This window comes from Phyllobates terribilis, unplaced genomic scaffold (assembly GCF_046119375.1).
Source record: "Phyllobates terribilis strain yellow unplaced genomic scaffold, ASM4611937v1 Scaffold_2__4_contigs__length_985480577, whole genome shotgun sequence".
Taxonomy (NCBI): Eukaryota; Metazoa; Chordata; class Amphibia; order Anura; family Dendrobatidae; genus Phyllobates; species Phyllobates terribilis.
In genome coordinates, this window is record NW_027362762.1 from 117,815,137 (window position 1) to 117,959,315 (window position 144,179).

The following is a 144,179-nucleotide window of genomic DNA, read 5'->3' on the forward strand; positions in this document are numbered from 1 at the left end:
TAAGCCACTCAGGACTACCCTCTATTAACCAGGACATAGAGATTAAAGGGAATCAGCCAGTAGGATCCACCCTCCTAAGCCATCTATATGGGCATGTAGGTCATAGAAAGTTTAACAAAATGATACCTTGATACCTGCGATTGGATGTCTTATTCCAGAGAAATCCACATTTTACTTAATCTTTAAATGAGCTGTTAAGATCTATGGGGAGGACATAGATCCCTCTGAGACTCTGCCTCCAGAGCTTATTTAATGAAGAGGGTGTTACATACACAGTTCTACAGTGAGATCAGACTGTCAGTCATTACATGTCTCACACTGGTAACCCCATCTTCATTTAAAATAACCTCTGGAGGCAGATTCTCAGGGAGATCTATCTCTGGACCATAGATCTTAACAGCTCATTTACATATTAAGAGAAATGTGGATTACTCTGGAATAAGACATAGGATCGCATACTGTATATCAAGGTATCACTTTATTCAACTTTCTATGACCTGCATGCCCATATAGGCGTCTTAGGTGGGTGGATTCTACTGACTGATTACCTTTAAAGCGGTCATCTGGCTTGAACTAATTTTAAGGAAAATGATGGTTCAATTAATATATTTTCATTATTATTATATACAGCCCTCTACTCTGTTTATCGCAAGTTCTGCAGTCCTTCCTTGCTTCGACACTGAGGAAACTGCTCCCCTCCCTTCTATGTCAGACGTCATCAGATCAGTTGACCTGTGCATGTGAATGATAAGACAGGATCCCGAGGGTCCGGTGGGCAGCGATCGGGTGGTAACCCATTTTTTCACCTGATTAGATGATGTCTCAACACAGAAGATGGGGGAGCACTTTCCTTTATGTCGAGATGGCAAAGGACTAGAGAATTCCAGGCACACAGAGAAAAGAACTAAAGTGATGGCAGCAATTAATATATTTATTGGAGGTGCATGAGCCATACATTTCATGTAATGAGAACTCTCAACTTCTAAACCTGCACAACCCCTTTAATTATAGTATCATGTTTGCAGCCTTGACAATTGGAAACAGATACCTACACACTTGGGAATAAAACAGATGATAGCCCAACTTGATCACATGGGGGTGCTGGGGAGGGTGGATGCAGCACAAGTGGACCTGTCAAACTAAGTCATCACCACTGGGTCTTCTCTTCAGGGTGTCGTCTAGTTTTCTCTGATATTTGGACACCCAACTTAACCTCTTCTGTATTTACAATGGTGTGGGTTTAGTCCCCAGGATCAGGGAACATACATTTCCATTTACTTAGTTGTAGACGGGTTAATGTTTCATTTTAGGAGAACGACTCCGCTTTGTTGCCTTATGTGCAGCATCTTTCTTTTTACTTGCCATCTTTTGCTTGGTAGAAGAATTGTAAACACCTCTGAAAAACAGAAAAAAAACTAGTAATAGTATACCCGAGCCATTAAGAGTAACTAAACTTTAATTTTATTATTATCTTTTTATTGTTATTTTTCAGGAATTGCAAAGTGATTATTTTTGTAATATACTTCATTATCCTATCTTGCCAAAATGACAAGTTTATTCTCCATTATAAGCTACTTTCAACTGATGCACTCAAACAATCTGTGTATGGGATGTTCGCTCTCTCAGTAAGAGGGTGGTGAGCAGTGGCTCAGATATGGGAATTCCTCTACACCGACTGTTAAAATTATAGTGTCGAGATCTCTGCTGAGCAGCAGATGAAAGCAGCTACTAAAGGAGCTTGAACTGGGGAATGAAGCAACACTGCAGCACAGTGTTTGGGAGAGAACACAATAAAGGGTAATAAAGTACATCACCAAAAATCATAACTTTGCAATTTCTGGAAAAAGATTAACAAAAAATAAAGTTTAACTGTTCTATGATATACTTTGTATTTTAGGGGTTTATTCTAGATTAATTTTAGCTTTAGGGTGAAAAATAAATCTATTCAAGCTCCCAATGTCTTCTCTTGATTTTACGCACACCCTCTGCTGTACAGTGAGACATCTTCAAGTATAGAAACTGTATAATGTCAGAAGAGAACTAATCCTCATTTACAGAATTTTAGTGCAAAAGGTAGTGACATGATGTCCATGCGAATGCTAGTTGCTACCAGACATAGTTGATATCTAGTTTACAGCAATGTTACCTCAATAACCAGCGGTTGGCCATAGTTATGTGACATGTCATCAGCATGGAAACACCATGTCCTTAATATATAGAGGACAAAAAGTTTTCATGGGATAGATTGTTTTTTTAAACAATTTTGTCACTGGAATTACTTTTAAAGTGCATCTGTCAGTTTGGTCACTTTTCAAAATAAGGCGTCATGTGTGTACAATATATGGCTTTTGTCACCAATTTTTTTCTCCGCATACTCCATCTCTAGCTAATAACTGCTCTGATGTCTCAAATACACAGAAAAGAACACATAGAAAAGAAGAGAAATCCTGCTCCCCTAGCTCTCTTTAGCACATGCTTAGAAGCAGCAGACAATTCACAGCAGTACTGAGAGGTTTAAAAGGAACCTCTGGCCAGTTTTTGAGTCTGTCAACAAATGCCACGACCTTTATCTGCTGCTGTTATGTATTCCACAAACGTTTACATTGTGTCCTGACTCCCCCTGTATAGCCAAACAATATCATTTGATTTGGTCCCGCGCTGTTCTTAAATGCGGATAGTCCGGTCCAATGGGCGTCATGGCTGCAGAGTCTGTGCTCCCTTCTACGGCCAAAAGCCGTCCTTCGTTTCTGATTGATGTGTTCTGCGGGCAGAGCAAGGGACATCAATGTGCATGCCCACAATAGGGCAGAGGAAAGTGATCCTGTGTGGGCCGGCAATGCTACTGCACAGGCACATGTATTTGTTGAGCTATGTGGATGACGCAGGACACATCATCTGCATCAATCAGATGCAAAAAATGGTGGTTTTGAGTGAGATGCAGGTAGCAGCAGAATCTCAGTGTGCCTTTCTGTTTCCCCATAAACTTCTTTGGGCAAGGTGTAACCTGATCACTGGGTGAGCCAATAATCCATCGTAACATCATTTCACAAGTTTTTGAGAGTGAATAAGCAGTTTGAGGATGAAGGGGAAAAGAAGTGACTAGTAAGTGGAGAAAACAGTGCTACTTTAAAGAGAACCTGTCAGCACGAATTTATAATGTCAAATAAAGACATGGCTATAATGGCTCTGTAATACTGATTACATTGATACCTTTGGTGAAGAAATCCACCTTGTGGTTCTTCTTTAATTGCCATTTAAAGTTTTCTGCTAATTATATTTCGGTGCACAGGGGCCGGACTGTGCACAGGGTCTTCTTCTTCCTGTCTGTGATTCCTCGGCCCGTCAGCCTGCCTCTGCTTTTTCAGTGACCTACCTCCTCTGTTAAAAAATTTGCACCAGCACAGTCACTGCCATCAATTTGAGATCTCAACTCAATGATGTTTTTTAGAGGCGACGATGCATGCATCACCCACAGCAATGATGTGGCATTTTATAGTAAACCAGTCGGGAACTCAACCTGTGCAAGTGCTGCTCATGACAATGAATTTGCCAGTGCAAGATGTCCAGAAGAGGTGGAAAGTCACTGAAAATCCTGAGATTCAAAGACCGGAGGCAGGTGGAGGGGACAAGGAATCACAGGCCAAAGGCAGGTGGAGGGGGCAAGGGATGGGGGGCAAGGGATTACAAACAAAAGGCAGGCGGAGGGGGCAAGGAATCACAGACCAGAGGCAGGCGGAGGGGGTGAGGGATCACAGACTGGAGGCAGTGGGAGGGAGCATGGGATCACAGGCCAGAGGCAGGCAGAGGGGGCAAGGGATTACAGACCGGAGGCAGGCAGAGGGGGCAAGGGATCACAGACCAAAGGCAGGCGGAAGGGGGCAAGGGATCACAGACCGGAGGCAGGTGGAGGGGGGCAAGGAATCACAAACCAGAGGTAGGCAGAGGGGGCAAGGGATCACAGACCAGAGGAAGGCGGAGGGGGCAAGGAATCACAGACCAGAGGCAGGCGGAGGGGGCAAGGGATCACAGACCAAAGGCAAGAGGAGGAGGCAAGGAATCACAGACCAGAGGCAGGCGGAGGGGGCAAGGGATCACAGACCAAAGGCAAGAAGAGGAGGCAAGAAATCACAGACCAGAGGCAGGTGGAGGGGGGCAAGGAATCACAAACCAGAGGTAGGCAGAGGGGGCAAGGGATCACAGACCAGAGGAAGGCGGAGGGGGCAAGGAATCACAGACCAGAAGCAGGCGGAGGGGGCAAGGGATCATAGACCAAAGGCAAGCGGAGGAGGCAAGAAATCACAGACCAGAGGCAGGCCGAAGGGGCAAGGAATCACAAACAAGAAGTAGGAGGAGGGGGCAAGGGATCAGACACCAGAGGCAAGCGGAGGGGGGCAAGGAATCACAAACAAGAGGCAGGCGGAGGGGGCAAGGGATCAGAGACCAGAGGCAGGCGGAGGGGGGCAAGGAATACTAGACCGAAGGCACACGGAATCACAGACAGGGGGAAGATCCAGCGCACAGTCCGGCTCCTGTGCACCGAAATCTAATTAGCAGAAAACTTCAAATGGTGATTAAAGACGAACCACAAGGCGGATTTCTTCACCCAAGATATCAATTTAATCAGTATCTCAGTCGCATCTTTACAAAATCTTGTTGACAGGTTCTCTTTAATTTGCACCAGAAATAAAAAAATACCTCTTATGGGTGTACAATATCACTAGCCAGCAATTGCACAGTGTTATGGAACCTCAGCTAATGAGTCCTACTAAAATTAAATAATTTATTTATTAATTATAAACATTATCCTACAGCTTATGGTCACTTAAAGGGGTTCTCCACTAAATGAAAGCACATTCTAAATAGGCCCAAAGTCGTGGGAAATAAAAAATGAACACTCACCTAGTGGACACACCTTCTCATTTAAAGATTTTTCTGTATTTTCATGACTATGAAAATTGTACATTCACACTGAAGGCATCAAAACTATGAATTAACACATGTGGAATTATATACTTAACAAAAAAGTGTGAAACAACTGAAAATATGTCTTATATTCTAGGTTCTTCAAAGTAGCCACCTTTTGCTTTGATGACTGCTTTGCACACTCTTGGCATTCTCTTGATGAGCTTCAAGAGGTAGTCACCGGAAATGGTCTTCCAACAATCTTGTTCCCAGAGATGCTTGGCACTTGTTGGCCCTTTTGCCTTCACTCTGCGGTCCAGCTCACCCCAAACCATCTCGATTGTGTTCAGGTCTGGTGACTGTGGAGGCCAGGTCATCTGGCGTAGCACCCCATCACTCTCCCTCTTGATCAAATAGCCCTTACACAGCCTGGAGGTGTGTTTGGGGTCATTGTCCTGTTGAAAAATAAATGATGGTCCAACTAAACGCAAACCGGATGGAATAGCATGATGCTGCAAGATGCTGTGGTAGCCATGCTGGTTCAGTATGCCTTCAATTTTGAATAAATCCCCAACAGTGTCACCAGCAAAGCACCCCCACACCATCACACCTCCTCCTCCATGCTTCATGGTGGGAACCAGGCATGTAGAGTCCATCCGTTCACCTTTTCTGCGTCGCACAAAGACACGGTGGTTGGAACCAAAGATCTCAAATTTGGACTCATTAGACCAAAGCACAGATTTCCACTAGTCTAATGTCCATTCATTGTGTTTTTTAGCCCAAACAAGTCTCTTCTACTTGTTGCCTGTCCTTAGCAGTGGTTTCCTAGCAGCTATTTTACCATGAAGGCCAGCTGCACAAAGTCTCCTCTTAACAGTTGTTGAAGAGATGTGTCTGCTGCTAGAACTCTGTGTGGCATTGACCTGGTCTCTAATCTGAGCTGCTGTTAACCTGCGATTTCTGAGGCTGGTGACTCGGATAAACTTATCCTCAGAAGCAGAGGTGACTCTTGGTCTTCCTTTCCTGGGGCGGTCCTCATGTGAGCCAGTTTCTTTGTAGCGCTTGATGATTTTTGCAACTGCAATTGGGGACACTTTCAAAGTTTTCACAAGTTTTCGGACTGACTGACCTTCATTTCTTAAAGTAATGATGGCCAGTCGTTTTTCTTTACTTAGCTGCTTTTTTCTTGCCAGAATACAAATTCTAACAGTCTATTCAGTAGGACTATCAGCTGTGTATCCACCTGACTTCTGCACAACACAACTGATGGTCCAAACCCCATTTATAAGGCAAGAAATCCCACTTATTAAACCTGACAGGGCACACCTGTGAAGTGAAAACCATTTCCGGTGACTACCTCTTGAAGCTCATCAAGAGAATGTCAAGAGTGTGCAAAGCAGTCATCAAAGCAAAAGGTGGCTACTTTGAAGAACCTAGAATATACGACATATTTTCAGTTGTTTCACACTTTTTTGTTAACTATATAATTCCACATGTGTTAATTCATAGTTTTGATGCCTTCAGTGTGAATGTACAATTTTCATACTCATGAAAATACAGAAAAAGCTTTAAATGAAAAGGTGAGTCCAAACTTTTGGTCTGTACTGTATCAATTTATATACAGTCCCTTTAAATATTAGGACACACAAATAGCCATGCATTTGGTATTCTGTGGACAAAATATAAGAAGAATAGATGTAAGACCTCATGCAGTTGGCATGGTTTGTACTGTGTACAGTGCCCCTATGAGATTTACGTATATTCCTCAAGCAGCAAAATGGAACATGGTAGAATGTTTTTTTGTAGAATTATTATGAAAACAGAGGAATTTAAAAGTACAGTATGGCCCCGTGGATTTCTTTAGGTGGGGAATTAGCTGGTATTTGATAGTATGCGGCAGCTAAAAGGCAGCAGAACATATTTCCCCAGTACAAATGCTCAGCAATCTCGCAGGTCCCACAAGTTACACAACGCTCGCCAGTGAATATGGAGGTGTCCTATTAAACAAATTTCTTCCAACCACTGTGTCATGCTCTTTCTCGTCCTCCCTGCACTGCTCACTTCTATGGCCCCCTGTTCCTTTAATCCTCTCAATCATTTCTGAGCTGAGCACTGCAGAGGCTTTACTCCTAAATGCGAGATTAAACTACAAGAGACGTGTAAGAAAATTGGCTTCTTATAAGTGATTTGCAGTTCTTAGCTGAACGCTAGTCCTGCTGATAATCAGAGAAGGGAACCATAAATGTATAAAGCCCAGCTGCAGAATGGGGTGCAGTCTATAGGAATTTTGGAAATATGGCGGCTAAGCTCCGACATTCTCTCTCTCTCTGTGTTTTCATCTGTTTGCATTTTTTTTTATTCCTTCTTAATCTAGTAAAATGGAGTAAACATAATTGTACTGGAATTTGCATAAAGTCTCTGTAAATCTCCCTGCAGTCTGTATGCACCGCTATGGCCAGCTTCATTTATGCAAAAATATGCTGCATGCAGTGACCAAATATTAGGTATATAAATCTGTATGAAATTAGCTCCCCCTAGTGACAGCTGAAAGAAAAAATAACTTAAAGGGGTTCTCCGGGAATAGGAAAAAAATAAAGAAGATGTTATTATGAATAAATTCCTAGATTCCGTTTTATTAGCAAATCACATTAGTTTTCACTATAGTAGATTAAAACGGTCACTGTCTTGTTACATTGATAGAAACTTGTCATGGAATGTTAAAGGGGTTGTTCAGCCCTTGGTTTTTTTTTTTTTTTTTACTATGGGCTTGTTCTACCCGGCGCCAACTCAGAGTGCTCTGACTGGCCGCAACTGCCCGCAATCCAGCTGCTCAATGTCAACAGAGCAGCTCTTCTTCTTTTGAGCTGTTCTGCCAATGGGGCGTGACTGCTGATGTCATGCTTAATGACAGCTGGCTCCCCGCAGTTAGGCAGAGGGGAGCTGGCTATCAATCAGCATGACATCGACAGTCACGCCTCGTTGACAGAACAACCCAGAAGAAGAACAGCTGATTTGTTGACATGAATCACCCCGTTAACAGAACAGAGTGGAAGAGAAGCCGCTGCTCTGTTGAAGTGATGTCAGCAGAAGAAAATGATGCTGGCAGATATTGGCCCAGGGTACAACAGGCAGGTAGTTAGCAACCACCTGTCTGTTAGTCCTTAGGCCCGTAGTAAAAAAAAAATAGTTCTGGATAGCCCCTCTAATAGGACAGGAGCCTGTGAGCATGTGCAGTAGAAAGCTTCAGTGCTGTAACCTGGAGAAAGCTAGCCAGTACTTGGTATAGGTGATCTGCAGGTCGCAGAGGCGGAGCTTATCTGCACATGCTCAGAGGCTTATCTGCACATGCTCACAGGCTTATCTGCACATGCTCCTGTACTAGTAACATTCATGGACAGGTTTCTGTCAGTGTAACAAGATGGTGACCATTTTAATGTATTTTACTGATCACCTCCCGAGACAAAACTAATGTGATCTGCTAATTATCGGTATCTAGGAATTTATTCATGACATTTTATTTATTTTTTTTTTTTCTATTCTTGGATCTTTTACAACTACTGACATCCCCCTGTTCCATAAACACTTGTACTCCCCATAGTTAAAGAATTCTGAAGCATCTTTTTTAAAATTCTGCATTGTGTTGTTCTTGTTATACCTCCTTAATATTCATGAAAAAAAAAGTTAACTGGGTGTTATCCCTTCTTTTCAGAGGGGTGTGTCTTCTACTGTCAGCTCTCATTGGACAATGTCAGAGAGTAGGAGCAAATCATCAACTGGTAACACCCATTCAGTTCATTTCTAAAGGGAATAACACAAGGCAGAGCAATGAGTTGATCCAGAATTTATATGGCATAAAGAATACAAGTATTTACTAAAGAGGAATCAAACGAATTCTAGTGGGTGATGGGAGGAATGATGATGATGGGCCTAATGTTAGGGTTAAGATAATGGGCAGCACCAGGGTTAGGGCAATGGGCGGCACAGTGGCTCAGTGGTTAGCACTGCAGCCTTGCAGCGCTGGGGTCCTGGGTTCAAATCCCACCAAGGACAACATCTGCAAGGAGTTTGTATGTTCTCCCCGTGTTTCCGTGGGTTTCCTCCGGGTTCTCCGGTTTCCTCCCACACTGCAAAGACATACTGATAGGGAATGTAGATTGTGAGCCTCAGTGGGGACGGTGATGACAATATCTGTAAACTGCCGTGGGATATGATGGTGCTATATAAGCAAGTAAAATAAATAAATATATAGGCATCAGGGAAAACTAATTTGTGATTGTTGTCAGAAAAGGTTGCTTTTTCTATATCAGGTAGTGTGCAGTCAGCAAGGTGAAAAAATGATACTCATATTAATGGGAGAAATTAAATACTATGCCCTTTGTTGTATTGGAGTAACAGCAACAGGTGCAGGCGGTCACGTTGTGTTAAAGGGCTTGTCACCTTTCAAAAAATTCCAGTCCCCGGGTACAATTTGTTATAAAAACAAATAAATCATGCTTTACTTACTGTCTCTGGGTCCAGTGGTGAGTCTCCACTGTCTGATATTGGCTGCAGCGCTGGCATCATGTCGACAGCCAATCACTGAGATCAGTGGATCTGCCCTTGTAGATGGATCACCCAGCTCAGAGCCGCGGAGCTCAATGATTGGCCGTCGACTTAACATCAGGGCTGCAGTCAAAATCACACACCAGAAGCAGCAGCAGAGGGTCACCGGTAGCCCCGAGGAGGGTAAGTATAGCACGTTTTATTTTTTTTAGAACAAATAGTACCCAGGGACTAAGGTTTTCTGAAAGGGGACAACCCCTTTATCTGTAAGTGTGCACTTCATATCGACTGTTATGATCTCTCTGTGGCCTACCTGCTAACACTCTCGCACCCCTCCAATCCATTCTTAACTCTGCTGCGCGACTGGTCCATCTCTCGCCCCGTTAATCCTCTGCTACCCCTCTTTGCAAATCCCTTCACTGGCTCCCAGTTGCCCAGGGTAACCAGTTCAAACTACTAACACTGACCTACAAAGCCATCCATAACCTCTCTCCTCCATACATCTCTGAACTAATCTCCCGATATATTCCCTTACGTAACCTCCGGTCCTTCCAAGACCTCCTTCTCTCCTCCACACTTATTCGTTCCTCCACCAATCGCCTCCAAGATTTCTCCCAAATATCCCCAATCCTATAGAATTCTGTGCCTCAACACGTCCGATTATCCACCACACCTGGATCCTTCAGACCGAACCTGAAAACCCATCTCTTCAAACAAGCTTACAGCCTGCCATGACCCCGCTGCCTCCTCAACACCACTGGAGCTGCCGTCTCGCCAACACCGGAGCTACTGCAACCCCATCTATCATTGTTAGTTTTTTTATTGTAAGTGCTACCTGTATTTTGTATGTAACCCCTCCTCATGTTCAGCACCATGGAATCAATGGTGCTATATAAATAATAATAATCTCTCAGATTTTGTCTGTGTCAGTTCTTTTCTGCATTCTCCATGTTTATGATGATGCTGATAACGTTTGCGGTATGTTAATTCTCCCACAATGTCTGACTACTGACGATTCTGCTGAAAGCTGAAATCTGCAACATGTCGGCCTCCTAACACTGCTCTAAGAATGTGTCTACTTTATATTTATAGTGAAGGCAATTATGTTACGAGAGCTGTAATGTATATATGGCACAGCATGTCTGGGGGCAAAAGATATCTTGCTGTATATAATGGGATGTTGTTATTTTTGCTGATATATTGTCACAGGACCTGGCATAAAATAACAAGGATGATAGAACTATCTTTACTTCTGTGCTTGCTTTTCCCTTGTGACGTGTGCTGGATCACTTGGCTGTTTCCTGGCGGCTTCTTGTGCGGCAGAGGTCTGTAATTAAAATTGAGCAGACACGATTACTGTGAGCTCCATTGAGGCCTGACTCACAAAGCTCAACTCGGATCCTTCAGTGGTACTACATTTCCAGAAATAACGCTTTGCCCACATGCACTGATTCACAGCCAGCTTTCTGCAAAGACTGATAAAAGAATGACAAGCTCCCATTCCTGTTCCTTATTTTAGCCTGCGGGGGAGTTAAGTCTCCAATCATTCAGGATCAGAATGAACAGGGTCCCAGCCTTATACTAACGCAATCACGTATTAATGAAGAGGAATATAGGAAATAAATAAATAATACGTAGCCAAAAATATATGAGAACCAAGTCACAACCAAAGCCAATCAATGTTAAGTAGTAATGGAGGAAGCTATTAAGTCTGAGGTTGTTGATATAAATGGGGGTACACTGCATTTTTATAGTGGTCTGCGAGCTAAACTGCTTTCTGCTAGACTAAGCAAGCACTGAGGCCGATACCCACATGTAAATGAGATACTTTAGCTCATAATACATACAGTGAGGCAAATAAGTATTTGATACACTGCCGATTTTGCAAGTTTTCCCACCTACAAAGAATGGAGAGACAGAATCTTAAAAAGTAATCCAGAAAATGACATTGGATGATATTTACATTATTAAATTGCATTTTAAGGCTATGTGCCCACGATGCAGAAATGCTGCATATTTTTTCCGCTTCTCCCTGGCAGAAAAAAACACATGCGGATTGTACATGCGGTTTTTACATGCGGTTTTCCTGCCAGGGACAAGCGTAATTGAAGCGGTCTTCACATGCATTTCTGCATGCGGGTTATCAAGCGCTTTTCCAAGCGATTTTAGCATCACTTGGAAAAGTGCTTGACAACTTGTTCACACTATATAAATCCACACAACCGGCATGGATTTATAGTAGTGTGACCAAGTTAGTTAAAAAAAAAAAGAATAAGAATGGTAAAAAATAAAAAAAAAAAGATTATACTTACCTTCCGATGTCCTCCCGGTGTTTTCTCCGCTGCGTCCGGTGTCTTGGGCAGCTCGCGGTGGTGTGAAGGACCTGCGGTGATGTCATTGAGTCATGTGACAGGTCACATGACTCAATGACGTCATGGCAGGTCCTTCACAACACCGTGACCCATATAGCAGACCAGACGGAGGGGAGAAAACACTGGGAGGACATCAGAAGGTAAGTATAATCTCTATTTTTTATTTTATTCTTTTTTTTACAGTTTTTATGGTACCCATGTCTGGATGAGAGTCTCCTGTCCTCCAGACCTGGGTACCATCCGCACATTGAACCGTGTGATATCCGCATGTACAGATGTAGTCATGCGGATGTCACGCGGTCCAATGCAAGTCAATGGCAGCGATTACGCTGCGTGTCCGCAAAATTAATGGACATGCTGCGTATTTTTCCGCAATGATAATCCGCAGTGGAAATTTCCGCAGCATGTGCACAGCACATGCGGATTATCATTGGGGACCATGGGGCACGTATTACCAAGCGTTTTTTAAGCGTTTTCGCTGCGGAAATTCCACGGCAAAAATGCTTGAAAAACGCATAGTGGGCACACAGCCTAATGCATGAAATAAGTATTTGATACAATAGGAAAACAGAACTTAATATTTGGTCCTTTGTTTGCAATTACAGAGGTCAGACGTTTCCTGTAGTTCTTGACCACGTTTGGCCCCCTCCTCCATACAGATCTTCTCCTGAATTTTCAGGTTTTGGGGCTGTCGCTGGGCAACATTGGGTTTCAGCTCCCTCCAAAGATTTTCTATTGGGTTCAGGTCTGGAGACTGGCTAGGCCACTCCAGGACCTTGAAATGCTTCTTACGGAGCCACTCCTTAGTTGCCCTTGTCTTGTGTTTTGAGTTATTGTCATGCTGGAAGACCCTGCCACGACCCATCTTCAATGCTCTCACTGAGGAAAGGAGGTTGTTGGCCAAAATCTCACGATACATGACCCCATTTTTCCTCCCTTCAATATGGTGCAGTCGTCCTGTCCCCTTTGCAAAAAAGCACCCCCAAAGTATGATGTTTCCCCTACCATGCTTCACGGTAGGGATGGTGTTCTTGGGGTTGTACTCATCCTTCTTTTTCCTCCTAACAAGGTGAATGGCGTTGATACCAAAAAGTTCTATTTTGGTTTCATCTGAATTGATGCGGTTTAGAAGGCAAAGAGCAGTCACATTAAATACTGATTTTATTAGATTTCTCCTTTATTCATTCACTTTGTATTTTATTAATTGATAAAAATAAACGATTAACACTTCCATTTTTGTAAGTATTCTTACTTTGCAGCATTTTTTCCACACCTGCCTAATACTTTTGCACAGTACTGTATGACTGTACATCGGAGCCTTTCACACTAAGTACCTACCCATACAGAAAAGAAAACACATATTTTTGACTGTTCAGCTTTATGCACTTAGCCGTATTACAATGTTGTAAGGATCTGGAATACAGAAAGCAGAGAAATCTATCGTAAAACAAAATGGAACATGTTCATGGTGCGAATCCAGATAGGGTGAAAAAAATTAGAATGTCCTCAAGGTATACCACAATAAACCTTCCAACACAATCAGAAAAGATATTGTTCATAAAATTTTGAAAAAACGCTGACACGTTTGTTAACTCAAAAGGCATGGCAAGATTTTCAAATAGGCCAGCAGATGTTAAAAATGCCATCTTCCACAATCCCCCTCCCGGATGCGTATCAAATTATAAGCCCCTCTAAGATCCAGTGGAAGTGGGTAGGTATTTTGAACCATAATTTTGTTTGCCGTAATTCACAGAAATGAAAGCAGGAACGGAGGTCACTATCTTTCTTTTTAACAAAGAAAAATCCAGGAGTTACTCGCGAGGAGGAAGGGTGAATATGAACCTTAGGTAAACTTTAATTTACATATTCTTTCATGGCAGTATGTTCAGGTCCTGAAAAATTATACAGGCGAGCTTTAGGTAATTTGTCATCAGGGACAAAATCAATAGGACAATGATAAAGACGATGAGGAGGTAAAGTCTCTGCCTCTTTTTTTGACAACACATCTCCGAAGTCTTTCAGGTACGCCAGCAGACCCTCCAGAGTAGCAGAGCAAACTAAAACATTTCTTATGACAATTGGGGCTCCAATTAACAATATCCTTTCAACCAGGGGTGGATTAAGAGTAGCAAGGGCCCCGGGCAGTTTAGAAAGCGCCCCCCCCCCCACACACACACACCTGATGTATCACGTGACATGTCACATGATCCTCTGTGATAGATCATGTGATAGTTCACGTGAAATTAATTTGGCACAATATTAATTATAATAATTTTTTAATTTTTTTTTAGGCTGTGTGCCCACTATGCGTTTTTTACGAAGGTCTGCCATGTTCCCCAATGATAATCCGCATGTGATGTGTACATGCTGCGGAAATTTCCGCTGCGGATTATCATTGCGGAAAAATCCGCAGCACTACCAATTATTTTGCGGAAGGGCGGCGCTTTCGCCGCCATTGACTTGCATTGGAACACATGGAATCCGCATAACTGCATCTGTACATGCAGAATCCATGCGTTTTAATGTGCGTATGGTACCTGGGTTTGGAGAAGAAGAGACTCTCCTCCGGACCCGGGTACCATAGAACCTGTAAAAAAAGAATAAAATAAAAAATAAATATTATACTTACCTTCTGATGGCCCCCGATGTCTTTATCCGATGCGTCCTGGCTTGCTGGCAGCTCGTGATGGTCTGAAAAGGACCTGCCGTGACGTCATTTAGTCATGTGACAGGTCACACGACCGCTGACGTCGGCAGGCCATCAGAAGGTAATTATATATTTATTTTTTACCATTCTTTTACGGTCACACTATATAAATCCATGCCGGTTGCATGGATTTATATAGTGTGACCAAGTTGTCAAGCACTTTCCAAGTGATGCTAAAATCGCTTGGAAAGCGCTTGTCAACCCGCATGCGGAAATGCATGTGAAGAACGCTTCACATCCGCAGGTCCCTGGCAGGAAAAACGCATGTACAATCCGCATGTACAATCCGCATGCGTTTTTTCTGCCAGGGAGATGCAGAAACGCTCAAAAAAAATCCGAAGCATTTCTGCATCGTGGGCACATAGCCTTACATTAATTGTATGACTCAATACTGACCACACGTTGCCATCTATACACAGCAGGAGGCCGCACGTAGCCATCTATACACAGCAGGAGGCCACACGGAGGCATCTATACACAGCAGGAGGCCGCACGGCGCCATCTATACACAGCGGGAGGCCGCACGGCGCCATCTATACACAGCGGGAGGCCGCACGTAGCCATCTATACACAGCGGGAGGCTGCACGGCGCCATCTATACACAGCGGGAGGCCGCACGGCGCCATCTATACACAGCAGGAGGCCGCATGGAGCCATCTATACACAGCGGAAGGCCGCACGGCGCCATTTATACACAGCAGGAGGCCGTACGGCGCCATCTATACACAGGGGGCCGCACGGCGCCACCTATACACAGCGGGAGGCCGTACGGCGCTATCTATACACAGCGGGAGGCTGCACGGCGCCATCTATACACAGCAGGAGGCCGCACGGCGCCACCTATACACAGCGGGAGGCCGCACGGCGCCATCTATACACAGCGGGAGGCCACACGGCGCCATCTATACAAAGCATGGGGCCGCACGTAGCCATCTATACTCGGCAGGAGGCCGCACGTAGCCATCTATACACAGCAGGAGGCCGCACGGCGCCATCTATACACAGCAGGAGGCCGCAAGGCACCACCTATACACAGCGGGAGGCCGCACGGCGCCATCTATACACAGCAGGAGGCTGCACGGCGCCATCTATACACAGCGGGAGGCCGCACGGCGCCATCTATACACAGCAGGGGGCCGCACGGTGCCATTTATACACAGCGGGAGGCCGCACGATGCCATCTATACACAGCGGGAGGCCGCACGTAGCCATCTATACACAGCAGGAGGCCACATGTAGCCATCTATACACAGCAGGAGGCTGCACGTAGCCATCTATACACAGCAGGAGGCAGCACGATGCCATCTATACACAGCAGGAGGCCACATGTAGCCATCTATACACAGCAGGAGGTCACACGTAGCCATCTGTACACAGCAGGAGGCTGCACAGCGCCATCTATACACAGCAGGAGGCCGCACGATGCCATCTATACACAGCGGGAGGCAGCACAGCGCCATCTATACACCGCAGGGGGCCGCACGGCGCCATCTATACACAGTGGGAGGCCGCATGGCACCATCTATACACAGTGGGAGGCCACACGGCGCCACCCCCAGAGACAGCAGGAGGCCGCACGGCGCCATCTATACTCAGCAGGAGGCCGCACGCAGTCACGCACGCAGTCACGCACACACACAAACATATACAGACATATACATACACGCATAAACACATTTGAAATACAAAAATACATACAAACAGACATCACACAATGATATCTGCCTGCACACACTCACACACATACACACACACAGACACACACACTTACCATCAGTGCGTGATGTCACAGCTAGGAGACACGGCCGCGCACAGGACCGTGTCTCCTAGCAGTGACGCGGTCGGGCCAGCACAGGGAAGTTAACTGCTGCAGTGCTGGCCCGGCCGAAGAAGAAGCAGCGGCCGTTCGCCGCTGCTGGGGGAGCGGTCCAGGAGGCCCCCCCCGCCACTGTCTGCCGGTATGTGCCGCGGCGCCACACATATGAGGGCAATCTGGCCATAGACACCCCGGAGCCCCGGGCCCCCTGGATTTTCGGGGCCCCGGGCGGTAGCCCAGATTGCCCTCATTATAATCCGCCTATGCTTTCAACACCAATCAATAACAGGATTGTGAATACATTGCCATGAAAGACCCAATACCAACCCAGCAAGTAAATTGTCCAACACATAGCAGGAGATGGACATGTTCCCACTCTTAAGTGTGAATTCCACCGTTACCAGCTGGACAAGATTATGGAGTAATGGTGTCTTCTCAATGGCAAAAAAATTGAATGGGTCTATTCAACCTACTGTAACTGTCCCTAACCCTAATTTCAGAACCAGTCCAGAATCAATGAAGTTGGCGGAAGACCCACAATCAATGAAAGCTAATGCAGATAACCATTGGTTCTTAAAAAGTAGTTCCACGTTTAGTCGTTTTTGTCTGAGGAGTAAAAAGGTACCTGGGAGTCTGGGTGACCTCCTCGACAAACACCTAGACTTCGGCGTTTCCCGTCGGCTTGCTTGAGGGTGTGCCAGGCAGTCCTTAAGGAAATGTCCAGAGCGACAATAGAGGCAGAGTCTGAGATTACGCCGATATCTCTTCTCAACGGCCCGAGAGCTGGCAGCTCCAACCTCCATTGGTTCCACCTCAGGTATGTGGATGGACTCTGGAAGAATGACCTAAACCCCCTGTTGCTCATTACGTCTATCCTGAATTCTTTGATCCATTCGAATGTCCTCTCCAAAGAACAAGGTGGAGTATGCAGTGCCAGAGAGTCCTTGGGAGAATGAGAGGCCTTTGCGGAACTGGCACAGCACTTCATTTTACCATTGCCGAACTCGGAACTACAGTCTTCAGCAGGGTGGCCCCCTTGTGTCACGTCATGATCTTTGCCTCCACGACCTGGATCCTGTCTGGTTCGTTATAGATCATCCCTAAGGCGTCAAAAGAAGCGTCAATAGGAGACCGCTCTGGGTATAGTGGGGAAAAAGAAAATACCCAAGTCTGAGGGCCCTCTCGGTGTAGGGACATGATTATTCCCAACCACTGGGACTCATCCCCAGAATGCCAGGATCGTAAGGTAAAAAATAGTCTACAGCTCTCCCTGAATACCGTAAAACTGGTCTTTCTCCCCCTAAAATTTATCAGGAAGTGCCACTACTGGTTCGGGAGAGATCAACTGCATGTCAGAAGGTACAGAAGTCATAACTACAGTCAGTAGTGGAGAGCTTTGGGAAGCACCCATAGTAATAGAAAACTGACCCTGCAGCTGGGACTGTGAAAATTCTAGCTTTGGTGCCCCATGGCCAGAACCTGGACCATCTGGGTCAGATTCGCCACCTAATCACAGAATGTATGAACTGGATACATTGGTGGGTGTAAAAAAAAAAGAGTATAAGCCAGATGTAATGTGACGCTAGTCACTACTCACGGACAAGCCATGAGGCAGGGTAGTCAAACGTTCTGGGGTCAGATACCAAGAGAGTACGTAGTAAACTAAAGGGGAAAGACAAAGGCAAAGTCAGGTCACAGTCCGTGGTCAGAATACCTGGAAGTTAGCGGATCAGAGCAAACGGGCTATACAAACGGATGGTCAGAACGAGGTCCAAGGTCAGGCAGAAATAGATCAACAACCAGAGCACAGGAATACAAGGCAAACAACAGAGAAAATGCTACATCTGGCAGAAATCTGGGACTGACAGTTTAGCTAAGTAGCTGGGTAATCACTTAGAACATGGAACACCTGAAGGAAACTCAGCACCTCCGAGTCTCAGATTTTATGACTGAGCTGTCAATCAAAATACCGACAGCTCATCACACCTCTGCACTAGAATGGATGACTGAGCTGTCAATCAAAATACCGACAGCTCAGCTCTCCCCTGCACTAGGTTGGACGACTGAGCTGTCACTCACTGCGTCCAAAACACACTGAGTGGAGGAATCGTGACAAATAGCGTCTGAAGGTTTGTACTTTTGGTTTAGAATTATTAGATGCTAGTCCTTTCAAGTGTTTAGGGTTTATTTCAGGCTTGTACCTTGAGCAGTTTAGCTGCTAAACAAAACTAACTCTTCCGAGGCCGTAGCTAACAGTATAATTCGTCTCCTACATAGTGATAGTCAATTAACATCAGCAGGAAGCCAGTGATTTGGAGAAAATACTGCGTCTCTCTGCTTCCTTCACCAGGGACCTGTTTTATGAAGATGAAGGAGCCGGGATAGTGAAGAAGCACAGTGTTATACCCGGGAGAATGGCGTATGATGCGGTCAGTGCTTTCGACTTGCTTCTTTAATCACCAGAGCGTAATGAACCTGCTGAGTGCATCAGCTCTGATAACAGCATCATCTAGGAATATAGAGCGCCCATGTTCACGTCCATAATACCAGCGCTAATCTACAAAAAAAGACGCAGGATCTCTGGAACTTTCAGGAAACTTCACAGTGAGGGAGAGTCAGTTGATTAGAACCTCTTTTTCTTAGTTATGCAATTAGCATGACATCTATCTAGGTACGTTTAAAGGGCTTGTCCAGGACCAGAAAAAGATGACTTCCTACTTTAACCGGTTCCCGACCGCCCACTGTAGATAAACGTCGGCGCTTGCCGGGCTCTGTGCAGTGCCGACGTTTAAAAACGGTGGGTTGTCTCGCAGCGCTCAGGACCCCCAGGGTCCTGCAAGCGCTGCGATTCCGGTGCAGAGCGTTAGCTCTGACAGGGAACATCATCGGGACCTGATTAGATCAGGTCCCAGTGATGTTAACCCTTAGCTGTCTTCTATATGCTGTGATCTATAGTGATCGCGGCATATAGGAGACAGCAGGAGGAGAGGGGGTCGTCAACTTACCTCTCCGAAGACCTCCGAGTCCTTCCAGGACCTAGGGTTGCTATGGCAGCTGGAGGTCACATGACCGCCTCCAGCTCTGCCATATATGGTGTCCTGTCTGGCTCAGCTGCAGCTGTAGCCAGACAGGAGACTCTGACTGAAACAGTCAGGGAAGATCTCATGTAATGTAATATATGTCTATTACATTACATGAGATCAGAGATCAGAAAAATAAAAATTAATGTCCCATACAGGGACTAAGAAAAAATGTGAAAAAAAGTAAAAAAAAAGTTTTTAAACTATTAATAAAAAAATCACAAAATAAATAAAAATAAATAAATAAAATATTAAACCAATAAATCCGTATATTTTTACAAAACCAAAAAAAGTACACATATTTGGTATCGCCGCGTCCGAAACAACCCGAGCTATAAAACTGTCACACTAATTAACTCCTTCTGTGCACACCGTAATAAAAATAAATAAAAAACGGAGCAAAAAAATATGCTTTTTCATCATATTGCCAAACAAAAAGTGGAAAAAAATGCGATCAAAAAACAAAATAGAAATAAAAATGGTACCACTGAAAACGTCATCTTGTTACGCAAAAAAAAAGCCGCCATACAGCTCCATCAGCCGAAAAATAAAAAAGTTATAGCGCTCAGAATAAAGCAATGCAAAAAAAATATTTTTTTCTATAAAATAGTTTTATTGTGTAAAAGCGCCAAAACATAAAAAAAAATACAGTAAGTGTAGTATCGCTGTAAACGTACTGACCCGAAGAATAACGCTGCCTGATCACTTTTACCACACGCAGAACGGCATAAAAAAAAACTCAAAAAACAATTCCTGAATTGTTTGTTTTTGTTAATTTTACCTCCCAAAAAACGGAATAGAAAGCGATCAAAAAATGTCACGTCCCCAAAAATGGTACCAATAAAAATGTCAACTGGTCCCGCAAAAAACAAGCCGTCACATGACTCTGTCGGCCGAAATATGGAAAAATTATAGCTCTCAAAATATGGTGATGCAAAAACTAGATTTTGCAAAAAAAGCGTCTTTTAGTGTGTGACAGCTGTCAGTCATAAAAACCCGATATCAATCTGGTATCTCTGTAATCACACTGACCCGAAGAATAAAGTAATCTAATCAGTTATATCACACTAGGAACGGCGTAAAAAATAAATAAAACCAATTCTTCACCTGCTACTGATTTGTTTATTATGTCCCCAAAGATCCCAGTATGGCTCTGCCCACATTTATCCTGTGCTCTGCGCTGAGCACTTACACCAGAGTTTCCGTGTAAATCTCTGAAATACATGATTCAGCCGGAACCCATGAAGGAAGATTCCCTGTAATGAGACAGATATAGGCCACTGTGGACGCCGTCTAGCCTGGGATCCCACGGTGTCATTTGTTTTAGGCGTGCATAAAAGTGCGGTTGGCCACAGTTTTGTGCACTTCTGAAAAAAAGGACACCGCTACACAGAGGCCAGACGGTGTCCAGAGTAACTCTGCTGCCTCATTACAGTGAATGGATCCTGCAGGGGTTTCATCTGAATTACATCACTTGGAAATTTAGATGGAAACCCCGATGTAAGTGCTCAGCCTAGAGCGCCGGATAAATGTTACGTAAAATGTTCCCAATAAAAGCTTCAACTCAGTCCTCAAAAAAAGCTAGTCCCCACTCAGGTCCATCATCTGTTAAAAATATAAGGGACTTCCAAGTTACTGGTAGCAGAAAGGCTCTGGAAAAGCAAAATGACCCTTGCCCCCCAAAAGAAATTCAGAAAATTTTGTGCTCCCAAATCCAAATGCCTATTCTACAATAATTTGTTCTCCAATTGTCAAATAGCGCTCCGTCCCTCCCAGATCTCGCCGTATGGCTAAGCGGTACGATACAGCCACATATGGGGTATTGACACTTTTAGAAGAAATTGTGTGACACATTTCGGCACCATTTTTACCCATTGCCCTGTGTGAAAATGTAAAATCTGAGGGTAAAACATTTTTTTGTGGTAAAAATATAATTATGATTTTTTCACTGCCCAATGGTATAAATTTAAAAATTAAAAAATACTCACTACTTCCCTAGATAAATTCCTTGAGAGGTGTAGTTTACAAAATGGGGTCATTTGTGGAGGTTTCTGCTGTTTTGGCATGTCAGCGACTCTTCAAATGTGACATGGTGTCTGCTGCCTATCCCAGCCAACATAGCGCTCCTTTCTCTTCCGAACCCTGCCGTACACCAAAGCAGTGGTTTTCCCCCACATATGGGGTATCGGCGTACTCAGGAGAAATTGTACAACAAATTTCATGGTGCAATTTCTCCGGTTATCCTTATGATAATGCAAAATTAGGGGATGAAAAACATTTTTTATGGGAAAAATGTGAAAATTTTATTTTCACGGCTCAATATTATAAACTTCTGTGAAGCAGCTGGGGGTGCAAGGTGCTCACCACACATCTAGATAAGTTCCCTAAGGGGTCTAGTTTCCAAAATGGTGGCACTTGTGGGGGGGTTCCGCTGTTTAGACACATTAGGGGCTCCACAAATGTGACATGGCGTCCGCTAATTATTCAAACAAATTTTACATTCAAAAAGTCAAATGGCGCTCCTTCACTTTCAAACCCTGCCATGCGCCCAAACAGTAATTTGCCTCCACATATGGGGTATCAGCGTGTTCAGGAGAAATTGAACAACAAATTTCATGGTGCAATTTATCCTATTACCCTTATGATAATGCAAAATTAAGGGATGAAAAACGGTTTTGTGGGAAAAATGTGAAAATTTTATTTTTACAGCTCAATATTATAAACTTCTGTGAAGCACCTTGGGGTTCAATGTGCTCACCACACATCTAGATAAGTTCCCTAAGGGGTCTAGTTTCCAAAATGGTGTCACTTGTGGGGGGTTTCCACTGTTTAGGCACATCAGGAGCTCTCCAAACGCAACATGGCGTCTGCTAATTATTCAGACAAATTTTACATTCAAAAAGTCTAATGGCGCTCCTTCCCTTCCGAACCCTGCAGTGCGCCCAAACAGTGGTTTTCCCTCACATATGGGGTATCAGCGCGCTCAAGAGAAATTGCACAAAAAAATTTGGGGTCCATTTTTTCCTGTTACCCCTGTGAAAATAAAAAAAATTGGGTCTAAAGTAACATTTTTGTGAAAAAAGTTAAATGTTAATTTTTTTTTTCCACATTCCAAAAATTCCTGTGAAGCACCTGAAGGGTTAATAAAGTTCTTGAATGTGGTTTTGAGCACCTTGAGGGGTGCAGTTTTTAGAATGGTGTCACTTTTGGGTATTTTCTGTCATAAAGACCCCTCAAAGTGACTTCAAATATGATGTGGTCCCTAAAAAAATGTTTTTGTAAATTTTGTTGGAAAAATGAGAAATCGCTGGTCAACTTTTAACCCTTATAGCTCCCTAACAAAAAAAAATTTTGGTTCCAAAATTGTGCTGATGTAAAGTAGACATGTGGGAAATGTTATTTATTAACTATTTTGTGTGACATATCTCTCTGATTTAAGGGCATGAAAATTCAAAGTTTGAAAATTGCAAAATTTTCTAAATTTTCGCCAAATTTCCGATTTTTTCACAAATAAACGCAAGTTATATGGAAGAAATTTTACCACTATCATGAAGTACAATATGTCATGAAAAAACAGTCTCAGAATCAGGGGAATACGTTGAAGCGTTCCAGAGTAATTACCTCAAAGTGACAGTGGTCAGAATTGAAAAAATTGGCCCGGTCACGAAGGCAAAAACAGGCTCTGGTGCGAAGTGGTTAAAGAACAGCCTCACCACCATCTAAAGGTTAGAGCTGGTATTACACTTCAGCTTTATTTAAGTAAATGCCGTACCAGACACAACCAGCATAAAACTGTGAAGCTGTTGGAAGAAGGAAGCAATATTTTTCGAATCCTCGACAACCCTTTTAAATGCTTTACACCTCACCAATACAGCGCTGTCAGCAGTTTTGAAGGGTGAAAACTGATGACGGAATCCCTTAAAATAGCTGTCAATTCTGATATTAGTTAATAAGAGGTATTTTTACCTATAAGAGTCAAAACATATATTAACCAGTTCAGGGCCGTACCATTATTTCCCCCACCTCATCCTTCCTGACCAGGCACATTTCTTTTTTTTTTTTTCTTTACAACCATAAAGCGCCAATAAAAAAACACTTTAAATTGTGTTCCATTTTTTTGTAGAAATTATTTTCATATACTGGACATATTTTATTGGGGGCGGGGATAGAAACAGCAATTTGGAGTAGTGGTGTTTTTTTTTTTTAGTTTTGTTTTACTTTTTTTGTTTTATATTTTCACTTATTTTACACACTGTTTGGAGAGCATTTGAACATATCAATACATTATTTTTATTGCTGATTTACCCTGTAACTGGGACAATATTAGCCTTGGATACAGGGGAAATTCAACCTCCTTCAAGCATAGGACGCAGCAACTACTGCTCCCACCTTGCACTCAGCCATCACATAATAACTGGGTATGGAGGAGGAAGCACTGTAGGTGCTTCCTAATCTGTATACACAGAGCGCTTGTTCACTTGCTCATGGTTGTGGACACAGCGATCAGGAAAGCAAACATGGAGTCTGGCTGTACCTGACAGCTGCACAATCTCCTGCAAGCTACTTAGTCTGCATTGACGTTTTACAACGTCAGTACAGAGCAAAGTGAGGACCGCCAGGACGTTTAAAGTCCATGGACGGTCCAGAAGTAGTTAAAAAATACCTGTGATTAAAAATGTCGCTATCATTGAAATTATATTGTGTATTGTACAGTGGATGCAAATGTCGGCTATTCCTGGAACTGAACTACAATTATATCATGGCCTTTTTCCCTCTTTTTGCTTGTTTCCATCACTCACTATAAAACATTAAACAGGGATCAGTCGGAGTTCACCACTGACATTTTGAGCTTTACAACATCGACCAGAATTTAGCTACAATAATACTGTATATCACTGACAAGACAGTCGGCATTAACTTCTAAGCCCTTGAAGACCGCTGTGTGCCATAATGTAGCCTGATTGATATATATCTAATAAATACACTTGTCTGCTAGAAGCAAGTGTTCGCTAGTCTTATTTCCCAGTACAGTTCTGAGTACAGAGTATATATAGGGATCAAAAAGTGGAACTTGTATCTCATCAGTTGGTTCCCAGATGAAGTAAATGAAGACTATACGAGAACTGGTAAGAAAATTACTCTTTACTGTATTTGAAGAAATTGTTCCCAATGGACAACCACTGTACTTTCACTGCTATGGCATATGGACTCCTTAGACTATGTTAACACTGAGTTTTTTGAGGTGTTCAAAAAGCACAAGTTTTTCAAGTGGAAAACTAATTAAAGAAACTCCTTTTTTCGTGAGTTTTTTGGTGGAGCTTTTGTTTTCTTGAAGCAGTTCTGAAGAGTAAGGTTTTGTTCACACTTTGCGTTTTTGCAGCATTTTTTTCATCAGCCAAAACCTGCTGTCTTGGCAGTAAAAAAGCTGTGTTCAAAATGCCTATTTTTCAGTGCTTTTCCAGTGTTTTTGTGGCATTTTTTGGTGCAGATTACTTGTGTGATTTGTCTACACTGTTTTACTGTTTTTTGACGATTTTCTAAAGTTTAATGAAATCTATTAAGCAGTGAATAAATTGCTTGTTTTTTGAAGCAAAGCTTGGTGAAAACGCAACATTTTTGTGCATTTTTGTTTTGCAACTTTTCAAAGTGATGTACACCAGAAAACTGGCGCACATACTTTGATAAATCGGGGCCTTAGGCTAAGTTCCCTCGATGAGTTTTTGATGCATTTTTGAAGCAGCAAATTTATGTTACATTAGATTACTTGTGCTTTATTCATTGCATTTTTAGTGCGTTTATTGCATTTTTTCAACTGCGGTTTTTGTATCTTTTAGGTACGTCAGGTTTACAGTTTATTGGATAATTTTTGTTTTTTTGAGTTTTGATAAAGTTTTACTGATACACATGCAGAAATGCAATAAAAACACATATGCATTTTTTACCTACAGATTTTCCACATCTCATTCAAGTCGATAGGAAAGTCTGCAAAATATATAACGCATGTTTACCGCAAGATATGTTGACAACTTGCAGATTTCAAAATCGCTCTACAGTTTCCACAGCTTCCACAGTGCAAAAAAAGCACAGTGGGTGTAAGATTTATTGAAATCTCATGCACCTTTGAGGAAGGAACTGTCATACTCTGCATTTTTTCTGCAGTGACAATACACAGTAGAAAAAAAAAATCAACAAATACTCATTGTGAGAATCTAGTGCTATGTGTACACAGTTTTTTGAGTAGTTTTTGCAGTGAAAACTGAGTAGAAACTGAGCTGAAACTCTCCAAATCTGAAAACTTCTCAAAAACTTTGATTTTCTGCTCAATGGCCATATGCACATGGCGACTTTTAGACACCAGACTCCACTTTGCTGTTCACATATGTTTTTTGAGCCTTTTTTTCTTGATGAGGCTTTGAAAAAAACCTGGTGAAAAAAAGAAAAGGACAGGTCACGTCATTGAAGTGGCTCCTAAAGGACACCTCTCCAAATTAGGCACCGTTCAATCACAAGGCTTCAGGAAAAAAACTCTTCCAAAACCGCTTCATGAAAAGAAAAACTCCACCAAAAAAATCTCCAAAAAATTAGTTTCCTGAAGCAAATTTCTGCTTGAGCAACTCATGGTTTTTGAACGCTTCAATAAACTCCATGTACACGTAGCCTTAGGGAAGATTTTTTTCACCCCACTGGCTATACGCACGACATCGTTTTCAGGTAGATTCGATTTGAAAACCAATCAAAAATGTTCCAAAGAGCATTTTGCCATCAATTTGGCTTAAAAAACGCTAGCGGTTTCTTCATTATTAAATGGGAGTGAAAAAACAACAGTATAAAAGATGTAATCAAAACCATGAAAAAACCCTACAAAAAAACTCTGGCTGATGAAAACATCCTAAAAACGCTCATGAAACTAAGGAAAGATCCTTCAGGAAATGAAAACTCCAGAGTTTCCTGAAGAGTCTTCTAGCTTGAAAAACTCGGGTTTGCCTAAGTTAAAAAGACGTCGTGTGCACATAGCCTTTGGATGGACAGTGCCTAGTTTTCCTTCAAAGAAGTCACTTGCCCTTTTCTTTTTTCCACCAGGCATTTTTTAAAACCTCTTCAGAAAAAAAAGCTCAAAAACTCCTCATATGAGCAGCAAAGTGGATTTCCCATAAAAATGAAAATAAAGAATCTTCAAAGTGTTTTTGAAACTAAGGGCTTGTTCATGAGCTGCGTTTTTGCAATGTTTTTCAATACATTTTTTGTGCACAAAAAATACAGCACTTTAGAGTCCTCCTGTACTATATGTACTGTACCGTTCTCTACTTGTACTGTACTCTAGTTGTACTACATGTACTGTATCATTCTTTACCTGTACTGTACTCTAGCTGTACTACATATCCTCCTGTACTACATGGACTGTATTGTTCTTTACCTGTACTTTACTCTAGCTGTACTACTTGTACTGAGCGTTCTCTACCTGTACTACATATCCTCCTGTACTACATGGACTGTATTGTTCTCTACCTGTACTGTACTCTAGCTGTACTACTTGTGCTGAGCGTTCTCTACCTGTACTGTACTCTAGCTGTACTACATATCCTCCTGTACTACATGGACTGTATTGTTCTCTACCTGTACTGTACTCTAGCTGTACTACATATCCTCCTGTACTATATGGACTGTATTGTTCTCTACCTGTACTGTACTCTAGCTGTACTACATATCCTTCTGTACTACATGTACTGTATTGTTCTCTACCTGTACTGTACTCTAGCTGTACTACATATCCTCCTGTACTACATGTACTGTATTGTTCTCTACCTGTACTGTACTCTAGCTGTACTACATATCCTCCTGTACTACATGGACTATATTGTTCTCTATCTGTACTGTACTCTAGCTGTACTACATATCCTTCTGTACTACATGGACTATATTGTTCTCTATCTGTACTGTACTCTAGCTGTACTACTTGTACTGAGTGTTCTCTACCTGTACTGTACTCTAGCTGTACTACATATCCTCCTGTACTACATGGACTGTATTGTTCTCTACCTGTACTGTACTCTAGCTGTACTACATATCCTCCTGTACTACATGGACTATATTGTTCTCTACCTGTACTGTACTCTAGCTGTACTACATATCCTCCTGTACTACATGGACTATATTGTTCTCTACCTGTACTGTACTCTAGCTGTACTACTTGTACTGAGCGTTCTCTACCTGTACTGTACTCTAGCTGTACTACATATCCTCCTGTACTACATGGACTATATTGTTCTCTACCTGTACTGTACTCTAGCTGTACTACTTGTACTGAGCGTTCTCTACCTGTACTGTACTCTAGCTGTACTACATATCCTCCTGTACTACATGGACTGTATTGTTCTCTACCTGTACTGTACTCTAGCTGTACTACATATCCTCCTGTACTACATGGACTATATTGTTCTCTACCTGTACTGTACTCTAGCTGTACTACATATCCTTCTGTACTACATGGACTATATTGTTCTCTATCTGTACTGTACTCTAGCTGTACTACTTGTACTGAGCGTTCTCTACCTGTACTGTACTCTAGCTGTACTACATATCCTTCTGTACTACATGGACTGTATTGTTCTCTACCTGTACTGTACTCTAGTTGTACTACATGTACTCAGCGTTCTCTACCTGTACTGTACTCTAGCTGAACTACTTGTACTGAGAGTTCTCTACCTGTACTGTACTCTAGCTGTACTACTTGTACTGAGTGTTCTCTACCTGTACTGTACTCTAGCTGTACTACTTGTACTGAGCGTTCTCTACCTGTACTGTACTCTAGCTGTACTACATATCCTCCTGTACTACATGGACTATATTGTTCTCTACTTGTACTGTACTCTAGCTGTACTACTTGTACTGAGCGTTCTCTACCTGTACTGTACTCTAGCTGTACTACATATCCTCCTGTACTACATGGACTGTATTGTTCTCTACCTGTACTGTACTCTAGTTGTACTACATGTACTCAGCGTTCTCTAGCTGTACTACATATCCTCCTGTACTACATGGACTGTATTGTTCTCTATCTGTACTGTACTCTAGCTGTACTACTTGTACTGAGAGTTCTCTACCTGTACTGTACTCTAGCTATACTATATATCCTCCTGTACTACATGGACTGCATTGTTCTCTACCTGTACTGCACTCTAGGTGTACTACATGTACTGTATCGTTCTCTATCTGTAGTGTACTCTATATGTAGTACAGGAGGATAATTAGTACAGACAGAGAACGATACAGGAGGATATGAAGTACAGCTAGAGAACAATAGAGGTTGAGAATGGTACTATAGACATGGTACAGGAGGATATGTAGTACAGCTAGAGAACGCTCAGTACATGTGTACAGTACCGTTCTCTACCTGTACTGTACTCTAGCTGTACTATATTACAGTTCTCTACCTGTACTATACTCTAGCTGTACTATATATCCTCCTGTACTACATGTACTGTACAGTTCTCTACCTATACTATATATCCTCCTGTACTACATGTACTGTACCATTTTCTACTTGTAATACATGGACTGTACAGGTCTACTGGAAAAAAACGGTTCGCTTGCCACATCTATATGTCTGAATTTTGTTTTTTTCCCCATTAATTATTTATTTTATTAGATAATAAATGACATACAAATCAAGAAATAACAGTAAAAAAAGGTAGAAGTTTGAGTGAAATTTAAAAAAAAAGTTGAAAAAACTTTTTAAAGGACAATACTAAAATAAAAGTAACAAAAAACAACAAATTATAATACTAAACTCGTTAACACCAATTATAGTGGCTGAGGTTAGACAAAAATAAGCTAAAAAGAAGTGGAATCATAAAAAGCAAAGTAGTAGACCGTCCGGCGGAAAGGGGAGTAAGCAAATACTCAACGTGCACACATAGCCTTACTGTATGGACGGGACTGTTGCGAGGACGGCGCAGAAGATTTCACAATCAACAACGTGTAGCTTACCAATATCACAACTAAGGTAGATCCTCAAAAAAGATTACTGTATATTATGATAATAGAATTGGTTTTTCGTTCTAATTAATTTTACAGCGTTCATCGTGCTCAAATAATAGTGCAATAGTTTATAAGAATGGGTTGTCAATTATGTGTCCTTTTTTACTAAATTCTTTATCTTTTTTATTTTTTTATTTTACATTTTCTTTTTCCATTAGATGGCTTTGCATCAAGAGAATGCCAAGAGTGTGCAAAGCAGTCATTAAAGCAAAAGGTGGCTACTTTGAAGAACCTAGAATATAAGACATATTTTAAGTTGTTTCACACTTTTTTGTTAAGTATATAATTCCACATGTGTTAATTCATAGTTTTGATGCCTTCAGTGTGAATGTACAATTTTCATAGTCATGAAAATACAGAAAAATCTTAAAATGAGAAGGTGTGTCCAAACTTTTGGTCTGTACTGTATATTTTACTGTCTGGAAAGCATGTAGAGAAAAACATTATCAACAATGAAGTGAATGATATCACAAACCTGAGCAATTTCGGAAACGTACATTCTCCTTTCATCATTTACTTTGTAGTAGGCCTGTAAAATTTAAAAATGTACCGTAATTACATGAATTAATTAGTCTATGTAATTATTTCAGAACTGAATCATGTATGAGTCTTAAAATAGAATCCATATTTACTATAATCTAGCACAAGAAGAGATTAGTAATTTTAGTCATTTTACATACTTAAAGGGGAGGTCTAGGATTTATTTATTTTTCTAACAAAAGAAGTATGATAAAATAAAAAAATAAAAATATTCAACTGAGATTTCCTGCCACCCCCATGTGGTCTAAAACCCAGGGTTGTGGAGCCAAACCTCCGACTCCAACTCCTCAATTTCCATGACACTGACTCTGACTCCCTCATACACGGCTCATGTTTAAGTGATAAATTTATTGTAGCACAGATTCATCTCCGCTAAAAGTCTAGACCCTTAGATCAGGAATAGGACAGACATTTATAGGACATTTCATAACTCTCCCAAATTCTTATGAAAAAATATTCCCCACAAACTGCATTGAACTACTGTACCCAATTTATTATATATTTTAGGAGTCGGAGTCGGTCCGTTTTATACCGACTCCAACAAAATGGACACTGACTCCACAGCCCTGCTAAAACCACAGGAACAGCCTCTATGCTGATGCCTTTACGGACAGCACCAGCCCACTGAAGCCAGTGATTGGCTGCATCATTAACATGGTTGCGTGATGTCATCACTGTAGGACAAGTCAACAAAAACAGGGATCTACAGGGGATTTAAAAGTTAAGTTCTGGCTATTTTTTTTTTTTTAATTTTAGCAAATTACTGTAAAAAAAAATGGAAACCCTTTAAAGTGGAGCTGTCCTTATAATAATCCTACATAGGGACAGGAGTAGTAGTAAAGGCGACAGAGCTTGTTCTCATGTCCTTTTCCCTTACACATTACTGTTATGTGCCCCCTACTGATGGGTATGTAATATGTACCCTTTATGACTAACGGGGATCGATGCTGGAGGACCTCACAGTAGAGTTCCCCTTTATCCTTATGTAGGACAGGTAACCTCTTTTCTTCACCAGCTCTCTGCCAGACAAGGATGACGTACAGGGAATGCTCCATCAATGTGACAGAACCGGCTTCTCACTAAGTACCGTGTCAGCTTTAATGCGTCATCATCTATTCATTCTTAAATGTATTATTTATACTGCTACTTTTTATACTGAGAAACCTATATATAAAGCCGGGGGACAAGAGGTCTAAAGATTCAAAAAAGTTATACAACACGTTAAATAGATCATTCCACGAACAAACGTGCTGCTTTATCAATGAAGAAAAGAAAATTAAAGGGAACTTGTTATCAAATTCATGCTCCCGAAGCACGGACAATCCGAACCAGAGTTGCTGCCATATATGTTCTCTTCTGAAACGTTGCAGCGTTTCAGAGAAAAGATACATTGAAAATCCGTCTGGGGACTATGTGTCTCGGATGACTAGTCTGATGCAGGTGGTCCCTGGCCAGCTTCTACCTGCTCCGATCCCTTTTACGAACACGTCTCTTCCTATGTACACACACAGATCCTGCTACTAATACAACTACTACTAGTAAAACATGCTGAATAATAAACGTATGATGGTGTCTCTGGTATATCCAGTGTAACTGACTGTGTCCGACTATGTAGAGTAAAGTACAGTGGGCTTTAGTGGCCGGATACATAGGCTGTTTATTTCAGTTTATAAGTCCATCCACTGAGTTTGTACTACGCTGGTGTGATTTATTGAGATGAGCTTAAAGGTCCTATGAAGGGAACAGGCAAAGAAGAGAGAAAAGCAGCTAAAGCGTCTCTACACAGCATGCAGCAGGGGCACTATTATCAGTTTATCTCTGCACAAAAGCATTTCTTTTAAATGGAATCTGTGAGCAAGTTTTTGCTATGTAATCTGAGAGCGTCGTTACGTAGGGGCAGAGATCCTGACTCCATCAATGTGTCACTTACTTGGCTGTGTGTTGCTGTTTCAAAAAATCTGTGTTTTTTCAGCAGGAGATTATTACTAGAGGACTAGGTGTCTCCTGCCTCCTAGTCCAACTCCGCCCCCACCACTGATTAACAGCTTTCTGTCAGTCTACACAGAAAGCTGCCAATTAGTGGTGTGGGCAGGGTTTTACAGGGCTCAACATTCTGAGCTCTGCTAGATCTGCAGCAGAGAAAACTGTGATTGTATCAAAATAATAGCATGCAGACCAGCAAGTGATACATCGCTGGAATCAGGGTCTCAGCCCCTATATCATGCTGCTCCCATATTACATAGAAAAAAACCTGGTGATAGATTCCCTTTAAACACATCCAATTGTTGGAGTGCCAATTTTTAGTGATATCTTGGAAACCTGAGTGACAACCAATATGGTCACTGGGTATTTTTCTGTTAAAAGTAGTAGCCAACTTTTCCACTCCATTAAATAGCAAAGGCTCTCCAGCTGTTGCAAAATGACTACTACTCCCAACATACTATTGCAGATTAGTTGACAATGTTTACTACACAACACATTAAAATAATCAACCTTTGCTTCTTGTTCTATCCGGAGTTCAAAATCTTTCAGCTGATTTTCCATTAAAATTTTCTCTTCTTCCAAACGCTTAAGATATTGGTTCAAGGCTCCCTGGAAGTCCAGCAAGAAAGCACATTAGTGGAAACAGAAGCTTATCCAAAAAACTGCTCTAAAGTAGTAGCTGAAAAGAAATCACAGACTGACAGAAACCAGTAATGTCCATCAGATATGGATTCTGATTCGTGGAAATCTTGGTGGTATTACTTTTTCATTGACTGAAATCTTAATAGCTACTTTATGTGTAAGAAATCTCTTCATACTGTATGTTATACTAGACAGGTAGTGAGTAGTGTTGATCGAGCACTAAAATGCTCGGTTGCTCGAAGCTCGGGCCAAGCTCACCATGATACTCGGGTGCTCGACCCGAGCAACGAGCCCAATGTTAGTCTATGGGAGACAAGAGCATTTTTGCAGCGGCACTCCCGGCAGTCTGTAGAAAGCCTAAAAAGTGCCCAAAACGATAGTGACAGTGCTCAAATGACATGGGGACAGCATGGGGATCGCCCCAGGAAGCAGGAAGCTGTCAACAACGTGGTCAGAGGTATTAAGCCACTTTTAGGGGCTCACAATAAAATGTTCAAAAACTAAACTGAAACTGCTTTCCTGTGAAATATGTTAAGGAATTTCCTTTCCAGGGTAAAGACTTGTGTATAAGGTAAAATAAATAACCCAAAAAAAAAAAATACTCTTCCACACCTTAGGCTATGTTCACAAGTAGCATTTTTTATGCATTTTTGCACTTTTGTATTGCTTTCAACCGTGACAAATGCATTCACCGGGAAATGTCATTTTAACATTTTACAACCTTATCTGGCCATGTGCTGTGTGACACATGCATACAGTGCTGAAAAGACATGGGAACAGCATGGGGAAGACCCCTGGAAGCATCTCTGACACCCAGGTCACTGCCTAAAAGTGTGCCCATCAGAAGTGATCCTTGCCGCATCAGAAGATGCAGACTTGCAACTATCCCCGTGCAAGTCCTTGTCCCAGGGCAGTGTTCAATTGCACCTCCCCCATTCCTTGCAATGCAAGTGCAATTATGCAGCCTGCCACCCCAGGCTGCAATACCATACTGCTTGCTTGCTTGCAATGGAAATTGGGCCTTTTAGGCATGTGGAGGCAGAATCTGGCCACGACGTCATGGCTGCGTCGGCAGCCTGGTATCCATACTCAGTCCCCAGCCGCCTGGCGGCCAGGTGTCCACGCTTGGTCCCCAGCCGCCAGGGGGCGGCCGGGTGTCCATACTCGGTCCCCAGCCGCCCCGCAGCCGGGTGCCCACACACGGTCCCCAGCCGCCTGGGGGCAGCCAGGTGTCCATAAACGGTCCCCAGCCGCCCCTATTTGTCCCGGTGCACCTTATACACAAGCTCGCATACAAAAACATTACCTGTGCCCTCCCCAGTGCATTTAGTGGGAAGGACAGCCTAACCACAAACATGTGGACAAGTGAATGTGGCCAGGGATGGTCCATCTCACTGGCGCCTTCACACTGGGTTAATATTGTGGAAGCAGGGACACAGTTGGACACTGGGATGCAACACGTCCTCCAGATATAGAGGATTGCGGGTCCTGGGTCAATCAGGCTTCAACACAAAGTTCAGAAGGTAGACAGCAGCAGTGGTCGGCCTCCTACACAAGTAAATTATTCATGATCATGAGGCCATCCATCTCCTTAGCTTTCTGTTCCTTGGAATGCAAGCGCATGTATGTAGTAGCGGCTAGGCCTGAGGTGGTCAGCGTTTTGGCGCATATCCTACCTCCTCTGAGGATTGCTGGATGTTTTCCTGCTACTATCCCAGTTCTATGACTCCCGTTAAAACTAAGCTTCAGGTGATGAATGATGGATGGAAAAGGAGAAAGCGCAGGAGGAACAGGGACCATTCACATCAATATCAGGCCTGTCAAAAACACATGTCTTGTAGGATATGTTTCTGTACCAAAAGGAGCGGCTACACAGTTATAGGGCATACAGTGAGTGCAATGCCTACCAAAAATTTCGAGGCACTCCAATGCCCCTTGGAAGTGACATGGAGGTCAGAGGGCCTTAACTAAACCGTTTTTTCCATTTATAGCAACTGGGTCTTCTGTACACTGTTGGCCTAAGCAGTGAATGGAAGGCTTTCCAAAAATTATGAGGAACTGCAATGCCCCTTGAAACAGACGTGGATTACAGCATACTAAAAACCTTCTACCCATTATTGGGGAGTGGGTCTCCCTTGATGTTCGCCTATGCATTGAAGAACAAAAGCTGAGTAAAATTAGGAGGAAATGCAATGCCCGTTGGAAGAGTCGTGGAGTTCAGAGTGGTTTAACAAGACGGTTTTAATGCCCCTTGGAAGAGACATGGAGTTCAGAGTGTTTTAACAAGACGGTTTTAATGCCCCTTGGAAGAGACGTGGAGGTCCCAGTGGAATAAAAGGACAATATCAATGCCCCTTGGAAGAGTGGTGGAGGTCCCAGTGGAATAAAAAGACAATATCAATGACCCTTGGAAGAGACGTGGAGGTCACAGTAGCTTAACAAGACGGTTTTAATGCCCCTTGGAAGAGACGTGGAGGTCACAGTAGCTTAAGAAGACGGTTTTAATGCCCCTTGGAAGAGACGTGGAGTTCAGAGTGGTTTAACAAGACGGTTTTAATTCCCCTTGGAAGAGACGTGGAGGTCCCAGTGGAATAAAAAGACAATATCAATGCCCGTTGGAAGAGTGGTGGAGGTCCCAGTGGAATAAAAAGACAACATCAATGCCCCTTGGAAGAGTGGTGGAAGTCGCAGTGGAATAAAAATACAATATCAATGCCCCTTGGAAGAGTGGTGGAGGTCCCAGTAGAATAAAAAGACAATATCAATGACCCTTGGAAGAGAAGTGAAGGTCACAGTAGCTTACCAAGACAATTTTAATGCCCCTTGGAAGACACGTGGAGTTCAGAGTGGTTTAACAAGACGGTTTTAATGCCCCTTGGAAGAGACGTGGAGGTCACAGTAGCTTAACAAGATGGTTTTAATGCCCCTTGGAAGAGACGCGGAGTTCAGAGTGGTTTAACAAGACGGTTTTAATGCCCCTTGGAAGAGACGTGGAGGCCCCAATGGAATAAAAAGACAATATCAATGCCCCTTGGAAGAGTGGTGGAGGTCGCAGTGGAATAAAAAGACAACATCAATGCCCCTTGGAAGAGTGGTGGAGGTCGCAGTGGAATAAAAAGACAATATCAATGCCCCTTGGAAGAGACGTGGAGGTCACAGTAGCTTAACAAGACGGTTTTAATGCCCCTTGGAACAGACGTGGAGGTCCCAGTGGAATAAAAAGACAATATCAATGACCCTAGGAAGAGACGTGGAGGTCACAGTAGCTTAACAAGGCGATTTTAATGCCCCTTACAAGAGGCATGCAGTACAGCATATTAAAAACATTATTCCCATTATTGGGGAGTGGGTCTCCCATAGTCTTTGCCTATGCCTTCCAAGCAAAAGCTGCCAAAAATTAGGATGGAGGAACATGCAATGCCCCTTACAAGAGCCATGCAGTACAGCATATTAAAAACATTATTGTCATTATTGGGGAGTGGGTCTCCCATAGTCTTTGCCTATGCCTTCCAAGCAAAAGCTGCCAAAAATTAGGACGGAGGAACTTGCAATGCTGGCAACACGGACCACGGTCACCCTGGTGGTATAGTGGTGGTGGAGGCTGAGGATAAGGAGAAGAGCAAAAAATAGCCGAAATGAAGAAGCGTATACCCATGTGTGGGTGTGAAGCGGTGCATGGGAATACACCTCCCAAAATAACACAGTGAATTTGACTTTATGTTACTCTGCTGTTATTAGGTGGTGATGAGAAGTCTGGCCCAATCCAGCCCTTGTTCATTTTGATAAGGGTCAGCTTGTCAGCATTGTCAGTTGACAGGCGAGTGCGATTATCAGTTATAATTTCCCCAGCGGCACTAAAAACACGCTCCGATAACACGCTAGCGGCAGGGCAGGCCAGGACCTCCAAGGCGTACAGAGCGAGTTCATTCCAAGTGTCCAACTTGGATACCCAATAATTAAAAGGCACAGAAGAATCACGGAGGATGCTGGTACGGTCGGCAAGGTACTCCCTCACCATCTTTTGAAACTTTCCACTCCTTGTGAGAGTACCACAAGGCTCACGGTTAAGGCAGCGTAACATAAAGTCAGCCATGCGTGCCAAACTGGTAACGGGCAAGACTTCCGTGTCCTCACCAAGATGACGACTGACCATGCTCTCCTCCTCCTCCTCCCCCCTGTCCTCAGGTCACCCCCGCTGAACCGACGATATGACAGTTGTACAGGTACTACCGTCTACAGATCATGATACCAGCTCTTGTTCTTCCTCCTCCTCTCCCTCATTGTCCCCCAATGCACGTTGGGATGAGATGAGGCTGGGCTGTGTGTAATCGCCCGCTACGGCTTCTTGATCCATCTCATCATACTCTGGCTGCAATGCCTCCTCTTTAATTCTCTGCAGAAAGCGTTGCAAAAGACAGACAAGTGGGATGCTGACGCTAATGATGGCGTCATCGCCACTCACCATCTTGGTGGACTCCTCAAAGTTTGTCAGGATGGTACATATGTCAGACATCCAGGTCCACTCCTGAGGTCTTATGTGTGGAGTCTGACCTGAATATCGACGGCCTTGTTGCAGCTGGTACTCCACAACTGCTCTCTTCTGCTCACAAATCCTTTGCAACATGTGGAGGGTAGAGTTCCAACGTGTGGGGACATCACACACCAGTCGGTGTGCCGGAAGCAGCAAACGCTGCTGCAACACAGCAAGGGCAGCGGAAGCTGTAGCCGACTTCCGAAAATGAGCTGACAGGCGGCGTACTTTGACGAGCAGATCTGGCAACTCGGGGTACGATTTAAGAAACCACTGAACCACGAGGTTAAGCACATGAGCCAGGCATGGTACGTGTGTGGCCTCGCCTCAGAGCCGCCACCAGGTTACGGCCATTGTCACACACGACCATGCCTGGATGTAGGTTCAGCAGTCTCAGCCACAGATCTGTCTGCTCTTTCACAGCTGTCCACATCTCACAAGCAGTGTGAGGTTTCTCACCTAAGCTTATGAGTTTCAGCACAGCCTGTGGCCGCTTGGCTAAGGCAGTACTGCAGTGCTTCCAGCTTGTAACTGATGTGGTGATATCTGAGATGGAGGCTGAACATGAGGAGGAGGAGGAGGGTGATGCGCAGGAGCTGTACACTGTGGGGGCAACTCTGTCTGACATAGGGCCAGCAATCCTCGGTGTGGGGAGGATGTGTTCCGTCCCAAGGTCCGACTGGGTCCCAGCTTCCACTACGTTTACCCAGTGTGCCGTCAGGGAGATGCACCATCCCTGGCCACAAGCACTTGTCCACGTGTCCATTGTCAGGTGGACTCTCCCAGTAACTGAGTTGTTGAGGGCACGGCAGATGTTTTGGGACACGTGCTTGTGTAGTGTGGGGATGGCACACCGGGCAAAATAGTGTCGGCTGGGGACTGAGTACCGAGGGACGGCCACCGCCATAAGGTTGCGGAAGGATTCCGTCTCCACCAGCCTAAAAGGCAGCATTTCCAACACAAGCAGTCGCAAAATGTGCGAATTTAGGACTGTGGCCTGTGGGGCGTTGGCTGCGAATTTGCGCTTTCGTTCAAAGGTCTGGGATATGGACAATTGAATGCTGCGATGGGACGTGGACGTTGATGCTGTTTCTTGAGAAACTGCCATAACAAGTGAAGACTGAGAGGAGGAAGCATCTTTGCATGCAGTAAGGACAGGGGATTGCCTTGCACGCACAACAGGGGGTTCTCTTACACGCACAACAGCGGAAGAAGCAGTGGGGACACCCGCTAACACTGGTCGTGGACCCTGAGGTTCACCCCACAAAGTCGGGTGCTTTGCTGACATGTGCCTGATCATGCTGGTGGTGGTCAGGCTGGTAGTTTTGTCACCCCTGCTGATGCTGGCCTGGCAGGTGGTACAAATGGCCTTTTTGGGGTTATCAGCAGAGTCTTTAAAAAAATTCCAGACTATGGAAGACCTACCGGTTGTACTGGCAACGTCCCTCGCGTTGGTGATACGGGGAACGGTTGCCAGCCTTCTGTCTGCGGCCACCACACTACTTCTTCCTGCCTGTTGGGGTACTCTGCCTCCCTCCCCCTGTGTGCTGCTGGCCTCGCTCTGCGTGGCCTCCTGCCACGTTGGATCAGTTACTAAATCATCCACCAACTCCTCCTCTTCCACTTCCGCACCACGGTCCTCCTCCTCACTTTGTGGCAATTGTGTCTCGTCATCATCCACCTCTTGTGACAAATTGCCAGCCTCGCCTTCCTGTGGCCGTGGCTGTTCAAATATTTGGCCATCGCTACATGGGATCTCCTCTTCCACCACTTCAAGCGGAGCAGGCGAGGGGCCCAAATATGGAAATGGACCAGTGAACAGCTCTTCAGAGTGTCCAACTTTGGTGGGATCAGTTGCTGTCTGACGACACTCGGCATGGTGGGAGAAAGGAGCATCAGGGTGAGGAGTATGCGGTCGAGACTCATGGCTACTAACACTTGACCGTGTGGAAGACAGAACGGAGGTGGTGGTGCCCAGGTGACTGGAAGTATTATCTGCTATCCAATTAATAACCTGTTCACACTCATCAGTTCGCAATAGTGGTATTGTTGTGCGCTTCCCTAGTAATTCGGTCAAGAACTGGGAGTGAGAAGATGTGGCTGTTGGTTGTGGCTCATTTTCACCTTGGCCACGGCCGGATCCTCTGCATGTACCATCACCAGAACGTCCAGTTCCACGCGCCTTGCCCATTGTAAATTAAGTAAAATAGCTTACACTCGCACTATCAATGGCAAAAGGGTAATAAAAAGGAGATTAGAACCGTGGAAGAGGAAAACAACAGTTCTATTTCTCTGGCCTACACCAGAATCTTTTAAACAGATATATTTGTGTCTGAACAGTCAGAGAGACACTCAAACTGTTTTTTTTTTATGTAAAAAAGGCAAAAAGGTGGATAGCACCCAGATTTGAACCGTGGAAGAGGAAAACCACAGTTCTAGTTCTCTGGCTTACACTAGAATCTTTCAAACAGATATATTTGTGTCTGAACAGTCAGCAAGAGACTCAAACAGTTTTTTTTTTATGGAAAAAAGGCAAAAACGTGGATAATACAGAGATTAGAACCGTGGAACTGCAAAACCACAGTTCTAGTTATCTGGCCGAAACCAGACTCTTTTAAACAGATATATTTGTGTCTGAACACTCACAGAGACACTCAATTTTTTTTTTTTTTTTTTTTTTGGGGGGGGAATACCAAAAGGTTAACAAGACGGGTATTTGTACAGTCTGACTGAGGGAAAAAAAAAAAAAAAGAGGATTTAGACGAAAAAAAAAGGATTTTTCCTGGCCCCTGAGACCTGGGGCTAAGTCTAGCAATTTGAGAATCAGCACACAGGACTGTAATGCAGTGTTGGTTGGTATAACCACTGCGTCTCCTATACAGCCTGCCTGCCTGAAATCTGGGATGGATATTAGTCCTCAGAAGGACTGTTTGTTTGTTTTTGCAGGCTTTAGAAACCCTACACTACCTATTTCGCAGTATAAATCTCTCCCTAGCTCAGCAGCACTCTCCCTAAACTGTCTGATCCGGAGCGACTGTGTCCAAAATGGCGGCGCCCGGTTTTAAATACTCGAGGTAACGCTGTGCGGCCAGCCAATCACTATAATGCCCACAACCGACATGGTTGCGGCATTACAGTGACTGGCTGGCAATCCCTGCATGTTCACTGGCTCGGTAAAGAGCGCCAAACATGCAGGGTGGAGACCCGAGCACCAGACCGAGTAACCCGAAAATGCTCGGTGCTCACTGAACATCCCGAGTAGTGATCTGCTCGGGCGAGTACCGAGCAGTGTCGAGCATGCTCGCTCAACACTAGCAGTGAGTCATGAAACACATACAGTCACGGCTGAAAGTGTTGGCACCCTTGAAATTGTTCCAGAAAATGAAGTATTTTTCCCAAAAAATTATTGCAATTACACAAGTTTTGTTACACATGTTTATTTAATTTGTGTGTATTGGAACAACACAAAAAAACTGAGAAAAAAAAGGCAAATTGGACATAATTTCACATAAAACCCCAAAAATGAGATGGACAAAATTGTGGGTAAACAACTTTGTTTCGAGCATGTGTTGCTTGTTCAAACTCACCTATGGCAAGTAACAGGTGTGGGCTATAAAATCACACCTAAAGCCAGATAAAAAGGGGAGAAGTTGACTCAATGTTTGTGTTGTGTGTCTGTGTGTGCCCCACTAAGCAGAGAGAACAGAAAGAGGAGAAGAGGACTGTCTGAGGACTTGAGAACCAAAATTGTTGAAAAATATCAACAATCTCAAGGTTACAAGTCCATCTCCAGAGATCTTAATGTTCTTTGTCCACTGTTTTCTGGGATAAATACTTCTTTCTCTGGAACAATTTCAAGAGTGCCAACACTTTTGGTCATAACTGTATACCCACAAATCAGGAACCCACCACCTCTCACTACACCTAGCAAATCAGAGAACAATTCTTCTAGTGAATCTAACATAGAAATTCTCCTTAACCCCATCATGACCTGGCCATATGAAGGTTTGTTTATTTTGTGGGACGAACTGTAGCTTTGAATGACACCGTACATTTTACCATATAATGTAATGAAAAGCGGGAAAAAAATGTAAAGCATGGTGAAAAAAATAAATAAAAAAATTTGCCAGTTCTTTTTTTTTTTCTTTACTGCATTTATTGGGCTATAAAATTCTGAGCTGTAATTTTTATTTTTAACATTTAAATCACTTTGGATGACATTTTGTTCTCAGATACTGAAAAAAATGTATACTATATTGATTAAATAGTTTCATAGCTTGATAGATCAGCCTTATACGTACTCTGCGATAACAATTTGCTTACATTTTTGTTTCCTTATTTCTGGATGGGGCAAACATTGGTAATTTAAAGGGAACCTGTCATGTCCTCAAATGTCATTTACCTACAGATATAGGTTTAGGCTGCAGGCTAATAGCGTTACAATGCTGTCCGGCCGCTGTACTGAAAGTTCAGCCATGGATAGAAATGGAACTTTATTCCTCCTGCCAGCCTCGGGCTTTCAGTCGTAGAGGCGCGGCCGGCGCAGCTTCAGTAACTGCTCACTCTATACTGAGCGGTAACTAAAAGCTGGAAGTTGCCAGGAGGAAGAAAGTTCATTTTCTCCCAGTAGCCAGGATTTCAGCAAGGCGGCTGGACAGCATTTTAACACTATTAATTTGCAGATTAACCCCGTAGCTACATGTTAATTGCATTGGGGACAATAACCCTTTCACAACCCTGGGATTTTCCGTTTTTGCATTTTCATTTTTTGCTCCCCTTGTTCCCAGAGCCATAGCGTTTTTATTTTTTGGTCAATATGGCCGTGTGAGGGCTTATTTTTTGCGGGACGAGTTGTACTTTTCAATGCCATTACTAGTTTTACCATATCGTGTACGGGAAAACGGGAAAAAAATTGCAAGTGCGGTGAAATTCCAAAAAAAGTGCAATACCACAGATGTTTTTTTTTTTATTTTTTTTAACACGTTCACTGAATGCTAAAACTGACCTGACATTATTATTCTCCAGGTCATTACGAGTTTGTAGACACCAAACATGTATAGGTTCTTTTTTATGTAAGTGGTGAAAAAAAAATCTAAAGTTTGCTAAAAAAAAAAAAAAAAAATGGCGCCATTTTCCAAGACCCGTAGCGTCTCCATATTTTGGGATCTGGGGCTGGGTGAGGGCTTATTTTTTGCGTGTCGAGCTTAAGTTTTTATTGATAACATTTTGGGGTAGATCCGATGTTTTGATCGCCCGTTATTGCATCTTATTGCAATGTTGCAGCAACAAAAAAACGTAATACTGGCGTTTAGAATTATTTTCACGTTACGCCGTTTACCGATCGGATTAATTCTTTTTTTATATTGATAGATGGGGCAATTCTGAATGCGGAGATATCAAATATGTGTATGTGTTTTTTTTTTTTATTATTATTTTATTTTGAATGGGGCGAAAGGGGGGTGATTTAAACTTCTATATTTTTTTAAATTTTTTTTATATTTTTTAAAACATTTATTTTTTATTTTTTGCTTGCTTCTATAGTCTCCATAGGAGACTAGAAGCAGCACTTGTCTGAACGCCTCTGCTACATAGAGATGATCAGCAGATCACCTCTATGCAGCAGAAATGGTCCTGTGCTATGAGCGCCGACCCCTAGGTGGAGTCTGCTGCAGACGCAGGGTTGTCATGCCCACCCATCAGTGACCCGAGATCACGTGACAACAATTGACAGCGTCATTTAACATGTTAACAGCTGCGGTGGATCGCGAATCTACCCGCGGCTATTGCGGGCACATTTCAGCTGTAATAATCAGCTGACATGTGCCCGGTTCAGTGTGGGCTCAGTGCCGGAGCCCTCACTGAACCGGGGGTTACAGCCTTGTGCATACAATTACGGCAAAGGCTGTAAAGGGGTTAACATTCATATATTTTTTAAATCTTTCACTTGAACCTGCAAACATTTGATCACTTGTACTATATACTCCAATACTTCAGTTTATAGTACATTACACTATATACATAACAAGTCATGGTCACACTACAATAATACACTGCAGAGTGCCCTAGATGAAGCAGCACCTTCTACACGCAGAAAGACCTGACACAGACGACAGCAGCCCTGGAACATGATGCAAACACGTTTTCTTCAGCGTTGCTCAAGGTGCGCTGAGCGTCAGTGGATTTCATCCACTATAAATTCATGCTCTAAACCTATAACTCTGCCTTTCATCTGGCCAAACATTCCTACTTCAGCCCCGTCATCACTTCACTATCCAACAATCCTAAACGACTTTTTGAAACCTTACACTTTCTCCTGAGCCCTAAAGTACAGGCTACGGTCACCAACATCAGCGGTGAGGATCTGGCCACTTATTTCCTAGAAAGAATCAACCACATCCATCAGGACATCTCAGCCCAATTTCCTCAGTGCCTGGATCCCCTTCCCTGACGCACTTCAAGCTCACTAGCCATTTCTGTGCCTGTTACAGAAGAAGAAGTTACCCAGCTCCTCGCTTCTTGTCACCCTACAACCTGCAACAGTGACCCCATTCCTTCCCATCTCCCACAGGCTCTCTCACCGGTGGTCACCACTCACCTAACTTAAATATTTAACCTCTCTTCCAGTATCTTTCCCTCCGTCATTTAAACATGCCATCATAACCTCTTTACTTAAAAAAACATCCCTGGACCAGAACTGCACTGCTAACTACAGACCGGTCTCTAATCTTCCCTTCATCTCTAAACTCCTGGAACGCTTGGTCCACTCCCGTCTAATCCGCTATCTCTCAGATAACTCTCTTCTCGACCCTTTACAATCTGGTTTCCGCTCTTTACATTCTACAGAAACTGCCCTCACTAAAGTCTCTAATGATCTACTAACAGCTAAATCCAAAGGTCACTGCTCCCTGCTGATTCTCCTGGATCTCTCTGCCGCATTTGACACTGTGGCTCACCAGCTCCTCCTCACTATGCTCTGCTCTATAGGCCTCAAGGACACCATTCTCTACTGGTTCTCTTTCTACCTCTCTGAGAGTTCCTTCACTGTATCTTTTGCCGGCTCATCTTCCTCTCCTTGTCCCCTTACTATAGGGGTCCCGCGGGGCTCAGTCCTAGGCCCCCTCCTCTTCTCTCTATACACTGCCCCTATTGGACAAACAATCAGTAGATTTGGGTTCCAGTATCATCTCTATGCTGACGACACCCAATTGTACACTTCTTCCCCTGACAACACCCCCAGCCTTATACAAAATACTAAGGATTGTTTTTGCGCTGACTAACATCATGTCCTCCCTCTATCTGAAACTGAATCTCTCCAAAACTGAACTTCTTGTGTTTCTCCCCTCTACTAACCTAACTCTACTTAACATTGAAATTACCTTGGAGGGTTCAACCATAAGTACCAAGCAGCACGCCCGCTGCCTTGGGGTCATATTTGACACAGAACTTTCCTTTATTTCCCACATACAATCACTCACTTGCTCATATCATCGACATCTTAAAAATATCTCAAGAATCCGACCTTTTCTCGCCTTTGAAACTTCAAAAACTCTTACTATCGCTCTTATTCATTCTCATCTGGACTACTGCAACTCTCTTCTGATCGGTCTCCCGCTAACCAAACTTTCTCCTCTCCAATTCTTTCTAAATGTGGCAGCCAGGTTCGTATTTCTGTCCATCCACTTCACCGATGCCTCCGCCTTGTGCCAGCCATTACAATGGTTGCCCATTCCCTACAGAATACAATATAAACCCATCTCTCTCACCCACAAAGCTCTGCGTAGTTCTGCACCACCTTACATCTCCTCCCTCATCTCTGTCTATCACCCCTCCCGCGCCCTCCGTTCTGAAACTGACCTAAGACTAACATCCTCCAAGATCCGAACCTCACACCTCCATCTCCAAGACTTTTCCCATGCTGCACCAGTTCTCTGGAATGCACTACCCCAGAATATCCGGCTAATATCTGTTTTGAGGGAACATCTGATCTGTACCAAAAATTACATGTCACAGGTTGTTAGTAAAATATATTATCATGTAGTTCTTTAAATAGGCTAAAATAGGAAAATATGTGGTGGCGGGATTACAGAAATAAGTGATCAGGGCGTGCAAAGCTGTTTTGCAATTCTCTTTCATTTCTATGGCAGTTATGGAAATCGCTGAGATGGGAATTCTTCTATCATAATATTATCCCATCGGAGAAATCCTAGTAAGAGGGTAGAGCAGCTACAAGGAGAAATTCCCTGCAGTGTGACAGAGGGAGCATCAGACGGGAAGAAAATGTCACAGCGTCAAATAGGAGATGAAATTCATGGTATTATAAGGATAAATGTGAATGACCTCAATAGGGGAGATGTGAATGCGTTCGGGAAGAAGGGCTGGGATTTATGGGGGCAGAGTCATGATATGAGGAGGTCACTGACGGCAGACTGACAGGTAATCAATAGTACAGAATGGTGATTTATGAAGGACAAGGATCCACACAGCTCAAGGAAATTATAGCCATTCATCCATTCATCATGCCTAGCATTATCTGAAAATTCATCTAATCCCAATAATCAGACTACAATTGTATAAATTACTAAGAAAAGACACAATAAGGATGAGCTGTTGAGAATTACCTTCAGCATCTACTTCATTGCACATGGTTTCATATGTGCTTTAATATAGTGTAGGATGCCCCCCCCCTGTGGTCATCTGTAAAAATGCAAGTTCAGTTTCCAAAAGTCTGAGATGGCACAGGTATTACAGTAACATAGAAGCCCCTATGCTACAGACATGGTGGCATCAGGTAGTGGATGTGGCACACGCTTTACAGAACAAAATAATAAAAGGTTTTCCAGTAAAGATGTGTGGATTAGGCAAACTTCCAATTCGTCTGTTACATGGATTTTAATGCTCCTCATTATACTCTGGGATCTCTCCAGACCCCAAAGCATAATAAACACAATATCTAAAAAAGATAAGAAAAATCCTTATACTCACCTCACTGTCATCTGTACGATCTTCATCTCTCCGGCCCTCCGCTCCTCACTGTCACCTGTACGATCTTCATCTCTCCGGCCCTCCGCTCCTCACTGTCACCTGTACGATCTTCATCTCTCCGGCCCTCCGCTCCTCACTGTCACCTGTACGATCTTCATCTCTCCGGCCCTCCGCTCCTCACTGTCACCTGTACGATCTTCATCTCTCCGGCCCTCCGCTCCTCACTGTCACCTGTACGATCTTCATCTCTTCGCCCCTCCGCTCCTCACTGTCACCTGTACGATCTTCATCTCTTCGCCCCTCCGCTCCTCACTGTCACCTGTACGATCTTCATCTCTTCGCCCCTCCGCTCCTCACTGTCACCTGTACGATCTTTATCTCTCCGGCCCTCCGCTCCTCACTGTCACCTGTATGATCTTCATCTCTCTGGCCCTCCGCTCCTCACTGTCACCTGTACGATCTTCATCTCTCCGGCCCTCCGCTCCTCACTGTCACCTGTACGATCTTCATCTCTCCGGCCCTCCGCTCCTCACTGTCACCTGTACGATCTTCATCTCTCCGGCCCTCCGCTCCTCACTGTCACCTGTACGATCTTCATCTCTCCGGTCCTCCGCTCCTCACTGTCACCTGTACGATCTTCATCTCTCCGGCCCTCCGCTCCTCACTGTCACCTGTACGATCTTCATCTCTCCGGCCCTCCGCTCCTCACTGTCACCTGTACGATCTTCATCTCTCCGGCCCTCCGCTCCTCACTGTCACCTGTACGATCTTCATCTCTTCGCCCCTCCGCTCCTCACTGTCACCTGTACGATCTTTATCTCTTCGGCCCTCCGCTCCTCACTGTCACCTGTATGATCTTCATCTCTCTGGCCCTCCGCTCCTCACTGTCACCTGTACGATCTTCATCTCTCCGGCCCTCCGCTCCTCACTGTCACCTGTACGATCTTCATCTCTCCGGCCCTCCGCTCCTCACTGTCACCTGTACGATCTTCATCTCTCCGGTCCTCCGCTCCTCACTGTCACCTGTACGATCTTCATCTCTTCGCCCCTCCGCTCCTCACTGTCATCTGCAGGGTCTCAGATTGATGCAGCCTGCATTGAATTCCCCAAAGCAAGCACATGCCAAAAGTCATGGCGTCATATGAGTAGAATTCAATTCCACTCAAATGAATTTGCTCTTCTATAGCTTCCAGCAATAGAGCTTTACAACTTGCCAATAAGTGGTGAGATATCACGTAACTAATTTTTAAAAAGATTGTGATGTGGAAAAATTGAAAAACCATCAACAAAATGAATGAAAATAATTTTAAAGAGAACCTGTCAGCAGGATTTAGCACTATAAAGTAATGGCAGATCAGATATGTCTGACAGCAGTCTCCCCGCTCCTGCAGCTGCATGATTGTGTGTAGCAACTATGCAGTGACATTTTAGAATGTCACTGCAAAGCAGAATGTGGACCACCCGGACGTTTATGGTCTATAAACAGTTTGGAAGTGGTCCGAGCTCTGGCTCTCAGACACAACTGGAGACCTTGGGGAGAAGACAGAAGCAGTTTATTACCGTGTCTGTCTACTCTTTTGTCAGCTACATAGTGCTCAATAAGTTGCATAGTGTATAGAAGCATCGCCACTATTAATCCTTCTGTATGACTTGGCGATCAAATGATCTCTGGGTTTCGGCTTGACATGGCAAATCTACTGGGACCTAACAGGCCTTTATCAGCTCTGTCTGTGATAGTTGGCACAGAATTGGGAAGTTTTCCTCAGTAACTTGATGTTCATTTTTCTACTGTAACTGGGACAATAAAAGAAAAAAAAATATGTGCCCCAAAAATATTTTATGATCTCTTGGGGACCAAATTTTATGTATATATATATATATATATATATGCATATATTTTCTGCATATATATGTATGTACAAAGGATATAAAAGTCATGTTAAAAAAAAAAAAACATACGAAGAAGAATCGTTTCAGAACATTTTTCACCTTTAATATCACCCATAATCTGGGCAAGACAAGGCCGTAGCACTATATAAAGAGTAGGACAGAGGCACGGTAGTTCTAATACACAACAAAAGACCACTTTTACTTACCACTTGCATCTGATCATAAGATCGAATGGAGGATAGCCGATCTAAGGATGCAGAATATATGTATTATTACCAACAAAATACTATATAATAAAATACAAAAAATACATGACAAATATGGGTCCTTAAACACACTTTATTCTCGCTGCTCCCCTGAGTATTTAAGCTTTTTTTTTTTTAATTTGCCACATAGCTCCTGAGATATTGGCCTTTTTATTTAGTGGTTCTTTTTATGGACTTTACTGGGGCGGTGCTCACATGGTAAAGTCACGGCCCTAGGGAATCACGTGAGCCATGGCCCATTGTTAAAGACCATACAAGTTAGCATTAAAAAAAAAAAAGTCCATATCTCTGTAAAAGTATTGCGGATTTAAAAAAAATATAAATGGGTCACTTTGGACCTGGTGACAAGTCCTCTTTAATAAGCAGAGCGTTTTGATCCTAAAATTACAGAACCCTTTAGTGATTTGGCATGTGTGGTTGTGGGGTGCAGCCGTGGATCAGCTGTTCTCAGCTCCAGCCGCGTCCAGATGTAATCAGTGAACAAAGACAGAACAGCACAGCTCCTCTCACTGTATAGTGGCCGTTCTCAGGTACTGCAGCTCAGTCCCTTCTGAACTGAATAGGAGCGCAGTAATGAGAACGTCCAGCACTGAAAACAGCTGATTATTGGAGGTGTCGGACCCCTCTGATCTGATGTTTGTGATTTAGTCTAAAGATAGGTCATTATTATTGTAAGCCTGGAAAACCTTTTTAATGGCACGAAGGCTTTGTTCACACCTTTGGTTTTTGCTGTTTTTTTTTTCTGCAGGCAAAACCTGCCCTCTTAGCAGTAAAGAAGTTGCTTTCAAAAAATATATTTTGCTGAGCTTTTCAGGTACATTTGTCTCTTGTGCACGCTGATACAGTTTAGTACCGGTTGTTCCTGCACCAAAACCTGATACCTGCATTTTTTCACTTATTGCTTTCTATGGGTGAAAATACACTGTAAAAACGCTGCAAAAACACAGCAGTTTTCCAATTTTAGTCAGGAAAAAAACCCATGTGTGTGCATGAGACTTCTGAAACGTCATAGCTTTTTCTGGAACTGTAAAACACACCTTTTAATTTGCATTAAAAAAAATGCAGCAAAAACGCGTGAACATAACCTAACTGTTCTTTTTTTTTGCAGCTGTAAGTTTTACAGTGTTCTCTTCTTGTGACACATAGGGCTTTGTAATACCTTTTAATAGAAATCTTTTTTATTCTTTATTAGTTTTATTAGGAGCGATGTGTACAAAAAGTAAAAAATGTTTCCTCCCCCCATTTATAATGTTTTATTTTTCAAATTTGCAAATTCACAGGAAAATAAAGAATTAGTCCCTGATTCATCATTTGCTTTTTAAGTGACTTTGCATTGTTTTATGGTATTCCTTGACGCTTTTTGAGCCAAAGTGGCTCATACTGGTTGAAAAATTTTGCACAAATCAATGACGCTCTTCTTTTATCGTTATTGTGCCTTTTTACAGCAAAAGTGTTGTCCTCAGCTGCAGGGCATCAGACCTGCTCCTACTGGATTGCAGATGCTATAAATTGAATCTGACGCCGAATTTCACAATACAAGCTCCTCACACTGCTTATGGGATCTCTCGGACCGGATGAGGCTTGTGTACTTAATTTAAAAAAATCCATATGAGAATGACTTTATAATCCTATTTGAACGTTTTTCTGCCCAATAATAAAACAAATTTTTAAGCAAGATAGTTAAAATATAACATTCATTAGATATACAGTACAGACCAAAAGTTTGGACACACCTTCTCATTTAAAGATTTTTCTGTATTTTCATGACTATGAAAATTGTACATTCACACTGAAGGCATCAAAACTATGAATTAACACATGTGGAATTATATACTTAACAAAAAAGTGTGAAACAACTGAAAATATGTCTTATATTCTAGGTTCTTCAAAGCAGCCACCTTTTGCTTTGATGACTGCTTTGCACACTCTTGGCATTCTCTTGATGAGCTTCAAGAGGTAGTCACCGGAAATGGTTTCCACTTCACAGGTGTGCCCTGTCAGGTTTAATAAGTGGGATTTCTTGCCTTATAAATGGGGTTGGGACCATCAGTTGTGTTGTCCAGAAGTCAGGTGGATACACAGCTGATAGTCCTACTGAATAGACTGTTAGAATTTGTATTATGGCAAGAAAAAAGCAGCTAAGTAAAGAAAAACGAGTGGCCATCATTACTTTAAGAAATGAAGGTCAGTCAGTCCGGAAAATTGGGAAAACTTTGAAAGTGTCCCCAAGTGCAGTTGCAAAAACCATAAAGCGCTACAAAGAAACTGGCTCACATGAGGACCGCCCCAGAAAAGGAAGACCAAGAGTCACCTCTGCTTCTGAGGATAAGTTTATCCGAGTCACCAGCCTCAAAAATCGCAGGTTAACAGCAGCTCAGATTAGAGACCAGGTCAATGCCACACAGAGTTCTAGCAGCAGACACATCTCTACAACAACTGTTAAGAGGAGACTTTGTGCAGCAGGCCTTCATGGTAAAATAGGTGCTAGAAAACCACTGCTAAGGACAGGCAACAAGCAGAAGAGACTTGTTTGGGCTAAAGAACACAAGAAATGGTTATTAGACCAGTGGAAATCTGTGCTTTGGTCTGATGAGTCCAAATTTGAGATATTTGGTTCCAACCACCGTGTCTTTGTGTGACGCTTAAAAGGTGAACGGATGGACTCTACATGCCTGGTTTCTACCGTGAAGCATGGGGGAGGAGGTGTGATGGTGTGGGGGTGCTTTGCTGGTGACACTGTTGGGGATTTATTCAAAATTGAAGGCATACTGAACCAGCATGGCTACCACAGCATCTTGCAGCAGCATGCTATTCCATCCGGTTTGCGTTTAGTTGGACCATCATTTATTTTTCAACAGGACAATGACCCCAAACACACCTCCAAGCTGTGTAAGGGCTATTTGACCAAGAAGGAGAGTGATGGGGTGCTACGCCAGATGATCTGGCCTCCACAGTCACCAGACCTGAACCCAATCGAGATGGTTTGGGGTGAGCTGGACCGCAGAGTGAAGGCAAAAGGGCCAACAAGTGCTAAGCATCTCTGGGAACTCCTTCAAGATTGTTGGAAGACCATTTCCAGTGACTACCTCTTGAAGCTCATCAAGAGAATGCCAAGAGTGTGCAAAGCAGTCATCAAAGCAAAAGGTGGCTACTTCGAAGAACCTAGAATATAAGACATATTTTCAGTTGTTTCACACTTTTTTGTTAAGTATATAATTCCACGTGTGTTAATTCATAGTTTTGATGCCTTCAGTGTGAATATACAATTTTCATAGTCATGAAAATACAGAAAAATCTTTAAATGAGAAGGTGTGTCCAAACTTTTGGTCTGTACTGTATATTAAAATTTTCTTCAAGTAAAAAAACCTTAATGGGCCAAAATAGTGAACCCTGGGTCTTCTGAATTACCATCAATAACTTATAATAGTGTATACATGCAAACCACACCTCAAAATGCCAAATACAGAGTATGTAGGGTTTAGAAAAATCAATCTCAATTCATCCAGAGCATTGGATTAAATATTACCCTTACTAATGTTGGTTGACATTTTTAATAACAATCATATAGGGATACCAAGTATGCGCTCAAAAATTAGGTATACAATGAACTCCTATGCCCTTTAACACAGAAGGTACCATGGATTATGTCAGGGAAATTCAACAAAGCCCCACTGAAAGAATCCTTCGGGTTTGTTGTTATACCAAACAAAATTAAACAATCTCACCCAATCCTAAAGTGCATCATGGCTTGATTCATCCTGGTGTAATGTCATCCTATTATTCATGACCAAAACATACTGGAGGTATCCTGCTCCCAACGCGTTTCCTCCTAAAGTAGATTCATCAGGGGAGACTGAAAAAGGGGGCTGAGGGTCTCCACCATTTCAAACAGCCCTTATCCTCCTTTCAAAAGACCCATGGTTCCCCCTGTCACTTCCTAAACCGTGTCTCCTTTAAACTGCCGCGCTAAACGACATGCCGCTACGTCACTTCCGGTCACGTGGGCTGGTATGTCCGGTATCTGGAATGCGAACCATCGGGTGGAACGCATATGGAATCCCGCAGATGTCACATCCGGTGACGTCCTTCCTGTTTCCGGTAAATGGAACGCATGTATATAGCAATGAGGCGCATCTCCGGCACTCACACTAGCGCTTCAAAACAACAAAAACCGCAGATCCAAAACTGGACTCCACACAGCGGTGATTGGGGAGGGAGGAGGGACAAAATAAACCACTCTCACAGACAAACAGACTGGGAGGTATAATACACCTCCTCTCCTCCATTTTCAGATATATTCGCCACTACAATCATGCAGCAACATATCAGACAATGGGACCAAATAATTTATAGCAATTCAACTTTTTAGAAAAAAAGGAAGCATCCATCATCCCACCCCTTAAGGGTTAAGCATGGCCTCCCACCATAGGGCTTATCTTAACCAGACAGCTAAGCAGGCATGAATAGGAGGCTAAAACCAACACGTATTTGTCCACAAAAAAACATTTGGAACATTGTCCAAAAGGCCAAGTCCAAGGGTCAGCATCTGAAGTACGGGGTAGAGAAAACAAACACACACCATAGGGTAGATAAATAAATGATACATTACTAAAAATAAATAAAGGAAACCCTGGCGAAAAAAGTGGCCCCATAAAAAGGCCAAAGGGATACAGCATGGCACACATGATCTTTTCTACACTGGCCCTAGGCCCCAATCCCTACCTGACAGCGGAGGTTGACACCCTAGACCTGCGCAGTGGCGCCCCCACTCAACGTCGGCTGTCCCTACACTCCTTTCCCTAGATGGTCCCTCGACCTATAGGAAACATTTATAGGAGATTTGTTCATACAGTCCACTAGGTGCCAGTGTACATAGATAGTGTATCCATTTGGCCTCTCTTTGAAGTAGAGCCTTATCCCACTTCCCACCTCTCTGTGGAAACTTGACCTTATCAATACCTATGAATCTGACCGCATGAACTTTGCCCTCATGCATGGTGTTAACATGTTTAGCTAAGGGTGTGTCCTTTTTATTAACAATATCACGCAAATGTTCACCTATACGCCTCCTGAGTTCCCTTTTCGTTTTACCCACATACTCGATATTACTTTGACATGTGGCTTTGTAAATAATCCCTTTGGATCTACAATTTATAAAGGAATTGATATAGTGCATTTCTCCAGTCACTTTACTCTCAAAAGTTTTACTTTGTGTGATCACCTTACATGTCACACATCCACTACATCTAAAGCACCCCTTGCCAGTTGATCTAAGCCATGCGGTACCCGCTCCACCAACATAGTGGCTATGTACAAGCCTATCTCGAAGGGATCTACCCCTACGGTATGTAATCTGTGAGGTAGACTTAACATAGCTCCCTATGTCTTCATCCATCTGAAGGATCTTCCAGTGCTTCTGGAGAATTTTTCTAACCTTATGTGCCTTATTTGAGTAAGTAGTAATCACTCTACATGTGTCATTTGTTTTTTTTTTTATATATATCTAATAAATGTTATATTTTTACTATCTTGCTTAAAAATTTGAATAATCTGGTGGTTATCCCGATAGCTTGTTATATACCAATAAATAAAACAAGCTGAACTCATAAACTGCTCATCTTAACATCAGGATTACACAGCCATTCTGACATGAATTAGCAAAGTAAATACACCAGTCTCATCAGATCCTTCTCAAAGCAGAACGCAGTGTGCTGCAAATTTTCGATCCCTAAACTTTGTGCACATTTTCCCCCTTGATGTGTTAATCGAGTTTACAAAAAAAAAATCTGTCTTGCGTCGCTCTGGAAAATCTGCTTCAGATCCACTGCACGTAAACTTGGACTTACGTGAACATATGTGACCAATTTTTGCGCCATTTTTGTCAAGGTTTTCTCTAAACTTAGAAGTGTAAGTTTTTATGCTTTTCTATGTTAGTCCAAAAATATCTAATATCTCATTATTTTGCACATATTGATGACAGACTAAAATATTTAGAAAATGGTAGCACTACATGTGTATAGCTCTTATTTTAGTTAAAGAGGACCTGTCACCAAAAGTGACATTTTTTGTGCCTCAATATTGTTTTTTTTTTTTAAATCCGCCATACGGTTCCAGAGATATGGACCTTTTTATTTAGTGCTAATTATTATGGTCTTTACCAAGGGGGCGTGGCTCACAGGGTAATAATATAGAGGAGTTTAAAGACACGCCCTAAAGGATCTGGTGAGCCACGCCCCCTTTGATAGAGAGGCCAAAAATTAGCACTAAATAAAAAGGCCCATATCTCTGGAACTGTATGGCGGATTTAAAAAAAATAAAAAAACAGACTAATCAGGGGATGAGCGGGAATAAAATAAGAGCAAAAACTGGACTCTTATATCCTGGTGATAAGTCGAAAGGTCAGTAATGAGCCACATTCATTTTTGCTTTTTTGGGAAATAGGGGAGAAAGGTCAGAAAACAGGTGTAAATATGTCGATAAAACTGTTCCACTGTCTTTTTCACACTGATCTTTGTAAAACAAGGCCAGGTAGATTAATTTTTTCCCTATGAAAAACTTACAGTCACCACTAGTCTATGGTTCTCTGAACTTTACAAAAATCAGTATGGCAGATGATGACCGAGAGCATTTTCTTATAATCACCGGCGCTCAGCAGCCATGCCCCCGTACACATGACGCACCTGCTGAATTTTGGTGGGTGCAGTGGATTACACCCCACATTTATGGCCAGCTACAAACATTACAGAAATGACGGCTCACCACTCACCGGTTGGATTACCCCGTAAGTATTCAGACTTTTCTTGAAGAGCACGAATTTGGGTCTCCAATTGTTTATTTAGTTCAATTTGCGTTTCATATCTTGTTTTCCACTCATTACCTGTGGTGGGGTAAAGAAGAAATGGATTCATTGAGCATAATGCCTGTATTATTCCTGTATGACACGGCTTTGCATTAGCTCAGAAAAAATGATCCATGGCAGATAGGCGGCAATCTTTGACTGACAGTATCGGGGACGGTTGGAGGTTGATTCCCGATTGTGGGGGTCATCCGTCTTCTAAATTCCTATATCTGCTACTGTATAAATCTGCTATGGGGACAAATATGTGAAGCATCCGGAAGGCTACAGCTCTGTGTCGACCACCATCATGGCTTCCTTTTATAATAAATCCATGACCAACATGAAGAATCTCCTTTTCATATGCATCCCAAAGATCTCACTGAATAATAATGGGGTCCAGTAAGGGACGTGCACACATTTAGTATTTGCTGCAGATTTTTTCTGCCAAAAACCAGCAGGAAAAACACATAAAATACACTGGTTTTTCTGAACCTTTTTGATGCATTTTTACTTTTCATTTGAATGAGTGAAAAAAGCTGCAAAAACGTTGAAAAAGCCGACACGCTGCGGATAAGAGAAAAAGCTCTCAAGGTTCAAATCTGCAAAGGAAAATAAGCAGCGTGTGTATGAGATTTCAGGAGTCTCATTTAATTTGCTGGTGGTGTAAAATGCTGTGTGTTGTTCGTCACGTATAAACTCAACATGTGTACAAGCCCTTAGGTTTTCGCTGTTTGGATTCTGGGGTTTGTGAATACAAGAATAGCTCTGAAGACTTTCCTATTTTTGATGGCATAATATACAGAAAACCCTAAAAGAAAAAAGGAAAAAAAAAAAAAGTCATTGCGGACACTTTTCTGAAAAGTGGGTCATGGGTGTGGTGTATAGCAACTCAACAGATTCGCCATGATTTATGCCAGAAAGCGGCTTAAATTATAGCAGAAATGTACTCCATCTCATGACCGGGGCATCATTCTTGACAAATCAGAATTCGGTGCATCTTCAAGGGGCTTTCCAGGACTGTTAACTTTTTTCACTATGGGTCAAAGAACTAACAGGCAGATGGCTGCTACCTACCTGCCTGGCGGCGATCTCTCCCGGCACTGAGCGGTCACAAACCACTTCTGCCGGCGATTAATCGATCACATTGACGGAGCTGCAGCTTCTCATCCGTTGTGCACTGTGGACGGGGCGTGACTGCAGACGACATGCCTATTGATAGTCGGCTCCCCGCTGCCTAACTGCGGGGAGCTGGCTGTCAATCACCATGACGTCGGCAGTCACACAGCAGCCTGGAAGAAGAAGAGCTGTTCAGCTGAATCACTGGCAGGAGAGCCATGACTGCGCTGACCGGCATTGGGTTTAACAGGTAAGTAGTTGCCACTGTTAGCAACTACCAACCTGTTAGTTTTTAGGCCCAAAGTAAAACAAAATAAAATGTCCTGGACAACCCCTTTAATCCAGCGGACTAAACTGCCCTCGATGTGATCTTGTTGACTCTATCATTCCATTTCCGTCCCTATCACCTGACTATTCTGGATTTACCACTGTACGTGTAATTTGCAGGCTCTTTAAGGGAGCACACAAGTTAATTTCCTCTGCATGTTCCTAAGCTTTTAAGGATTTCATACATCTGAAGCTCCTTGCCGTCATCACTAGTGACTCGTAGAGATTTTGAAAGACTTCACCATTAGTACTAACACATGTTGTTAATCATAAAAGCACATTCCATCCTGCAAACATATAAAGACTGACTGCAGCCTCACCGAAGAAAGAAATAATAGGATAGGGGAGCAGAAGTAATAGAAGTAGAATCATGCTTGATCATTATTGGAATTACATATAACTAGGCATAAAGAAAAACAAAAAAACACAGAAAAACCACATGCATATATGTAGTAGGAAACTCTGCCCAGCAACAAGCAGTTTTTAAGTATGAACCCACCCATGCCCACTCAGTCTCCATTGTTTTAGGCATTTAGATTTTCTTTGGTTTCTAAAAGTGTAAATGCCATGCACGTCACACAGTGAATATCTTCTGAATCACATGTAACTTAACTGCAGGGAAAGTAAAAAAAGAGGCATTGTGAGCTGCCAGAGGGGGAAGGAAACTGATTCTGTTCAGAGCCTGCCCACATCAGCAGCACACATGGAAGCAGAAAAAGAAAGAAAGGTATTTTCTAAACTAGAAACACCACAAATGATTATAAAGCAGCTATTAATAGATTTCTGGAGTTTTAGTATGAAAAGGGTTCAGCAGACAAGCTCTTCAGGGGTAAATTCACACATCGTGGTTCTAGGTGAATTTTTTGAATTAGGTAGCTTGCCCAAAACTAGCCCAAGAGCCCAGATTAACCTCTTCCTGCATCGGCCAATTCTTGTTTTCAAATGTCTGTTTTTTCCTTTCCCTTCCCAAAGTCATAGTGTGTTTATTTTTATATTGAGATATGTACAGGGCTTGCAAAAAAATAGTCAAAAATTCCAAGTGCAATGAAATGGCAAAAAAATCCCAACAATTCCATCATAGTTTTTTTGGGGGTTTGGTTTATAAAGTGTTCATTGTATGGTAAAATTGACCTGTTGTGATTCTTCAGGTTAGTACAATTCTGGCAATACCACAATTATTTATTTCTTTTTTATTTTAGTCATGAAAAAAATTAAAAAATGTGTTAATAAAAAAAATTACTTTGTGTCACTATTTTCTGGGACTGGTAACTTTTTTATTTTTTTTTAATTGTTGGAGCAGTACGAGGATTTTTTTTGCATTGTGATCTGACATTTTTATTCATCTCATTTGGGGTACTTAGGACAGCTTTTTATGGATTGAAATGCCAGCAATGAACAGCAATTCTGGCATTTTGATTTTTTTTTCCTTTACGGAATTAGCTATACAATTGTATATTTTGACTTTTATGGATCTAGCGATACTGAATATGTTTAGTTTATTTTATATCTTTATTTTTAATGGAGAAAAAGTAATAATTCAAAATTTTAAGTTTTTTTATTTTTATTTTTCAAAAACTTTTCCCTCCCTTTTTTTCTAAGTTCCTTAACCTGTGACTGTCTTATCGCTTGTTCTATATACTTGTTCTATGTACGGCCAGTCGGTGCATTGTGATCTGAGATCGGACCTATGATCACGGATGTCTGAAGGAGCCCTTTAAGAAGGTGCCCACTACTTGGACAACACCTTCTCATACCCCACGCTTGGCCCCGATAAAATAAAAAGGCTTATACTCCCCTCCCGTGCCAGCGCTGTTCCAGCGGTGTCTTCACTCGCGGTCCCGGGGCTCCCGTGTTGTTGTTGTGACACGTGACCCTGTCGCCCAATCAGCACTGGCGTCACTGGCCCCGCCTCCTGACGAATTTAACATGAAGAGGAAGTCAAAGATCAGCTGGAGTCCGGACTTCCTGTTCAATTCGACAGGAGGCGGGAACAGTGACACCAGAGCTGATTGGGCGCCAGGGTCACGTGTCACAACGACAACACGGGAGCCCCGGGACCACAAGTGCTGACACGGCTGGAATGGCGCCGGCACGGGAGGGGAGTATAAGCTTTTTTATTTTATCGGGGACAAATATTTAGATCAAGAAGAGGTTGTTCTAGTAGTGGACAAGCCCTTTAAGGTGAGCTCTTTACCTTCATCCTCCACGCTGTTCAGCTTTCTTTCCAGGTCCATGACTGTGTTCTTCATTTCATATATTGAGACTTGTAACATTTCCCTGAGCAAAAGAAAGAAAATTAATTAATTAAACATTCCAAAAGGTTCTCCGTGGTTTTAATTATGTCCGACCATCCTATGGACAAGTCTTCATGGTCTGATCGTGGGGTTCCAGCACATTCATGGGTTACGGCAGCACTGCTGTATGGGCCATAGTGCCTGGTAGTGTAAGTCGTGTCATTCCCCGCAGTAAAAGACACGGCTGCCAATATGCACAAACTGCTTGTGGAAATAAAGAAGTGGATGAAGTTCTTCAGAATCACTGTGGTCCCTTAATTGTAGCGATCAGAGAGGCCATCAATTCTAAGCCCTAGAGATCCCTAGAGAGGGAAAGTTGGGTGCACCCAGATGAGTGATATTTACGCATCCACCTCTAGTCATATTACTATATAGGTCTCAAATAATTCCCATTCAGTGCCAAAGTCATTTTACTAAACAGTGCTCCAAACATACCACCATGCAGGGGGTATATAACAACACCGCAAAGGGAATTTGTCAGCAGGTTTTATTATGTAATCCGAGAGCAGCATTATGTTGGGGCAGAGACTCTGATTACAGTGCTGTGTCACTTACTAGGCTGTGTATTCTTGTGTCAATAAAATCAGTGTTTTATTAGCAGGAGATTATCACCAGTTGACTAGGTGTCTTGTGATTCCTGACCCAACCCCGCGCCCAGCACTGATCAGCAGCTGTCAGTGTACACAGGAAGCAGCCAATCAGAGGTGTGGGTGGGGTTTTACACAGCTCTGCATTCTGAGCTCTGCTAGATCTGCAGCAGAGAAAACTGTGATTGTATTAAAATGACAGCAGGCAGACCAGCAAGTGTTACCTCGCTGGAATCAGGGTCTCTGCATGCTTTCAATGATAAGGAAATTATCCTCTATCTGTAAAAATGGGGGTCTGGTCTATATAACTAGGGGTCTGGTCTATGGTCTTTATAAATAGGGGTCTGGTCTATGGTCTGTATAAATAGGGCTCTGGGGCCCTTATAAATATGGTCTGATTTATAGTCTGTTAAACTGTGGGTTCTGATGATAGGTCTGTATAAAGGAGGTGTTTGATCTGGGGCTGGAGGGGTCTGGTCTGTATATAGAGGATTTGGTCGGGGCTATTTATTTGGGTGGTCTGGTGTCTATATTTGTTCAGGGGCTCCAGAATCAATATAAGGCCACGTTCAGAATTTGGTCAGTATTTTAAATCAGTATATGTAAGCCAAAACCAGGAGTGGAACAATCAGAGGAAAAGTATAATAGAAACACGTCACCACTTCTGTATTTATCATCCAGTCCTGGTTTTGGCTTACAAATACTGAGCGTGTGAATGTGGCCTTTAAATGGTTCTTCCAATCTCAGCCTTTATTGGTATGTGCCCATGATCAGGAATAGCAACGTTTTGAACACAGCTCACCTGCGCTGCATTCTACAGTACAAGCACAGTGGATGGATTTACAGAAATCCCATGCCCACTGTGCTGCTATTTGTCCCTGCGTAAACTCACCGGCAGCATGGGTTTACAAGGCGCAGCATGTCAATTTGCACGATAGAATGCATAGTGTGCGAGAACTTCACATTGTTCATTGAACACATGCGGATTTACCTGGTTGATTAGAACGAAGCGTTTTGGAAGCAGCGAAAATAAGCTGCTGTAAGGGGGAAGACCGGGGTGTAAGTACTTTCAGAATAAGGCATAAGGAACTGCCGGGGCAGTGCCTCTGGTTGCAGGGCGAAGACAGACTGCGAGCTCAGGGGTCAGGTGACCGGGAAGCTGGGTCCGTGGAGCCGAGCAAGTGAGGTGCAGTGTTATGGACTAGGGGCTCAGCGGGTCAAACCGGAGACCGCCCGCTGCCACCAGAAGACGGAGCATTGTTTAGGCGGGGAAGCCAGAAGAAAATCAGCCGGCAACGGCTTTGTGCGGAACAAGAGTCAGCTAAGTGTAAAACTGCCGATTACAACCGTCTCGACTCTGCTACATCTAGCCAAACTGTGGATTGTCAGTTATAGTCTTTTACCTGATACTCCCCTTGTTGTCCCCATATTTCCCCTGTTACTCCCTGCGTGGAGATTGACCTTGTTACAGTAAATCCCCCTTGTTTATTAACCCTGTACTGGCTGCTCTGTGTTTCTGCGTCACTGCATCTAAAGTACCTGTGTTACATTTGGTGTAGTCAGCAGGATGCAGTCTTTAGACACAGACACTGCAGATCAGTCCATCCTGGGAGCCCCTAGATCTAGCTTGCCTCTGGGGGCCATGCTCAGCAATCTCCCAAAGTTCACTGGGGACAATATGATGCTGTGGGACTGGGTTGAGAGAGTTAGGAGTATGTTACGTATGCATCCGATGACCCCAGCTATGCAAGCCGAAATGGCCTTACTGGCCCTGGACGGAGAGGCCCAGTACTCCGTGATGTACCGCCCTCCTCATGACCGGGATACTGTAGAAAAAGTGGTGCGGATATTGGAGGAGATACATGGGGATCCCACCAATGTAGGAGAGCTGAGGATACTGCTGTTTCACCAAGTGCCGCAGGAGCGGGAGACTGTGACGCAGTATGTTAATGCATTACAAAGGGTGCATGCCTATATCACTAGAAAAGACGACATGGGGAATTTGAGAATGGGCCCCCCTGACGTGATCTTAAGGGACCAATTTGTGGCAGGCCTCAGGGATGTGCAGCTGAAGCAGGCCTTGCGGGAGCGCCTGCGCACTAACCCACGTATGACTTTTTTGGAAGTGGGGGCGGAGGCACGTGTGAGACAGCAGGAGATGCGGGTGACGGCCCTGGCAGGGATGGTCCGGAGTAATGAGGTACCCACCCCGCCTGCAGCTGAACCGGAATGGGCTCAAGAGATGCGAAAGGAGATACAGGAGATGCGGGGTGAATGGTCCAGTCTCAAGAAGACCCCTGCACCGACACCAGAGATACCTGGATCGATTGCCCCAGCTAGGGAAAGAATTGAATTCAGCCCCCGCCCTGCAGGAGAGTTCCATAGAGGAGTGAGGCAGCCCTACACAGACAGAGACACGACCTGCTGGAAGTGCGAGGCGCAGGACATTACGCCAGGGGCTGTGCTAGCCAAGGGCGACCCCTGTCGCGGCAGCCGTTAAACTAGCGGGCTCCGTGTTTGGGGGACACAGCCCGGAGCCTAAAGAAGGGGAAAGAAAAACAGGAAGTCCCAAGGACCTAGTTTCCACCAGCCCGACTGTCTGGGCCAAAATAAGCGGTCGGGCTGTTCACTGCCTGATTGACACGGGATCCCAGGTGACTACGATGACAGAAGCCTACTTTCAACAGCGATTTCCAGAGATAGCGCGGCCTGAATGGCGACCAGTAATTAGACTCACGGCAGCTAATCAATTACCCATCCCGGTCGCAGGGGTGGTGTGGATGAAGATCCGAGTGTGTGGAAAAGATGTGGGAAAAAAAGGGGTCGTCTTGGTCACAGGGGGAACCGGAAGTGGACCCCCGGTGACCCTCGGAATGAATGTGCTGAAACGATATCGGGCAAATCCTGATTAGTGAGCCAAAGGAGATTCCTCTAGACCGGTGGGACCCACGAACCCCCCAAAGGAGGGTTTTTCAACAATTAATCCGAGCCGCCCAGGCTCAGGAGACGTCGAGTGAAGGGAAGGTCCAGGGAAAATAACAGTACCAGCAGCTACGGCACTCACCTTACCGTCAGGACAAACTGTACTAACGTTACCCGCACGGGCCTGCACACCTCTTGAGGGGGTAGAAGTTCAGACAGAACCAACATCGATGGGCAAAGTACCCCCGGACTCCTGGTGGCTCGGACACTGGCCACCGTTCAGGGTGGCAATGTTAAAGTGCATTGTGTTAATCTGGACGAAGATGATCTCACACTCCCTCCCAGGGCGGAAATAGCCCAGATTCTGGGTATGCCAGAGAAGTTGGTGCGACCTGATGTGGTACAGCTGTCCGCTGTACGAGGAGACTCCTGGACTCTGGCGGTCACCATGCCGCCGGAATCCCACCGTGCTAGTGTGAAGGGGGGGGAAGAAGAATCCTTGAACAAATGAGGGCTGAATTGACGGGACTTTCACCTCGACAGGTGCAGCAGGTTGATGAGGTACTGGAGCGGTATCAGGAAGTCTTTGCTCGCCACGAGGATGATTTTGGTTGCACCGAAGCCATTGCCCACAAGATTCCCAAGGGGAGCGCTGCCCCAGTGTGGGAGAGATACCGGCAGATACCTCTTCAGATGTATAAAGAGGTTAAGGCGATGCTAGCCCATATGTTACAGAATGGTGTGATACCGGAGAGTCAGAGTCCGTGGGCAGCCCCGATTGTCCTGGTCAAGAAGAAAGATGGGACCCTGCGGTTCTGTGTGGGATATAGAAAACTGAATGCCTGTACAGTACGAGACTCTTACCCACTACCCCGAATCGAAGAGTCCCTGTCGGCCTTAGGGAAAGCAAGATACTTATCCTCCTTGGATCTGGCCAGCGGGTATTGGCAAGTGCCCGTGGCTGAACATGACCGTGCGAAGACGGCGTTCATATTACCCATGGGACTGTTTGAGTTCAATCGGATGCCCTTCGGCCTGACTAACGCCCCCGGTACGTTCCGGCGTCTGATGGAGAGGTGCTTGGGCGATTTGAACTTCGAGGCAACACTGATTTATCTTGACGACATAATTGTCTATGCCGCCACCTTCGAGGAGCACCTCCAGTGACTGGAGCAAGTACTGAGTCGCCTACAGAGTCATGGCCTAAAGGTGAAGCCCCAGAAGTGCCACCTGTTCCGCAAACAGATCGAATATCTCGGTCATACTGTGGCCGGTGAAGGAGTCAGGCCCACCCAGGAAAAGGTGGCTGCTGTACAGGAGTGGCCTACCCCGAAGACAGTGAAGGACATTCGGGCCTTCCTGGGACTTACCGGGTACTATTGAAGATTCGTGAAGAACTTCACCCGCATAGCCAACCCATTGCTAGAGCTACTTAAGCGAGTGCCGGCGGGCTCCAAGAATCGGGCGATTCGGTGGGAAGCAGCCAGGAAGAGGCCTTCCGTGCCCTAAAAATGGCCTTGGCCGATGCCCCAATACTTACCTATGTGGATTTCTCCCAACCATTCATACTCCACACTGATGGGAGCCTACATGGTCGGGGAGCCGTGTTATCCCAAGTACAGGAGGACAAAGAGCGCGTGATTACATACGCCAGTCACTCCCTTCACGACTAAGAGGAACCCAGATAATTATAGCTCTTTCAAATTAGAGTTGCTGGCTCTGGTTTGGGCAATGACGGAAAAGTTCGCAGAGTATTTGTTCGGGTCTCAAGTACTGGTGAGAACAGATAACAACCCGCTGGCTCACCTGGAGAATGCGAAATTGGGGGCCCTGGAGCAGCGATGGGTGGCCCGCATTGCCAGGTACCGGTATAAGACCTCCTACCGGTCTAAGGCAGAGAATACTCACGCCGACGCCCTCTCCAGAGTGACATATGAACGGCCTGATCATGACCGCGATGAAGATTTGGAGGCGGAAGAGGTCCCTAGCTTCCGAAGTTTCGTGAGACCGCTGATCGCGGCGCAGGGACAGATCTGAGAGACGTCGGAAGAACAAGTGCTAGGGCAGCCAAGAGATGACTCGGTCCGACTTCAACAGACTGACAAAGAAGTTGCCCAATTACGTCAATGGGTGGCTTTGAGACAGGTCCCCAGTCGAGAAGAGAGGAGTACCCTGTCCCCGGGGGCGCTGAAAATGCCGGGACAATGGGAAAGACTTTGTTTGCGAGATGGGCTGCTATACCGACGGGTACAGCTACTGCGAGAGTTCGGGATCACCTGGCAAGTGGTGATCCCAGAGAAGTTGGTCGGAGTAGTGGCTAAGGAAGCTCATGAACGAGGGGCTCACTTCGGACCAGAAAAGACATTTCAGTGGTTGCAGAGGCTGGTGTATCACCCCCGACTGCGAGCAACAATAGAAGACACTTGTCGAAGATGTCGGAGCTGTGAGCTGGTTAAGCCCCCGGAGCAGCGGGTCCCCATACAAACCATTGTGACTTCTGCCCCCTTGGAGGTGCTGATGATCGACTATTTGACTGTTGGACAGGCGCATCTCGGGTATGAACATTGCCTGGTGATGACAGACCACTTCACAAAGTTTGTGGTGGTGACCACGACCAGAGACCAGACCACCAAATCAGCTGCGCAGGCCATCTGCCGAGACTTCATTCGGGTGTACGGCTGCCCAAAGAGGATCCATTCAGATCAAGGCGCCTGCTTCCATGACCGGGTGTTGGAAGAGCTGCACCGGTTGTACAGGATTGAGAAGTCATGGACTACTCCTTACCACCCTCAAGGAAATGGGGCCTGTGAACGCTTTAATCGGACACTGATCCAAATGCTCCGCACATTGGAGGAAGATCGGAAGGTACGATGGCCTAAGTTTGTGGCCAAGCTGGTGTGGGTCTACAACAACCGAGTGAATAATAGGACGGGGTTCACTCCTTATACCTTACTGTTCGGGCGAAAGGGGGGAGAGATTACCAAGTTAGAGCTGGACCCCGAGGAGGACTACCCACGGACGGGGATGTCTTCCTGGGTCCGGGAACACCGGCATCGATTGCAGACCCTCCGACGGTATGTAAAACAAAAGTTTCGGGAGCTCAAACATCATGAGACATTGCCCCTTCGAGCGAGGGACAGCTCTGAGGCCCGGGGAGCGGGTGTTGGTTCGAGACAGGCGGCCCCGGGGCAAATTGAGTAGGCGGTGGGAACGGACCCCGCACCGAGTGAAGCGCAGGGTTGGCGCTGAAGGACCTGTGTATGAAGTTCAACCCGAGGGGGCTGAAGGAGCCCCTACCAGAGTGGTTCATCGTAGTATACTGCGGCCCTGTGTGTCTAAAGATGACGAAGATGAAGAAGGATCACCTGCTTCTAGAGAGGGTCCTGTCACAGTTGCCCCAAGCCACGATGTGGATGAAGAAGAATAGTTGATTGTACCTCCGAGCCCCAGCACTCGATTACTTGCAGTCCCCAGTGCAGGCGGCGAGGGAACACCATCGGTTGAAGCCACCGGGCAGGCGGAGATTGGGAATTCAAGTGACCCTGCACGCCCCATCGGTCAAACTGAGTTTCGCCGGTCAGAATGGACAACAGCAGGAGTGCCTCCTCACCGTTCCGAACAAGATCAGTTTATATGGCAACGTATCATCCAGGAAGTCCAAGAATGTGAACGTTTGGTGAAGGAACTCTCGCCCGTGGAATGGCGAGTTAAAGGAGAGCGGGAGTGTAAGGGGGAAGACCGGGGTGTAAGTACTTTCAGAAAAAGGGATCCGGAACTCCCGGGGCCGTGCCTCTGGTTGCAGGGGGAAGACAGACTGCAAGCTCAGAGGTCAGGTGACCGGGAAGCTGGGGGCGTGTCCAGAGCAGAGCTCAGGGGTCAGGTGACCGGGGAGCTGGGGGTGTGTCTAGGAAGAGGGAGAAAAAGGAGTTTTGCGCGGGAAAGCAGGGAGTTGACAGTTGGAGTCAAGCCCGACTAGAGGGAGAAGAGACGCAGGGTCTGTGGAGCCGAGCAAGTGAGGTGCAGTGTTATTGGCTAGGGGCTCAGCGGGTCAAACCAGAGACCGCCCGCTGCCGCCAGAAGACGGAGCATTGTTTAGGCGGGGAAACCGGAAGAAAACAACACCGGCATCAGCCGGTAACTGCCTTGTGGGGAACAAGAGTCAGCTAAGTGTAAAACTGCCGATTACAACCTTCTCGACTCTGCTACATCTAGCCAAACTGTAGATTGTCGGTTATAGCCTTTTACCTGCTACTCCCCTTGTTGTCCCCATATTTCCACTGTTACTCCCTGTGTGGAGATTGACCCTGTTACAATAAATCCCCCCCTGTTTATTAACCCTGTACTGGCTGCTCTGTGTTTCTGCGTCACTGCATCTAAAGTACCTGTGTCACACTGCTATAGCCTGATCATGGGCAAATGGCCTAATGTGTGGGACAGTAAAAATCCATGTAGCTCCAATCACGCAAAGGTGGATCTACAGGAACAGCTGAGACGGCCGAGCTGCACAATATACATCCCATTCATTCCAGTAGCAGTTACAGAACTAGCATTTAACCCCTTTGTGACCACATCCTATACAGTTATCTCATATGGTTGCGGTCGTTGTAAGGAGCTGAGCCGGCACCATAGTGTTACACAACCTGCACCATAGTGTTACACAGCCTGCACCATAGGGTTACACGGCCTGTACCATAGCGTTACACGGCCTGCACAATAGCATTACACGGAATGTACCATAGAATTACACGGCCTGCACCATAGCGTTACACGGCCGGCACCATAGCGTTACACGGCCGGCACCATAGCGTTACACAACCTGCACCATAGCGTTACACGGCCTGTACCATAGCGTTACACGGCCTGTACCATAGGGTTACACGGCCGGCACCATAGCGTTACACGGCCTGCACCATAGCGATACACGGCCGGCACCATAGCGTTACACGGCCGGCACCATAGCGTTACACGGCCGGCACCATAGCGTTACACGGCCGGCACCATAGGGTTACACGGCCGGCACCATAGCGTTACACGGCCGGCACCATAGCGTTACACGGCCTGCACCATAGCGTTACACGGCCGGCACCATAGGGTTACACGGCCGGCACCATAGGGTTACACGGCCGGCACCATAGCGTTACACGGCCGACACCATAGCGTTACACGGCCGGCACCATAGCGTTACACGGCCGGCACCATAGCGTTACACGGCCGCCCCCATAGCGTTACGCGGCCGCCCCCATAGCGTTACGCGGCGGGCACCATAGCGTTACGCGGCCGCCACCATAGCGTTACACGGCCGCCACCATAGCGTTACACGGCCGCCACCATAGCGTTACACGGCCGCCACCATAGCGTTACACGGCCGGCACCATAGCGTTACACGGCCGACACCATAGCGTTACACGGCCGCCCCCATAGCGTTACACGGCCGCCCCCATAGCGTTACACGGCCGCCCCCATAGCGTTACACGGCCGCCCCCATAGCGTTACACGGCCGCCACCATAGCGTTACACGGCCGCCCCCATAGAGTTACACGGCCGGCACCATAGCGTTACACGGCCGGCACCATAGCGTTACACGGCCGCCCCCATAGCGTTACACGGCCGGCACCATAGCGTTACACGGCCGCCCCCATAGCGTTACACGGCCGCCCCCATAGCGTTACACGGCCGCCACCATAGCGTTACACGGCCGCCACCATAGCGTTACACGGCCGGCACCATAGCGTTACACGGCTGGCACCATAGCGTTACACGGCCGGCACCATAGCGTTACACGGCCGCCACCATAGCGTTACACGGCCGGCCCCATAGCGTTACACGGCTGGCACCAGCCTGTACCTGCATTGGCTGCAGCTTGCTCTGATCGCTGCTATTTAACCACTTGCATACCGCTATCAATAATTTTAAAAGCTAAGTTGCACGCGTGCATCGGCGCCCATCGCCCCCCAGAGATGCGATCAAGGGGTGAAGATGTGTTACCATGGTAACGAGGAGTCTGCTAATGTCCCCTATGGCTGCCATGTTGCTCCTCCTATGAAGACCAGTCTGTACGCACAAAAAAACATCTCTCCCACAGCTAGACTTTACAAAGATCTGATTTTTTTGATCATTAAAGTATACCCCCCCTTCATGTCTGACGTCAGGCCGCACTGGCACTGACTGAGCAATCGCACTGCCAGGGCACCGTTACTGCAGAATGAAAGCCGGAAAAACAAAACCCCCCAAAAAACAATGGTGGGAATGTGTGGGTTTTTTTCCCACCATTTTACGGCATAAGGAATCTCTTTCCCGTTTTTCGGTCCATTGAATGGTAAAATGAATCAACTCGTCCAGCAAAAAGAGACAAAAGAGGAATAAAAAACAGCAAACCACCCGGCAATGAAGGGGTTAAGGTCAGGCTGTGATGGAGGCCCATAGAGATCCATTATAAGAAGACATGCTGTGCGGTACACAGAAGTACTCCCCCCTCAGTGTGAATGGCGGTCTATGGATGCGGTTACCGCAGGCCACCATCACCATTAGTCAGTCCGGGATCTCACTTCATCTTGGCCTCCGCCTGCAGCTGCTCCGCTCTCCGCTCGGCTTCCGCCCAGCTTCTCTCCGTCCTGCCTTCCATAACAGAGAGCCGGTGTTCGGAAATGTTGATACGTTTCCATGCCAACAGGACCAAATCACGTGATCCTCCCCATCACTGCGGCTTCTGTGCTGGTCACGTGGTATTGGTAGCTCTGTGACCCTTTCGTTGCTGCCGGAGCCGACAGCCGGCGTGGGCCGGAAGTCAGAGGTGAACGTGCAGCATGGACAGGGTTAATTCCCAGGGAGCATTGCGAATGAAGTGCGCGGGAGAAATGGAGGCGCAGTCGGTGCAGGTGTACAGAGGTCTGCGGGAGGCGCTGGGTAATGCTGAGGGGAGTCGGGACGGGGCCACAAGGCTGCACTTACGAGGAGGCGCCATGATAATCGTGTTAATATTTTTATTAAATTGGGATTGCGCGTGGTTTTACATAGTTTTCATATTTTAAACATGTAAATATATATTTTTCACTTTATTTTTTGAATCCCCCAGAGACCTGCCCTAATTTAACCCTTTCACAGGTGAGATCCCAGCGCCACAAAAAGCAGCTGTAGGCTGCACCACGCTGATCTCTGCTTACAGGAGTATTCCCATCTCCAAGATCCTATCCCAATATGTAGTGGGTATAATAATAATATTATTATTACCAAATACCTCCAATTAGAAATGTATAGTTTTTCTGATTAGCTTTGTTGCTTATGCCATGTGCAGGACATTGCAGTACCTTGGGTGTCCATAGTAATGACCACTAACCACTGTCACTATACGAGTGGTCGTAACCACAGATATCTAAGCTACTGCAATGCCCTGCACATGGGGTAAGTGACATAGCTAATCAGGAGAATTATACTACATTTCTAATTGGAGGTATTTGCTGATATCATTACACCTACTACATATTAGGTAGGATCTTGGGGGATGAGAATACCCCATTAAATGTTGAGTGGTCCATTGGCACCCCTGCAGTGCAATCATAGGGAGCTTATGAAGATGTCAAGGCACCCGGGGGTCTATGAGCCGTTATTAGGATTATGTACTGTATTATTTAGCAATCGACGATTCAAGTTCCCTTACATTTTTCTTTTATTAAAATATTAGTAAACACTTACCCTGGAAAGCCAATACTATAAATGCCCCCTTCAGTGATTGGCGGCAGCATCTACATGGTTAAACTGCAGCAATCAGAGCTGGCTCCGCTGCTGTAAGATATAACAGCCGGCACTTGCCTGGTATGGAGGGAGAAGGTTGAGCTGAGTCCGTTCCAAACATGCACACTGACGGTGACAGACAGTTACTTTAGGGCAGGGGTCCTCAAACTTTTTAAACAGGGGGCCAGTTCACGGTCCCTCAGACCATTGGAGGGCCGGAATATAGTTTTTAAAAAAAACTATGAACAAATTACTATGCACACTGCACATATCTTATTTTGTAGTTAAAAAAACAATACACGAACAAATACAATATTTAAAATGAAGAACAAGTAAAGTTAAATCAACTGGTATTTCAATAGGCAGGTAACTGTACCCAATAGGCAGCATAGGTCCTCAATAGGCAGGTAAATGTCCCCAATAGGCAGCATAGGTCCCCAATAGGCAGCATAGGTCCTCAATAGGCAGATAAATGTACCCAATAGGCAGCATAGGTCCTCAATAGGCAGATAAATGTCCCCAATAGCTAGCATAGGTCCCCAATAGGCAGCATAGGTCCCCAATAGGCAGGTAAATGTACCCAATAGCTAGCATAGGTCCTCAATAGGCAGGTAAATGTCCCCAATAGGCAGCATAGGTCCTCAATAGGCAGGTAAATGTCCCCAATAGGCAGCATAGGTCCCCAATAGGCAGCATAGGTCCTCAATAGGCAGATAAATGTACCCAATAGGCAGCATAGGTCCCCAATAGGCAGGTAAATGTACCCAATAGCTAGCATAGGTCCCCAATAGGCAGCATAGGTCCCCAATAGGCAGGTAAATGTACCCAATAGCTAGCATAGGTCCCCAATAGGCAGGTAAATGTTCCCAATAGGCAGCATAGGTCCCAAATAGGCAGGTAAATGATTCCAATAGGCAGCATAGGTCCCCAATAGGCAGATAAATGTTTCCAATAGGCAGCATAGGTCCCCAATAGGCAGCATAGGTCCCCAATAGGCAGGTAAATATCCCCAATAGGCAGGTAAATGTACCCAATAGGCAGCATAGGTCCTCAATAGGCAGATAAATGTCCCCAATAGGCAGGTAAATGTACCCAATAGCTAGCATAGGTCCCCAATAGGCAGGTAAATGTACCCAATAGCTAGCATAGGTTCCCAATAGGCAGCATAGTTCCCAAATAGGCAGGTAAATGATTCCAATAGGCAGCATAGGTCACCAATAGGCAGATAAATGTTTCCAATAGGCAGCATAGGTCCCCAATAGGCAGGTAAATGTCCCAAATAGGCAGCATAGGTCCCCAATAGGCAGGTAAATATCCCCAATAGGCAAGTAAATGTCCTCAATAGGCAGGCTGTCCCCCCCCCCCCTTATTATGCCCCATGCAGGATTTCCCTTTCTCCCACCATATAATGCCCCGTGCAAGATATCACCCCCCTGTCTTTATAATGCCCCATGCTGGATGTCACCCCCCCCCATATAATGCCCCATGCTGGATGTCACCCCCCATATAATGCCCCATGCTGGATGTCACTCCCCCATAAAATGCTCCATTCAGGATGTCACCCCCCCCATATAATGCCCCATGCTGGATGTCACCCCCCATATAATGCCCCATTCAGGATGTCACCCCCCCCCATATAATGCCCCATTCAGGATGTCACCCCCCCCCCATATAATGCCCCATTCAGGATGTCACCCCTCCCATATAAAGCCCCATTCAGGATGTCACCCCCCATATAATGCCACAGGCAGGATGTCACCCCCCCATATAATGCCACAGCAGGATGTCACCAATAATATTATGTCCCCTGCCTCCATACATTAAAAAAAAAAAAAAAATCCAATACTCACCTCCCTCCTTGCCTGCTGCCGCTGCTCAGGTCCGGACTCCAGTGTCTCGGCAGCGACGTCCCGCACTGTGCTCCCTGTGATGGCTCAGGGGAGGGCGCGGTGTAAAGACGTCACCGCACCCTCTGACCTGAGACGTCACAAGGAGTGCAGACCAGGAAGACAGCGGATCTGCGGAGGCACGGGGAGAGGTAAGTATCGGGCTGCCGGAGCTCTGAGAAAGCGGGAGGAAGGGCGGGCGCTGACACCGCTCTCCTCTGCCCACAGCCCGGCGGGCCGGATAAAAGTCCTCCGCGGGCCGCAGTTTGAGGACCCCTGCTTTAGGGGGTTCAAAGGGATTATTGCAGTCTGCATGTCTGATTGGGTGTATGTGTCTTCTGATGACTTCACGGGGTTAGCTTTAAATGTCCTGAGCTTCTGTTCTCCCTCCCTGCACACAGTGTCCGTAGTGGCCACACGTTAAGTGACTGGTGCAGAGGAGACTGCATGAGACCCCCGTGTGTGCTCATGAAATAAATAAAAAAAAAAAAAAAAAAAAAAAAAAAGATTGGCACTTCTTCTAATTTGGCATCTATGCAAAAAAAATTTTTTTGAGTTGCACAACACCCAGCAGGAATTGGTGGTTATATGAAATGGTGTGACGATGTCCTCATTGTGCAAATTGTATAACCGGGTATTAAAGGTTTTTTTTTTACATTTGCAGACAAATTAACCAATGAAGCTGCTGTTCTGTCCAAACACACAAAGCGGATGGAAGACCACAACGAGACCCTGGAGAGGTTAAACACGAGCTTTGACCAGGTGACATAATATAGTTCTAGTTATGTACGTAGGCTGCAACAACAACGTAGAACACTTTATAACCCATAACATGGAAGTAGGGTTTATAATATAACTTCTATTACAAAATCTTCAGTTAAAGGAGTATTTTCATCTCCCAAGATCCCATCCCAATATGTAGTAGATGTAATATTAACAAATACCTGCAATTAGAAATGTAGTATAGTTTTTCTGATTCGCCATGTCTCTGTCCCCATGTGCTGGGCCTTAGGTATCCATGGTTACGACCACTACCAACTTGCTGTCACTATATCAGTGGTCATAACTAGTGATGAGCGAGTATGTTTTGTTAACCCTTTCGCCAAGTATGCTCGGCCGAGCACAGAGTAGTTACTGCTGCTCGGTGATATGTTTGAATCTCTCCCGTGTGTATGATTTGCAACGGTTTGACAGTTTTCACACATGTGAGGAATGTGTAAGAAGCAAACATTCCTCACATGTATCAAAATGTATCAAAGCTGTCAAACAGTTGCAAATCATGCACACGGGAGAGATTCAAACATATCACCGAGCAGCAGTAACTACTCTGTGCTCGGCCGAGCATACTTGGCGAAAGGGTTAACAAAACATACTCAGTCATCACTAGTCGTAACCATGGATACCTAAAGTCCTACAATACTTGCACATAAGGAAATAGACATAGTGAATCAGAAGAACTATACTACATTTCTAATTGGAGGCATTCGCTAATATTATTACATACTACTACATATTGGGATAGGATCTTTGAGATGGGAATACCCCTTTAAACTCAATATAGTTGATGCAAAAATGAATGCAACATCTAAAACTACTACATCTATTATTTTGTATGACCTCCATGATTTTTAAGGACAGCACTAAGTCTTCTAAGCAGGGAATGAACATATTGGTGACATAATACAGTTATATGAAAAAGTTTGGGCACCCCTATTAATCTTAAGCTTAATGTTTTATAAAAATTGGTGGTTTTGCAACAGCATTTTCAGTTTGATATATGTAATAACTGTTGGACACAGTAATGTTTCTGCCTTGAAATGAGGTTTATTGTACTAACAGAAAATGTGCAATCTGCATTCAAACAAAATTTGACAGGTGCATAAGTATGGGCACCTCACCAGAAAAGTGACATTAATATTTAGTAGATCCTCCTTTTGCAAAAATAACAGCCTCTAGTCACTTCCTGTAGCTTTTAATGATTTCCTGGATCCTGGATGAACGTATTTTTGACCATTCCTCTTTACAAAACAATTCCAGTTCAGTAAAGTTTGATGGTCGCCGAGCATGGACAGCCCTCTTCAAATGATCCCACAGATGTTCAATGATATTCAGGTCTGGGGACTGGGATGGCCATTCCAGAACATTGTAATTGTTCCTCTGCATAAATGCCTGAGTAGATTTGGAGCGGTGTTTTGGATCATTGTCTTGCTGAAAGATCCATCCCCTGCGTAACTTCAACTTTGTCACTGATTCTTGAACATTATTGTCAAGAATCTGCTGATACTGAGTGGAATCCATGCGTCCCTCAACTTTAACAAGATTCCCGGTGCCGGCATTGGCCACACAGCCCCAAAGCATGATGGAACCTCCACCAAATTTTACTGTGGGTAGCAAGTGTTTTTCTTGGAATGCTGTGTTTTTTTTGCCGCCATGCATAACGCCTTTTTGTATGACCAAACAACTCAATCTTGGTTTCATCAGTCCACAGGACCTTCTTCCAAAAAGAAATTGGCTTCGCCAAATGTGCTTTTGCATACCTCAGCCGACTCTGTTTGTGGCGTGCTTGCAGAAACGGCTTCTTTATTCGGTCGTCCATGACAGCACCACGTGAGAGAGAGGATCCGCCCATCAAGGACAGGAAACCTACAGGTTAAAAAGGGCGGCCCTCTCTTTCCGCCTCAGTTTAGGTTTCCTGTCCATGATGGGGGACCTTGCAGGCTTACCTGCAGAAGATGGACTCCTGTCCCAGAGAGGGCCACAGCAGGTGGTTGGAGCCGGTCCGTCCCGGTCCTCTGGAGACGCCACGGCAGGGCTCATGGGGGCGCTTCCGTGAGCGTTGCGGCAGGCGTGACATCGCCTCACGGGAGGTAGTTGTCCGCCAGGTGTGGGGCCGCTAGCGGGCTCCCCCCCCCCCCCCCGCTACCGCTTGCAGGAGATCGCCGGCGGCGCACGTGACGGGCGCGACCTTCTGACGCGACTTCCGGTGCGCCGGGCAGGAAGCCCTGTGACGTCACCGGAAGGGGCGGGGCTCGTTTGAATTTTTTGGCGCGAGCAGCTGAACGCCGGGGGATTGAGGACCTGGCGGCGAGTAGCCCACCTGGATCCCACCTGGACCTGGGGAGGAAGACCAAGGAGCAGGTAACGCCCTCCTGGGTAAAAAAAAAAAAAAAAAAAGGAAACACACACCCACACATGGTACCGGTATGGCCAGTATATAAAGGGTCTGGTAACATACAGAGGTGCTTCCCAGCCCATTCTTACATTGTAAGCTATGGAAGATTCACAGGAGCTGTCACCTAGGCAACAACATCTGCTGCAGGAGCAGCCCTCTGGGGAGCCCTCACAACTAGTGGCGCAGCGTCATTCCCGGCTAGGGTCTGGTCGTACAGCTAGAAGAGCTACCACTAAGAGCAGGAAGGACGGTCCGGTGCGGCGTGATTCCTCGCCATGCATGCTGGATTCTTCTGCTTCTACGGTACCCAAGGTTCTGTGGGGTGAGTGGAATCTTCTTGAAAGTTCTACTAATGTTTCCTCCTTCTTTCTATCTATGACTTTCTTTTAGAGCAAGAAATGTTCCTCGAAGTCCAAGCACAGAGAGTGTGCCTTATGCAGCTGTCCACTCCCTGATTCATATAGCAAAAGGTTGTGTCAGCTTTGTATCAGCAAAATGATATCGGAGGAGACCCCAGATTTTTCCCTAGGCCTAAGAACTTTAATAAGGGAAGAAATAGGCAAAGCATTGCAAGGTTCAGAGTCTGGGCATATTCCTCAAGAAACCCAGCCGGGTTCAGACTCTGAGCTATCGGTCGCTTCCTCCTCCGCCTTCTCTTCCTCTGATAGTGAGCCAGACAGACAGTGCTTCCCCCTGAAGGAGGTCGATGCCCTAGTAAAAGCCGTCCGATCTACAATGGGGATAGTGGACTCGAGGGTAGAGAAGTCAGCTGAGGATGTTATGTTTGGTGGTCTGGGGCTAAAGAAGAGAAGGGTCTTTCCAGTAAATTCAAGGGTGAAAGACCTCATTGATAAGAGTGGAGAAAGCCTGACAAGAAGGGTAGTGTTCCTCCATCCTTTAAAAGGAAATATCCGTTTGAGGATGCTATGTGTTCCTCCTGGTTAAAAGCACCCAAGCTGGATGTTGCTGTTACTAAAGCAGCGAAAAGAACTTCCCTCCCTTTCGATGATATGGGTGCATTGAGAGACCCCCTAGACAGACGGGCTAATACTTTCCTGAAAGGGGCATGGGAGACAGCTGCGGGAGCACTGAGACCAACAGTAGCAGCTACCTGTACGTCCAGAGCCCTGATGGTGTGGCTTGAACAGCTAGTCAGTTGAAGGATGGGACTTCTAGGAAAGACATTATTTCTTCCCTTCCACTGGTTCAGGGGGCGGCAGCTTTTCTTGCTGATGCATCTGTGGACTCGGTGAGGTTGGCAGCAAAGTCAGCAGCACTGTCAAATGCGGCTCGGCGAGCCTTGTGATTAAAAGCTGGCCAGGGGATTTACAGACTAAGTCCAGACTGTGTACAATCCCGTGCGAAGGGGAATACCTCTTTGGTCAGACCATGGACGACTTATTGGAGAAAGCGGGGGACCCTAAGAAGGGGTTTCCATCAGTACCTCTACCCTCCTTTAAGAGATCGTTCCGGAAGAGGAAATTTTTCCGGAAGAGATATTTCAGGGAGCAAGACAAGCCTGATGAATGAGGTCGAAAAGGTAGAGGTCTACTCTTTGGTCCGTCTCCAAAAAATGAGCAGAAGACGGGATACACAATCAGCCCAGGTGGGAGGGAGATTGTCATTTTTTGTCCCAGCTTGGGAACAGATTTCTCATAGTAATTGGATTTTGAGCCTGATTAAGTATGGTCTTAAGTTTCAATTTAAAGCATTGCCTCACAAAAGGTTCATGGTTGTTCCCTCCAGTTCTTCCCCAGAACGCCAGGCTGCCCTCGTTTCGGAAGTACAAACCCTAATAAGAAAGCACGTCCTGATTGAGGTTCCGGAAGCTGAAAAGGGTCTTGGTTTCTACTCCCCGCTCTTCTTGATTCTGAAACCGGATGGAAGTTTCAGGACAATTATAAATCTGAAATCCCTGAATAATTTCCTTAAAATACACACCTTTAAAATGGAGTCTTTAAAATCCGTAATAAAGTTACTTTTTCCCCACTGCTATATGGTAGTGCTCGATCTCAAAGATGCGTATTACCATATCCCAATTCATAGTGATTACCAGAAATACTTGAGGCTGGCCATTGAAATAGACGGGGTGGTTAAACACTTCCAATACACTGCACTCCCCTTCGGTTTAGCTATAGCCCCACGGGTTTTTACTAAAGTAATGGCGGAAGTTATGGCCCATATAAGAGAAAGGGACATTCTAATTATCCCTTACCTGGATGATCTCCTGATAGTGGGAAATTCGTTGGTTCAATGCGAGACCCACCTGCAGGAGACCATGTCGGTCTTAAAGAGTTTGGGGTGGTTTCTAAATTTAGAAAAATCTAGATTATCTCCACTCAAGGTACAACAATATCTGGGGGTCATATTAGATTCCAGGAAACAGCTATGTTGTCTTCCAGAAGAGAAAATTGATAGAATCCGGGAGTTGGTAGAACAATGTATACGTAAACCTTCTATGTCACTCCTTAAGGCCATGTCACTATTGGGAACCTTCACCTCCACTTTTCCTGCGGTTCGTTGGTCACAATTGCATTCAAGAGCCTTTCAGTGGGATGTGTTGTACAATAACGCAGCTTTAGAGGGGCATCTAGACCGTAAGTTTACGCTAGGTCCTCGTGCCATATGGTCCCTTCGTTGGTGGTTACGACAAGACAATCTTGCTAAAGGGGTTCCCTGGGAATGTAGTCCAACTGCAGTCTTGTCCACTGATGCAAGTGCTACAGGTTGGGGAGCTCACTTTGAAGGGAAATTAGTGCAGGGAACCTGGTCAAGCAGTGAGCAACAGTTGTCTTCAAATGTTAAGGAGCTTCTGGCGGTGCAGCATGCGTTCAACGAGTTCCTTATATATTTTCAGGACCAGCATGTCCGTGTACTCTCGGACAATCAAGTCACGGTAGCTTACATAAACCACCAAGGGGGAACCCGCTCAAGAAACTTGATGAGGGTAGCGAACGCACTTCTGCTGAAAACCGAAGATCACTGTCTCTCTCTTTCGGCTACTCATCTAAAAGGCAAGGAAAACATCACAGCGGATTTCCTCAGCCGTACTTCTGTAAAAGAAGGAGAGTGGTCCCTAAATACACAAATATTCTCCAGAATCATAGAAATGTGGGGCTTTCCGACTGTGGACTTATTCGCAACAAGAGCCAATCGGAAAGTGGAAAATTTTTGTTCCTTAGACCCCAGAGAAGGACCCCTGGCAGTGGACGCCTTTATGGTTCCCTGGAGGTTTCCTCTGGCATATGCCTTCCCTCCCATGATCCTGCTCCCAGCGGTGATAAAAAAGATCAGGGCAGACCGGGCCAGAGTGATACTCGTATGTCCCTTTTGGCCCAAAAGACCGTGGTTCCCTTGTCTCCGGAAGATGTCCATATCAGATCCCTGGGTTCTTCCGGAGATTCCGGACCTCCTCACTCAAGGGCCACTTTCCCATCCTCCAACCCCGATTCTACATTTGACGGCGTGGAATTTGAGAGGGTGTTATTGACCAACAAAGGATTCCCCGCAAATGTAGTGAATACTCTCCTGGCTAGCAGAAAACCTGTTACCACCTGTATTTATGCCAGGACCTGGAGGAAGTTTCTGTCCTTTGCAGAAGTTAAGGTGGAGGAGGGGCCCCCTATTGGGAAAATTCTGGAATTTCTGCAGCGAGGTTTAGAATTAGGTCTCACTACCAGTACCTTGAAAGTACAGGTGTCGGCGTTGGGAGCTTTATTTTCTTCCAATATTGCAGATAACTATTGGATAGGCCGTTTTATAAAAGCTTCCTTTAGGTGTAGACCCATTACCAAAGCAAAGATGTCTCCCTGGGATTTGAATTTTGTCTTAGATGCCTTGACCAGTCCTCCTTTTGAGCCACTAGATTTAGTCTCCCCCAAAATTATTTTCCTAAAGACGGTCCTGTTAGTAGCCCTAACTTCAGCCAGGAGAGTCAGTGACCTACAGGCCCTTTCAATATGCCCTCCATTCACGCAAATTCTGGACGATAGGATTATATTAAAACCTGATCCAGCCTTTCTTCCTAAAGTGGCCACTCGATTCCATAGAACCCAGGAAATAGTTCTCCCAACTTTTTGCTTTCCGCCCAAAAATCAAAAAGAGGAGAGACTTCACACTTTAGGAGGTGCGTACTAAGGTACTTAGAAGTATCACATGGCTTTAGAAAGGATAAGTCCCTATTTATTTTCTATCAGGGGGCTAGGAAGGGTTGTAAGGCCTCAAAGGCTACAATCGCTAGATGGATCAAGGAGGCCATTTCCCTCGCATACTCCTCAGGGGATAAAGAGATACCAGAGGGATTGAGGGCGCATTCTACCAGAGCGGTGTCAACCTCCTGGGCGGAGAAGACAGGGCTTTCCATTGAGGAGATTTGTAAGGCTGCCACTTGGTCTTCTCCCTCTACTTTCTATAGGCACTATAGATTGGATCTGGGTGGCTCTGCAGATCTCACTTTCGGGAGAAGGGTGCTTCAAGCTGTGGTCCCTCCCTAATTTCCTTCATCTCTGTAATTCTCTCACGTGGTGCTGTCATGGACGACCGAATAAAGCCTTAGTTACTTACCGGTAACGGGATTTTTCGGAGCCCATGACAGCACCCGTATATTCCCTCCCTTCACTGGTGTTGTGCACTCCTGTAGATTTGATTTCTTTTTGTGCACCCCTGTGGGAAATTGATGAAAAGTAATGTATTTAATGTGATTATGTTTTGTTGTAACTAACCTTGGCGGTACTCTCATGCTCTGTTAACTAAACTGAGGCGGAAAGAGAGGGCCGCCCTTTTTAACCTGTAGGTTTCCTGTCCTTGATGGGCGGATCCTCTCTCTCACGTGGTGCTGTCATGGGCTCCGAAAAATCCCGTTACCGGTAAGTACCTAAGGCTTTCGCATCACTCTCCCATACAGCTTCTCCTTGTGCAAAGTGCGTTGTATAGTTGACCGATGCACAGTGACACCATCTGCAGCAAGTTGATGCTGCAGCTCTCTGGAGGTGGTCTGAGGATTGTCCTTGACTGATCTCACCATTCTTCTTCTCTGCCTTTCTGATGTTTTTCTTGACCTGCCACTTCTGGCCTTAACAAGAACTGTCCCTGTGTTCTTCCATTTCCTTACTATGTTCCTCACAGTGGAAACTGACAGGTTAAATCTCTGAGACAGCTTTTTGTATCCTTCCCCTGAACAACTATGTTGAATAATTTTTGTTTTCAGATCATTTGACAGTTGTTTTGAGGAGCCCATGATGCCACTCTTCAGAGGAGATTCAAACAGGAGAACAACTTGCAAGTGGCCACTTTAAGTAGCTTTTCTCATGATTGCATACACCTGGCTCTGAAGTTCAAAGCTCAATGAGGTTACAAAACCAAAAAAAGTGCTTTAGTAAGTCAGTAAAAAGTAGGTAGGAGTATTTAAAACAAGAAAATAAAGTTGCCCATACTTATGCACCTGTCAAATTTTATTTGAATGCAGATTGCACATTTTCTGTTAGTACAATAAACCTCATTTCAAGGCAGAAACATTACTGTGTTCAACAGTTATTACATATATCAAACTGAAATAGCTGTTGCAAAAGCACCAATTTTTATAAAACATTAAGCTTAAGATTAATAGGGGTGCCCAAACTTTTTCATATAACTGTACATCTTTTTGCATTCTTCAAGAACGACCTCTTCTAGAGGCTGGATGCTGAAAGGAGAGTGATGACATCTTGTCTCTTCAGAATTACCCATAGGTGTTTGGTTTGGTTCAGATCAGGAGACACTTGGCCTCTGAATCACTTTCATCCTGTTCTTCAGAAATACAACAGATCTGTTTTGAGTCCTTGTCACGTTGGGAAAAGTGCCCGTCTACCAAGGGCACGGAGTGTTGGTAGCATGTTCTCTTTCAGTATAGAGCAGTACATCTGTGAATTTATGATACCATCAATGAAATGTAGCTCCCAACACCAGCACCTCTCATGCAGCCCCACATAAGGACACTGCCACCACCATGTTTCACTGTAGGCACCATGCATTTTTCTAAATAATTATTTCTAACTGCCTGGGGAATTTTTTTCTAAATGCATGAAGATTTTGTAATGAAAATTATATTAACATTACTTATGAGAGTCCATGTGCAAGCTGTTCTTGCATCGCTCTGCATTCTATCTCGATCAGCTGCAGGATGGTCACTGTAATTCATAGCCAGATTCATAGTGATCTCACATATAAGATTGACAGCTGGAGGGTCATCTGATCTCCACCAACCCCCACCCTGCTCTGCTTCCTTGACACCAGAAAAGGCCACGAGTGGGTCACAAATGACAGTACGACACCCACACCCCAATCTTCATGTTGCTGTGTAATGTTAGACATTAATGCCCAGTGATCTCTCAAGCCGCACAGTAGTACTGATCATCGTTGTGCTATCTCTCATATCCACATCATAGGGACCAAGTTATTCACACACATAACCTGTGACATTTCCACCTGCTCATCTGAAACAATTTTTCACATTTTTTTTGCTACAGGTTCAGGCCAGACTTGTGCGTGTTGCGTCTGTAAAACCGGAGTTCAGCAAAATCCTAATTTAAAAGAAGGCTCCAAATGTCAGAGGATGAGAGCCTCATATGTACATCACCTTTCATTATTTGTATGTACAAGGCGGTATCTTCACAAGTCATTTGTAGAAAAAAAGAAATTGAGGATGAATATTAAAATAAATGCTGACATAATTGTACAGAATGTGTAATGTACATTTTAAAGAACCACTCCAATGTTTTTTGTTTTTATTTCACTGCTGGAGTGGTATCACGAGTTTATGTTCCCTGCCCATACAAATATACTTACCCAGACTCCATCTCCTGAGTCAGGGGTAACGGTCACAAGCTCTCAATGTGTGTCTAAGAGCCTTGTTCTGGCCAAATAGACTTACCCTGAGAAGTGACTTCCCACTCGCACAGCAATCACTGGAGCGATCCAGAAGATCACAGCCGGCAGAAGACAAATCAGGGCGGGGCCGAGAACAGAAGACGGCAGCTGATAAGTATAATACTAGGGGCGGGGAACTTACATTAGTGACAACACTCCAGCGGTGCTTTAATAGACAGTTACTTCCAGGGAGTATTTTGTTACTCTGAAACAAAAATGATACACTTTTGTCCATATAGTATCAGACACACCTATTAAATATTGTATTCATGCGTTTTCATTCTTTCCCATTGCCTCAGGTACAAGCTGTATTAGGAACCAACCTATAAGCCCTCTGATCTGCAGATTTGCCGTTACCATGTTGACACAGTTTCATTTGGTAGTCGTGTGCTGGAGAATGAATACAAAGTGTTTTTCTATCTGTTTTATTAAACATCAATTAAGCATTAATCATTTTGCAAATCAAGAAAAATATATTGTATTCAGTTGAAGAAAATAACAGAATTATAGAAAAAGGACACACTTTGAACACTGTACCTAAGTATTTCAATTTAAAATCCTAATTTCTATACATATCAGGAGTTTTTGATTTTTTTTCGACAAGCTCTTGAAAGACGCCTTGCTAGAGGGGAAGAAAAAAAAAGTGACGTCACTTCTTTGAGACAGATTTATGGAATCTGCTCTAAACTTATCTAGTCTAAAAGGTGACAAAACATTACACGTACTTCTGTAAAATATTTGAAATTCATAATATTTTATGAGCAAATAATGGTTTGTAAAGGAGGATTGAGCCGTATCACACAGGTAGTTGTAAGAGCCAAAGTCAGAAGTGTGCCCACTATGCGTTAAACGCTTGGTAGAAGGCCTGCCATGTTCCCCAATGATAATCCGCGTGTGCTGTGCACATGCTGCGGAAATTTCCGCTGCGGATTATCGTTGCGGAAAAAAATGCAGCACTACCAATTATTTTGCGGAAGCGCTGCGTTTTGGCCGCCATTGACTTGTATTGGAACGCTTGGATTCCGCATCCCTGCCTCTGTACATGCGGAATCCATGCGTTTCAATGTGCGGATGGTACCCGGGTGTGGAGGACAGGAGACTCTCCTCTGGACCCGGGTACCATAGAACCTGTAAAAAAATAATTATACCTACCTTCTGATGGCCCGCGGTGCTCATGTCTTCACTTGCCGGCAGATCGCGCTGGACTGAAGGACCTGCGCTGACGTCATTTAGTCATGTGACAGCAGGTCCTTCAGTGTAGTGTACGGCAAGCTGCCAGCAAGCTGAGACGCATCGGATAAAGACTCCGGGGACCATCGGAAGGTAAGTATAATATTTTATTTAACATTCTTTTACGGTCACATTATATAAATCCATGCCGGTTGCATGGATTTATATAGTGTGACCAAGTTGTCAAGCACTTTCCAAGTGATGCTAAAATCGCTTGGAAAGCGCTTGTCAACCCGCATGCGGAAATGCATGTGAAGAACGCTTAACGTCCGTTTGTCCCTGGCAGGAAAAACGCATGTACAATCCGCATGCGTTTTTTCTGCCAGGGAGATGCAGAAACTCTCAGGAAAAAATCCGGAGCATTTCTGCATCGTGGGCACATAGTGATACCTTTAGGCTATGTAGAAGCAATGGACAGCAAGACTCGTCAGTAGTGTTGAGCATTCCGATACTGAAATATCGGGTATCGGCAGATATTCGCGGTATCGGAATTCCGATACTTAATTCCAATACTTTTATAATATCGAATACCGGAATCGGAAGTTCCCATAATGCCTGCGCTCTGCAGGGTCTCTGAAGGATGACAAGCTGGATGGCAGCACTCAGCTGAGATCCAGCCTGTCATCAGAATGCCATCCCAGCGTGGGAGAATTCTCCTGATTGTTTAAAAGCCGGCGCGTGGTAAAAAGCCGCCAGCTTTTAAACAATCACACAGCCCCATACTGCTTCCCCGCAGCCTCCCACCCCGACCCTCCGCTCCCCTCGCCACCTCCCATCCCGATCGTAAGTTAGGACCGGGCGGGGAGCACAGCACCAAGGAGCGGGGAGCGAAGGACCCGGGCGGGGAAGCCGGCAGTGAAAAGACTTCACCGACGGCTTTCCCGCCGGTTATTTCAAATGAACAGCTGAGGTATCAGGTGATGCTGATCAGCTGTTCATTTGAAGTAGCCGCGGTGCCCTCAGAGGGTTCATGTGAGTTCATGCTTGACTGCATGAACTCACATGAACTTTCCCACGGTCGCACAGGTCAGCCTCACCTCCCAGACCCGTCATGATTGGTGTGTGCGGGTGTCTGTGCGATGTCTGCGCGATGTCTGCGGGTGTGCGCGGTGTCTGCGGGTGTGCGCGGTGTCTGTGCGATGTCTGCGGGTGTGCGCGGTGTCTGTGCGATGTCTGCGGGTGTGCGCGGTGTCTGTGGTGTGTGTGCGGTGTGTGCGCGGTGTCTGTGCGATGTGTGCGGGTGTGTGCGGGTGTGTGCGTGCAGGCAGACATAGGCCGATGTGACACTACTACTCCCATCGGCCTATGTCTGTCCCCCGTCCACTCGTGCCAGCAGGATCAGCTCGATGGGAGCAGTAGTTCCCATCAGCCTGATCCTGCTATTTAAATTGCCCTACTGTGTCCCCAATAAATTTTAAATACATGTCATTGGTGGCCAGTGGTTACCTACAATAAATTACTTCATACATTACCTGTCCCCGCCGATCGCCACCTAAAATAAAGTAAAAAATAAAAAACTACACCTATACTCACCTAGACACCTAATTCCCCGAAGCCATCGATCTCCTGTAATAAAATATAAAATAATAAACCACAACCTTATCCTTACCCCTCCGTAGCAGTCCACGAGTGTCCCACGAAGATCTCCAGTTCAGAGCAGCCACATAGAATGTGACCGCTCTGAACCGCTGCCGCCGCTAGAATGACGGGGCCGTAAAGCAGCCCCGTCATTGAATAAGCGGGTTCACCGGAGTTCAGGCAGCGCTGCTCCGGTTAGCTGCTTTACGGCCCTGCTGTATCGTGAGAAATTCCCACGGTACAGCACTGCCGTAAAGGAGGTCTCCGGAGCTGCGCTGCCTGAATACACTCCGGTGACCTCAGTCAGTGGCTCCTGCTGCCGGGAGCGGACGTGTTCCCGGCAGCGTGAGCTTACAGCAGCCATGCACAGCTGTCACCATCTCCAGATGTGACAGCTGTGCATGGGAGATCAGCGCAGGAACGTGGACAGGTAACTATTTTTTTTTAGTAAACTAAGAATTAAATAAAATGGTGTGTTTTATTTCAAATAAATTATTTTTTTCTGGGTGTAGTGTGTTTTTTCTTTTTAACTCTTTGTAGGTTAGTAATGGGGGTGTCTTATAGACGCCCATCATTACTAACCTGGGCTTCATGGCAGCTGGCGCTGACATGAACCCCAGCCCTATTACCCCACTGCCACCGCACCAGGGCAGCGTGGAAGAGCGAGGCTAAGTGCCAGAATTGGCGCATCCTATGGATGCGCCATTTCTGGGGCGGCTGACGGCTGGTGTTTCTAGCCTGGGAGGGGGCCAATATTCATGGCACCCTTCCTGGGCTATTAATATCAGCCCCCAGCTGTCTGCCTAGCCTTTGCTAGCTATTAAAATAGGGGGGACCCCACGTCATTTTTTTTGGGGGGGGTCCCCCATTTTAATAGCTAGTAAAGGCTAGGTATTCAGCTGGGGGCTGATATTAGTAGTCTGGGAAGCTCCGTGGATATTACCCCCTTCCCAGGCTTCAAACATCTGCCCCAGCCGTCTGCTTAACCTCCGCTAGAGACTAAAATTAAGGGGAATCCCACGCCAATTTTTTTTTAAATAAATCCTTTATTTTAACACTAAATGACATTTGATGAGTTAATAAAGATGCAGTCCCTAAATTATTATTTATTTTTTAATTTTTCCCAAAAATTTTGACGTGGGCTTTGCCATATTTTTGTATGACAGCCAGGTACAGCATCCAGCTTCTATGAACGCGCCATTTTCCGGGGCGGCTGCAGACTGCAATTTGCAGCGGGTGGGGCCCAGAAAGCTTGGGTCTCCCTGCGCTGCGGATTCCAGCCCCCAGCTGCCTAGTTGTACCTGGCTGGACACAAAAATAGGGCGAAGCTCCACGTATTTTTTTTTTAAATTATTTCATGAAATTCATGAAATAATTTTTTAAAAAAAGGGCTTCCCTATATTGTTGTGTCCGGCCAGGTACAAATAGGCAGCTGGTGGTTGGGGGCAGCCCGTTCCTGCCTGCTGTACCTGGCTGGACACAAATATAGTGCAAAGCCCCACGTCAATTTTTTTTTAATTATTTCAGGAAATTCATGAAATAATTTTTTTTAAATTATTTCATGAATTTCCTGAAATAATTAAAAAAAAATTGACGTGGGGCTTCGTCCTATATTTGTGTCCAGCCAGGTACAGCAGGCAGGAACGGACTGCCCCCAACCACCAGCTGCCTATTTGTACCTGGCCGGACACAACAATATAGGGAAGCCCTTTTTTTAAAAAATTATTTCATGAAATAATTAAAAAAATAAATACGTGGGGCTTCACCCTATTTTTGTGTCCAGCCAGGTACAACTAGGCAGCTGGGGGCTGGAATCCGCAGCGCAGGGAGGCCCAAGCTTTCTGGGCCCCACCCGCTGCAAATTGCAGTCCGCAGCCGCCCCGGAAAATGGCGCGTTCATAGAAGCGCCATCTTCTGGCGCTGTACCCAACTCATCCAGGGCCCTGGTGCGGTGGCTCACTGGGTAATAAAGGGGTTAAGGCCAGCTTGGCATTATCAGCTGGCCCTAAGCCCGAAATTCATGGGGTCACGCCAATATTAGACATGACCACCATGAATTTCTAGTAAAGCATTTAAAAAAAACACAACACCCAGAATAAAGTCCTTTAATTGAAATAAAGACACAATTCTTTATTGTTCTAAATTAAACTATACTTACCATCACGCCCATTCCAGCTGAAGCCAACGATCTCCTGCAATAAAAGAAAAATAATAAACCAACCTCATCCTTACCTTTCCATGGTTCCCATGACAGCTTCAGCTCTGCTACATCGAGATGACAGGCTGGACGGCAGCAGAACGCTGCCATCCAGCCTGTCATCCCGCAGACACTGAGAAGCGCAGGCATGCTTGCGCTCCTTAGTGTCTCTCTGTGACGGCATAAAGATGAGCCGAGTTCATGTCCAATGAACTCAGCTCACCTCATGCACGTCACTGATAGCGTGGGAAAATTCTCCTGCACTCAGCGCTTCAGCGTGAGAATTCTCTTACATGAAGTGAGCTGAGTTCATTGGACATGAGCTCACCTCATGCACGTCACTGACAGCGTGGGGAAATTCTCGCGCTGAGTGCAGGAGAATTTTCCCACGCTGTCAGTGACGTGCATGAGGTGAGGTCATGTCCAATATACTCGGCTCACCTCATGCACGTCACTGACAGCGTGGGAAAATTCTCCTGCACTCAGCGCGAGAATTTCCCCACGCTGTCAGTGACGTGCATGAGGTGAGCCGAGTTCATTGTCGGCTCATCTGGATGCCGTCACAGAGAGACACTGAGGAGCGCAAGCATGCCTGCTCTTCTCAGTGTCTGCGGGATGACAGGCTGGATGGCAGCGTTCTGCTGCGGTCCAGCCTGTCATCTCAATGTAGCAGAGCTGGAGCCGTCGTGGGAACCATGGAAAGGTAAGGATGATGTTGGTTTATTATTTTTCTTTTATTGCAGGAGATCGTTGGCTTCAGCTGGAATGGGCGTGACGGTAAGTATGGTTTAATTTAGAACAATAAAGAATTGTGTGTTTATTTCAATTAAAGGACTTTATTCTGGGTGTTTGTGTTTTTTTTTTAACTTTCACTATGGGGTTAGTAATGGGGGTGTCTTATAGACGCCTCTCCATTACTAACCTGGGCTTGATGTCAGCTGGCATTATAAGCTGACATCAACCCCAACCCTATTACCCCACTGCCACCGCTACAGGGCAGTGGGAAGAGTGAGGCTAAGTGCCAGAATTGGCGCATCCTATGGATGCGCCATTTCTGGGGCGGCTGACCGCTGGTGTTTCTAGCCTGGGAGGGGGCCAATATTCATGGCACCCTTCCTGGGCTATTAATATCAGCCCCCAGCTGTCTGCCTAGCCTTTGCTAGCTATTAAAATAGGGGGGACCCCACGTCATTTTTTGGGGGGGGGGGGGGTCCCCCATTTTAATAGCTAGTAAGGGCTAGGTATTCAGCTGGGGGCTGATATTAGTAGCCTGGGAAGCTCCGTGGGTATTGCCCCCTTCCCAGGCTTCAAACATCTGCCCCAGCTGTCTGCTTAACCTCCGCTAGAGACTAAAATTAAGGGGAACCCCACGCCAATTTTTTTTAAAATAAATCCTTTATTTTAACACTAAATGACAAGTACAGTAATCAACACTATCACTGTACTTCTTATATATGTGACTGACATGTTTCTATCTATCTAATCTATGTGTGATTCTCTATTCCTTCTATTCTAAATTGTCGGGTACAGATGCTGAATTGCCGGCCGGCTTTTTTAAAGAGACGGTGCATGAAAACACTTATTTTTTTAAATAAATCCTTTACACTAAATGACAAGTACAGTAATCAACACTATCACTGTACTTCTTATATATGTGACTGACATGTTTCTATCTATCTAATCTATGTGTGAAGCTCTATTCTTTCTGTTGTAAATTGTCGGGTACCGGTGTATGCCGCTGCTGAATTGCCGGCTTTTCGCATAATACATTCTACATTATTCTTAGTTGTTTTACTTCATGTAGAATTAACCTACAAGGAAAGAAAGGGTTTATTTTCATTCCGATATTAGTGTCCCATTGACTTGCATTGGTTTCCGGTATCGGAATCGGCGATATCCGATACTTTTTGAGTATCGGTCCGATCCAATCCGATACGATATTTCCTGATATCGGAAGGTATCGCTCAACACTACTCGTCAGTTCAGAGGTTTTTCTTTTTAAAGGGAATCTGTCAGCAGATTTTTTTTCCAGCTAATCTGACAGCAGCATAATGTAGAGACTGAGACCCTGATTCCAGCGACGTCACTTACTGAGCTACTTGCTGTAGTTTTGATAAAATCAAGAATTTAGCATTGGTTGATTAAGAGGACTCGCAAACTGGCTGCTATGTAGTTGTCCTATATTCATGAGCTCTGTGTAACCTTGCCACAACACTGATAGGCAGCTTTCTGCCTATGCAGTGTACACAGAAAACTGGCAATCTGGTGTGGGCAGGGTTATACAGGGCTCAGCATTTAGAGAACTGCTAGATCAGCAGGAAGTAAAATACTGATTTTATCAAAACTGTAGCAAGCAGCTCAGTAAGTGACATCACTGGAATTAGGGTCTCTGCTCTTACATCATGCTGCTCTTACACGAGACAGCAAAAACCTGGTGATTGAGCCATTTATCAATCAAAGGGAATCTAACATATTGAGGAGAGGGCTAGCTACCGAGCTGATGGCTAATTTGTGTAATGCTATGTTTGGGGCGCCATTCATTTTATAAGGCGGCACATGGCAGCAGCATTGCTTGGCTCACTGGCCAACACTGCAGTTAGCCCACAATTATCAATCTTCAAGCTAAATAAACTCAGCATTTCCAGTATGGGTCCACCTTACATTTTGGAGGTGGTCATCTGTATTACTGCACTGTTGCTATAATTGTGTCAGGTGCAGTTAGAGCGACATAATAATTAGGAAGGTAATAAGAAACTGATATAAATAGTCATTTTATTATATTTGAAAAATAAAATTTTAGGCAGAAATATTTTCTGTGCAGAATGTTAGTCTGACAGCACACATATACCAGTTCTCATCTGTGCTGGCCGGATAACGCCACCCACTTGTCACTTTAGTCCGTCATATGGTGAACGACTTGGAAATAATTGATAAGGTTATAGCATTGAGTGACATTTTCATACAGCACAATATAAAAGTAGGCCGTGCACAGAATTCTTCATTGTTCTGTTACACGGTGACTGATCATGCACCCTACTCCGCTTTTACATTGTAAGTGAATGGAGTGACATTGCACCCCACCAGGTAACGCTATAAAAAAAAAAAGTTGGAACCCATTGGATTTTTTTTTTGCAACTTGTTGGGGTACTTTCTTGGTCAAAATGTCACCCCATAAGGTTGCATTATTATAGCAGTGCCATACACTAGTATTTCCTTCTTGTTTAGCCGTGATGGGAAATATGAAACCAATCCAAGAAAGATTGATGGATACAGGAGGTGACGAATAAATGCTGGCAGCCAATCAGATTCCAGATCCAGTGTCACACAATTGCGTAACATGATTGGTTATCATGAACTACACATTCACTTTTTCTGTGCACCCCATTTGCTCACTGTCTCCTAATACTATATTTAGTTTTGTGTTAGAAGCCATTGCAGACTTCTAAGTGACCACAAGATGGCACCCTGCTCCATTTAACACAAGGCCCACTTTACTACAAAGTAAGACTTTGTTCACACAGTTTTAATACACATCAAAAACACGCAATTTTTTATGCAGTTTAAGAAATTCAGTGTGGTTTGATATTTCTACCCTTTTCTAGAACAAAAATCGAAAAAAAAAAATAAATAAAATAAAATACATTTTCCTACAGTCTATGCGCAGAATCTGAACCAAAGAACTGACAATGCTTCATCTATCACTCGTCAAAGAAAAAAAAGTGATGTGCACCATAGGCGCGGTTTTCTCCATGGGGACAGTGTCACAGAATCCACAAAGAATTCTATGTGAACATGTCCTAGAATAATCAAAACCAGATAATATATCCCAATAATAAACCCTTAACTGATCTAACATATTTCAATTCAATAAAATATATATATAAATATAGCTTTGTATTCTTTTATTATACTATGACCGTGCAACGAAATCCTGGCAATCTCACTTGATTCTACCATTTCTTCCATCTTTGGCTATTATATTGTACTTTTATTGAAGGCTTTGGATGGAATGTCTTTTATATTTTTACTGCTAAATAATAAGATTCTTAGAACACAGCACCATTATTGATGCAAGCGCAAAACTTAGTATTTAGTCCACCCGTAAATTTTAGATTGTTATGAGGCTTGACCCACGTTGCAGTTAGTCCATGACTACCATGAATATCTTTTACAGGCTGGTTTTAAGTTTAACTGAACAATATGGATTATTGCTTTGATTATTTTCTTTAAACCTGCAGTGCACAATCCATGAGACAAAGTGAGTCTTGTGAGCAGTACCCTTATCTGACACTAGGGGGCAGTGGTTTTTTGTTTTGTTTGTTTTTTTGGGGAAAGAAGTCACACATGCCAAGGCCAGACTACAGCACCCTCCTTTTTACGACCACAATATCATGTGATAATAGAGCTTAAAGAAATATTCTGACAATCAAGCCTCATGGAGCAAAGAGAAAAGGGCTGACGTTTCCTCCCAATTACATTATCCACACTCCAGCACTGCATTTTCACAAAGGCTGCTAGTAAGTAACCTAAATGGTAATTTTAAAGGGATTGTCCCACCGTTAAATATCATTCATTGTATACAGGGTTTGCAATTTAAGTGTTGAAAAAAACAGTGAAGAGTTATAACAATTACTTCTAGAACCACCTTGTGTTCAAAGGGTGTATAGCATGTCCACTTTATGAGCTGATTGCTGGTGGTCACACATGCTCCGTTCCTCCCTCTGCAGACAGTTCTAGACATAGTGATCCCAGCCAATAGAAATTACTTTTTACACTGTATATTGTAGTGTAGCTGATAATATTCCTTCTGCTGGAGACATAGGTGCTATATTGTTAGCTGCCAGAAGGTGAAGGAGACCAATTCTGCTCATCACCCACCCCTTGCAGTACTCATGGGAAGCAAACCTTTATGGGTACTTTTTATTCTATAGGCACTGCAAATTACCTTAACACACCAATACTTTGTCAGGAATTTGAGTGTAAAATGGATTCCTGGGATAGCCCCTTTAGCCACAAATCCGAAAAGTGCAAAACTATTGTCTTCAGAAAATTATATAACAAGGAATAATAAGTGTACAACGTCTGTCTGGAGGGGGGGGGGGGGGGGGAAAGGCCAGGAATTTCTTCTTAGGACCAGGCCGTTATTATTACTTTAGGTTTCAGAATATTTGTATAGTGGAATATTTTCAGCAGATCTGATCTTTCACAAGGTTCTTATTCTAATATACAGAAGAAAAGTCTAATAGAAACCAGATATTGTATTAACTAGTGGAAAGGTTTAGTGTCACACATTAAGGCAGAGGGGAGAGCGGGATTACGGCCTCAGTGCGGATCCATCTTGTCCTGTTTCTCTTTCAGTCTGTATTCATCCAGAATGACATGACTGGTTTCTTTTGCAGTTTTTTTCACCATTGCCTTTATACCTAAATGGTCAATATTAAGTGCAGTCACCCCGACATTGATAGCAGAATGTACTGCATCGTCAGTGGCATGACCAGCATCTTTTCCATACCTACAAAAAAAAAAAAAGTCAAATAGGTTATTTCTCAATGAAACCGTTGGTATAAAATTGGTAGAATTTGTACATCTGTGCAATTACTGTGTCAGGACGAGTTCTCCATCTAGTATACATAACCCATGTGCTACAGGCTTAGGCAGCAATATGGATGCTAAAATGTCACCATTTTATAGAAGGATCACTCTTTTTGCTTTATATTTGGGAAAAGGAAAAAGGGGGCAGGATATTTTTGCTCCTGTTACTGCGCTTCCTGGCAAAATAATTGCACATTTGTTTAAAGATTAAGACAATTTTGGATTCTGTCAATATTCAATTAAAAGTTCGATTAAGAATGTATTTGCTGTCAAAAATTATGTGGAATTAACAGAATATAAAAAGGTTGTTCCCAAGACAGCAAGTTATCACCTATCCGAGGGATGATGGATAATCTAATGATCGCTAGGGGACAGATCATAGGAACACCCAGTAACCATTAGATTGGGACTACGAGAATTGGACTCTGCAGATAAGCGACTGGCAGAGAAAGCGGAGTACAGACCTCCTCTATTTCCGGCAGTGCCACAGACAATAAATAGAGCAGCGATCGAGCACATGCACCTCCATTGTATTCAGGAACTGTCTCTGTAGAGTCCGGTCCTCGCAGATTCCAGACAGCCAGTCTCATGATCACTGGGGGTTCCAGTGCTCTGACCTCCAGCGATCAGGTTAAAGAGAATGAGAACTTTCCATCTTGGGAATAACCATTTAATGATGCAATTTATGCTTGAATTAAGAACACCATTACAAACCATCACCCCCTGCACCGGACACTGAATACATACAGATCTCCATCTGCAGTTAGAAGTTTGGTCTTGTTTGCAAACCCCTATAGACCAAATCTCACCCCCTAACAGTAGAGATCTGTAACGTTCACAGTCACCGGACACCAGTTTCTAGACATTTATTTTGCAACTAATTTTACACCTGTATTCCAGAGCAATTAAGAGAAATTCTACCCTAAACATGGGACATGTTCATTTAAGATGCTGTAAGAAATTAGTAAAATTGTCCCCAAACGCAAGAACCTATTAGCTTTAGTGCTGTGGAAACTTTTTCTTTGCTACATACAGTGGCTTGCAAAAGTATCCCCACCACTTGGCTTTTTACCTATTTTGTTACATTACAACTTGTGTTTAAATATTTTTGTAATCAGATGAGTGTGATGTATCTTCATTAAAAATAGTCTTAAGTTAGTGAAGTGAGAAAAATATCGGCATAAATTAAATAACTAAAAATTGTCGTGTTCATATGTAGTCACCCCTTTTGCTATGAAGCCCCTAAAAAATTCTGGTGTAAGCCGTTACCTTCTTAAGTCACATGATTAGTTAAAGGAGGTCCACCTGTGTGCAATCTAAGTGTCACATGGTCTGTCAGTACATACACACCTTTTCTAAAAGGCCACAGAGGCTGCAACACCATTAAGCCAAAGGCACCACTAACCAAACAACACCATGAAGACCAATGAGATCTCCAAACAAGTCACGGACAAAGTTGTTGAGAAGTACAAGTCAGGGTTGGGTTATAAAAAATATCCCAATCTCTGATGATTCCCCGGAGCACAATCAAATCCATTATCAGCAAATGGAAAGAACATGGTCCCACAACAAACCTGCCAAGGGAGGGCCACCCATCAAAACTGTCAGCCCGGGCAAGGAGGGCATTAATCAGAGAGGCAGCCCAGAGACCAAAAGGTAACCAACCGTTAAGGAGCTGCAGAGTTCCCAAGCAGAGACTGTAGGATCTGTCCATACGACCACAATAAGCTGTACACTTCATAGAGGTGGCCTTTATGTAAGAGTGGGCAGAAAGCCTTTACTTACACAAAAACTGTAAGGCTCGTTTTGAGTTTGCCAAAAGACATGTGGAAGACTCCCCAAATGTATGGAGGAAGGTGCTGTGATCAGATGAGACCAAAATTGAACTTTCCAGTACGTCCCCATGACAGCACCACAGGAGGAGTAATCCCATATCCTCTGTAGGGACAGGAAGCACAAGAGGTTAAGAGCCCTCCCACCCCCAACCTCCTCAGTGTTTTTCCTTTCCCTACACAGGACAAGGAGTACAGGAGGAGAACTGGTGTAGGGAGCACTGGTGCGAAGTTACGCATATACCTCACAGGGGGATCGAGGGGGGCCCCAGCTCTCTCCTCGCCGCCAAGCGGGTCCTGGGCCAACACTCCCTGTCGGGAGTCCCTCAGCCCTCCGGTGTGCTGGAGCCTCTGGGTGCCACTTTCCCATCGCTGGGGCTCTCGGCGTCCTGCTCTGGGCTGGTCCGGCGCCCCGGCGTTGAAACCGGAAGTTCGGAGATAACGACTTCCGGTCGGCGGTTCGACCAGACGCCAGGGAGCAGGGCGACCAGGTAAGGTATAAGAAGGGGGCTGGGGAGCATCAAAGGCAGCTTTGGCACCCCTGGCAGTACAATGGCAGATATGTCACACCCTGATACATGACTGGGGGGCAATCCAGGGAGGGTAAGTGTACCATTACCTGTTATATGGTTAATGGAACTTGCTCTTACCAGGCCCTCCATATTTTTTATAGGATATCTCTATTCAGTTACCAACTCCTTCTGAGAAAAAGAAGGATGCAGGGAAAAAGGCCACAGTAAAATCCAAGAGGTGCCTAGATTGTAACATCAGACTTCCTGTAGTATGAACATGAAAAATGGCTATTTTATATTTCAAATCCATATTGAAATAAAATAGGAACCAGACATGTCATCATTTGTAGATATCCTACCTCAGTAGACTAGGGGTCATTAGTCCAGACATAGCAAACTTAACCCAAAGCTATGTTTTAGTAACAGTCTGAGATTTAATCTTTATTACTGAAGGGAATTAGCCTTTTGTATACGCCACGAGAGATACGATGTAGAACCAGACACAGACTATTGCACAATATTGTAAATAAGACTACAGGCATATGGCTTAAGATGGAGAAGCTTATTGTAGTACCAAAAATATAAGTGGCTATCTGAAACCCATTATGATGTATCCAACCTTTAATTAATATTTTGATTATATATTCTGTGTTAAGGTATATTTTATCTGAATGTATCTCACTGATACATAGCTTCTTAACACAATATACTGGCTGGGAAGAAAACCTTGTTCTGATTTATAACCCAGTGTAGGATTTACTCTTATCATATGTAAACATTATGACAGAAGTAGAATGGTCCGTGAACGGGTCTTGTCCGGTATTGCTTATCTGTGATAGCTGGCCACTGTCATGGGATTGGAATGTTGGACAATAACCTATGAACTTTTATGCTTACGTAATATTAGGTTGGGTAAGCCTTTTTCTAAAATATAAAAGCTGTTGAAGAATTCAGTTATGGCAGAAGCATTGTGGACCTGTGAAGAGGATGCTCTTCACAGTGTAGGACCTAGTACGCATTCTCTGCCCATCGTTGAACGCTTCTCCAGCTGAAGTTTCCGGACAGATGATGTACATGCTACTAGGGAAATCTTTTTCTTCTATCTAATAGTAAGTATGTAACCTTTATAAGTATTTAACCTTTGTAAGCTTTAATCTACAAAAGCGTACGCAATATCATACTATTCCTTTGATTCTGTATTTTATCTTTCAAATTAACTGTTATAAATAAAATTGCGTTATATTACAAATGGTTGCCTTCTTTAAAGCCGTATCCGAACCTTATTGCTAAAAACTTGCCAATACACTTCCCGACTCATATACAAAGCGTCTATGTGCCGAATGTAGAGCCTCCATGCTAAAGGAGGAGCATGGGGTTTAATTAAATGAGATGAGTCCAGGATGTCCAGAGACCCAAAAGACCCAGAGAAGATATAGCACCATCTTCTGAGGGTGAAATCGACCCATCTGTCGACAACAGTGAGACCATTAGTCCACCTCAGGGCGGGGAACGAAAAAGATATATGTTCCACTCAGATGGTAGGGATATTCTTTTACAAGCCGTCCGAAACACGATGCAGGTAGTGGAAATGGAGAAGAGCAGTAACAGTCAGGATGAGATGTTTGGTGGTCTTAGAACCCAGAGATCCATGGTTTTCCCTGTTAATGCTCATGTGAAGGACATGATACTGGAGGAAGGGGAGGATGCGAAGAAGAGACTATTCCACGAGACTTCCGCGCCCGACTATCTTTTGACCCAGAGGACACCAATGTGTGGGACACTATTCCTAAGATTGACGTCCCAGTGGCTAAGGTGGTCAAGAAAACCTCTATCCCCTTTGAAGATTCATCAGGACGTAAGGATCCTATGGATCGGAAGGTGGATGGACTTTTGAAAAAAGCCTGGGAAGCTTCGGTGGCAATTATTAAGTCTAATGTCGCTGCTACATCTATTGCCAGATCCATGAGAGTCTGGCTAGAAGAGCTAGAGGGTCACCTACGGGATGGCACCCCGAGGGAATCTCTCCTTCAATCATTGCCCCTATTAAAAATGGCAACGAATTTTATGGCCGACGCTTCGGCGGAATTGGTCAGATTTGCGGCCAGAAATAATGCGCTTTCCAACTCCGCCCGTAGAGCTGTTTAGTTAAAGACATGGTCTGGGGATACAGCTTCTAAGAACAAACTGTGCTCCATTCAATTTTCAGGGCTCAGAGTATTCGGACCAGTACTAGACAGACATTCTAGAAAAAGCATCAGATAAAAAGAAGGGCTTGTCTGAGGAGAAAAAGAAGGAGCAGACCTTTCGTAAACCTTTCCCCTCCCATAGATATAACACCCAGAAAAAAGGGTCCACAAGCTGGAGTTTTAATAAGGGGAACAAAGATAAGAAATACCAGCCCAGTACTAGCTCCTGTCCAAAACGGCAATGACTATGTCAGAGTAGGGGGGCGATTAAAGTTTTTCAAAAACAGTTGGCATCGGGTCACTCAAAATCCCTGGATACGAACAACTATAGCGCAGGGTTACAGGAGAGAGTTTTCTCAAAATCCCCCTCAAAAATTCCGCCTGACAGAGGGTTCCCCTACCTCTCTTTCCCGTCTACGGGCAGACATAGAGAAGCTGCTACAACAAAGGTTTATTGTGCCAGTTCCAGAATACGACGGGGCCATTACTCCTCTCTGTTTTCAATAAAGAAACAGTCAGGGGAGTTCCGTACAATTATCAACCTGAAACCCCTAAACCGATGGGTCCGCTACAAAAAATTCCGCATGGAATCAGTGAGATCAGCCATTCCTCTAATAGACGCAGATGCGGTAATGTGCACCCTGGACCTCAGGGATGCATACTACCACCTGCCAATACATTCCTCAAGTCAGCAATATCTGAGGTTTGCTCTACCATCAGGCAGTCAGATTCTACACTACCAGTTCCAATGTCTTCCCTTCGGCCTGTCATCTGCTCCCAGAATCTTTACGAAGATCATGGCAGAGGTGATGGCCTATATCCGTCTCAGGTATATTACCATCATTCCGTACTTGGACGACTTCCTGTTGGTGGCAGGATCCCCTCTAGGTATGACGCAACATCTGGAATTTGTCCTACAGACATTAACCAGCCTGGGTTTGATTGTGAACAAAGAAAAATCCAATCTTGTCCAAGTACTTCACGCATCTTCCTGGGAGTCTGTCTTGACTTGAATGCAAAGGTCTTATCTCCCGGAAGGCAAGATGCTCTCAGTTCCACAAAGGATTCGTTCTTTTGCAAAAGAGAAGAAACTTTCGATCCGAAAGGCAATGAGTACTTTGGGAATCATGACGTCATGCATCACCGGCGTCAGATGGAGCCAGTTTCATTCCAGGCCTCTACAGAAATGCATCCTGGAAGTGAAAGACAGACATCAGAATTACCTAGACAGGAAGATGTCTTTGTCCAGAGACGCTCAGGACTCTACACTGGTGGCTCGACCAGAAGAATCTACAGAAGGGAGTGCAGTGGATTCTGGAACCTTGTCTTTTAGTGACCACGGACATAAGTCTCTCAGGATGGGGAGCTCGAGTGGGAGATTCTTATCGCCAAGGAACATGGTCCTCAGAGATTCAGACCCGATCATCAAATTTTCAGGCAGTACAGGCGATCTGGGAACCCCTACAGAGAACCGGGCGGTCTTGAGAGACAGATATGTGAAAATCTTGTCGGACAACATCACAGCAGTCTCTTTCATCAGACATCAGGGCGGACCAAGACACCCACTTCTCCAGTCCCTGGCCAACAGGATATTCTTAGGTATAGAGAAGATAGTGAGCTCCATTTCAGCAGTTCACCTTCGGGGATCCGACAATCAGGAGGCAGACTACCTCAGCAGACGTCAGATGAAGGCTTCAGAATGGAAACTGAACGAAGAGGTGTTCCAATGACTAACTCGCAGATGGGGTCAGCCACACCTAAACCTTTTTACATCCAGAACGAATGCAAAGACGACATCTTTCTTCTCTCTCGACCCAGGAGATCATCCTCTGGCAGTGGATGCTCACTCACAATATTGGGGAGAGGGCCTAACATAAGCCTTCCCACCTGCTCCTCTAGTTCTGAGAAAGCTGTGGAAAATTCAGGAAGATCGGGCGACAGTCATAGCAATTGTCCCGTTCTGGCCAAGGAGAAGTTGGTTCTCCCTTCTACATCATCTAGCGTTGGAAGACCCAATCATTTTACCATTACAGGAAAATCTTCTGATGCAAGGTCCACTGTTGCATCGGAATCTTCAACAACTCCAGCTCTCAGCTTGGCTTCTGAAGGGGAGATTCTGAAAAACAAGGGCTTATTCGCCAGAGTGATCCAGACTATGCAGGCTAGTAGAAAACCGGTAACCCAAGCCATATATAAAAAAGTCTGGAAGACCTTTTGTCAGTTCCACAGGACGGTAGACACCTCTCAGCCAGACATCCCTGCGATCCTTGATTTCTTGCAGGCGGGATTTGACGCAGGTCTTAGACAGTGTACCTTGAAGGTGCAGATTGCGGCACTAGGTACTTTCTTCGACACATCATTGTCCTCGCATCCCTGGATAACCAGGTTTGTCAAGGCAATCCAGAGATTTAGGCCTACCCAGAGAATTTCTTCCCCTCCGTGGGATCTGAATCTTGTCCTGAGAGTCCTTTGCAAACCTGCCTTCGGCCCAGTCAATGAATTAGAAATAAAGAACTTGACTCTGAAAACAGTCTTCTTGGGGGCAATCACCACGGCTAAACGGTTGGGTGAAATCCAGGCTCTCTCTGTTGTCGAGCCATGTATGCAGATTCGGGATGATTGCATCATTCTCAATCTGGATCCAAGTTTCTCCCCGAAGGTGGTGTTATCGATGACCTTAAACCAAGAAGTGGTTCTTCCATCACTCTGCAAAAACCCTAGGAATCAGAGGGAGGAAGAGATCCACCATCTCGTTGTCCGCAGAGCAGTGTTGGCCTATTTGGAAGCCACTCAAAACTGGAGATTAGACTCCAATCTTTTTATACAGTTTGGGGGAAAAAATAGAGGCAGGAAGGCTTCAAAACCATCCTTAGCCAGATGGGTCACATCCATGATTAATCTAGCATATCTTTCAGAAGGACAGCCTCCCCCTGAAATTATCAAAGCCCATTCTACCAGAGCAGTTTCCACCTCATGGGCAACTAGAGCAGGGGCTACCATTGAACAGATATGTACCGCAGCCACATGGTCAGGACATACTACTTTCTGCAAACACTACAAGCTAGATGTTCTCTCACAGCAGAGATCTGCGTTTGGTAGGAAGGTACTTCAGGCATTTATCCCACCCTAAGCTATGAGTTCTTGGGTATACTCCTATGGTGCGGTCATGGGGACGTACTGGAAAATAGGAATTAGTCTTACCGGTAATGATGTTTTCAGGAGTCCACATGACAGCACCCTTATTTCCCTCCCTATATTGCTACTGTATGTGACTCTAAAATATGTCTAAGCAGTCTAAAATTAAATTTTGTTTTACCCAGCCAATGTGGTTCTTGGAAAATCACTGAGCAGGTTGGGGGTGGGAGGGCTTTTAACCTCTTGTGCTTCCTGTCCCTACAGAGGATATGGGATTACTCCTCCTATGGTGCTGTCATGTGGACTACTGGAAACATCATTACCGGTAAGACTAATTCCGTTTTTTTTGGCCACCAAGTTAAACACTATGTCTGGCACCAAAGCAAAACACATCTCATCATCTCAAGAACACCATCCCCCACAGTGAAACATGCTGATGATAGCATCAAGCTGTGGGGATGTTTTTCCACAGCAGGGACAGGGAAAATGGTCCGACTCAGTGGTTTGAAATACAGGTATATTCTTGAGCAAAACCTGTTCCAGTCTGTCATGATCTGAGACTGATGGAGGTTCACCTTCTAACAAGACAATGACCCAAAGCATACTGCTGAAGCAACACTCGAGTAGTTTAAGGGGAAACTTAAGTGTTTTGGAGTGGCCTAGTCAAAGCCCAGACCTTAATCCAATTGAGAATCTGTGGTCAGAATTGAACATTGTTGTTCACCAGAGGAAACCATCTAACTTGAATTGGCAAAAATCCCAGTGGCAAGATGTGGAAAGCTCATAGAGACTTATCCAAAGTGACTTGCGGCTCTAATTGCCGCAGAAGGAGGCTCTACAGAGTACTGACTTTAGGGGGCTGAATAATTATGCACACTGAAGTTTTCAGTTACCGGTATTTTGTCCTATTTGTTGTTTGCTTTATAATTAAAAGGAAACCCAAATGTTCACAGTTGTAGGCATGTTCATTACATGAACTGATGCAAACCCTCAAAAAAACCAAAAAAACCCCACAACCCGTGAAATCCCAGGTTGTGAGGTAGCAAAACAAGAAATGCCAATCGAATACTTTCGCAAGCCACTGTATGTTTGGGGCTTTTGAGCTAAAGTCTGATCCCCCGTTCACTAGATTTGGATTATTGTCTACATATTCCTTAATATTTTAATGCAGCGCTTCTGACTGCATTTTCTAATTACATCCATTTGTGTATTTCCACTAAAAAACAGATCTGTTTCCCTCAGATACTGTAAGACTCAGATGCAAAACAGAAGGCTTCCAATTTGCACATTTCTCACAAATCCCCATAGACTCGAAAGACTAGTCTGATTCGCAAATCGGAGGAGAATAGGACCGGCTCTGAGTCATATGGATCACACTCATGATTATAACAGATGTGTGAATATGTCCATTTTACGCTATGGGCACAAATGCTGTTTGATATTAAAAAAATAATAATTAGAACAGCACTACGATGTGTGAATTGTTCAATTTCCCTGAAGAGCCACCAAAGGGGAAATTAATTTACTGTAATTGCATATATGTAAATGGGTTTTCTAAGGCTATTTTCACATGCTCAGAAGTTTTCAGATTTTAGATCCATCTTGGGATAACAAAAACAGAAATAAAATGATTAATTCACTTGAATGGGGGATAGAAATGTCAATATCTTCGGTATGACTGCAATCAGATTTTTAGCTGGATCAAAAAATGGAATCTGCAGGACTATGTGCAACCAAAAAAACGATTGTAACTGGATCCTTTTTTACATTAAAATCTATGGGAAACAGATAACAGATTGTCATCTGCACATGTCCGAAACAATAGAGGTATTCAGAGACAACTTTAGAAAAAAGGGATGCAAAACAGAAACCAAAGTGTGTAATGGATCCATTACAAGCAGATGACAGCTGGAAATGTGAACACAGCACCTTTTCAAGTTGTTAAAGGGGTACTTCGCGGAGAGATAAAAAAAAAAAAAAAAAAAGTACTGACCCTGCCCTCATAACTATAAAGATGAGATGCCCAGTGCAGTTCTATTATCTTTATAACCCTTGTATTTCCATGTGACAGCAGCTGCTCCGCACTGTTAACCCCCCCCCTCCAGTCTTGGACCTTACCTCACACAGCAGTGTGCAGCTCTGCACTGTAACTAACAGCCAGTCTGAGAAGAGAGGGCCTGTCCAAGCCCCCTGTTCTCTGCGGAGGAAACGCCATTGTCAGGAGACTGGCTGATAGTAACAGCATGGAGCTGCACACTGATGTAATGTCCCAGACGGAATGGTGAGCAGTGAAGAGCAGCTCCTGTCATACCAGCCCCCTGATAATGTCTCCCTGTCTTGCGTCCAAGGTGCGGGGGCATGGCCTGCTCCCTGGTAGCAGCCCTGCAGTGAAGGAGACATTATCAGGGGGAAGGCAGGCCACGCACCCCTCACCTTGGACTGCAGACAGGGAGACCTTAAAAGGGGGCTGGCGTGACAGGAGCTGTTCCTCACTGCCCACTCCTCCAGTCTGGGACCTTACAGCAGTGTGCAGCTCCATGCTGTTACTATGGTCCCAGACTGGAGGAGTGAGCAGTGAGGAACAGCTCCGGTCACGCCAGCCCCCTTTTAAGGTCTCCCTGTCTGCAGTCCAAGGTGAGGGGTGCGTGGCCTGCCTTCCCCCTGATAATGTCTCCTTCACTGCAGGGCTGCTACCAGGGAGCAGACCATGCCCCCGCACCTTGGACGCAAGACAGGGAGACATTATCAGGGGGCTGGTATGACAGGAGCTGCTCTTCACTGCTCACCATTCCGTCTGGGACATTACATCAGTGTGCAGCTCCATGCTGTCACTATAGCCAGTCTCCTGATAATAGTAGATTCTCTGTAGAGAACAGGGGGTGTGGCCAAGAAGCACACTGGTGTATGACATAATGTCCCAGGCGGGGGGGGGGGGGGGGGGAGCAGTGAGGAGCAGTTGCTGTCACACAGAGTTACAAGGGTTATAAAAAATAATTGAAGTGCACGAGCATCTCATCTTTATAGTTTGAGGGCATGGACATTACAATATTTTTTTTATCTCCCCGGACTACCCCTTTAATGACTCCCTATCAAATTAAATTGATACATCATGTTGAACTCAACTGATCCATCAGAAACTTGTTATCAATGGTTGCAAGATTAAATAATTTTTTTGTTTTCCTTTTTGCAGTTAATGAAAATGTATAACCAATGATAATGGTGAAGGATCACTGTACAAGTGGATCAAGTTATTCTAAATACATTTTAGCAGAATTAGGAAATGTAAATGATATCTGCATGGGGATCATGTATGCATATTGACAGGATATTTCATAAAAGGTACAATAAATGCAGGTCCCACCGCTGGAACCCAAATCTATATTCACAACAGAACCCCCCTGCACATGTCAGGAATGGAGAGGCGTTGGCGCATGCACAGATCGCATGTCAGGAATGGAGAAGTGACAGCGTATGCATAGATATAGTAATTTTTGCGGGAAATTGGAACATTTTTAGAACTCTCATAGTAATGAGAAGAGACACATCGGCAGCCACCTCTCCATGGCTGAAACGTGCAACGGGGTCCAATTCTTGAGACAGAAGCGGATCCCAGCAGCGACCTATGAAGCTATCTGAAGTTCGTGGGCACCTTGTGGTATTGCCAAATGGCGATAACCCTATAATTATAGGAATATTAATACACTGTATAAAACATTATAATTCCCCAAAATAATAATTTAAGGATTTAATATTTAAAACGAAAAGTCAAAATCGTTGATTATTGAAGAGGAAAATGATTAAAGAACAAACAAATAAATAGTAATCACTTATGGTTTCGTAGCTGGAGGTTCATCCACACTGAGGGCCCTATATCTAAAATGGAAATATTAGTCTTGTTATAATTAAAGATAATGATGCATATTAGATTCATTTTTGGTAATCGCTCATAAAATATCTTGGAACTATTTGGCTAAATTCAGATTTGCAACCATTAAAGTGGATCTGTCGGCAGAATAAAATATTGTGACGTTTGGGTAATAGCAGTTGTCAAAATTTAATTTAAAAAGTTCTAACCATTAGTTAATAGGAGTCATTGCAAATATTTTTCAACTCATATGACTAAAGTATTAACTTCTTCCCGCTCAATTATGTACTATTGCATCATAGAGCAAAAACTTTATTTTTTTGGGTTGCTGCACCTTTCCCCCCAAAAAAACCCTCACAGTTCAATTGACAGAAAAAAAAAAGTTCTGTGTGTCTAGATTGAACAAGTAAGTAAACAATGGTGCAGCGGTCTCAGGGAGCGCCAAAGGAATACTGGACAATTTAATAGATGGCAACCGACTTTTATTCTTCCTCCAATACCACTGCCACAACACGTTTCAACGGTCTAAACCCCCACCTGATGAAGACGGCTTAGACCGTTGAAACGTGTTGTGGCAGTGGTATTGGAGGAAGAATAAAAGTCGGTTGCCATCTATTAAATTGTCCAGTATTCCTTTGGCGCTCCCTGAGACCGCTGCACCATTGTTTACTTGTGAAATATCTCCATACGGAGCCAAAGCGGCAGGAGCAGCCTGGTCTATTTGGATGTGTGAGGACCTGCGGTTATACAGCCACCGGGTTAAACTACTGAGGACCTGCGGTGACGTGGTATCTGGTCCGGCAGGATCGTGTGACCACTTGAGGAGCACGGAGTTGCGAGGCAAACACCGACAGCACGGTACTACAAATAGAGGTGACCCGGAGCCTCATTAATCACACGCTTAATCTTGGTTGTGTAGACGTACACAACCATCACAGGTGAGTGCACTGGCACTTTTTAAATTATTTAAATAGCCCTGTGAGTCTACACATGCTCCCTTTCTTTTCTTTTCGCATAGATTGAACAAGTAGACCCTAATCTTCAGTTACTAATGGCAAAACAAATAAGTCAGACCTACTTGTATTTGACGGTATGCACAGTCTCGGAGGCCACACTCTTGGTGACGTTCTTCGCGGCGTACTCTAGACCCTGCCAAACAGTTGCAAATCCTTTAAATAAAAACACAAGAAAAATTTATCTGTGAGAGGTGGATCTACAAAATCACAAATAATCTCTTTATAGCCACGAACATACCTTGTACTCCACTTGCTGCTACCACCATAGCACCATCCAATGGAGATTTACCATCCTTGTCTTTCTTCAGTGATTCAGGGAGAAGTTTGCTGCCATGTTTCTTCACGTGTGGCCCCAGCTCTCTCCCAACACAACTTGCAACAGCACAGACCCCATCCACTAGGACAAAGAAACTATATCAGTCATGGATATTAGGCAAAAATAAATCAAGGGTAAACTTGCCAGTAAAGCAGACATGACTTGTTACCAAATAACCATTCATCTATCAAAAGATAACGGCTAGGATCCATTAACTATGAAAGGTCAGGGGCCTAACTATAGTGGGTGCAGGGATTGCAGTTGCACCTTGTCTCTGGAGCCTAGTGAAGGCGGGGGCCCATTTGTTTGTGTGTTTAGCCCATTTGAGAGATCAATACTAGTAAAGAGGTTCCCTGAGAATGTGATAAAAATGTCCGCTAGCACATATTTAAAGCTTCAACCCGTCCTGGTCATGTCAGGATGGGTTACAGCCTGAAGAAACACCACTTGAGACATGTCAACCATCAGGAGTAGTATTATAAGCAAACACATCTGATCCGCCCACTCAGCTGCAGAGCAGGGCTGTAATATGAGAAAAAGGAAAAACTTCTCCTTGACTGATCACAATGGTTTTTTTTTTCTGACTTTGTCCTGCTCTGTTCTCATTTGTAAACCCGTTCTGCTGAGTCAGTCTGAAAGCTTTACAACAGGGCACAGAAACTGACTGGGCACACAACCAGACTGAAAGTGGACAAAAAAATACATAGACCCCATTGTGCTCAGCAGAAGAGAAGTTTTTTTTTCTCTCCTGTTACAGCCCTGTTCTGTGGCTTAGTGAGCAGATCAGGTATGTTTGTTCACGATGTTAATTCTATGACACTTGGGACACATGACTCGAGCGGTATTTTTTCACCCCAAAAGCCATCCTGACAAGTAACTAAGATAGGTTGCAGCTTGATATATGTGATGGCGGCCATTTTTATCACATTCTTTGAGATGCCCCTTGAAGGCCTGTTGGAGATTTTGCATTGCAGCACACTAGCATCTAGTTACACAATTGACAAGGCTTTACCCCTATTCACTTCAAAATACCTTTTAAAAGGAAAGTCATTAGCATACTTAATATCTTTACCTAGAAACTGACTGACTTTAACTGCTCCGCCGGTGGCTTGCTTGGCTACGTTGAGCCCTTTGGCCACTGTGGGATTGACTTCCATAGGTTTATCCTCAGGCTGTATGTGCTCTCTTAATTTGGTAGCACCTTTGTGAATGGCTTTTTCAGTCAATTCTGCTCCTTTAACCAGACCCCAACTCAGCCAAGAAGCTCCTAGATAACGAAACAAAAATAAAACATTAAAAAGACAAAGTTGTGCTGCTAAGTCTGCATACCAGCAGTACAGAAATTTGTGGTCATATACATTGCAAACTTTTTAATTTTGCATTTCTACACTTGCGGCTTCTAAATCCTGAATTCATGTTTTAGACACATGGCCGATACTGATGAGATTTTTGCAATGTAGAGCAGCAAAAATGGAGGTCAAAGTGTAATAGAGTATGCCTTTTTTATTATACACGTCAGTACCAACTCCCAATGCACTTGAAAACTGGGGTGTCTTCAATCCTAAATGTTCAGTCCAAACCCCAGATGTCATAAGCGGTCGAAACCTTATACTTGCACTTTATTTCCTGTATATTGATGGTGTGGCAGTAAATTAAAGAAGATGAGCATTGATGCTTTATTTCATTTGGATCTCTGATTGGGAGGCCGTTTGCTGACCATAACTGGAGACGTCTATCCCCATTTGATAACATCTAATGCATTACATTGTATGGTTATTTCTCCTCATGAGAGCCAAAAAGGGGGTTTTAGGGCTGAACATACATTTTTAAAATCACCATACGTGACTGCAGATTGCCGAATCCTGGCACTGTTGAATATGCACACTGTCAGGATCCTCCGCTATTGTCAGCTCGAGCTGTCGTCACGTGACCCGAGTGTGTGATTTGCTTAGTTTTGGTCACATTCAGACTCACTTCTCAATAAAGCATTGAGAGGAGTGGGAAAGATTGCTAGTCGGGACAAGGCGACCATTTGAGCTGCCAGTAAAGGACAATTCTGATATTTATGTTCAGCCTGGAAACCCCTGTAAATCTTCATCAAAAACGTCATTACCATCTAGACCAGTAGTCCTCATGCGGTGGTTCAGAAGTCCCATGTGCCTGACCCCATGACAGTATATACTGACTGCAATACAACAGCCACAATGATAAGATTGCAAACATCAATGTGCCAAATTTCATCTTCAAAGGGGTTTTACCCTTTCAAACTTTTGTTACTAATAAGTCCCAGCTGGGATATAGGGGTCTCAAATATAGGCGACAGGTCCACACTTGGGTACGGTCCTTGTTAGGGCAGGGGCTACTGCACGGGGCAGAAACAGGGGACAGAGCAGTTTTTCCACATCCCACGCTCCGGCTCCGTTCTGAACGATCCATCTTCATTGCAATAATCGAGTGAAACTAAAGCATTTTATATTTACACAAGCACGTCTTATTGTGACCATTGTATAGGTCCCTACATTTTATCTATGACACTGGTGATTATGTGTAGTCTTGTCAGACTACATGTAGGCACAGTTTATCATTTTTAACTATATTAAAAGTTTTATATGCTTCATTTTGATTCTCTCCTCGCTTCTTATCTGAAGATTTATAGCAAGATCTGTCACCACCATCACTGGTAGGCGTCTTTGCCTTGCTTAATGATCCAAGTCCTGGATCTGCAATAAATAAAATCAGCCGATGCTCCCCCTCCCCCACTCCAGTGCTCTGTCTGCACCGCTGCTCCAGTGACCATGTACAGGCTGCAGTGGTGACGTCACATCAATTCAACCCGTTTAACAAGAGGAGACGTTTCAATTCCCAATTTGTAACTGCATGTAGAAAAGCACGGTAATGGCCCTCTTGTATCTGTCATGTAGATGACAGACCTGTCCCATTTATGTAGAGTTTACTCCATTGCCTACAGGCAGGGAGGCCATGTGCATGCTGTAACAAGGGGCTACAACATAGGTATGAAATTCAGGACATTAGCCAGATTGCTGAACACTTATTTCTTTCTATATCCTAAAACAGAGACGAGGATGACCAAGCTGAGGGGCGCCTCCACGCCGAATTAACGAGGATCCAGAGAGGTGGATGGATAGAAACTTTCATTTTAAAAAAACTCTGACAATGACTGCAGGAGGATTCCATATGTGCACCTCTCTGGATCCTCGTTAATTCCGCGTGGAAGCGCCCCTCAGCTTGGTCATCCTCCTCTGTTCTTCCCGCTATGTTGGTATCTTTCTTAGGAATGGTCCATGGCAGCCACGCTGGCAGCATACCACTATCGATTCTCACTAGAGATCCGTTTTCCCTAGTTGTGCCTGCTTGCACAACTATGAGGGAAGGTGAATCACACTCACCCTATTTTGAGGTTACACTTTTAATACTACGCTTAGTTAGCGTTCCATATTTCCCCTTTTTTTCCCCCCAGGATACATCCTATTTCTAGGTCTTAAAGGAATTTAATTAATTCCATAATGTTATTAAATTTCTTTCACCTTCTCAGATGTTTTTTTCCTTCTCTTATGAAGAGTCGTATATCAGTAATAGTCATCGCTGCGTTCTCTTTACCTTGGAGAATTCCCTGGGCGACCTTCTCACTCCATGGAGCCTGTTCTTCCTTCTCTTTTGGTGTCGGCTCAGGCTCGGGCATAGAAATCACGTGTATGGTCTGAGTCAGGTCTATGACTTCACCTGATGCTTCACTGGGCTTCACAGGAGAAATAATACACAATTCAGTCAATCTCACCATGAGCCAATACAATTGTCCTGTCTGTAGAATATTTAGGTTTTCTTTTTCCAATATTTTATAGATAATGTTGTAGCCGTCGTCCCCAGGTGGACCCCTTGGGGGCCGGGAAACTATGGACAGCATAACTGACTCTACAGAGGAGCCATTAGCAATGCATTTAGAAGTATCTCCACCAGACGTACCATAACTACCGGCCAAAAAACAGCTGGTGGTCTACCCCAATCCTCAGTATAAATATACAGGCATGGCTTGGTAGTATTATATGGGGGGAGGGGGTTTAAGTTTCAGGGACAAGGAGTGCCCCCTCTAATGTATTTGGGGTCTGAGTTCGGAAATGGTCATTTTTTGTCTTAGCACAGCTGTGAAACAAGGGACGTAAACTTATATTCTTCTACCAGATTGGAGGCTCTCCAGATTACACAATGTGAGGTTTGGAAACATTTTTTTGGTACAAAGACAACATTGTCCCAATTGAAGGCGCATTGAATAATTAAGGACAAAGGGAATCGACACGTTCCAAAATGTACGGATCCATTTACTGAGACGACTGGCAGTACTACAACACTTCAGAGAAGAATCTAAAACTAAGAAAGATCTAAAAGAAACATGAGTAATTGTCAGTGTCCCTTTAGCTAATCCCACCGACATTAGGATCACAGCTTAAAGTAGATCTATCATCAGACCAGGCAACCACAAGTTAGGGCAGCTTGGTATCTACTCCAATTTTAGCCAAAACACCACAAAAAAAATACTACGGTCACTATATGAAATCGATATAATAAAACCAGCGAGTAAAACTCCATTCTGCCCACGCCATGTTTATCCTACAACCCTTCCAGGCAAACCTGCGTGACTTTTCTGGCTTTTCACTTACTTGAATTCTCAGGTCGGACATCTGTTTCATTAAGTCTTCAAAGAGCTCCAGATCCGCTGCTGGGAGTTCAGAAGAGAGTACTACCCCCACGTAAGAGCCGGGGAGCTGCGACATCAGGTCTGGGAACATGTACACCCCATTATTCGAGCGTAGGACTGGAGACTGGTTAGACATGAGTGGGTACAGCCAGTCACACACCTGCCAAACAAAACAGGAGTGTAGGTGTTATTGTACATAGTTCTTAATTTTGGCAAATTGCAGGTGTGATTGGCTCCACATGCCTGACTATATCGCGGACGGCTGCAGGAGCAGTTTTCTATTGCATGCACTATTTTGATCTGTAAAAATGGACCAGAATAGTGTATGATGTGTGGAAAATCGGCCATGTGAACTAACGATACAAAAACATCTGTCGTTGTGTTAGTGGAAAAACACTAACCAGATAAGGTTAATGCTCAACCTGCTTGGAAGCCTTATATTAATAAAGCCCTCCCATAAAGATTTTTTTTTAATAAATCTGTGTAGTGTGGATTAATACACTCAACTACCGCCGCCTTCTCCAGTGAAAAGTGGAAGAAGAACTGGAAGTGACTTTTACAAGAAAAGCCAATGGAGCATCAGAACGTTTTGCCATAGGCTTTCATTTTAAAAGACTTCCAGCTCACACATATAGAGCAGTATAAATTTGCCAATTCATCTGTGCCCAGCAGCCAACGACAAGGCGATCCTCTTTGCTGGGAACCTAACCAAATAAGATTCCTCTTCTGTTCTGATAACCTACAATTATATGGGTAGGTAGGATCAGTCTGCGATTAAAACCGCCATAGACTGATGGGTGGAGTGCTTAGAGAGCCTATGTATATAAATATCAAAGACTGACAGTCACTTCCAGAGACCAGGTGTGTACAGGTGCATACTAAGAGTAGTCCTCTCCATATATAGCTAACAAAGTAGCACTCTGTAGCGCTATAGAATGCAAACATGAAATATACTAAATTGGAATTGCATTTCTGCTCTAGAAAATAGAAAAAAAACAACAAAATACTTAGAGCATAAATTGGCCAATTCACGCATGACCAACAGCCAACGACAAGGCGATCCTTTTTACTGGGAACCTATCTAATGTGATTTCTCTCCTGGGCTGATATATAATCTATATAAATGTAGGCCATCAGCACAGGAGAGGAATCACATTAGATAGGTTCCCAGCAGAGACGATCCCCTTGTCATGGCTGCTGGGTATACATGAATTGGCCAATTTATGCGCGAAGTATCTTCGTTTTTTCTATTTTCTAGACTAGTAATGCAATTCCAATTTCATATTTGCATACTATAGTGTTACAGAGTGCAACTTTGTTGTTTATATATGGAGGTTGCTACTCTTAGTATGCACCTGTTCTCTGGAATTGATGGTATGTCTTTGATGTCACTGCTCTATGTGTGCAAATATCACTCAGAAGAGAAGTCGAACAACGCTGGATCCTAAAGAAGGTGGCGGAAGATGAGTATTTTTAACACACACACAGATTTACTAAAAATAATTCTTTGTGCGTACTTAGATCTAGAGTGCGGCCCCTTTAGTTTACATACTACTGGGATAGTTAGTATGCACTGTACAGCTGCCTTAGAATTACCGTAACGTATTCAACACAATTAAAAAAACATTATAAAAGTAAAACTGCAAAAGAAACAGCTCTACTACACACAAGGGTCCCAAATCATCATTTGCATTTTCCTTTTTGTATTGTGGCATTTGTTGCTATAATTTGCACCAAATTCTTAAAAAATGGTGTATATGGGTTGATAAATTGTGATCAAAATCAAATATATATATATATATATATATATATATATATATATATATATATATATAATTTGATTTTGATCACAATTTATACATATACATATACATACACATAATAGATCTTTTACCTTTTTTGCAACTATTCAGAGCAAAACGTTTTCAAAATGTTGCACATTAGTCCTCAACTACAGGAAACTAAGGAAACTAAAAGTTAGACAGATGTTATGCCCCAATATGGTACAGAAGTACACATTGTACAAAATATTTGCAGCATTTCAGGAAGTCGCAAATGATAACTTAGGATTTTGGAAGCCAAAATGTGACGGAGACTAAGAAAACAAATAGAAAATAGGCCGAGTGCCAGTCTCATCGTGGCAGAAACACAATCTTACCCATGCATTTTTAATGAAGAGGATGTTGTGCTGCTATAAAAGGTGCAGGATGCCGTCTTTATATATTTATATAGCATAATGATGTCTAAATATTCTTCAGGTAACTTCGTCTGAATTTACAAGACCTGTTTACAGATCCCATCATTCGATATAGCTGTTATTATTCGGCTTCTCTAAACCACATCCCTCCCCTAGATCCATCATGGTTTAATCTCACGGACATCACTATGCAGTCAGATACGGGCAAGCAGACTACAGAGGTGGCCATAACAGCCACTATGGCCATCACAGAGAAGAGGTAACCCAATTAAAGTTTTTCCGATTCCTCTAGTTTAGGCCCCAAAGAAGTAAATCTAATAGTTTAGGCTTCTATCTTAAAAGGTTTGATCCGGCACCTAAAATGTATTTTATAAATATCTATCCTTACACCCTAACCCCTTTTGTAATTTCCTTTAATAATACACAATACTCTACATTTTTCCCTATCTATAAAGATATAGTGATGGGGAATTCTGATTGCGAGTCCCAGCTATGATAATGTCTGTAAAGCACTTTGCAGAATAGGATAGCGCTATACAAGCAAACTAAATTAAAAAACAAACAAAAAAAAAAAAAACACCTAATCCCTAAAGTTTTTTTTTTTTTCTACATTTGAGGAGTCTCAAGCGTGGCGTCACAGGAGGCTGGGACTGCAGTCACTCCCCACAGCGTCCATCGTCCCTCCAGGAACAGGAAATCGTAGGGGTGGGGGGCAGCGCTGCAGTTACTCACTAAATTTCTTGCATCGCCGCCCCCTCTCAAGACATCCTGGTTGATGGACACTGTGGGAGATGCGAGTGCAGCGCTGGCACTCTGTTTCTATTGTTGCCGTAGCTTCGGGGGAAAACGATGTTGTCAGAGGGTGGAGATAGAAACAGTGAGTGACACAAGCGCTGCACCACAGCTTCTAGCACCACCCTCAAACAAATTGCCATCAGGGGGTGGCACTGCTGCTACTCACTGCTTCTATCACCATACCCCAACCATGTCTTTTTTCACAGAAGCTACAGCGGATAGATAGAAGCAGAAAGCCGGCGCTGCACTCACATCTGACCTTTCGCAGGGACATAGGCTCACACAATTTGATAACATTGTGCTCTACCTTAGATTTAGAAGTGTAGTTTATATAATAAAAAATAACAATTATTTTTATTTCCATAGCGCCAACATATTCCGCAGCACTTTACATTTTAGAGTGGACTTGTATATAGCTGTAATGCAGTTGTAAATTTTTATATTCACTTTTCACATATATCTTGGGATGCTCCGTGTGTGCTTGTATTGGTTTGTATGCTGTAGCATAGGAATCACACCTGTACGTTTATTTCATTTTGCTAGGAGGTGCTGGTCAATTTAGTGTTTTTGCGTTTGGGGGTAAGTCACTACCTCCATATTTGGCTGAGCACTCCTTCCATTTCATCTTAGGTCATTTTTAATTAGACTTGGATCCTACCTGCCCTTTACATATATAGGGCAAGACCCTGGAGAAGCAAGTTTGTTAGTCTAGGATCCAAACAAAAGGGCGCCTTGCAGCAGTTTGATGGGCACAAATAGTTTTATCAGAAGTAGCTCAAAATGTATTAATATATAATGTTGGCAGATAATATAAAAATGGTGGCCCTAGTACTGGAAAGTTTTGGAGGTACTACAACTCTTTGTCTTCTTGCACATTGTGCCGAATGCACAGCTTACCTGGAGGAAAGCAGGTGGGCGGTTTGGGTCCATTTCACTACTGCTGTCCATAAACTTAATGATACGGAGATACCCTGGATAGGAGGGGGCGCTCACTAGTCCATCAGGTGTCACATAGAAAATCTGGATTCCCCTGGGTATAAGGATCAGTTCTTCTGCGTCTACTCCCAGACTCTGCACTGGTGGTGGCTGTGTGGGCATAGCATAAAACTCATCCCCGAGTATCGAATGTTCCCCAGACTCAGTCCCATAAGAAACAGTGTAATGTCCATCTGTGGCCTGGGGGGTGTATGCTGGGGGTGCGGCAACCCCCGCTACGTGGGGATTCATTGCTGCTCCACTGTTCTGTGCTATACACGAGACTCCATTCACTGGCTCTGAAGGGAATGGCGGTAACGTTGGCAGTGTTGGCCTTTCAGGTTTTTCCTTCTCTTTTGGTGGCAGTGATGGATATACTGTTGGCACTGGGGCAGATGCACCCACAGCGGGAGGGTTTGCAGGAGGTCCTGACATGCTCTGCTGTAAGATATTCAGTCTGGTGTTGACATTCTCCAGGGTCTCTCGCATCTTCCCTTGCATTTGTCTGGCGGCATCCCAAGCTGGTCCGGTGCACTCAGGTCCTTGTAACGAGACACTTAGTCCTCTTATCAGGTGCTCCTGGCCTTGTTTGTAATAGTTGCGAGCTTCTTCCTTGTATCCGGTCTCATCTGTGCTCAAACCTTTGTTAATGTAGACAAATGCTTTCCTGTATTCTTCCTCGATACTTCGTATTAAAGCGTTGTCCTGCATGTCCGCTAGGGGCTGCTTTTCCATTACTGAAAAACAAAACAAAAGTGAAGCATATCAGAAGAAAATATAACTCCGGCACATAGACATGGCATCGCTATCTGTACGACTGATTAAGTAAGCAATGATCAACCCATGGGCTTCATATTTATTATATAGATGGAGCAGAGTTGAAGTCATCATTCATATTTTTGCTGATACAGGATATGGACATATTTGGGGCAATTTTTATTTTTTACTTAAATGCATATTTTTTGGGTCCAAAAACAATTTTTTGCAATTGTTTTATTTTTCTCTTTTTAACTTTTGCTAGGAGGTGCTGGTAAATTTAGTTTTTTTGCATTAGGGGTAAGGGACTGCCTCCATACGTGTCTGAGAACTCCTCCTAATGCATTGGTTTTAATTTTGCACCACTTTCCTCTCGCCGCCTCTTTGCATTAAAAGAAGCGCTCCTCCTCCTCCCATCAAATATTTAATCCTCTTAATTTATTGCAATCATATTATATAACAATCTGCACTTACAATTGCTCATTTTGCCTTTCTACCCAGTAAATTCTTCTTTTTTCTGCTCTATGTAAAAACAGAAAAAGTCTCTTTTCCTCTGCATGAGTTTAACTCCTGACACACCTGCGCTCCTCCCCCTGCCAGGGACTTTTGCAGTGATGACTCATGCAGGGAAAATTGACCTCCTGTTTCTACATAGAGTTTAGAAGGATTCAGCTCCTCTGTTTTTAATCACATGATGTCATAGACCTAATGGAAAGCAGATGAATTAGCTGGGTAGAAAGGAAAAATGAGCAATTGTAAGTGCACAGTGATATATAATATGATGATTGCAATATATTAAGACGATACAAATTTTGATGGGAGGAGGAGGAGGAGGGCTTCTTTAACTGGGAATCAGTCAGTGCAGGGATGTTTGTGACATGTGTCTTTTCCTGAGACTTCTCAGGACCCAGATGCAATGGCCATGTCAATAGTCTGTGGCAGCCAGACCAGAGTTCTGTGAGCTTCCTACTACCTGCAGCACCACCTCTTCTAATTAAAGGACCCCGCTATGTCATGTGTGCGTTGAACTGCAAGGTAATGAGTTACAAACTGTTCATTAAAACAAACTCATTGAGCAATTCTTAGTCAACTCATTCTGCAGCCAGTAAAGTGCATGGAAACAAAGCCTACTAAAGCCAAATGGTGCAACGTTTCGGCATTATTTAAGTATTTTGCTTTACAGATGTCCACAGAGGCATCACATGAGGGCCCGCAGACAGAATTATGCAGTCTGTGTCTTAGCACCATATGCATGAGGCCCTATTATATATATTTTTTTTCCTGGGTACTCACCCCTTCCTTGCATGAAAGATCCAACATAACAGACCAACTCAGCATGTTGGTTGTCATCCATTGTGCACAATGTTACCCCATAAAATGCCCAAAACAGAATATCACGTGCTCCCAAAATTTCATTGAAACAAAAAAATAATGCACCCAGCATCGCATGCCATGGTGTATAAAATGGTGTGGGGGTGTATATATATATATATATATATATATATATATATATATATATATATATATATATATATATGTATATATATATATATATATATATTTATATTAATTACACACATACATACATACATGCACACATACAGTACAAACCAAAAGTTTGGGCACACCTCATTTAAAGATTTTTCTGTATTTTCATGACTTTCAAAGTAGCCACCTTTTGCTTTGATGACTGCTTTGCACACTCTTGGCATTCTCTTGATGAGCTTCAAGAGGTAGTCACCGGAAATGGTTTTCACTTCACAGGTGTGCCCTGTCAGGTTTAATAAGTGGGATTTCTTGCCTTATAAATGGGGTTGGGACCATCAGTTGTGTTGTGCAGAAGTCAGGTGGATACACAGCTGATAGTCCTGTTAGAATTTGTATTATGGCAAGAAAAAAGCAGCTAAGCAAAGAAAAACGAGTGGCCATCATTACTTTAAGAAATGAAGGTCAGTCAGTCCGAAAAATTGGGCAAACTTTGAAAGTGTCCCCAAGTGCAGTTGCAAAAACCATCAAGCGCTACAAAGAAACTGGCTCACATGAGGACCGCCCCAGGAAAGGAAGACCAAGAGTCACCTCTGCTTCTGAGGATAAGTTTATCCGAGTCACCAGCCTCAGAAATCGTAGGTTAACAGCAGCTCAGTTTAGAGACCAGGTCAATGCCACACAGAGTTCTAGCAGCAGACACATCTCTACAACAACTGTTAAGTGGAGACTTTGTGCAGCAGGCCTTAAGGCTGTGTGCCCACGATGAGTTTTTTAAGCGTTTCCGCAGCGGCAAAAACGCTGCAGAAAAGCGTAAAAAACGCATGGTAGAAGGCCTGCCATGTTCCCCAATGATAATCCGCATGTGCTGTGCACATTCTGCGGAAATTTCCGCTGCGGATTATCATTGCGGAAAAAATCGCAGCACTACCAATTATTTTGAGGAAGTGCTGCGTTTTCGCCGCCATTGACTTGCATTGAAACGCATGGATTACGCATCACAGCATATGTAGATGCGCATTCAACGAGTTTCAATGTGTGGATGGTACCCGGGTGTGGAGGATAGAATACTCTCCTCCGGACCCGGGTACCATAGAACCTGTGAAAAAAAGAATAAAATAAAAAATAAATATCATATTTACCTTCTGATGGCCCCCGCTGCGCTCGTCCTCCCTTGCCGGCAGATCGCGGTGGACTGAAGGACCTGTGCTGATGTCAGTCATGTGACGGCAGGTCCTTCAGTGCAGTGTACCGCGAGCTGCCGACAAGGGAGAACGGAGCGAAGCAAGACTCCGGGGGCCATCGGAAGGTAAGTATAGATTAACTTAGTTTTAACCATTCTTTAAGGTCACACTATATAAATCCATGCCGTTTGCATGGATTTATTTAGTGTGACCAAGTTGACAAGCACTTTCCAAGTGATGCTAAAATCGCTTGGAAAGCGCTTGTCAACCCGCATGCGGAAATGCATGTGAAGAACGCTTCACATCCACATGTCCCTGGCAGGAAAAACGCATGTACAATCCGCATGCGTTTTTTTCTGCCAGGGAGATGCAGAAACGCTCAGGAAAAATCAGGAGCATTTCTGCATTGTGGGCACATAGCCTCATGGTAAAATGGCTGCTAGTAAACCACTGCTAAGAACAGGCAACAAGCAGAAGAGACTTGTTTGGGCTAAAGAACACAAGGAATGGACATTAGACCAGTGGAAATCTGTGCTTTGGTCTGATGAGTCCAAATTTGAGATCTTTGGTTCCAACCACCGTGTCTTTCTGCGATGAAGAAAAGGTGAATGGATGGACTCTACATGCCTGGTTCCCACAGTGAAGCATGGAGGAGGAGGAGGTGTGATGGTGTGGGGGTGCTTTGCTGGTGACACTGTTGGGGATTTATTCAAAATTGAAGGCATACTGAAGGCATACTGAACCAGCATGGCTACCACAGCATCTTGCAACGGCATGCTATTCCATCCGGTTTGCGTTTAGTTGGACCATCATTTATTTTTCAACAGGACAATGACCTCAAACACACCTCCAGGCTGTGTAAGGGCTATTTGACCAAGAAGGAGAGTGATGGGGTGCTACGCCAGACCTGAACCATATTGAGATGGTTTGGGGTGAGCTGGACCGCAGAATGAAGGCAAAAGGGCCAACAAGTGCTAAGCATCTCTGGGAACTCCTTCAAGATTGTTGGAAGACCATTTCCGGTGACTACCTCTTGAAGCTCATCAAGAGAATGCCAAGAGTGTACAAAGCAGTCATCAAAGCAAAAGGTGGCTACTTTGAAGAACCTAGAATATAAGACATATTTTCAGTTGTTTCACACTTTTTTGTTAAGTATATAATTCCACATGTGTTAATTCATAGTTTTGATGCCTTCAGTGTGAATGTACAATTTTCATAGTCATGAAAATACAGAAAAATCTTAAAATGAGAAGGTGTGTCCAAACTTTTGGTCTGTACTGTATATGTGTATGTATATATACACTGCTCAAAAAAATAAAGGGAACACTTAAACAACAGAATATAACTCCAAGTAAATCAAACTTCTCTGAAATCAAACTGTCCACTTAGGAAGCAACACTGATTGACAATCAATTTCACATGCTGTTGTGCAAATGGAATAGACAATAGATGGAAACTACCAGGAGACAGGCCAGTACACCAGGAAACGTGGAGGGGGCCGTGAAAGGGCAACAACCCAGCAGCAGGACCGCTACCTCCGCCTTTGTGCAAGGAGGAACAGGAGGAGCACTGCCAGAGCCCTGCAAAATGACCTCCAGCAGGCCACAAATGTGCATGTGTCTGCACAAACAGTTAGAAACCGACTCCATGAGGGTGGTATGAGGGCCGGACGTCCACAGATGGGCGTTGTGCTCAACACCGTGCAGGACGCTTGGCATTTGTCACAGAACACCAGGATTGGCCAAGTCACCACTGGCGCCCTGTGCTCTTCACAGATGAAAGCAGGTTCACACTGAGCACATGTGACAGACATGACAGAGTCTGGAGACGCCGTGGAGAGCGATCTGCGGCCAGCAACATCCTTCAGCATGACCGGTTTGGCAGTGGGTCAGTAATGGTGTGGGGTGGCATTTCTTTGGAGGGCCGCACAGCCCTCCATGTGCTCGCCAGAGGTAGCCTGACTGCCATTAGGTACCGAGATGAGACCCTCAGACCCATTGTGAGACCATATTCTGGTGCGGTTGGCCCTGGGTTCCCCCTAATGCAGGACAATGCCAGACCTCATGTGGCTGGAGTGTGTCAGCAGTTCCTGCAAGATGAAGGCATTGAAGCTATGGACTGGCCTGCCCGTTTCCCAGACCTGAATCTGATTGAGCACATCTGGGACATCATGTCTCGCTCCATCCACCAACTTCACGTTGCACCACAGACTGTCCAGGAGTTGGCGGATGCTTTAGTCCAGGTCTGGGAGGAGATCCCACAGGAGACCATCCGCAACCTCATCAGGAGCATGCCCAGGCGTTGTAGGGAGGTCATACAGGCACGTGGAGGCCACACACAATACTGAGCCTCATTTTGGCTTGTTTTAAGGCCATTACATCAAAGTTGGATCAGCCTGTAGTGTGTTTTTCCACTTCAATTTTGGGGGTGACTCCAAATCCAGGCCTCCATTGGTTAATACACTGCTCAAAAAAATAAGGGGAACACTCAAATAACACATCCTAGATCTGAATGAATGAAATATTCTCATTGAATACTTTGTTCTGTACAAAGTTGAATGTGCGGACAACAAAATCACACAAAAATAATCAATGGAAATCAAATTTATTAACCAATGGAGGCCTGGATTTGGAGTCGGTACTGAGCAGATACAGGAATAGTAAAAATGTTCACAACAAATCACACATTCACCTTCACTAGGGTTTTTATTCACAAAGGCCTGTCTGGTTTGCTGATTAGAACAAAGTGATTACGTAACAGCAGATAATCGTTCAGACATGGCTGATCACTGTAATCCACACAGTGCGGCCAGCACCTAATACTGCAGTATACACTACTTTGCTGGTAGGACTTATACTGGAGCTGTATAAATTAAAGGGAAACGGTCACTTACAAAATAGTGATAGAAGGGTAATCTGCAGGTAACTGGCATTTAAATAACGTCTGGCAGACTTACTGGAAACGTGGTGGCTACAGGGAGAAAATTAAGTTACATTCTCCCTGCAGCTGCTCACTTCCATTCATGGAGGCCGATGCAGGGAGTGGATACAGTCTCTGCTCACTACATAGTGAGCGTGGCTGTAATCACTCCCCGGCACAGTGATTGACGGCCAGCTCTGCACTCAGGAGAGCAGGCTATCAGTGTGCCAGGGAGTGGTTACAGCGCCCTCATTGTGTGGTGGATGGAGACGGTATCCGCTCCCTGCACCGCCCTGATGACTGGAAGCAAGCGGCTGCAGGGAGAATATAGCTTCATTTTCTCCCTGTAGCTGCTGCTCCAGTAAGCCTCATGTATATGCTTATATCATTATTTATCTGCAGGTTTCTCCTATAGCTGTAAGTGGTAAATGGTTCTGTAAATAATTAATAGCTGCTGAGTAAAATAGATTGTATACAGATGAAAAGTGAGAAAAAAAATCGTTCCACTCTTCTGGATGAGAATGGGACAGATTATTTACACACTAGTGCGAGCGAACTTTAAGGGAAAACTTTTCACCACAGACGTAGCAAATCGCTCACAAGTAACACTAATGTACTTTCAATCAGCAGAAACAGAAACCCGTGACTCCTAATTGGACCAAATGAAATTATTGTCACTCAATTTAACCTAAATGACTCCACTGTCGTTCTCATAGAACAACACGGAAAGAAGCGTCAGCAGCTCAGTCACGGGGCATCAGCACAACTTGTATTTTTGACTTGCAACTCAATTTCCCAATGTTGCCTCAAACGTCCCTGAGGGGATGACAATTTAGCCAGAAGTTATTTGTGTTTTACACTAATATATATATATATAGCTGAATCCTCCTAAACGCTATGTAGTAACAGAAAGGGGAATGATTCATGCAGGGAAAAGAGACTTCCTATTTCTACAGAGAGAAGAAAAGAAAAGAATTAGCTGGGCAGAAAGGCAAAATGAGCAATTGTAAGTACACAGTGCTATATAATATGATGAATGCAGTTTATTAAGAGGATAAAATCTTTGATAGGAGGAGGAGTGCTTCTTTAAATAACAGAATTGGCTCTGAAGAAACAGACTGCCCTGTTCGGCACTTAGAGGACTTCCAAAAGGTCAGACCTACGGGTCAGCGGGTCATGGCGCATCATAGCATTAACACCTTATAAATTGAAACATTGAAAGATGTATTCTTCAAATAAAAATATTTTTAATCCAGAAGTGTAAAGATATAAACAGAAAGTAGCTCACTTTCGGTGCATACCATTACCTTAAAGGGAATCTGTCACCCCCTGGGAGATATCAGACCTCTACTATGGGCATACAGGTTATAGAAAAGTAAATCTATACATACCTGTATGGCCCATAGTAGAGGTCTGATTGCAGAGAAATGTGTTTTTATCAACTCTGTTTTGCACTGGCTTGGAGTCCGGGGGATGCCAAGAAATCCCCGCCTCTCTGTTTATTATTCCCTGAAAGCCTCTCTGCTTAGTTACCATGTCCCCCCTCCCTCCCATGCACGTCAAAGGACCCTATGATGTGCACTGAGCTCCCTGACCTCCCGGGCATGTGCAAAGCGCCGCTCACATAGAGCTCACATAGAGCGCGCTTTGCTTCATCTCGGCCCTGTCTGCCTATGCACTGCGCCGCAGGTTTCTATTGCGCAGGCGCCTGGAAGTGACAGTGACTCCCCGGCGCCTGCTCAATAGATTTTTGTGGCGCAATGCACATAGAGACGGGGCTGAGATGAAGCAAAGCGCGCTCTATGTGAACGGCGCTTCTCCATGACTTCCTGGGCATGCACAAACAGTGCACATCACAGGGCCCTGTGATGTGCCGGGGAAGGGGGGGGGGGGGGGATATGGTAACAAAGCATATAGGCGGGGATTTTGGGGAATAATAAACAGTTAGGCGGGGATTTCTTGGTGTCCCGGGGACGCCAAGCCTGTGGAAAATGGAATTTATAAAAACAGATTTCTCTGCAATCAATCCTCTACTATGGGCCATACAGGAATGGATAGATTTACTTTTCTATAACCTGTAAGGCCATATTAGAGGTCTGATAACTCCAAAGTGGTGACAGATTCCTTTTAAACGGACATTGCTCTAGATCCACAAGAGGACTCCTTACATGCCGAGACACTGCAGGGAGGAACGGGACGCTTACTGCTGAAACATCGCACGGGTGTACAAGCGATTTGTCGGATTTTTTAATTTATAAAGGTATAAGCTGTTTGTTTTTTTAAAAAAATATTTTACACACAATGTACATAGCGGGTGATGAATACAACTCCCATCATTGTCGCCTGGTCACACTGATCTCAGGGAGACCAGGTGACAATGATCCAAGCTGCCTTCAGCACGCGGGAACAGCGCGAACTGTACCGCTTTTCCCAGCCACCAGTACGTGTCACACTGATGTGGGACACAGATGCCACGCGTATGTAACACACGGACAGCTCCTTTACTGGTGTACAAGTAACTATCCCATACAGTACAGTAGTAGAGTTGAGCAAAATGATTAGCAAAACCCCAGTCCAGTAGCCATGTCAATAGTCCACAGCTATCCAACCAGAGCCCTGCAAACCTACTGGTGACACATCATCATTGCGATGTGCTGCACACATGACGCCGAGCCTATTAATCAAAAAAGAGGCGCTGAGTATCTAAGCCAGTAGCAGGAGGCTTGCAGGGCTCTGGTCCGGCGGTCACAAATTGCCAATGTGGCCACTCATCCTGCGAATGTGTTTGCTTAACTAACTAGTGCCCATTTGTAAAGCTCCACACAGTATTGTGCCTGAAATAAAAGTGCAAACCATGGCCAAATAAGACTGCTATATAGTGCCACCACATACACAGTGAATAAATAATACATAATGTGCAGATCCACACAATGTCTCAAAAACACCATAGACTATAGAGTGACAAGAATGATCAAATAACAGCGGCTACATTTTTGTACCCAAATTTGTTTTTCATAAATAATGTAAGTATTATACATTTTTCATAATATACTTCAAATAAAGTTGTAACTTTCTCCCATTCTTAGGCTATGTTCACACATCTTGTTTTTTTCAGCTTTTTTTATACAAATTTTCAGCTGCGTTTTGCAGCACCAGCAAAGTCTATGAGAATCCAAAAATCCCATACACACTTTTTTTTTTGTTCAGGATTTTGTGCTTTGCATAGTTTTTTGCAAAATACAGCCAATTCCAGCGTTTTTTGTGCCTAAGCCAGCATGAGACTTTTTTTTTTTTTTCTCCACTGAACTTTATGTACATGCATAACAGAGACAAAATGACAGTGAAAAAAAAAAAAACTGAAAAAAAACGCAAAAAAGCAAGAAAACCGCAAAAAAAATCCTGACCATCCTTCTGGCAAGAGATCAGGTTTTGCTGGAGAAAATGAAAGCTGAAAAAACCATGCTGTGTGAACATAGCCTTAAAGGGGTTGTCCACTACTTTCACATTGATGTCCTATGAGTAGGAAGTGCTTACCTGTTATGCTTGCCATCAAGTTGTAGTGGCCGCCGCCTACGGATAGGGCATCAATGTGAAAGTAGTGGATAACTCCTTTAATAGTCCCCAATTGATCCCCCGGAACTTCATGTTCTTTCCTAATAGATCTTGTGCTTTACATCCAATAGGTGATCAGGAAAGACGTTTGTGGTGTCGGCAATTCAACGTTGTGGATGGACATTGGGAGAGTGTGGGGGCTGCCCAATAGGCTCATTTACATAGCTAAAACAGCGCCCTCCTCTGCCAGAGCTGCTGTGGAGCTTGCTAAGATATGCAATTCCTTTATTATTGGGGGTGTAAAACTCTCAGGACACACATGATCTGGAAAATGAATGGGGCGTAGTGCAGATTCAGCACCGGACCCCTTCACAGTCTCTCCCTGTCATTGCCCCCAGGAAGCTGCTGTGGAGGAAAGCTGCTGTGCAGCCAGGCTACACTTCCCTGCACAGATAGGAGGCAGAGTGTCACTGTGCAGGGAAAATTCCCAGGACCTGTAAATATACCAAAATAACAAACCCCACTGATTACAATGTGATGGCATATCCCAGCAATGCACCATCACTTTCTGGAATGGGAATACCACCTCTTCAAGCATTACATTCCTGCAGAACAGTCATGTGACCGTGATGCGGTCTCGAGTGGGCGGCGTCCCAGAAAATGTGACGTCAGTGGGGGAGTTCCCCTCTTCCTGGACGCCGCGCCGCTGTCACCAATGCCTGCTGCTGTGCGGTGCTATGCGCCGCGTTTGGTCAAAACTTTATTGCTCTATTAGGATAGAGATAGAGATATATGGCCCTTTATCCACACAGACCCCACCACTGCCCCCTGAGGAAGTACGGAAACACGTGTCGGGGCTTCCCCTGGCGCTGCTGGTTATCTTTTTATTTCCATTAAGTATGTCTTATTTAACCCTATCCATGTGATACATGTATTTTCTATGTGTTGCAGGATCTTTTTTGATGATTGTCTACATTTTGATTCGATATAGATTATATAACTTATGTTACTATAACCTTTTCTGCATACACATTTCCTGTGATCAATGGACTGTATGGGTTGGTCTATGTGACCTACTATAGGTCCAATGGTAATGTGATACCAGCTGTGTCTCTATCTACCCTCTGCTGCCTCATATGCCCATGTTATGTCTATTATACATGTAACTTATACCCATGTCTTTTTAAATATTCAAATAAAGTATATATATTTTTTAAGTCAACATATGGTGTTTAATTACGCTTATGTGGGGTTTTTTGAAACACTATGGTCTCTTTTGCTCAGTATATAATGTTTATACCATCAGTCTATGGCCTGGAAGATTTCTGCACTAAAGGGTTAAATAAGATCCTTTCCCGCATATTTGGATATAAATAGAGATCTGTGCACATGTTGAGTCATTGCTGTAAGCAGAGGAAAGTTTATGGCTGTTGTAATACAGAGCAATAGGCCACCTCGGCCCATCACGCAGCAGACTGGTTCACAGCAGGCTAATCATGCCAACTGGCCACCGGCCAGCCTAAGCATGTGACATCTTAAAAGCTCACACAAATCCACAATTGTCATCTCTGATCATGTGCAATTACAACAATGGCTTTGAGTAATGAATGACTATTCAAAACGCTGAGCAAATGCCTGCTGCAGCGCACAATGGGTTAATGTGGGCTTCGATACATGTTGCATTGCATTGTCCAGGCACAAGAGACTGCTCATCTGGGGCGTAGATATCTGGGTCCACATAATGGTGAAGGGGCCCTGTGCTTTGTGGCTCTCCAGCCGCTGTGAAGGAACAATCCCGCATGTCCAGATACTCACATGTGGCCCATCTAGGGGGAAATCTACAGAAAATCCTTTAGCAAGTCAGAACTAAAGCCAGATTCATAAAGGAGCTTTGGTGTAAAAAAAACTCTTTGAAATGTTGCAACATTTTTGCATAACTTGAAATTGTGCAAATATTTAGCAGCTTTTGGAATTTTAATGTCACTCCTGGCCAGCCCTGATAACTTTTAGAAAACTTGGTGACACATCTGCCCAATAAACTAATCATAAGTTACACCAGAACTGGACCCCAGCCCCTGGATGGAACAACAAGTGTGACGGAGGAGCACCGCAGATGTAAGATATGAAGAGTCACATGCATCTTCAAAGTGAATTGGTCATGTCCCAAAACGCTATTAACGTGCAGCCTCAAGCTTTGTCACTGCTCAGTATAAAGTAAGCGGCGACTGTAACCAAGTCCCAGCACTGACTGACTGCTGACTCTGTACTGATGCACTGCTGAGCTGGCTGTCAGTCGGTGCCGAGGCATAGTTGCAGCCATCGCTCAGTCTATACTGAGCAGTTACTGAAGCCGCACCAGCTGCACCCCTAAGACTGAAAGCCGGAGGCTGCTAGGAGGAATAAAAAGATAATTCCTCCCGGCAGCTGTGTTTTCAGTGTGGCGGTCACACGACTTTAGAGTGCTAACCCCATATCTGCCGTTTAATAACGTTTCTTGACATGACAGGTTCCCTTTAATCAATATGGCTCGTCTTACCCCAGAGCTCCCTTGTGTAAGAGTGGCATACAGGTTTAAAGTTTTACTAAAGTTTTTTTGCAACAGCTCCAAGAAGACACATCACTGCCAGATGGCAATAGAGACTAATATGCATATGTGAACTTTATCAATATCCCCCCCCCCTTTCTTTACAATTGTACTACGTTAAACCTGTAACATTATTGCATAAATTATCTGATTGAGAATAATGGATCTGCTTCAATTTGTTTCTTAATTTTCCCCATCCCATGTTTTCCTTCCTCTCCTTTCAGAATTAAAACAGTAGAACCTTTCCTCTCCACTATGTCCCTTTCCCAATACCTTTATTTCATATATACACTGCTCAAAAAATAAAGGGAACACTCAAATAACACATCCTAGATCTGAATGAATGAAATATTCTCATTGAATACTTTGTTCGGTACAAAGTTGAATGCGCTGACAACAAAATCACACAAAAATCATCAATGGAAATCAAATTTATTAATCAATGGAGGCCTGGATTTGGAGTCACCCCCCAAAATTAAAGTGGAAAAACACACTACAGGCTGATCCAACTTTGATGTAATGTCCTTAAAACAAGTCAAAATGAGGCTCAGTATTGTGTGTGGCCTCCACGTGCCTGTATGACCTCCCTACAACGCCTGGGCATGCTCCTGATGAGGTTGCGGATGGTCTCCTGTGGGATCTCCTCCCAGACCTGGACTAAAGCATCCGCCAACTCCTGGAAGTCTGAGGTGTTGGTGGATGGACCGAGACATGATGTCCCAGATGTACTCAAATCGGATTCAGGTCTGGGGAAAGGGCAGGCCAGTCCATAGCTTCATAGCTTCAATGCCTTCATCTTGTAGGAACTGCTGACACACTCCACCACATGAGGTCTGGCATTGTCCTGCATTAGAAGGAACCCAGGGCCAACCGCACCAGCATATGGTCTCACAAGAGGTCTGAGGATCTCATCTCGGTACCTAATGGCAGTCAGGCTACCTCTGGTGAGCACATGGAGGGCTGTGCGGCCCTCAAAAGAAATGCCAACCCACACCATTACTGACCCACTGCCAAACCGGTCATGCTGAAGGATGTTGAAGGCAGCAGATAGCTCTCTACGGCGTCTCCAGACTCTGTCACGTCTGTCACATGTGCTCAGTGTGAACCTGCTTTCATCTGTGAAGAGCACAGGGCGCCAGTGGCGACTTTGCCAATCCTGGTGTTCTGTCGCAAATGCAAAGCGTCCTGCACTGTGTTGGGCTGTGAGCACAACCCCCATCTGTGGACGTCGGGCCCTCATACCACCCTCATGGAGTTGGTTTCTAACCGTTTGTGCAGACACATGCACATTTGTGGCCTGCTGGAGGTCATTTTGCAGGGCTCTGGCAGTGCTCCTCCTGTTCCTCCTTGCACAAAGGCGGAGGTAGCGGTGCTGCTGCTGGGTTGTTGCCCTCCTACAGTCCCCTCCACGTCTCCTGGTAGCGCCTCCAGCCACTACGCTGACAGGACAGAGCAAACTTTCTTGCCACAGCTCGCATTGATGTGCCATCCTGGATGAGCTACACTACCTGAGCAACTTCTGTGGGTTGTAGAGTCCATCTCATGCTACCACGAGTGTGAAAGCACAACCAACATTCAAAAGTGACCAAAACATCTGCCAGAAAGCATTGGTACTGAGATGTGGTCTGTGGTCCCCACCTGCAGAACTACTCCTTTATTGAGGGTGTCTTGATAATTGCCAATAATTTCCATCTATTGTCTATTCCATTTGCACAAAAGCATGTGAAATTGATTGTCAATCAGTGTTGCTTCCTAAGTGGACAGTTTGATTTCACAGAAGTTTGATTTACTTGGAGTTATATTCTGTTTAAGTGTTCCCTTTATATTTTGAGCAGTGTATAAACATTGTCTTTTTATATTAATGAAAAAATATTTGAACAAAAAGTCCTAATGATTCAGGGACACAGGCCTCGATTCATCATTGCCGGTGCGCCTGTTTTTTTGTCTAGTTTTATGCATTTTCTGTACCCAATTCATTATCCTATTTGTGCCTTTAAGTTTATTTTATATGTTCTCGACAATTCCCCCCCCCCCCCCGTTTTCCGCTTTGTGGGCATAGCCTAGCAATTCCAGATGTTTTAGCTCAATATATAAAAAGTCGCAAAATTTGATGCAACACCACTCCAGCCCAGTGTATTTTTGAGTGTACCAGCACTTTGGTGCAATTTTTGCGACTCTTGGCTCCAAAAGTCACAAAAGACAGGAGAAAAGCCCACCCATTCATGAACCGTGTGTGCTAGTTTGATGCATTTGGCACCAACAGAAACTAAGAAAAAAATTAAAGAAACTTAAAAAAAAACAAAAACAAACAAGCAATAAGGGTATGTGCACACGATGCAGAAATGAAGCAGAAAATTTCTGCATCATTTCTGCATCTCCCTGGCAGAAAAAACGCATGCAGATTGTGCATGCGTTTTTCCTGCAGAATACATGCGGATCCACATGCAGATTCACATGCGTTTCCGCATGCAGATTGACAAGCGCTTTCCAGGCGATTTTAGCATCACCTGGAAAGTGCTTGATAACTAGGTCACACTATATAAATCCATGCAAACAGCATGGATTTATACAGTGTGACCCGAGAGAGTGTATATACTTACCTCTGATGGCCCGCGCTGTCCTGCTCACTCCGTTCTCCCGGCAACTTTGAATTGAAAGACCTGCCGACGTCAGCGTCACGTGACCCGTCACATGACTCTGACGTCACCGCAGGTCCTACAACTCACTGCAAGTGCCGGGAACCAAGCGGGAGCGCTGCGCGGGCCGACAGATGGTAAGTATATATATATTTTTTATTTTATTCTTGTTTTACAGCTTTTTTAATGGTACCTGGGTGTGGATGAGACTCTCCTCTCCTCCACACCCGGGTACCATCCGCACATTAGAACGCACCAATTACGCAAGTACAAATGCTGTCTTGCGGAATTGGCGCGTTCTAATGCAAGTCAATGGCGGCGAAATCGCCGCGTTTCCGCAAAATTAATTGACATGCTGCGGATTTTTGACCGCAGCGTTAACGCTGCGGAAAAATCCGCATCATGGGCACAGCACATGCGGATTTCCATTGGGGAACATTGCTGCCCTTCTACCATGCGTTTTTCATGCGTTTCCGCGGCGTTTACGCAACTGCAAAAACGCCGCGGAAACGCATGAAATACGCATCGTGTGAACACAGCCTAAAGGATCGGGGCCAGGGTCTTTTAAGGAGCACTACAGAGAAGTAGTTTTTTATGGTAGTAGGTCCACACGGTACAGAAATGCAGATGCAAATATGCAGTAAATCGCAGTACCAACTTTGGTTGAAGAATACTTAAAAATTTTTTTTGCTACATGGGAACTGACCTCTGATGCAGATTTTGAAGTCCAAAGCGCAGCAATTTTTTGTTTCAGATTCTCATTGTGTATTTCACTATGTGAAACATAAATGGGTGAAAACCGCTGTAAATCGGAGATGGATTTTTTCCATCCTGTGCAAGCATAACCTTATCCGCAGTCATGGAGAGCTTCTAACAGCCATTGCGCAAATTAACAAGTTCTTAGACAAGTTCTATTAAAGTTGTGATAAAGCAATGCTGGTGAACAAACGGCCTTGTGACTGGAAATATTTTGCAGCCAAGAATATCTTGGTACATTCCAGCATTGTCCCGACTGCTGGATGAATGTCGTTTTCATCAGCCCTGGGAACAAAGTCCTACAGAGAAATCCTACTCTACACAAACAAGGAGATGCTCAAAAACAAGGTACCAGCTGGAACGGGGGAATTGCGCAAACTCATAATCCATTATCAGCTATTAAACCATGTTAACGATTGAAAAATATCTCATAAAAAGAAAGTTGGCAACATTTTATCAAATCTATTGACATAGTCTGTGACACGAGCGACGCTCAGGCTCCGATTTAGCAAAAACAATTTTGACAGAATTCTGGCGTAAATTGGTTTGAAAAGTCACCAAATTTTTGCCGAAGTTGCACAAAAATTTTGCGACTTTTGGTGTTTTGATGCTAGTTTCTGCCAGCTCTACCAAGATGGGCGGAGCTGGGGCGTTACATTACATCACAGCTTGCCTAATTCACGATGAGCTGTGGTGTTCCCTACGGCGAAACACACACTACTCATTAGATTCAATCAGGAGTGTCTGACTCCAGAACGCCCCCTCATCAAGACCGGTCTTGATGAATTGGGGACTCAGTCTATTTTATAGTCTGAATTTTTAATTTTTTTTTTTTTTTTTTTTTTAAGAGCCCCACATCAACAAAAGATATCTGTAGGCTGAATGATGGTTCAACCGCTGGTTCAACCAGCAGCCATCTCTCCCAACTCTTTCATACACTGGAGTGTTGGCTCGGCCGAAACGTTACCTTGCTCTCTACGAGAGAGCCGCTGCCAGACATCTCTGGTAGCGGCTTATCTCAGAGAGATCAAAAGGATGAGCCGAAATTGGACATACCGGTTCCTTATCTTCCCCAACATCATGTCAGGGGGCCTCCATACACAAACTAAACTGTAGGCCAAAGGGCGCTTTCACATTGCGTATAGGCACCTGTTCAGGGTCTCATGTTGGGGTTACGTCCGAATTCTATTTTGCGGGGGAAGGTTTGGACATAAGCCCTGACGGGGCCACTGAACGGATGCCTAAACGCAATGTGTTTGTGTACAATGTGTACAACAAAGTTCCAGACATACACACTAAAAATATCCTTAGGGTTACTTGAGAGTAAATGGCCTCAATCCGTTTTGCCAGTTGATTGTGTATATATAGTACAGACCAAAAGTTCGGACACACCTTCTCATTTAAAGCTTTTTCTGTATTTTCATGACTATGACAATTGTACATTCACACTGAAGGCATCAAAACTACGAATTAACACATGTGGAATTATATACTTAACAAAAAAGTGTGAAACAACTGAAAATATGTCTTATATTCTAGGTTCTTCAAAGTAGCCACCTTTTGCTTTGATGACTGCTTTGCACAATCTTGGCATTCTCTTGATGAGCTTCAAGAGGTAGTCACCGGATATGGTTTTCACTTCCCAGGTGTGCCCTATCAGGTTTAATAAGTGGGATTTCTTGCCTTATAAATGGGGTTGGGGCCATCAGTTGTGTTGTGCAGAAGTCTGGTGGATACACAGCTGATAGTCCTACTGAATAGACTGTTAGAATTTGTATTATGGCAAGAAAAAAGCAGCTAAGTAAAGAAAAACGAGTGGCCATCATTACTTTAAGAAATGAAGGTCAGTCAGTGCGAAAAATTGGGCAAACTTTGAAAGTGTCCCCAAGTGCAGTTGCAAAAACCATCAAGCGCTACAAAGAAACTGTCTCACATGAGGACCGCCCCAGGAAAGGAAGACCAAGAGTCACCTCTGCTTCTGAGGATAAGTTTATCAGAGTCACCAGCCTCAGAAATCGCAGGTTAACAGCAGCTCAGATTAGAGACCAGTTCAATGAAACACAGAGTTCTAGCAGCAGACACATCTCTTCAACAACTGTTAAGAGGAGACTTTGTGCAGCAGGCCTTCATGGCAAAATAGCTGCTAGGAAACCACTGCTAAGGACAGGCAGCAAGCAGAAGAGACTTGTTTGGACTAAAGAACACAAGGAATGGACATTAGACCAGTGGAAATCTGTGCTTTGGTCTGAGGAGTCCTAATTTGAGATCTTTGGTTGCAACCACTGTGTCTTTGTGCGACGCAGAAAAGGTGAACGGATGGACTCTACATGCCTGGTTCCCACCGTGAAGCATGGAGGAGGAGGTGTGATGGTGTGGGGATGCTTTGCTGGTGACACTGTTGGGGATTTATTCAAAATTGAAGGCATACTGAACCAGCATGGCTACCACAGCATCTTGCAGCGGCATGCTATTCCATCCGGTTTGCGTTTAGTTGGACCATCATTTATTTTTCAACAGGACAATGACCCCAAACACACCTCCTGGCTGTGTAAGGGCTATTTGACCAAGAAGGAGAGTGATGGGGTGCTACGCCAGATGACCTGGCCTCCACAGTCACAAGACCTGAACCCAATTGAGATGGTTTGGGGTGAGCTGGACCGCAGAGTGAAGGCAAAAGGGCCAACAAGTGCTAAGCATCTCTGGGAACTCCTTCAAGATTTTTGAAGACCATTTCCGGTGACTACCTCTTGAAGCTCATCAAGAGAATGCCAAGAGTGTGCAAAGCATTCAGCAAAGCAAAAGGTGGCTACTTTGAAGAACCTAGAATATAAGACATATTTTCAGTTGTTTCACACTTTTTTGTTAAGTATATAATTCCACATGTGTTAATTCATAGTTTTGATGCCTTCAGTGTGAATGTACAATTTTCATGGTCATGAAAATACAGAAATATCTTTAAATGAGAAGGTGTGTCCAACCTTTTGGTCTGTACTAATATATATATATATATATATATATATATATATATATATATAAACATAAAAGTAAATATTATAATTCTGTACAACATTATAGAGTACATAAAAACCAAACAAGGAGAAAACCCGAAAAAATGGTCAGTAGATAATGTGATGAATCGGAATGAACTTTATTAATCAAACAACTAGATGAAAAGGAAGCGCACATCCAAATAAAGACAATGGTTCAAATAAGTCTAAAAACCACGTATAACAAAAGGGTTTAGGGCGGAGACTGCGAGAGGTGTGGAATCCACATAGAAAAGGGACCAATCATGTGTTATGAAGACACCAAGAGGATGTCAGACAATGAAAAACTAATATCTCAAAGTATACACAGAGAGATGGCTGCTATTAATGCAGATGCTATTGCAACATCATAGATACAAGTCAATATTACCGTATATTCCGGCGTATAAGACGACCCCCCTACTTTCCTGTTAAAATATAGAGTTTAGGATATATTCACCGTATAAGACTACCCCTTTTCCAACGCATACCAAACACCGGTAAAAATTAAAAAAAAACAGATTTGAATTTAACATGGTCCTTTTTTAATTTAAATTCTTATGACATGCAGGTATATAGCAGGAAAACTGTCACTCATAAACATATTAAAATAGGGGGGACCCCACGTCATTTTTTGGGGGGGTCCCCCATTCTAATAGCTAGTAAAGGCTAGGTATTCAGCTGGGGGCTGATATTAGTAGCCTGGGAAGCTCCGTGGGTATTACCCCCTTCCCAGACTTCAAACATCTGCCCCAGCCGTCTGCTTAACCTCCGCTAGAGACTATAATGATGGTGGATCCCACGCCAATTTTCTTTTTAAAAAATCCTTTATTTTAACACTAAATGACAATTGAGGGGTTAATAAAGATGCAGTCCCTAAATTATTAATTTTGTAATTAATTCTTCCCAAAAATGTTGACGTGGGCTTCGCCATATTTTTGTGTCCAGCCAGGTACAACTAGGCAGCTGGGGGCTGGAATCTGCAGTGCAGGGAGGCCCAAGCTTTCTGGGCCCCACCCGCTGCAAATTGCAGTCCGCAGCCACCCCGGAAAATGGCGCGTTCATAGAAGCGCCATCTTCTGGCGCTGTACCCAACTCATCCAGGGCCCTGGTGCGGTGGCTCACTGGGTAATAAAGGGGTTAGGGCCAGCTTGGCATTATCAGCTGGCCCTAAGCCCGAAATTCATGGGGTCACGCCAATATTAGACATGACCGCCATGAATTTCTAGTAAAGTAATTAAAAAAAACACAAACACCCAGAATAAAGTCCTTTAATTGAAATAAAGACACAATTTTTTAATGTTCTAAATTAAACCATACTTACAGTCACGCCCATTCCAGCTGAAGCCAACGATCTCCTGCAATAAAAGTAAAATAATAAAGCAACCTCATCCTTACCTTTCCATGGTTCCCAGGACCGGTCCAGCTCTGCTACATTCACATGACAGGCTGCACCGCAGCAGAACGCTGCCGTTCAGCTTGCCATGCGGCAGACACTGAGAAGCGCAGGCATGCTTGTGCTCCTCAGTGTCTGACTGTGACGGCATCCAGATGAGCCGAGATCATGTCCAATGAACTCGGCTCACCTCATGCACGTCACTGACAGCGTGGGAAAATTCTCCTGCTCCCCGCATGCGCAGTAGAAGTTTCCCACGCTGTCAGTGACGGACGTCCAGGAGGTGAGCTGAGTTCATTGTCGGCTCATCTGGATGCAGTCACAGCGAGACACTGAGGAGCGCAAGCATGCCTGCGCTTCTCAGTGTCTGCGGGATGACAGGCTGGATGGCAGCGTTCTGCTGCAGTCCAGCCTGTCATCTCGATGTAGCAGAGCTGAAGCTGTCCTGGGAACCATGGAAAGGTAAGGATGAGGTTGCTTTATTATTTTACTTTTATTGCAGGAGATCGTTGGCTTCAGCTGGAATGGGCGTGATGGTAAGTATGGTTTAATTTAGAACAATAAAGAATTGTGTGTTTATTTCAATTAAAGGACTTTATTCTGGGTGTTTGTGTTTTTTTTAACTTTTACTATGGGGTTAGTAATGGGGGTGTCTTATAGACGCCTCTCCATTACTAACCTGGGCTTGATGTCAGCTGGCATTATAAGCTGACATCAACCCCAACCCTATTACCCCACTGCCACCGCTACAGGGCAGTGGGAAGAGCGAGGCTAAGTGCCAGAATTGGCGCATCCTATGAATGCGCCATTTCTGGGGCGGCTGACGGCTGGTGTTTCTAGCCTGGGAGGGGGCCAATATTCATGGCACCCTTCCTGGGCTATTAATATCAGCCTCCAGCTGTCTGCCTAGCCTTTGCTAGCTATTAAAATAGGGGGGACCCCACGTCATTTTTTTGGGATCCCCCATTTTAATAGCTAGTAAAGGCTAGGTATTCAGCTGGGGGCTGATATTAGTAGTCTGGGAAGCTCCGTGGGTATTACCCCCTTCCCAGGCTTCAAACATCTGCCCCAGCCGTCTGCTTAACCTCCACTAGAGACTAAAATTAAGGAGAACCCCACGCCAATTTTTTTTTAAATAAATCCGTTATTTTAACACTAGATGACAAGTACAGTAACCAGCACTATCACTGTACTTCATATATATGTGACTGACATGTTTCTATCTATCTAATCTATGTGTGATGCTCTATTCTTTCTGTTATAAATTGTCGGGTACAGATGCTGAATTGCCGGCCGGCTTTTTTAAAGAGACGGTGCATGAAAACACTAATATTTGTTTTAATAAATCCTTTACACTAAATGACAAGTACAGTAAGCAATACTGTCACTGTACTTCATATATATGTGACTGACATGTTTCTATCTATCTAATCTATGTGTGATGCTCTATTCTTTGTATTCTAAATTGTCGGGTGCCGGCTTATGCCGCTGCTGAATTGCCGGCTTTTCATATATTGTCACAGAAGCGATGCGAACTTCCCTGCTCCGGACACAGCGCAGCGCTTCTGTGACAAGTGAAAGCTGTCGGCACAGAAGCCCTGCGCTGTGTCCGGAGCTGGGAATACGCAGCGATGTGTCAGTTTCAGCACAGAAGCGCTGACTGTCTGGACCTACCGCCGCCGTATTTTAACTCCCTCCACCTTATATTAACTCCGACATGGCAGGGATACGGCCACGGCAGCTTATTAACACCCCCAGAGTATCCCCGCATGTCAATTTCTGAAAGTTCAAAAGCATTACCGGCGTATAAGACGACCCCAGACTAGACAGAAGATTTTTCAGTCTTCAAAAGTCGTCTTATACGCCGGAATATACGGTATATAAATTACAGGCCAACAAGTTAAAGTATTGCAAAGTACAGGCATACAGACGCATGTAGCACAGAATGGATTCCCTTTACAAAATATATATATATATATTTTTTTAATTCTGCCTCTTTGTTGCAAAGATATTAGCAATCACAGTATTTGGCACCTAATACAATATTCTGTTCTGCGGCCACAATTACATAGTGTCCCCAGCTCAACATGAAAAATTTGGTGAAAGGTCCTCTTTCACCCATGCAACAGCGGAGACCATCTTTAAAAAAAAAAAAAAATACCTGACCTCCGAGTTGCGTCAGGCGTATTGGCCATTACTGTACTTCCATATGGCAGATTTTTATTCTCTTAGATTCCATACACATTCATTGCCTGCTGTGTGAGTAGCTTTTCTCCATTAGAAGCTTCTATTGTAGAATAGCTCTGTACATACAGAATCTGACTGAGCTTTGTACTAGGGAGTCATCTAGCCTCTGTGTGCTGCTGTACAGGCTCCGTTCACACTGGGGAGCAGAAAAAAAAAGTGCAAACATTTATTTCCTTGAAGGGATTTTCCAGGCTTCAGAGAAATTTCTGCAATTACTACTGTAAGCCACTACAGAAACATGTCCCAGTGCACACTGTCAAAATTCCCCTACATTTCCAGCTAGAGTAGGTGGGCACGGGACCGCAGGAATGCAAATCACATACTTGTAGTCATGTGACCACCCCTCACGCTGAATCCTGATAGTGTGCACATTAACACGATTTGCCAATCTCAAGTTACATAGAGCGACTGCAGAAATTGCTCGAGTCCAAAAAAAACCCTCTAAGGGTAAGTTCACATGTAGCAGATTTGCTGCTGATTTTTCAACGTAGCTGCAGAAATTCCATGCAGCTTTTACGGCAGTGGTAGTTTGTGTTGCAAATCTTCTGTAGGTTTCCCCCAGTTCATTGTAAAGGGTGAAGTCAGTGATGAATTCTGCAGTAAGAACTGATCTTAAAACCTGACCCGGCTGTCAGTTTGTACAGAACACATGTAATGTGTGAACATATCCATAGACCGAGTTCACAAACTGCAGATTTTGTCCAATTCATCTAAAACAACCGCATTCGAATGAATACAACTAATTTTTACTTCTGCAACAAAATCTGCAGCGTGTGAATTTATACTTAGGATTCACTCCGGCTTCAAAAGCTGCATCCAGTCTTCTGCAAGTAGGGGGTCACTGTCCGGGGTTTGTGCCAACAGCTTTGCCATATACAAGGACCCCTATGGGTGTTATTTACAGACATCTCATGGCACAAATTCCTGGGATAAGAAATAGGAACGTTATGGGACAGTCACTTGTTCCTACAACTTGAGCCACAAGAAGAGATGTGTGGTGCAGTTTTACGTAATAACACTGGGAGATGACTCCATATTCTGACATAAAGCAACAAATTCTGGATGCCCCCATCCACTATAAGAAAGAAATCTTCCTCAAACAGAGAAACAGTGCTGCAGAAGCGCCCCATGAAATGATAATAGTGCACGGTAATGTATAAGCGACATTGCTGTGCACATGATCCGTATTACGCTACTTCTATTAACCACTCCAGGGCTCATTAACTCTAAAGCAGTTAAGAGAAGCGAAGTTCTCAATCTTCAGCGGCTTCTGCTGGGACGTCATCGTCTCTCTACACTCCACAGTATAGAGAAGACGTCAGCGCTGGAGCCGCAGCAAAACTTAAAGAAGAAAACTCGCTGACTGCATCTAAAAGCCGCCATGTGCACAGAGCCTTAACCCTACGTTCCCATGAGGAGTATTTGATGTTGCAGATTTTCTCCACCTATTAAGTAAAATAGGTTACTTGTGTTTTATCAAAAATATACAGCGTAAAAAAAATCACCAAAAGCTCATCGTGGGAACGTAGCCCAATGGGGGCTTTCTGGGTTTGGAAAAACTGTCCGTCAGCTGCAGGATGTGTAAAATAAAAAACAAAGAAATATTTACTCACCCTTCCAGGGTCCAGTGCTGAGTCTCCGCAGCAGCTCCTGGTGTCTGTTATTGTCTGCAGCGCTGCAGACAATCAGTAAACTGCCCGAGGTGACGACACAAGCTGCTGAGCCCACTGTTTACCTGTAGTGAGCACAGCAGCCAATAACAGATACTGGGAGCAGCAGCAGAGACTCAGTGCTGGACCAGGGGAGGTGAAGCAGAGCGCATATATATATATATATATATATATATATATATATATATATATATATATATATATATATATATATATATATATATATATATATATATATATATATATATATATATATATATATATAACACTACAGCCTGGTGACGGAGGATTTCCAAAAGCAGAAAATCACTGTAATATACATGTACCACTTCTCATATTGTAGGGTGCAATATATGGAACATATTTCCCAAAGTGATACTATGTGTCTTCCCTGAAATAGCAGCATCACACAACCACACACAGATGTAGCAGAGCTGAGCTGTTTCTTTAGAGCTGTGTTACTAACTTGCGACTAGTTATGGGTCATGAGTCTCGGGAGAAGTTTTCCTGCAGTCCTAGGTAAAAGCACATAACGCATCATTGTATCACAAAGGATCTAACAATCTCAGCTCTGCTACATCTGTAACAACTATCTGCACAGAACTGGTCTAGCAGGAACGAGGCTGTAGTGATGGTCCCAGGACAGCGCCGTAGTAGAACCAGTAGTCCCAGCAGAGTTGTGCTACTCTGAGCTACAGGTGTAGTGGCCTGTGTGCCCACCCCCCCCATCACCTGGTGATACTTACAGTGGGGTATACAGCTGCTCCTCTCTGTGTCAGCGCTGTCACCGCTCTGTCCAAAGTACGGCAGTGTCTAGAATGGAGTTGATTTTTTTAGAGGGTCTGATGTCACCGGAAGGGGCGGGGCCTCCTTGAGTACACTGCTGACCGATAGCAGAAAGCAGCATTGTGCTCAATATGCTTAGGTTGCCATGGAGTCTGTGAGGAGAGAGGACTGAGGGGCCGCACCGTGGGGCCGCGAGAGGAGAGAGGAGAGAGGAATGAGGAATGAGGGGCTGCACCATGTAGCCATGTGAGGAGAGAGGACTGAGGGGCCGCACCGTGTATCCATGTGATGAGAGAGGACTGAGGGGCTGCACCATGTAGCCATGTGAGGAGAGAGGAATGAGGGGCCGCACCGTGTATCCATGTGAGGAGAGAGGACTGAGGGGCCGCACCGTGTATCCATGTGATGAGAGATGTGATGAGAGAGGACTGAGGGGCCGCACCGTGTATCCATGTGATGAGAGAGGACTGAGGGGCTGCACCATGTAGCCATGTGAGGAGAGAGGAATGAGGGGCCGCACCGTGTATCCATGTGATGAGAGAGGACTGAGGGGCCGCACCGTGTATCCATGTGATGAGAGAGGACTGAGGGGCTGCACCATGTAGCCATGTGAGGAGAGAGGAATGAGGGGCCGCACCGTGTATCCATGTGATGAGAGAGGACTGAGGGGCCGCACCATGTATCCATGTGATGAGAGAGGACTGAGGGGCTGCACCGTGGGGCTGTGTGAGGAGAGAGGACTGAGGGGCCGCACCGTGTATCCATGTGATGAGAGAGGACTGAGGGGCTGCACCGTGGGGCTGTGTGAGGAGAGAGGACTGAGGGGCCGGGCCGTGTGAGGAGAGAGGACCGAGGGGCCGCACCGTGTATCCATGTGAGGAGAGAGGACTGAGGGGCTGCACCATGTAGCCATGTGAGGAGAGAGGAATGAGGGGCCGCACCGTGTATCCATGTGATGAGAGAGGACTGAGGGGCCACACCGTGTATCCATGTGAGGAGAGAGGACTGAGGGGCTGCACCATGTAGCCATGTGAGGAGAGAGGAATGAGGGGCCGCACCGTGTATCCATGTGATGAGAGAGGACTGAGGGGCCGCACCGTGTATCCATGTGATGAGAGAGGACTGAGGGGCTGCACCGTGGGGCTGTGTGAGGAGAGAGGACTGAGGGGCCGCACCGTGTGAGGAGAGAGGACTGAGGGGCTGCACCGTGGGGCTGTGTGAGGAGAGAGGACTGAGGGGCCGGGCCGTGTGGAGAGAGGACCGAGGGGCCGCACCGTGTATCCATGTGAGGAGAGAGGACTGAGGGGCTGCACCATGTAGCCGTGTGAGGAGAGAGGACTGAGGGGCTGCACCATGTAGCCGTGTGAGGAGAGAGGACTGAGGGGCCGCACCGTGTAGCCATGTGATGAGAGAGGACTGAGGGGCCGGGCCGTGTGAGGAGAGAGGACTGAGGGGCCGGGCTGTGTGAGGAGAGAGGACCGAGGGGCCGCACCGTGGGGCCGTGTGAGGAGAGAGGACCGTGGGGCCGTGTGAGGAGAGAGGACCGAGGGGCCGCACCGTGGGGCCGCGAGAGGAGAGAGGAATGAGGAATGAGGGGCTGCACCATGTAGCCATGTGAGGAGAGAGGACTGAGGGGCCGCACCGTGTATCCATGTGATGAGAGAGGACTGAGGGGCTGCACCATGTAGCCATGTGAGGAGAGAGGAATGAGGGGCCGCACCGTGTATCCATGTGAGGAGAGAGGAATGAGGGGCCGCACCATGTAGCCGTGTGAGGAGAGAGGACTGAGGGGCCGCACCGTGTATCCATGTGATGAGAGAGGACTGAGGGGCCGCACCGTGTATCCATGTGATGAGAGAGGACTGAGGGGCTGCACCATGTAGCCATGTGAGGAGAGAGGAATGAGGGGCCGCACCGTGTATCCATGTGATGAGAGAGGACTGAGGGGCCGCACCGTGTATCCATGTGATGAGAGAGGACTGAGGGGCTGCACCATGTAGCCATGTGAGGAGAGAGGAATGAGGGGCCGCACCGTGTATCCATGTGATGAGAGAGGACTGAGGGGCCGCACCGTGTATCCATGTGATGAGAGAGGACTGAGGGGCTGCACCGTGGGGCTGTGTGAGGAGAGAGGACTGAGGGGCCGCACCGTGTATCCATGTGATGAGAGAGGACTGAGGGGCTGCACCGTGGGGCTGTGTGAGGAGAGAGGACTGAGGGGCCGGGCCGTGTGAGGAGAGAGGACCGAGGGGCCGCACCGTGTATCCATGTGAGGAGAGAGGACTGAGGGGCTGCACCATGTAGCCATGTGAGGAGAGAGGAATGAGGGGCCGCACCGTGTATCCATGTGATGAGAGAGGACTGAGGGGCCACACCGTGTATCCATGTGAGGAGAGAGGACTGAGGGGCTGCACCATGTAGCCATGTGAGGAGAGAGGAATGAGGGGCCGCACCGTGTATCCATGTGATGAGAGAGGACTGAGGGGCCGCACCGTGTATCCATGTGATGAGAGAGGACTGAGGGGCTGCACCGTGGGGCTGTGTGAGGAGAGAGGACTGAGGGGCCGCACCGTGTGAGGAGAGAGGACTGAGGGGCTGCACCGTGGGGCTGTGTGAGGAGAGAGGACTGAGGGGCCGGGCCGTGTGGAGAGAGGACCGAGGGGCCGCACCGTGTATCCATGTGAGGAGAGAGGACTGAGGGGCTGCACCATGTAGCCGTGTGAGGAGAGAGGACTGAGGGGCTGCACCATGTAGCCGTGTGAGGAGAGAGGACTGAGGGGCCGCACCGTGTAGCCATGTGATGAGAGAGGACTGAGGGGCCGGGCCGTGTGAGGAGAGAGGACTGAGGGGCCGGGCTGTGTGAGGAGAGAGGACCGAGGGGCCGCACCGTGGGGCCGTGTGAGGAGAGAGGACCGTGGGGCCGTGTGAGGAGAGAGGACCGAGGGGCCGCACCGTGGGGCCGTGTGAGGAGAGAGGACCGAGGGGCCGCACCGTGGGGCCGTGTGAGGAGAGAGGACCGAGGGGCCGCACCGTGGGGCCGTGTGAGGAGAGAGGACCGAGGGGCCGCACCGTGGGGCCATGTGAGGAGAGAGGACCGAGGGGCCGCACCGTGGGGCTGTGTGAGGAGAGAGGACCGAGGGGCCGCACCGTGGGGCCGTGTGAGGAGAGAGGACTGAGGGGTCGCACCGTGTATCCGTGTGAGGAGAGAGGACTGAGGGGCCGCACCATGTAGCCGTGTGAGAAGAGAGGACTGAGGGGCCGCACCATGTAGCCTTGTGAGGAGAGAGGACTGAGGGGCTGCACCGTGGGGCCGTGTGAGGAGAGAGGACTGATGGGCCGCACCACCATGGGGACGAGAGAGGACCATGGGGCCGTGTGAGGAGAGAGGACTGAGGGGTCGCACCGTGTATCCGTGTGAGGAGAGAGGACTGAGGGGCCGCACCATGTAGCCGTGTGAGAAGAGAGGACTGAGGGGCCGCACCATGTAGCCTTGTGAGGAGAGAGGACTGAGGGGTCGCACCGTGTATCCGTGTGAGGAGAGAGGACTGAGGGGCTGCACCGTGGGGCTGTGTGAGGAGAGAGGACTGAGGGGCCGCACCGTGTGAGGAGAGAGGACTGAGGGGCTGCACCGTGGGGCTGTGTGAGGAGAGAGGACTGAGGGGCCGGGCCGTGTGAGGAGAGAGGACCGAGGGGCCGCACCGTGTATCCATGTGAGGAGAGAGGACTGAGGGGCTGCACCATGTAGCCGTGTGAGGAGAGAGGACTGAGGGGCTGCACCATGTAGCCGTGTGAGGAGAGAGGACTGAGGGGCCGCACCGTGTAGCCATGTGATGAGAGAGGACTGAGGGGCCGGGCCGTGTGAGGAGAGAGGACTGAGGGGCCGGGCTGTGTGAGGAGAGAGGACCGAGGGGCCGCACCGTTGGGCCGTGTGAGGAGAGAGGACCGTGGGGCCGTGTGAGGAGAGAGGACCGAGGGGCCGCACCGTGGGGCCGTGTGAGGAGAGAGGACCGAGGGGCCGCACCGTGGGGCCGTGTGAGGAGAGAGGACCGAGGGGCCGCACCGTGGGGCCGTGTGAGGAGAGAGGACCGAGGGGCCGCACCGTGGGGCCGTGTGAGGAGAGAGGACCGAGGGGCCGCACCGTGGGGCTGTGTGAGGAGAGAGGACCGAGGGGCCGCACCGTGGGGCCGTGTGAGGAGAGAGGACTGAGGGGTCGCACCGTGTATCCGTGTGAGGAGAGCGGACTGAGGGGCCGCACCGTGTATCCGTGTGAGGAGAGCGGACTGAGGGGCCGCACCATGTAGCCGTGTGAGAAGAGAGGACTGAGGGGCCGCACCATGTAGCCTTGTGAGGAGAGAGGACTGAGGGGCTGCACCGTGGGGCCGTGTGAGGAGAGAGGACTGATGGGCCGCACCACCATGGGGACGAGAGAGGACCATGGGGCCGTGTGAGGAGAGAGGACTGAGGGGTCGCACCGTGTATCCGTGTGAGGAGGGAGGACTGAGGGGCCGCACCATGTAGCCGTGTGAGAAGAGAGGACTGAGGGGCCGCACCATGTAGCCTTGTGAGGAGAGAGGACTGAGGGGTCGCACCGTGTATCCGTGTGAGGAGAGAGGACTGAGGGGCTGCACCGTGGGGCCGTGTGAGGAGAGAGGACTGATGGGCCGCACCACCATGGGGACGAGAGAGGACCATGGGGCCGTGTGAGGAGAGAGGACTGAGGGGCCGCACCGTGTATCCGTGTGAGGAGAGCGGACTGAGGGGCTGCACCATGTAGCCGTGTGAGGAGAGAGGACTGAGGGGCTGCACCATGTAGCCGTGTGAGGAGGACTGAGGGGCCGCGAGAGGAGAGAGGACCGAGGGGTCGCACCTTGTATCCGTGTGAGGAGAGAGGACTGAGGGGCCGCACCATGTATCCGTGTGAGGAGAGAGGACTGAGGGGCCGCACCGTGGGGCCGTGTGAGGAGAGATGACTGAGGGGCCG

General features: G+C 44.9%; 2 protein-coding genes across 8 annotated transcripts; both read right to left on the reverse strand.

Annotated features, from left to right (window-relative positions):
- Positions 1-505: 505 nt before the first annotated feature.
- Positions 506-69,179, reverse strand: CCDC169 (coiled-coil domain containing 169). 6 transcript variants are annotated; one of them, XM_073662548.1, is made up of 9 exons: positions 68,898-69,179; positions 58,767-58,849; positions 55,058-55,168; positions 48,232-48,272; positions 32,491-32,589; positions 29,933-29,986; positions 11,292-11,342; positions 10,695-10,771; positions 506-1,396 (listed from the first exon to the last, which is right to left on the reverse strand). In XM_073662548.1, exons 2-9 carry the CDS (start codon positions 58,843-58,845, stop codon positions 1,294-1,296), a joined length of 615 nt encoding a protein of 204 aa, XP_073518649.1. In that variant the 5' UTR covers positions 58,846-58,849; positions 68,898-69,179; the 3' UTR covers positions 506-1,293. The 6 variants fall into 6 exon arrangements, with proteins under 6 accessions (XP_073518649.1, XP_073518647.1, XP_073518650.1 ...); XM_073662546.1 differs by having other exon boundaries at positions 68,921-69,169; XM_073662549.1 differs by lacking the exon at positions 32,491-32,589 and having other exon boundaries at positions 68,921-69,174.
- Positions 69,180-91,975: 22,796 nt separating this feature from the next.
- Positions 91,976-139,304, reverse strand: LOC141196270 (spartin-like). 2 transcript variants are annotated; one of them, XM_073662554.1, is made up of 9 exons: positions 139,159-139,304; positions 114,124-114,938; positions 110,197-110,394; positions 109,142-109,280; positions 106,596-106,790; positions 105,446-105,604; positions 105,270-105,360; positions 104,154-104,199; positions 92,444-92,581 (listed from the first exon to the last, which is right to left on the reverse strand). In XM_073662554.1, exons 2-8 carry the CDS (start codon positions 114,934-114,936, stop codon positions 104,154-104,156), a joined length of 1,641 nt encoding a protein of 546 aa, XP_073518655.1. In that variant the 5' UTR covers positions 114,937-114,938; positions 139,159-139,304; the 3' UTR covers positions 92,444-92,581. The 2 variants fall into 2 exon arrangements, with proteins under 2 accessions (XP_073518654.1, XP_073518655.1); XM_073662553.1 differs by lacking the exon at positions 104,154-104,199 and having other exon boundaries at positions 91,976-92,581.
- Between the last annotated feature and the right edge of the window lie 4,875 nt (positions 139,305-144,179).

Coding starts and splice junctions, on each gene's coding strand:
- CCDC169 (XM_073662546.1), bottom strand. CDS start 68,997: ATGGAAGGCAGGACGGAGAGAAGCTGGGCGGAAGCCGAGCGGAGAGCG. Junction 48,273..55,057: donor CTTACGGGGTAATCCAACCG/GTGAGTGGTGAG, acceptor CTGCATCCTTAG/ATCGGCTATCCTCCATTCGA. Junction 32,590..48,231: donor CTTATGATCAGATGCAAGTG/GTAAGTAAAAGT, acceptor CTGGACTTCCAG/GGAGCCTTGAACCAATATCT.
- LOC141196270 (XM_073662553.1), bottom strand. CDS start 114,936: ATGGAAAAGCAGCCCCTAGCGGACATGCAGGACAACGCTTTAATACGA. Junction 110,395..114,123: donor GCCCACCTGCTTTCCTCCAG/GTAAGCTGTGCA, acceptor TTTGTTTGGCAG/GTGTGTGACTGGCTGTACCC. Junction 92,582..105,269: donor GTGCATACCGTCAAATACAA/GTAGGTCTGACT, acceptor TTTTTTTTGTAG/GTATGGAAAAGATGCTGGTC.